The sequence below is a fragment of the Heterodontus francisci genome, chromosome 13 (genome assembly GCF_036365525.1).
Source record: "Heterodontus francisci isolate sHetFra1 chromosome 13, sHetFra1.hap1, whole genome shotgun sequence".
Classification (NCBI taxonomy): domain Eukaryota; kingdom Metazoa; phylum Chordata; class Chondrichthyes; order Heterodontiformes; family Heterodontidae; genus Heterodontus; species Heterodontus francisci.
Genome location: NC_090383.1, coordinates 90,336,250 through 90,480,428, shown reverse-complemented (window position 1 = coordinate 90,480,428; position 144,179 = coordinate 90,336,250). Strand labels below are relative to the sequence as shown.

The following is a 144,179-nucleotide window of genomic DNA, read 5'->3' as shown; positions in this document are numbered from 1 at the left end:
AACAGTATGCTGGATAAAAAGGCAGTGGGGACCCCTGTAACAAGTTTTGCACCGGGATTTCTAAGACGGCACTCGACCAGCAACTTGCAAGCGCTGGCCAACAACTCGTCCACGAAGTATCCTAGTTCTTCTTTCCCCAACATCAAGGAGTCGAACAGCACGGCCATGCTGAACAAAGAGAACAAATTCCGCGACCGCTCGTTCAGCGAGAGCGCCGAGCGACAGCAGCAGCAACAGCAGGCGCCGCTCAGCCCATTGCACCTCGTCCAGCAGCAGCAGAAAGCAGCGGCCGGCGGGGGGCAGGTTAACTCCACCCGCTACAAGACCGAGCTGTGCCGGCCTTTCGAGGAGAGCGGCACCTGCAAGTACGGCGACAAGTGCCAGTTCGCGCACGGCATGCACGAACTGCGGAGCCTGACCCGCCACCCCAAGTACAAGACGGAGCTGTGCCGCACATTCCACACCATCGGCTTCTGCCCCTACGGACCCAGGTGCCACTTCATCCACAACGCCGAGGAGAGGAGGCAGGCGCCATGCAATAACAACGCCATCAACTCTTTCCACCACCAGCAACACAGCAGCAACAGCCAGCACCAGCCGCGACCCAAGCTGCACCACAGCCTCAGCTTCTCGGGCTTCCCCAGCGGCTCCAGCGGACTCGAGTCTCCCCTGCTGGAGAGCCCGACCTCCCGCACGCCGCCGCCGCCTTGCTCCTCCTCCTCCACCTCCTCCATGTTCTGCGAGGACTTGCTGTCGCCCACACTGCCAGCCTGCGCCAACAACGCCTTCACCTTCTCCAGCCAGGAGCTGAGTAACCTGCTTACCCCGCTGGCCATCCAGACCCAGCAGCTCGGAGGAGGGGGTTACAGCCAGCAGCAGCAACCCACTAACGTCTGCCCCCCGTCGCCTCCTTACATCCTGAGCCAGATGCAGTCGTGCCTGCGGCGGCTGGCCGAGTCTCCGGTCTTCGATGCCCCGCCGAGCCCCCCAGATTCCCTCTCCGACCGGGAGAGCTACTTGAGCGGTTCGCAGAGCTCTGGGAGCCTGAGCGGCTCCGAGTCCCCCAGCATGGACCCGGGCAGGCGCCTCCCTATATTCAGCAGGCTTTCCATCTCCGAAGATTAAAGACAAAAAAAAAAACTCCACTTTTTTTATTTAACAGAACTTCATTTACGAATTGCAAACATTATAAACAACAACAAAATCCTGCCAAGAAAATGCCTTCGTTAAGGAAACATATTACAGGACTTGCTATATTTTGCCTTGTTTTAAAAGAGAAAAAAAAAACTTCATTCCAAACTTTGTTGCAAGTTAATCTATTTTCCATTGCCACCTAGTGGCCCGTTTGCCTTTATAGAGAAGAGAACCGTGTTGCAGATTTTTTTTGTCAAGCACTCGTTCGTTGAGTTAGTTGTAATTGTTGAAATAACTGCTGATTGTTAAATTTTTTTTAGCTGTTGAGTTGATGTGATAACACATCGCAGCACAACTCGCTATAAAACTATTTAACTTATTTATTATCTCGAGAAAGTATACATTGGTAATTTGTTCATACTGTATTTATCGCGTATGATGAAAACAATAGATATATATTCTTTTATTATGTTTAAATTATGATTGCCATTATTAATCTGCAGAATGTGGAGTGTGTTCTTTTCACAGTAATATATGCCGTTTTGTTTTGTAACTTCACTTGGTTATTTTATTGTAAATGATAAAATCTTAATTTAAGAGATTGTATGTAATATTTATTTCATTAATTTTTTTTCCATGTTTACGAAATGAACGATTGCATGGTTTCTATGTTCTAGAAATCAGTTCTTGATGCTGTGGAAGTAGTTAGGATTGAAGATGGTAGGCATTTTTTTTTAAGAATGTAAAGTAATTGGGGATGTTAGACCGTCCAAAGTCAGTGGTTAAAACTTCAAGTATCGGACTTTCATGTGGCATTCTTGAGTCAAAGTGGCATCATAAGTTTTTGTTGTATAAATGACACTGTGATTTTTTTCCTTTTTTAAAAAAAAAAGAAACAATAAAGAGCCAAAATATGTAGCACCCTGGACCCAGTATTATATTGACAGTGCCTTCAGGGTCCAGTTACAGAGACAGTTCTTATTTTTCTTAACCAAAATAACAAATTCAAGTTTCAGAACAAATGTGCATTCCCTTAAAAGTATTTTTTTTACAACTGGGGGATGTCAGTTCTCTGAATGTAGTAGTTTTGGAAGTGAACTTAACATTGTTTAGAAGCAACCTTTCTTCCCAGAGAAAGGGGGAAGGGAATGAGAGACATTGCCACCACTTTGATTAGTGAGGGGCCACCTCTAGGTCTGAACAGTTTTTTTGCAGTAAATCTGAAATGTCTGGAGAGTGGAACTCTGCTTTTGGGATTTTTTGTTTTTGTTTTTTCTGGGATTTACTATTAAAACAAAAAAAAGAAGGAAAAAAAAAGCTTCACATTTTCCAAGACAGTGGGTGAATGATAGTAGGTTTAGTTTGTACATAGTAGGTACAGATTATGAGCACTATGTACTCTCTTTTGACTACTTTAACAGAAGTATCCTTTGAATGTAACAAAAGGAAAAAAAATTGTTTAAAAAAATACTTGGGGTGTCAGTTCACTACAGATTAAAGTGTGAGACTGTAAAATTTGTACTGTATAAATTTTTTGTAGTTCTCCCAATAAAATCATTTTTGAAGAAATACGTTCTAATGTCCTTTGGATGTTGGTGTGTGTGAAATGCAAACAATGTTTTCTGAAACAAAGTTTTTTTTCTGAGCAATAGTTTGGGGATTCATGTTTATTCCTGTTTATATTTAGTACCTTATTTAAACATTCTACCTCTGTTGGTGTGATGCCTTGGATTTATGTGGGGCAAAGCTTTGGGGGGTGGAGAGAGGAAACTAGCCCCCTATCCAGATTATTGCAGTAGGAAGAGTTTGAGCACATTTTAAATAAACTCTAAAACCAGTTTCTAAAAGCATTAGCTCTTTTGCTACTTCATGCACACATACTGTCTTCATTTCCCTGCTATGATGTAAGTTATTACAAATGAAGTGGTTTGGGGGTTGTGAATTTTGATCATGGTAGTGTTGTTCTCTAACTGCTACAAACACAAGAAAATTGAGCTGCAGATGTTACTTTATTTTGTCTCCCTCCAAAAACTTATGATCTGTGCACAAGACTATCATGAGAACTTAATGAATTGCTTTTGTTTTCCAAATCTCAAGATTGGTTGTCATCTCTCTTCTCTTGGGTGAGGTTAATTGGAGTATCATATCATAGAGTCTCAGTCAAAGTGATTGGAAAACACTGGTCTTTTAACTCCGCTCATTCTAGATGATACTTAATTGATCTGTCAAAATCACTACTCGCAACCAAAACTTCACACTGCAATAAACTTGCTCATCTGCCCTGGATTATTTATTGTCTGCTAGAGATGTGAAAATTACATCAGTTTATGTGTATGTTTTTATTGAGCGAAAACATTGGTTTGTCAGTTTTCTTCACTGAGAAGGCCTAAAAGCCAATGTTTACTTTGCACCCAGACGATGTGTAAAAGCTACAGTTCCTTGAGATATCAAGTGGGTCTGGAGTGTGGTAGGTTGTTGCACTGAATTGCAAAACCATAAATAAATGAGGGGAAAATACATATATTGGTTCCCTTGATGATTCATTTTTACAAATGGAACCTAAGGTGAACTGTGGAATACCCTCCCTGAACCCCTCCACCTCTCTCAAAATGCTCCTTCAAACCTATCTTGGAACAGGCTTTTGGTTTTCCAGCCCTAATATATATCCTTTAATGTGGCTTGCTGTCAAATTTTGTTAGGTAACGCTCCTGTGAAGCACCTAGGGGCATATTGTTACTATGTGAATACAAGTCGTTGCTGCCGATTAGAAATCTAATCGGATGATGTATTGAGTTACCTCTGGCTCACTTGCTTGCACACTCAAATGAAGTTCAGGGTTTAATTGGGTGAGATTGTCTTCTGTGATGCATTTTTAAGCCAACTACTTTGCAAGTTAATTTTTTTAATTGGTTCCAAGTTAATGTGTATGAAAGTAGATAATAGCGGTTGCCCAGGAACAGTGGCTTTTTGGATAGAACCAGTGGGTTTGGAAATATAACTCTGAAAAGGAATGCATCAAGGATGGTGGAGTGATCTAGTTAGGCCAAATTGTTTCTGCTTTGCTCAGTTCCCAGTCAAAAGCTTATCAAGCTGGATGGTGCCAAACAGATTCAGATGTGCTTCCCACTAAGAAGGAAGTGAAATCAACAGGCTTATACCTAGGTAGCCTCTGGTGGCTGGTTACAGGGTTCATTGTCAGCATACTGGTAGTGGGCCATTCATTCTCCTCAGGCAGTTGAATAAGATGAAAATACAAAAAGAATGGCACTTAGCTGAAAACTGCCATTACAATTTAAGGGGGGAAATTAATTGTTTCCTCTTGGCCTGGTGCAAATATCCAGATGTGATCTTTTGTTTTTGTGATTGGTAATTTGGCAATCGGCATTACGTTTTGTAATTTAGATCCCTGTTCTGTGTAATGGACCATAAGAAAAACGATACTGTATTTCACATTGGTGGCAGCATGCTACAGTGCTGCCCTGTGTGAAAGGCCTAGATAATTTGAATATCATTTCCCCAAGAGTGTTCTGACAGTTCCATCACAAAGTGCAGTACCTGTGTTGTTGAGGTTTCAGAAGATTCTAAAATTTAGAACTGCTAGTCAGTTTCATATTTTATACCTTTTGCTTTTATACAGTTTTTAATGTTTATATCATTTTCATGTATGTAATAGCTAAGCCCCACACATTTTCATGTGCAATATTGTTTTTACATATATTCTATCATTTTCATGCAGGTAAAATGCTTCATTTCTGAATATCTGTAACATTGCTTCTTCTCACACATATTCCGTTATGCCTACTGTATCGTGTCTCATTTTCACATGCGTGTAATATCATCCTTTGTTTCCATCAGTAACAAATGTTGCTCTCTGCCTGAAAATATTGATGTTTCCTACTGAATTTGGGGATGCAAATGAAGTGCACTTAAACTAATTGGGAGCTGGCATACATGATATGCCTTTTGTTTAACCCTTTAAGTACTGAGTCCATTGAAGCTTTTACAAATTTAGACTTTTTTACTATTTAATGTCTGAAATAATAATCTGTACATCTTGTCAAGAGGAAGAGGGCGGCTTATGTTAGGATGAGACGTGAAGGCTCAGTTAGGGCGCTTGAGAGTTACAAGCTAGCCAGGAAGGATCTAAAGGGAGGGCTAAGAAGAGCAAGGAGAGGACACGAGAAGTCATTGGCGGATAGGATCAAAGAAAACCCTAAGGCTTTCTATAGGTATATCAGGAATAAAAGAATGATAAGAGTTAGAACAGGGCCAATCAAGGATAGTAGTGGGAAGTTGTGTGCGGAATCAGAGGAGATAGGGGAAGCGTTAAATGAATATTTTTCATCAGTATTTACAGTAGAGAAAGAAAATGTTGCCGAGGAGATTACTGAGATACAGCCTACTAGGCTAGATGGGATTGAGATTCACAAGGAGGAGGTGTTAGCAATTTTGGAAAGAGTGAAAATAGATAAGTCCCCTGGGCCAGATGGGATTTATCCTAGGATTCTCTGGGAAGCCAGGGAGGAGATTGCAGAGCCGTTGTTGTTGATCTTTATGTCGTCATTGTCGACAGGAGTAGTGCCGGAGGACTGGAGGATAGCAAATGTTGTCCCCTTGTTCAAGAAGGGGAGTAGAGACAGCCCTGGTAATTATAGACCTGTGAGCCTTACTTCGGTTGTGGGTAAAATGTTGGAAAGGGTTATAAGAGATAGGATTTATAATCATCTTGAAAAGAATAAGTTCATTTGCGATAGTCAGCACGGTTTTGTGAAAGGTAGGTCGTGCCTCACAAACCTTATTGAGTTTTTCGAGAAGGTGACCAAACAGGTGGATGAGGGTAAAGCCGTGGATGTGGTGTATATGGATTTCAGTAAGGCGTTTGATAAGGTTCCCCACGGTAGGCTATTGCAGAAAATACGGAAGTATGGGGTTGAAGGTGATTTAGAGATTTGGATCAGAAATTGGCTAGCTGAAAGAAGACAGAGGGTGGTGGTTGATGGCAAATGTTCATCCTGGAGTTTAGTTACTAGTGGTGTACCGCAAGGTTCTGTTTTGGGGCCACTGCTGTTTGTCATTTTTATAAATGACCTGGATGAGGGTGTAGAAGGGTGGGTTAGTAAATTTGCGGATGACACGAAGGTCGGTGGAGTTGTGGATAGTGTCGAAGGGTGTTGTAGGGTACAGAGGGACATAGATAGGCTGCAGAGCTGGGCTGAGAGATGGCAAATGGAGTTTAATGCGGAGAAGTGTGAGGTGATTCACTTTGGAAGGAGTAACAGCAATGCAGAGTACTGGGCTAATGGGAAGATTCTTAGTAGTGTAGATGAGCAGAGAGATCTTGGTGTCCAGGTACATAAATCCCTGAAAGTTGCTACCCAGGTTAATAGGGCTGTTAAGAAGGCATATGGTGTGTTAGCTTTTATTAGTAGGGGGATCGAGTTTCGGAGCCACGAGGTCATGATGCAGCTGTACAAAACTCTGGTGAGGCCGCACCTTGAGTATTGCGTGCAGTTCTGGTCACCGCATTATAGGAAGGATGTGGAAGCTTTGGAAAGGGTGCAGAGGAGATTTACTAGGATGTTGCCTGGTATGGAGGGAAGGTCTTACGAGGAAAGGCTGAGGGACTTGGGGTTGTTTTCGTTAAAGAGAAGGAGGAGGAGAGGTGACTTAATAGAGACATACAAGATAATCAGAGGGTTAGATAGGGTGGATAGTGAGAGTCTTTTTCCTCGGATGATGATGGCAAACACGAGGGGACATAGCTTTAAGTTGAGGGGTGAAAGATATAGGACAGATGTCAGAGGTAGTTTCTTTACGCAGAGAGTAGTAGGGGCGTGGAACGCCCTGCCTGCAACAGTCGTAGACTCGCCAACTTTAAGGGCATTTAAGTGGTCATTGGATAGACATATGGATGAAAATGGAATAGTGTAGGTCAGATGGTCGGCGCAACATCGAGGGCCGAAGGGCCTGTACTGCGCTGTAATGTTCTAATGTTCTAATCTCTGATGCAAAATGCTAATGAGAAAATATTGACTATAACTGCTGTCCTTTTGGAGGTTGAATCCAAAACTAATTCTATGATTCTCTGATTCTTCTTTTATTCTAACTTGCACCAACTCCCATTCATCCATCACCCAATTAGGCAGAGTCAATATGGTTTTATGAAAGGGCAATCATATTTGACAAATTTATTAGAGTTCTTTGAGGATGAAACACACAGGGTAGATAAAGGGGAACCAGTGGATGTAGTATATTTGGATTTCCAAAAGGCATTCAATAAGGTGCCACATAAAAGGTTATCTCTCAAGATTAGAGCTCATGGTGTTGATAATATATTAGCATGGATACAGGATTGGCTAACCAACAGGAAACAGAGTCGGCATAAATGGGGCATTTTCAGGTTGGCAAACTAACTAGTGAAGTGCCACAGGGATCAGTGTTGGGGCCTCAAATATTTACTATCCGTATTAATGACTTGGACAAAGGGACTGAGTGCTGGGGCCTCAACTATTTACTATCCGTATTAATGACTTGGACAAAGGGACTGATTGTATTGTAGCCACATTTGCGGATGATACAAAATGGGTAGGAAAGCAAGTTGTGAGGAGGACACATCCAAAGAGATAGGTTAAGTGAGCGGGGGAAAAATTGGCAGATGGAGTATAATGTGGGAAAATGTGAGGTTGTCCACTTTGGCAGGAAGAATAGAAAAGCGGAATATTATTTAAATGAAGAGAGACTGCAGAATGCAGTGGTGCAGATGGATCTGGGTATTTTCGAACATGAATCACAGAAAGTTAGGATGTAGGTACAGCAAGTAATTAGGAAAACAAATGGAATGTTGGCCTTTATTGCAAAGGGGATGGAGTATAAAAGTAGGGAAGTCTTGCTACAGCTGTACAGGACATTGGTGAGATCACACCTAGAGTACTGCGTACAGTTTTGGTTTCCTAACTTAACGAGGGATATACTTATGTTGGAAGCAGTTCAGAGAAGGTTCTTTAGACTGATTTCTAGGATGAAGGGGTTGTCTTATGAGGAAAGAAGGAACAGGTTGGGCCTATACTCATTGGAGTTTAGAAGAATGATCTTATAAGATTCTGAGGGGGTTTGACAGGGTAGATGTCATCATAGGGGAATCTAGAACTAGGGGCACAGGTTCAAAATAAAGGGTCTCCCATTTAACACACCGATGAGGAGGAATTTCTTCTCTCAAATGGTCATTAATCTTTGGCATTCTGTTCTCCAGAGAGCACTGGAGACTGGTTCATTGAATATATTCAAGGCTTAGTTAGACGGATTTTTGATCTACAAGGGAGTCGAGGATTTTAGGGGGCTGACAGGAAAGTGAAGTTAAGGCCACAATCAGATCAGTTGTGATCTTATTCAATGGCGCAGCAGGCTCGAGGGGCCAAATGGCCTACTGTCCTACCTATTTCTTATGTTCTGATATTCTTACCCCTGTGCTTGTTGCCCTACATTGGCTCCTGGTCTGGTAACGCCTCAATTTTAAAATTCTCACTCTTGTTTTCAAATACCTACATAGCCTCGCCTCTCCCAATCTCTGTAACATTCTACAGCCCTACAACCCTCTAAGATATTTGCAATCCTCCAATGCTAAGGAACTCGCTGCCCACAAGGGTGGTGGAAGCGGAGACAATCAATGACTTCAAGAGGAAGTTGGATGGTCACTTGAGAGAAATAGAATTGCAGGGCTAAGGGGATTGAGCCAGGGATTGAGACTGACTGCATAGTTCCATGGAGAGCCGGTTTGGACACAATGACCCGAATGGCCTCCTTCTGTGTTGTAAATGGCTCTATTCTGGCCTCTTGCGCATCTCTGATTTTAATCACTCCACCATAAGTGACCATGTCTTCAGCTGTCTGGGCTTGAGCCTCTCTGTCTCTCCTCCGTTTAAAATACTCCTTAAAAAGTATCTCTCGGGACTCAGTGTCAAATTTTGTTTAATAATGCTCCTGTGAAGCATCTTAGAAGTGTCTTACTATGTTAAAGATGTTAAATAGATGCAAGTAGTTGTGGAAAGGATGGTAATCATTTCAAATAACCTTTCTTAGAGAACTAACAAGTTCTCATGCAGTTTGTGTAAACATATTTTTGATGAGTTTTAAAAATTGTTTGAATCTGTTGCTGTACAAGGAATGTATCCTGTGAAACTCTTTAAAAACTCAACAAAATGGTCATAGAGTTGAATTTATGGTGCTAAAACAAAAGTGCTTAGTTTGTGAACAGAGGAGTAACAGCTCAATGGGCAAATTTTCAGTTTAATATGGTACTTCACCATAGGGACCATGTCGATTCCAGTCAGGCTTCAGTAATCTTGGATTAGAAATGGAAAAAAAAATCAGTCTGTGTTGGCATTCCTTGATTGCATTCCAGTAACCTCTCCTGGAAGTGCATGTGCAAGCCAGGTGAGGACAGAATAGCCTGCAAACACTCACAATCCAGACCCTCACACGTAAAATGGGCAATGTATCAGAGGGTTATTGTTGTCATAGAACTATACCACAGCATGAATCATCACATTACAGAGAGGAAGGGTAATTGGATGAGGGGGAAAAAAGCCATTATGTTAAATGCCAAATGTTTTCTCAGGCTGAAAGGTCTGCATGTGTCTTTAATTCAATTCTGTTTGAATTAAGTATCTTCATAAGCAAGGAAAGCTGCATAACTCCCAAGAGGAAGTCTCAAGTGGTTCAAAAAATGCCAAAATTCAAGAATTGTGTATTGCATTGCGAGCCATTCTAGTTACAACTTCTGTTAATATATTTTTAACTAATATGGGTGGTTATTGTAGTGATGGAACGTTCAAACATTTAAAATCACTATTTCCTCATACAATAGTTTCTAAATAACTGCATTTATGTTAACTATTATTAATTCACAGGGTTAAGAGTTGATCCTGGTCCTTGACTGGGTTCACATGTCTGTTAATCGTTTCTTTAATTGCTTCGTTTTCTTTTCGTGACTGGTTATAACTCCATGTTAATGAGTGGAAATATTATACTCGTAACAAATGTCAGGATCAAACATTATCTAATTCAAAAGAAATGCATCAATAATAGAGTCCGACCTGTTCACTTAACTTTAAGTGAAAATTTTTAACTGAAGCATTCCATGGTTTTTGCTAATCTCCTGCCGAAGTTATGGAAATTCTCCCCCTTACTGTCAACTCATGCAGCAAGAATGGTCACTCTCTGGAAGATGGCTGGTACCTGTGGAATTGTATCCCAGTGAGTCAGTGTCCTGAGGAGAGGAGGGGGAGGAAGTTGAAAAAAATAAATACAGTATGTTTGTCAGCTGAATTGCTGCTGACACTCTCATTCATGACTTTGTTACCTCTAGACTTAACTATTGCAATGGTCTCCTAGCCAGCCTTCCATCTTCCACCCTCAATAAACTCCAACTCATTGAAACTCTGCTGGCCATATCCTAACTTGCTTAAATTCCCATTCACCTGTCAACCCTGTGCTCCCTGGCCAGGGAATTTGCTTCTGGGAAGGCAATGCCTTGATTTTAAAATTCTCATCCTTGTTTTCAAATCCCTTTATGGCCTCATCCCTCCCTCTCTCTCTGTAACCTGCTCCAGCCCTACAAGCCTTCAAGAACCCTGTGTTACACGAATTCTGGCTTGTTACACATCCCCAATTTTGATCGCTGCACCATTGGCAGCTGCACCTTCAATTGCCTAGGCCCTAAGCTCTGGAGTTCTCTCTCTAAACCTTTTAAACCCTCTGCTTCTCTCTCCTCCTTTAAGATGCTCCTTAACCAAGCTTTTAGTGCTCTGTCCTAATACCTACTGATATGGCTCCATGTCAGATTTTACTTGGTAATCCTGTGAAGTGCCTTGTGACATTTTATTTTAAAGTTGCTATAATAAATGTAAGTTGTTGTCGTTGTTATATTGAAAGTGTTTTACTGAGAGCTATTCAGAATTTCAGCTAACTGGAGAGATATTAGCTATTGTTTTTTTGTTCCATAAAGTGAATTAGCTACAAATAGACCTTTGGGGAATAAAATATGGTTGACATTGGTATCTGTATTGATATCAGTAATTAGTAAGTTGCCATAATTGGAAGAACTACACAGAAGATACAACAAAGGAGAGTGATTCTGTAGTCAGGAGGACAGACCAGTATGGTATGTTGCCTCCCTGGTGCCAGGGTAAGGGACATCACTGAGAGGGTGCAAAATATTCTGCAGTGGGGAGGAGAAGAACGAGAAGTCGTGGTCCATGTCGCAACCAACAACATAGGGAGGGAGAGGGTTGAGGTCCTGCAGCCAGTGTTTAAGGAGCTTTGGAGGAAGTTAAAAAGCAGGACCTCAAAGATAGCAATTTCTTCATTACTCCCAGTGCCACACACTAGTGATTGTGTTCAGGGCAGAAGAAAAGGAATTTCTGAAGTGTGTTCAGGAAAATTTTCTTGATTAGCATGTTTCCTATCCTGGAGAATGAAATGGATTAAGTCGAGAATGTCACACTGAGGCCCATCTCTGGAATATCGATCATAGCGTCGTAAGGTTTTGATTAATGATGGAGAAGATCAAGGAAAAATCTAGAATAAAAATACCTAAATGGAGGAGGGCTAATTCAGTAAATTGAGGAGGGATCTGGCCCGAGTAAATTGGAGTCCAGGGCTGGCAGGCAGAAATATAGTGGAGGAATGGGTGGCCTTTAAAGAGGAGATGGTTCGGATGCAGTTTGGTACATTCCTACAAGGGGGAAAGGGAGGGCAACCAAAGTCAGAGCTCCTTGTATGGGAAAGAACTTAGAAAGTAGAATGCAGCAGGAAAAAGGGACATATGACAGACATCAACTTGATGATACAAGGGAGAATCAGGCTGAATATAAAAAGCACAGAGAATTGAGAAAGGAAATAAGACAGGCAAAGAGACAGTACGAGAATAAATTGGTGGCTAACATAAAATGATTTTTATAAGCATATTAACAGTGAAGAGGTTGTCAGAGGAAGGGTGGAGCCATTTAGGGACCAAAATGGAGATCTATTGATGGAAACAGAAGGCATGGCTGAGGTACTAAATATGTACCTTGCCTTGGTGTTTACCAAGGAAGAGAACTTTGCCAGAGCTATGGTAAACAAGAAGGTTGTTGGTATACTGGATAAGATAAAAATGGGATAAAGAGGAGGTACTAGACATGGAGGATAAGTCACCCAGTCTGGATGGGATGCATCGCAGGTTACTGAGGGAAGTAAGGGTAGAAACTGTGGAGGTGCTGGTCATAATCTTCCAATCCTACCCAGATATAGGTGTGGTGCCAAAGGACTGGAGAATTGCAAATGTTACACACTTGTTCAAAATTGGGAAGAAGGATAAACCAGGCAATTACAGACCAATCAGTTTAGCATTGCTAGTATTTATTTATTTAGAGATACAGCACTGAAACAGGCCCTTCGGCCCACTGAGTCTGTGCTGACCAACAACCACCCATTTATACGAATCCTACATTAACCCCATATTCTCTATCACATCCCCACCATTCTCCAACCACGTACCTACGCTAGGGGCAATTTACAATGGCCAATTTACCTATCAACCTGCAAGTCTTTGGCTGTGAGAGGAAACCGGAGCACCCGGCGGAAACCCACGCAGACACAGGGAGAACTTGCAAACTCCGCACAGGCAGTACCCAGAACTGAACCCGGGTCGCTAGAGCTGTGAGGCGGCGGTGCTAAGCTTTTAGAAACAATAATCTGGGAGAATAATTAACAGCCACTAGACCAGCATGGACTAATAAAGGAGAGCCAGCACAGATTTGTTAAAAACAAAAACAAGAAATGCTGGAATCACTCAGCAGGTCTGGCAGCATCTGTGGAAAGAGAAGCAGAGTTAACGTTTCGGGTCAGTGACCCTTCTTCGGAACTGACAAATATTAGAAAAGTCACAGATTATAAGCAAGTGAGGTGGGGGTGGGGAAAGAGATAACAAAGGAGAAGGTGCAGATTGGACCAGGCCACATAGCTGACCAAAAGGTCACGGAGCAAAGGCAAACAATATGTTAATGGTGTGTTGAAAGACAAAGCATTAGTACAGATTAGGTGTGAATACACTGAATATTGAACAGCAGCAAGTGCAAACCTGAAAAAAAACCTGAAAAAAACAGTGGGTAAGCAAACTGAACAAACTAAGATGAAATGAAATAAATGCAAAAAAAGATAGTAAAAAATGTAAAAAAGAATGTAAAAAAAAGGAAGAAAAAATAACTAAAAATGAAAGTAAAATGCCGAGTGGCAGGGAGGCTGCCATAAGGCCTTGCCACCACCGGCAATAGCGGGCCGGGCCCTACCGGCGTTGGGGTGCGTGACGGCCCTCTCCCAGAGGCATCTTCAGGCGCCCCCGCCACGTACCTTGACACCTGGGGGAGAACTAAATCCAGCCTATTGTGTTTCACAGATATGTTTTGGTGAGGTAACAGGGAGAGTGGAATACAGCAATGCATCTGATGTTGTGTATGTGAACTTTCAAAAGGCATTTGATAAAGTATCACATATTAGGCTTGTTAGCAAAACTGAAACCCATGGGCAGTAGCAGCATGGAGACAACATTGGCTAAGGGATAGAAAAGAGAGTTGTGGTGAGTGGCAGTTTTTCAAACAGGAGAGAGGTATCCATTGACATTCCCCAAGGTTCAATACTAGGACCGCTGCTGTTTTTAATATAAATTAATGTCTTGGACTTGGCGGTATAGGGCATAATTTTAAAAATTAGCAGATGACATGCAACTTGGAAGTACAGTGAACTGTGAGGAAGATAGCAATAGACTTCAAGAGGACATAGTCAGGCTGTTGGGATGGCTGGGCACATGACAGATACAATTCAATGCAGAAAAGTGTGAGGCGATACATTTTGGTAGGAAGAGTGAGAGGCAATACATGCTAAATGGTACAATTTTAAAGTGGGCACGAGAACGGGGAGACCTGGGGGTGTTTGTGCACAAATCTTTGAAGGTAGCAGGACAGGTTAATAAAACAGTTAATAAAGCATATGGGATCTTGGGCTTTGTTAATAGAGGTAGAGTGTATAAAAGCCAGGAATTTAAGCTAAACCTATATAAAAACTAGTTCAGCCATAGCGGGAGCATTGTGCTCAATTCTGGGCACCACACTTTAGGAAGGATATGAAGGCTTAGGAGAGAGTTCATAAGAGTTGTGCTAGAATGGTTCCAGGGATGAGGGGTTACAGTTATTTGCATAGACTGGAGATGCTCTCCTGGAGCAGAGAAGAGTCAGAGGAGATTTGATCAAAGAGTTTAAAATATTGAAGGGTTCAGACAGAGTAAATAAAGAGAAGCTGTTTTCAATGGCTTCACGGTTGATAATGAACGGATACAGATTTAACGTGTTTGGCAAAAGAACCAGAGGTGATATGAGGAAAAGCATTTTTACGCAATAAAGTTTAGGATTTGGAATGCACTGCCCATTAGGGAGGTGGATAAAAATTCAATTACAGCCTTCAGGAGGGAATTGGATAAATACGTGAGGGAATAAAAATTTGCAGAGATATGGGAAAAGAGTGGTGGATTGGAACTAACTGGACTGCTCTTTCAAAGCGCTGGCGCAGACATGATGAATTAAATGACCTCCTGCTGTGCTGTTCTGTTCTATTCTATGATCTTAGGAATACAGAGCACAGAAACAGAGTTTGGTATTTGCCAATTTCTAGAATGCTCTCCAGGATGATCTTTACACATCAGGGGATGATTTCCTCTGTATAATAAAATTGTAAATGCATTCTTTAAAAAACAGTTGTAATTTTTTTTCCATTCTCAAAATGTGGGTGTCACTGGCAAGGCCAGCATTTATTCCTGATCCCTAGTTATCTTGAGAAGGTGATGATTGGACCTTTCTCTTGAACTGCTGCAATTTTCATGATGAAAGTGCTCCAACAATGTTGTTAGGGGTTCCAGCATTTGACCCAGTGACGATGAAGGAATGGTGATATATGTCCAAGTCAGGATGTTGCGTGGCTTGGAGAGGAGCTTGGAGGTGATAGTGTACACTTGTACGTGTTGTCTTTGGTTGCGACGGTAATGAATTTAAGAGGTACTGCGAGGCTGCTGTAGAAAGCTTGGCAAGTTCGTAAAGGTAGTACACACTAGAGCCGATGGTGGAGAGGTTGATGTTTAGACTAATGGATAGGGTGCTGATCAAGTGGATTGAATTAGAATTAGAATTAGAATTAGAATTGCTTTGTCTTGGATAATGATGATCTTCTAGAGTGTTGATGCAGATATATTCATCCAGGCAAGTGAAAAGCATTCCATCACACTCTTGACTTGTGCCTTGTAGGTGGTGGAGAGGCATTGGGGAGTCAGGAGGTGAGCCACTCTTTCAAGAATACTCAGTCCCTGATCTGCTCTGGTAGTCACAGCATTTATGGGCTGGTCCAGTTGAGTTTCTGGTAAATGATGACCACCGGGATGTTGATGGTGGGGGATTCGCTGATGGTAATGCATTCAATATCAAGGGGAGGTGGTTAGGGTCTCTCTTGTTGAAAATGTTCTTACCTGGCACTTGTGTGGTATGAATGTTATTTGTCATTTACCAGCCCACTCATCAGAATGCTGTCCAGATCTTGCTAAATGTGGGTATAGTCTGCTTCATTATCTGAGGAATTACAAATAGGGCTGAAAAACTCTACCATCAGCGAACAGACCCACTTTTGATCTCACAATGGAGGGAGCATTATTGATGAAGCAGCTGAAGATTGTTGGACCTTAGACATTACACATAGTGCACAGAAAAAAAATCTCCCATAGCTCATTCATTTTTGGGGCCAGTTAGATCTCTTTTTTCATAGTTTCTTATCGGCAGGATTTAAAGTCGGAACATTATTTAGAAAGCACTAAACTGTTTCCGTCTGCATTACAAAACCCAGGCATTCCACAAATGAGTTATGGCCTTCTGATGTCTAAAGGATGGTGCAGTAATCATTCTTCACATGCTTCCAGCAACATGAACTTCTTGGGTACATTATAAATTCTTTTCCAATTTTTATCTATTGGATTCTGTCATTTGTGCTTGGTGACCATTTCTGCCTTTTTTTAATTCATAGTTATATCAGCAGACTCTTTGGAGCCAGTGAGATTGAAAGTTCTGTTACTTTATCTTGTGGGCGCACCACATGTTTCTGTTTCTTTTGCATTTATTTCGCTTGTATTTTATGGGAGAGATTTTTTTGTATAGTTTATTGAAAGATCCGCCGCAAATATCTTAACTCAGCATGAAAAGAAACTGTAGCTTATTAGTTGTGGTTTGCTTTAATTTCTTGGCATTCTTGCAAAGAAAATTGTTTGACTAGCAAAGCTGAATGTTAAAGTCAGCCCTTCCTTTTCCCCTTCCTTCTGCCCCCATCCCAGACAATTCTATCGTGATTCAACAGGGAGTTAGAGGGACTTTGGTGAACTTGGGTCATCAGGAAAAGAAAAGAAATTCAAACCAGGTGTATACTGCTCCATATTAAATGGCTGTGCAAGCAAGGTGGATGGACCAGCCTTTCCAGTCCTTACCTTCTTACTGTAATTCTGCAAAATCTTGAAACATTGTGTTAAAAGTTTCATTTGGTGGTGAGGGGTTTTGATCCCTTGCTATAGACACGTCTTTCAATGCATTTTTAAGTTATCTTTGATAACCCCTTGTGATTCAGTGAATAAAGGTGCATGATGATATGATACACAGCTGTATGAACTGGGAAGATTCCAGCTTCAATTCATGATCTCTGGTGAGTTAGCTCATTTCAGCTAGGTAGTGATAGAGATATGACAATTGGCCTTGTGGTCCCAGCTCAGGAAACCAGCATTCCTGCCCCTAGTCACTTTCCATTGATCCCTGTTGGAAAGTGCATGTTTGTGGGCATCAATCGAGGACTGTATTGGATTCAACTGCTGTGCCACCCACTAGCCATTGACACTCACTGCCTAGGCTCTGACATGACTCTGGGTGAAGCATTGGAGGAAGGTGAAACCACACCTCAGAACAAGTCACCACCTTTAGGAGAGGACGGTAAAAAAACATTCCACAAAAAATGAAAAAAAAACTTACTCTTCCCTCCAAGTTTCTCTCCCCTGCCATACCTCCCCTCCATACTATCCAAAGTCTAGAGGGTGACAACCCAATCCAGAACAAAGGTATCTTAGCAATGCAACTAATGCTATTCCACCATTGAGTCAGAAAGAAGTTGGCATTAGCAGGGTGAGAAGGAATCCCAGTTTGGTGAATTCATCCTTCTCTTCCTCTCATCCAGCAAAGACAAATTCATTTTGTACGATGGCCTGATCTATTATCCTGGCACTTGGCATGAGCTACATTCAACAAATGTTATTAAAATAGAAATTAATAAAGGTAAACCATAATGCTATTCATTTACATTTAGATTATTTTAAAGAAACATTTCCAGAATATCTGTAGGTTTTTAAATGGCTTTCTGCAATTTAATTTTCTTATTCTATTGACTATTTGGAATTGATGCCAACATAGTAATATATTCAATTCACGCCAAGGCTGGTAAAGACAGTTAAAGCTGCTAAATCAGGAATACTCTCAAAAATGTAAATATACTTACCATTACAGTAGTTCTTTAGTAGACAGTTAGTTGCTTTGTGTTATTGACATGCACAGGAATTGAAATGTAACCTTTGCATTGCTCTACTGCATCAGACATCTATTAAGCATTATGCTTAGAAAAAAAGATTTTGCCACTTTATGGAATAGTTAAGTATTTATATAAGTTGGAGTTAAACTTTCACGGCATGAGCTTCAGTGTGGCAGGAGCAGTATTTGCCTTGTGGGGACCCCTATGTTTTTAGTAGACTGAATGGAAACATTGGTCTGATCTGTTGCAACAAATCTTTGGCCTGTTTCTGAGATCCCGTTGGGTGAATGTTGAGTAGCCTGAAGTTCTAATATATGCCATTGCTAGTCTTTAAGAAGCCGGGCCGTATTTTCCCATTTGTTTAGGTCAGATCGTCTGGTCAGTCTGAAGGGGCCGGTGATCTGTGTGCTGAGCAGCTCTATCTCCCATACTGCAGGTGCAGGGCCCAACTGCTGCCTCTTTCCATGCTCTTAAAATGGGCCAAGGAAATCCATGGCTCTACCTAAAGCTGCGACCTTATTGACTGCCTGCTTTTGCGCTCAAAGCCTAGCCCTGGGGATAGCTTGAGCAAATTGTCTTAATCTAGCTGTTATGTGTTTCTCGAGTAGCGTGATTGACAAATGGTCAGGCAATGTAAATCGCTGCCACTTTACAATTGATTATTAATTACAAATCTCCAGTCACCAGATTAGGATATGGCCCCAGTGCTCCACGCTTTAGTCAGAATGAAGCTTCTCAGCCCCGCTCAGGACCTCTTACTTAAATGGAAATAAAAATCGGGAGAGATGTAAAATGAGCTGCTGATTCGCTATCATCTGCTTTAGATTATCACACAAAGTCAAAATCTACTCCATTGTGCCAGCATCACACATTTTCCAGTCATGTACAGTACAATAAAGGAAATAAAATTCCCCATCTACTTACAGGCAACAATGTGCTTTAGTCCTAACCGTGAAAAAAACTCTAAAGAGGCTAACGGCGCTCATCATTATTAAAGAGTAAATGGGACAGCAACGTCCGGTGCCTGGACATGCACAGTTAAATGCTGAATCAGGAAGCTGCTGTCTGAGTTGCACTGCTCCTCCAGATGCTTCGCTATACCAATATCTCGCCAAGAGACTTCATGTTGAAACACATGGCAGGGCATTAATTTGCAGTACTTGTGTGATAGATAACCACTAAAACCAGAAAAACTCAGGGCTTGTAGCACAGGTAAAATTTTAATGGTGTGATACATCTTAATTACTGCCAAACAACCTCTCTAGCACTGAAAATAAACTTTTGTACATGGGAAGTCTCATTCCTTCAGATTTTATTTATTGTTGGGTTCTGTCCCTTTTATCTTTCTCAATCCCATCTTTCTTTCCCTCTCTTTATTTCATTTTCTGTACATGATTTGGCATTGAATTAATTATTCTAATTTACACTTCCTGGTTTAGACTCTGCATGCCCCATTAAGAATTCTTCAATCTGATTGGTTAAGGAGATACACAGTTGCTTGTCCTGTTCACACAGGTCCCAGATCCCCTGTAGAGACCACCCTGCCGAAATACACTTCTAATCTCTGCAAGTTCCAGGTCTAGCACATAGAAAGTCTGTGGGCAAGTGCAAGTGTAATGAATGGCTGGTTGCCACTGACTGTGTAATTCGGGTCATTATCCAATTCTGGCCATTGTGTTGCCTCGCTGACTAAAATGACCAGGTAGTGCTGAATTAGGGATGGCTTTGCGCTCCCTGGTCATATCTACAAGAGCTGGGTTGAGACTACACAACCAATGGGGAGAGAAGACTTTTAATCCAATCACAGCTCCAGCGACCCGGGTTCAATTCTGGGTACTGCCTGTGCAGAGTTTGCAAGTTCTCCCTGTGACCGCGTGGGTTTTCGTCGGGTGCTCCGGTTTCCTCCCACAGCCAAAGACTTGCAGGTTGATAGGTAAATTGGCCATTATAAATTGCCCCTAGTATAGGTAGGCGGTAGGGGAATGTAGGGAGGTGGGGATGTGGTAGCAATATGGGATTAGTGTAGGATTAGTATAAATGGGTGGTTGCTGGTCGGCACAGACCCGGTGGGCCGAAGGGCTTGTTTCAGTGCTGTATCTCTAAATAAATAAAATAAATTAATAAAGGTGAAAGATCAATGTTTAACTTACTGAGCCAGCTGCCCCCAAAATAAGAATTACATTTCTCAATCTGAGAGTGATGGGCACAGGTGTTGTAACTGATTCTCCCAGACATGAGCTATTGGGATAGACAGTTCACTCAATGGGCTGGATTTTAAGAGCCTGTCGCCGCTCCCGACGGCAAGCTCAAGACCGCACACCGAAGAGCTGTCACGAGCCCCCACGCGGCAGCTCATTTAAATAGCTGCGGCGGCCCGCCCCCCCCCCCCCAATCACATGGAGGGGGCGGGCTCTCCGTCACTGGTAATGGCGTCAGCTGCCTGTGAGCAGGTGCTGGCGTCATTTTTTAAGGGCATCCAGCCCTGCTGGCAAATTTGAATTTTTAAAGTGAACCCCCTCAGAATTTACAAAATAAAATTGTAACGCCCCTTTCCAACCACCCAAATAAAAATTATATTAGGTATTTGTGCTCTCCCCACCCAAAAAAACACTTACATTTGAATTCTGACCTTCCCCCAGACTGTACAAAGTTGAAAGTTCACCCTTCCCACCGTGCCCTGCACTCATAACATTTATTTGACCCCATCCCCCCACTCCCACACTGAAAATCGTAACACCTCCCCCCTCCCCACCAGTGTCACGTTGGCTTTCCTCAAACGGGGAATTGAAGGGGTGGGAGTGCTGGCCACTGCACTGAGGATCGCGGTGGGCCGAGAAGATTGCAGGGAAGTTGATTTAAATTTATTCATAACATTGATTTACATATTAAAATGGTGTTCCCATCACCCAGGGTCAGGGGCGCCGTCACAGAGCCTCGCTGCCACCGGGAGGGTTGGGCTGGGCCCTCCCGGCATCAAACTCTGGGACAGGCCTCTGCCGGACCCATCTTCTGGTGATCCCCTGCCACAGAGCACCACATCGGGGGCATGGTAAATTCCAGCCCAATGAGTGAGAGTGTTATCCAGTACTTTCGCCTGAGTGCAATAAACTCTGTGTTCTGTTTTGAATGTACAAAATAAATTGCAGGAATTTTTTGGCAAAATTTCCTCCTGGGAGATATTATTAAGATGTATGCAGAAAAAAGTGTTTTAATTCTTTCCATAACGTCACGCGATGGCAGCCCAGTGGCCAGATGACGTCTCTACAGAACCCTGGCTGCGGACAGCCATCAGGAATGAGAAGGGAAGTGAGGGAGTCTCAGGTTAGATAAGGAATGAGCAGCTTGCATCCTGTTTATAATTCAAATTCAGTAAGCTGACATTTTCAGACCAACACACTGGAGCATATGGTTAAATAGGAACAAATAGAACCAAATGATTCTCCATTGTACTGTACCACAGTATGGTAGCACTCAGACCCCTGCCTATGATTCATCATCAGAAAGTACCTGATTTCATCAGTGCCATGGTGCAGAGGAGCAGAAGAAAGAGAAGTCGTCGTGGATCATTCCTACATACATACTAGCAGTCAGTTATACACTGCTGTTGACTGAGACTTGACAGCAGGCTTTCAGCCTAACCTGTTGACCCCAAGGTGGTATGTAGTACCATGAGGAGCATCGAAGATGGTCCAGCATAAGCTGTGAGGAAACAGGTACAGATGCAATGGTCAGAATAACCTTTCCCTGTGCTTGTAATTTTTATAATTGCATGGATGGTTATGTGCAATTTTGTTTGGAAAAGAAGAGATTGTGCAATGATGAATTGAAGTTTCCAAGATGACAAAGAGGAAATTGGCAGTGTTAAGCTAGGCAAATTATTCATTATGGTAAAATACCAGAGGATATTGTCAAGAAAAAATGATAATGTCAAATAAGGAATATTAATTCTTCAGTTGGAAACTTACATTAAACTTTTAATGGAAAAAAATCCTACAGTTAACTTTTAAAAAACTGGCAACCAAGATGGCCACTGCAATTTGCATCTGAAACACCTTTTCACATTCCAAAGGAGACAAAGATCTGAGGAGCATGGGTAATGGCTTGCTCGATGTGATTGAATTACCTAAGATTGCTTCATTAGCACAGCATTCAAGGCAATCCTAAGACCTTGATTTTGGAAGAACAAACCCCTTCAAGTGTAAATATTGGCATCCTGGTGTCTGGAGAGCCAATTCTGAACCTTGAATCTCTTTAGAAGGTTCCAGAGAATACACTGAGGCAGTCATATGACTGTCTGTCCATCTCTGTGAAAGGTGGGAGTTTCCTTGTACAAAGACAGTCAAGCCAGTAACGCAGACTGTGCAGCAGCAGCAGAAAGTGTGTGCCTCCCTCTCTCTCTCTCCCCAGATAACATCACAAGTTTGAAAACTGTTTGTGACTGTGGACCCTCCAAGCCTAAAGATTGCTACAGCCAGAGACCAGGGGAGAGAGGGCCACCTAAAAGTCTGCCTCCAAGAAAGCCCTGAGCAAAGTGGGTCAGCCACAAAGTGCACTTTGGCTAGCCAAAGACTTCAAGAATACAGCTTCATCCAGAAGACCACTGAATCATCCAACCTCACAGACTGTGTATTTAATTTTTATTTATTCTGGACTCTAATCCAACCACATAATCTACTTGTCACTCTGTAATCTATTTGTGTGTGTGTGATTCTCATGTGAATGTGTGTGTGAATGTGTAGCTTATTTTGTTTGTTATTTTATTTAGGTCGGGTTTAGATTGTTATGTATAATAAACTCACCTCTTTCTTGTTTACGCTGAAGAAAACCTGTCCTATTGGTTCTTTAATGCTCACATTAAAGGTAAAAGGTAAAACATTAATTGAGGTGGTAAGCACAACCACTGTTTAAAAAGAAATAAACCCTATTGTGGTCAAATAAGAGGAAAGGCAAGAGGGGAGCCTGGGACTCCCTCCTCACCTGGCCGTAACAAGATGTTAAAAATTGGGAAATTAGAGCTTACAAGGAAATTAAATAGAACTTTTTCGTGGAAAGGGTAATAGTGTTGTAGAATGTTGCTCTGGGAGGCCACTGAATCAGACAGTGTAAAAAGGTACAGGGAATATTTAGAATTATTTTTGAAAACAAAAAAGCTTAAGGTGGTAAACTTTGAAAAGGATTGTTTTTCTTGGAGGCAGATGGCCTTTTCCTGTTCCTAATGATTCTTGTTATGTATAAAAGAGACACAGGGCGGAATTGTATAAGAACTGTGGAGATGGGTTTGGAGGTGGGATCAGGAAGGAAATAGGAAATGTCGATGTCAGTTCGGCAGCCTAATGCGTTGCTGCATTCAGTCAATCTTGCTGGACGTGGGTGAGCAATGGTAACAGCCACCCATCTAGCAGTGGCGGGTAGCCAATAATCACCAATTATGAGGATGATTAGAGGGACGGGGAGGACTCCGCCAGGATCTTCCTGGTGTTGGAGCAATCTCCTGCTGAGTACCAAGCCCGGAAGCTCAGTGGAGGTGGCCTCTTGGCAGCAGGTCAAGTGGCCATCGGAGCTGGAGACTCCATGCCCCCATGGTGAGGCCACAGGCAGGAAAACCTGCGGCCTCGGCCCATACGAATCCACCAGAGGGGTTTCCTCTCTGCTCCAAGGGGCCTACCAGCTTTGGCCCTCATCATTTTTCGTTTTGTTTCACTCCTCTGGGGAGGCGCCTCCATTTTGAGGTGCCCTCGCATGCTCCTTGCAGTGTATTGCCCATCTCTCCTGGTGGGGCTGCCGGGCTACCAAAGCTGCGGGCCATCTGATTGGGCCTACAGCCTCAGGAACCGCTCCCCCACCATCCTTAATTGGACAGTGCTTCCAAAGGCGCCTCCAGGAAGATCTTGCAGCCTCCATTTGTGGCCTTTCCCTGATTACGTAAACAACATTGGGAACTTGACTTGTGGAGAATCAAAGGCATAAGCCCATGTACAACTGATCTTTGAATCAATACATCAAATAGGTCATCTAAGAACTGAATTAGAAATATTGTTAAATATTCCCACCAAGGAAACAAAACTTGTTCTGTGTTTATATGGTGTGGAAATGCAGTATTTACTGAGATGCACGAGTCTGGATTTTCTCATTGACATAAGATGGGTTACTGCTAGTGTTAACATAACATTAATCGTAACATCCAAGCTATGGAGTGGATCCCTTCATAAAAGTGATCTCTTTTTTAAAAAACTTATTTGGGATTATTTTTCTCACTCTTTTATCAAGGCAAATGATGTTGATGTTGGGGGAAATGAAACAAGTTTGCATCCAGCTAAGCATTCCTGTTAAGGAAAGGCACAATTAAATAAAGAGTAAAATTCACTCCACACTGCTCCAACATTAATTGAATACCACATACTGCACAAGCACAAATAGAAAATTTTTCCGTTTCATGTAACAAACATCATATGGCCTCTCAGTGAGATTGCCTGTCAGTGCTAAATTAGGGGCAGTTAGGTCCATTCCAGCTACATTGAGACTAGCCAACCTCATTGTATATTATACCCTTACAGCTGGTGGCAAGAGGAGACCTTCACCACATCAGTCTGGACTGAATTTGAAGTTCCCAGAAGTGAAAGGTCAGTGTATTAACGTACTGCACCACTTACTGCACCCTTGTTGTCTCATCTTATTGTGCAAGTAAAATGTTTGCACTTCATATCTTGACAAAAATCAATGTGCCTGGAATATGTCACATTTCATGGTGACATTTCAAAGGGAATTTTATGAAGGCTGAGATGAGCTGTTTAGCTTTTTTTGGTTGTTGTTGCTTCAAGTAATTGAATGTTTGGCTAAATGGTTGATTGTGTTTGAATATAAACTGATGAAAATACAAATCATTTTATACTTCCCTTGTGGCCTATCATGAAAGAAAGAGCTTAAATGGCATGTATTGTGCTGTAATCTAATAATCCAGAAATGTTTCTCTGATCACAGGAAAGAGCTGTTCAGCACTCAGCAGGGGTGACTGGGGTTAGTTTTTCCACAATGCTGTGTTTCTTGAAGTAGAGATTGGCTCAACTTAGCATGAATCTGCAGCAGGCCATTCCAGGCCAAGATAAAACATGATGAGATAAAAATTTGTCTGCACCCGTTTTTGGGTATGATTCGTGACCTGCCCAAGCCCATTCCACTTGGTGCTGCCTCATCATTTACCTGAATGTAGTGTTGGTCCAAGCAGGGCCCACACTACCAGCTGCCTGAGCGCCCAGCAGGGGGCTGAACAATGTGCGCTGATAGCATGTGGTGCAGCCAGCCTGCTCCTCTTAAGAGCAGTCTGCCTCTCTTATAGGGGAGCTGCACTCAGTGGGTGGGAACTACTGATGACTGCCCATACTGACACTGGCTGAAAGTAAGAGCTGCACAAATGGAGCACCAGGGAGGAGAGAGGGCTCCTGGGTTCACAGATGCAATGCTGGAGGCCTTAGTGGTGGAGGTTGACAGGAGGAGAGGCCATGTTTCCACAGGGAGGTGCAGGAGGACCTCAATGGTCTGTCTCTGAAGGGAATGGGAGCAGGTGGCCAAGGAGGTCAATGCCTGGAATCTGGCTCCAAGGACCTGGTAGCAGGCGGCAAGAGTTCCCTAACCTCATGCAGGTGATCAAGGTCAGTGAATGCATCCTCCAAGGGCATCGTATATCCACTGCACCACCAATCTCTCACCTGCTCTATGCACCATGCCTCCATCACTCGTCTACCAGCAGTCCCTACCAGTTAACACTCAGGCCTAATATTCAGACACTCACAAACCTTCCAATGATGCCAGCCTCACACCCACCTCTCACAGCCTCCACTTATCTCAAGCTATTCAGCTATGGTAGGCACATCACGCAAACACAGTTCTACACACTGACATTCTTCCCTCTCTCTTGCAGGACAAGGTGGCAAATAACAGGGGGGAGCAGAGAAGAACTGTTAGGAGATAAGGACACCTACATCTCCTGAACCCTATGGTGGAGAGGGTTCTCTGCATCATGAGGCCTGCTGCAGTATAGCCCATTGCATCCTGCGTCACTGACAGCATTGAGGATGATGGTATGCTCCTGCCTAAGGCCTTTTTCAACTCCGACTTTACCTTTATCCTGCGATCTGGCATAACGAGCAAGCTGCAGATGGTGTGACCATGGATCTCTTGCTTTCCAACTCACCTCTGTTCCCCTTTTTGATTTTCTGCTTTCAGACACTCAAGAATTGCCACCTGCCAAGCCCCAGCAGCCCCCAGAAGGAAGAGAGAGCAAAACACAGCACTGATGAAAAGGCCCTATCACTTGATCTGACTCTCTTAGCCACCAGCTCAGGTAGTAGCACTGTGTGAACTTTAGAGGCTAGTGCTGTGTCAGGATCTGCATGTGGTGAGCCACTGGGCACAAGTGGACTGCAGCCAGGCAGGGGGAAAGGGTAGTTGTGTGCCAGCTCACCAGAAGGTGAGGTTGCACATGAGTTCTGCTACAGGGAACTCAGATGAGAACTTCGATGGGGTGGCATACAGCAGAGTGCTGATGAGGATGCACACTGAGATGCTGGGTGCATTGACTGGTCTGCCAGACAGCCTCCTGTTGCAGTCAAAGAGCATAGAGGAGTCTGGCTCCAACTTGCCAGAGGGCATCGCGCAGATCTTCCCCTCTCTGCAGCCTCTGCTCCATTTCCCTGTCATGTTGTAGACCTGTTGCAGCCTTTATGTGAACAGCTCACCAAATCCTTTGCCCTCCCTGTTAGGATGCCACAACACTCCCTGTGAAGTCCAGGAACTCATCACAACACCTCCAAGAACATTCCACAGGGCTTCCACAAACCTAGCAATAGCAAAATTATGTAAATCTCCCTACCTGCAAGTTGAATGGCTTAAATAATACTAGGGGGTGTTCCCTCTTGCAGCTGAATGCATGTTTTTTGGTAAGTGACAAGCGAAAGCTTTCTTTGCAATTGCACGATCCAAGTTTGGAATTCGTGCATCAAAATCAGTCAGAACTGCTATTTGATGTCACGATCTGGCCAGTTGGGAAGCTTTTGACACATGCACAGGACGCCCACATTGGTGCCCTTCCCAGCATGGGGCATCATGCAGACCGCGTAGGAAGTGGCCGGAAGCACACCCCACTCAGCAGGCTTCCAGCTTCCGTAGAGCCTGCTCCAGCAGTGCTACAGAGCTAAATTGCTCAGCCTATTTCTTTACAGGTCATTTGTCTCAGGACATGTTGGCCTTTCAACTGCACCAGTTTCTTTTGCCAAGTTTAAAACTTGACCATAGCTTGAATTCTGAGTTCTTCTTTGCTGATGATAAATCTTCTTCAAGAGTTGAATAAAATGACTTATTTATTTTTAAAAGTTGAGACTTTAGAGAGTTAATTCAATGATTCTACACTCCCAGAGTGGAAGGTTGCAGCATTGTGAGTGTGGCTCTCCAAAGGAAGCACAGAAATGTGGAATTGCCCCTTTGACATCAGGCTTGCATCTTAGAAATTTCTGCCCCGTCTGGTCCAAAACTGGACAAGTGGCATCCCTCCAGTGGGCTGGAAGGCTGAAGAGAGAAAAAAAAATCAAAATGCTATGGAGACCTTTAATTGCTACACACCTTGATTTAGTTGTGAATAGAATTCCTTGTCCACTTCACACACTTAATTGCTTATTACTCCACACATCTGTTGGCTTGCTTCAATGGAAGCAATGAAATTTAGCTGCTCCATGACACCCTCTTAATAAGCTATAAATGAAACAGATGCAACCCAATAAAAAAGGTAACAACATTTCAAAGCAATTATCAGTTAAATATCCACAAGAAGTTGAAGAGCTTTGCATTATAAATTTGCTGAACCAGTTAAAGGGGCATCTGGCAAAGTATCTCTTAATATATGTCAGCAGGTCTGCAAACCAGAAAAAGTGCACTGTGGAGGCTCACGTAAGCAATGGATAACAGGGTCTTTGACTTCTTCCAGATGCAACTGCAAACACAGTTATGTATATAGAACCCAGTATATTTAATGGCCCAGATTTTATGGTCAGTGGCGAAGTGACCACACTTGCTGCTGAATGTGAAGAAAGCTGCCCATAAAAATCTGGCAATTTCTGTGGCATGGATTTCACTTTTCCCAATATTACGTTCATTCTGGAATCAGCTCAAGGGGACCTCTGGCATCCAGAAAAAGTTATGTCAGCAAGCAGGCTAAGCAGCCAATCACATTGGAGAATTCTCACAGACAGCAAACCAGGAAATAAAACCACTGATTATCCTTCACTTTTTAATCATTTTACAATGAGCAAAATAAAGATTGGGACATACACATGGGATTAAGGTAGAAGCTAAAATGTCATAAATGAACTTCTTACTATTTTAAAAGTCTATGGATTTTTTAAAATTATAACGGTGAAATTTGACATTCCACAAATATAAAATTAGTTTTTCAGGGCTAGAGAGGTTATTCATCAGTAATTATGAACATACTACACAAAACACAGTTACACCTCAATCAACAAGCCATAATTTTTCAAGGATTTTTACAGTGAGACCAATAGTGTCAAGGTGGAAGTTCATGTCAATTCATTTATAATTGATTTATAAAGATTTCCATCGGCAAAGACTTTAACAGAATACGCTGTGGACGAGTGGGGAATCCAAGATTAACTGCGCATATGTAGATGCCAAAAGTTGCTGTCAGTTTCACAATTGTAATGATGGCCAACGCTGACAGTTTTGCCTTCATTATCACAACAGGTGCTAGGCCAGTAATAACCCATACAAGTCAGCTACTGCAGCAACGCTATACATTCTGTCCTCCTTGCCACAGAAACCTCTGGGTTTTACCATTTACCCAACTTCCTCCTCCCATTCCCCAGGGGTGGGAGGTGCCAAAACTTCACTTACCCACAACCCAGTTCCTAGGGTCATTATAACAGGGTGTTGTAATTACATAATAATAAAAACAAAATACTGCGGATGCTGGAAATCTGAAATAAAAACAAGAAATGCTGGGACCACTCAGCAGGTCTGGCAGCATCTGTGGAAGGGTCACTGACCCGAAACGTTAACTCTGCTTCTCTTTCCACTGATGCTGCCAGACCTGCTGAGTGGTTCCAGCATTTCTTGTTTTTATTCATGTTGTAATTACATCATCATGTCATTGATAACAAGTTGGGTGCAGATGCTGAATAATAATCAACTAATATGTGCCTTAGTATTCTGTTGGGATGTCCATACTATGACATGGGAGCTACATTCATTTCATAAGCCACAGCAATCTAGCATACAAAGCCCAGATAGACCTGTTCTAATTTTGCTTCAGCTCTTCATCTAAGGAAGGAAAGAATAATTGGCAAATATATTCCACCCAAACAAAACTTGGGCCATTCCTAGCAGCGAACACCACACCCTAACTAGAGGTCTGAGGAGCAGGCTGCCTAACCTGCCCATTAGAAGGGGACTAGTGAACACATTTCCTGCTTCTGTTCCTGCACCTGGGGCTATCAGCCTTCACCCACTCCTCTGGGCACAGTAGGATGGATGGCATACCAATGAAGGAGCTCAACTAATCCAGCAGCTCCAGGTGCAGGCACAGTCTGCCTTGGTGTGTGCTGAGGAAAATTAATGAAGTAAAGATAAATTATTGCAAAAGTTGGAGACTAGGATGTACAGTGTGTTAGCACACTGCTGTCCCACTTCTGGGTCCTGGCTTCAAATCCAGCCCAGGCTGATGGGATGAAAGTCGCTTCTGTTTGTTGGTACTGTCCTATTCTCAGTACTATCCCTAAGTCAGCATTACCAAAATGGTACCAAAAATGGTACCGAAAAGAAAACAATTTTAAGACTAACCAAACTAAAACAAAAGCATCATTAAGATTTATTTCTAGATGGGCCCACTGCTGCACAAACTTACTCCAGAGGCCGAAGCAGCAGACTCAGTGTTGGCAGAGGCTTAACAGTTGCTTAGCAGCCTCTCTTCCTGACTGGTAATAGACCAGTGGCATAAGGATAAGGGTGGGGAGGGTGGAATATTAAAGCTCAAGAGAAATTGTAAGGACACTGGAAAGAATAAACACAAGTTCAAGTCTCGAGCCATTCAGTCTCCAGTCTCAACTACTTTAAGCATGAGTTACTGAGTGGAAGTTATGATACCCAGCAACAATGAAGGAATGGTGTGTGATTTGGAAGTATAGGTGATAGCCCAATATTGCTGCTTTGTCTTTCTCAGTAGTAGAGGCTGCGGGGAGGCAAATGCTTTCAAAGTAACATCAGTGAGCAGCCGCAGTGCTTCCTATTGATCATTCGTAGTGCAGCCATTGTGTCCTGGTGATAGCAGGGGCAGATATTGAGTCCAGCCCAGGGATGTTGGTCAAACAAATGTCTCTCTCCTAGATGGTGTCAAGCTACTGGTGCTGTACCCATCCAGACGAGTGGTGTGTATTCCATCACACTTCTGTCTTGAGCCTTGTAGATAACAGAAGAGGTTGTGAGGAGTTGGGAACTCATTGCAGTGTATCTAGTCTCCGTGCTGCTTTTGTAGCCATGGTGCTGATATTGCTGATTTAGTTATACTCAGGGCATTGCCAACCTCCCAAAAGTTCCGATGGTGGAAACCCGCCCATGGTGGCGCCATTGAAGGTTGGGGACGATGGTTCAGCCTCTCTTGTTCAACAGTTATTGCCTGAACGTACATGGGGAGAATTTTACCTGCCACTTATTAGCTGAAGCTCAGGTGTTATCAAGACCCTGCTGTAGCTTTGAGGGCTATTTAAGGAACTGGAGCTGTTTGAATCTGAGTGAATTTGGAACCTCCTGGTGATATAGTTCAGCCTAGCACAGCTCCCAAAGAAGTAAGGAATGCAAGAAGAAAAGCAACACTGCATATATATAAGTTAGTTACAAATGAATAGTTTAGCACCTAAATTATGACCTTTTATTGTTTTTCTTTTAAGGAGCTAGATAACGGGATTGCTACTGTCTCTGTCCCTCTCTCTGTATATTAATAATCTATATGCATGTGTGTGTTTGTGCACAGGATTTATGTATATATTAGTATTGCTGCAACCGACTGCTCAAGACAAAGCCCCCAGTCAAAATATATGATTCTGATTGTCGTGAGAGAAATGCACTGTTGATTCAGTCCCGCCCCCTCCACAGATTGTCTAACATATCATTTTAAACTTTCCAAATTAAAGAAAGACCCAGCCAAATTGTACCATCTATTAACCCCTGAATGAGGCTAACCAAACCAGGTGTCTTTAAATCAACAAATTGGAAACAAAATAGAAAAACTAAATTCTTAATACTACTGAGATATAAAAAAACATTTAAAGTAGAAAAATTAGTGTCCTTGCAGATTTACACTCCTGCCAAAATGGAATCTTCCAATGTGGAACAGTCCAAGGTTGCTTGAAGTCCTCACAACCATCCAATGGGGAAAAAAGGTTCTTCAACAGTAGAACAGTCAGTAGTTTATTTCAAAAGTTGAAGTGATGCTCTTCTTCTCCAGTGATGAATCTCAGCCGATCAACAACTTGCAGACACTTCAATGAATCAATTTGGCTTTAGAATTTTGAGGGGTGAAAAAAAATTATCAATCTAAAATTCACCTTCCTTCGGTGTAAATTATCAGATAACTCTGTCAGGTTGATGCTGGTCCAGCTATCTGTCTGTCTGTTAACTGTGTCTCAAAAGCCAGGCTTTTCAGCTAGTTTCAAACATCAATTGGCAACAATGTATATTTGAGTCTCTGAGTGGCTATATCCTACGGCAACGAGAATGCATTCTTTGACTCAGTCCCTGGAACTTGTTGCCTTAAAGCAGCATTGATCCTTTTACAGCTTTAAAGGCACACCGCATTCTTCCCAAAAAAGAAAAAAAAACTACAGGATCATAACAGTGTGTAGATGCTGTGGGCTAGAAACTGGACCTCGATGTGCGTGCAAATAGCCATTGTGGAGCTAGGAGGTGCAGGAGTGCTCCTCCAACCCTCACTCCCCGTACGCCAGGGACTTAACTGAAGACCATTGTGGGTGAGTCAGGTGGCCTGAAATTGCAACACCGACAATAGGTAATCTGCCTCAGAAGGCACAACAGGCACAGGCAGCTCACCTAAATTACTAAAATGAGACCCAAGCCCCAATTTCAGCAGAGCCTCAGGCCTCTGGTTGTGTGTGCCATTGGTTATGCAACCAAAAGGAGCCATAATCAATCGTTACCCCTGTATCAAACAAAATCTAGAATACTTACCAGCTTGGTTCAAAGACTCTTAAACCTGGTGACAGATTTCTGTCTGTGTCAGATACCCATTTGACCTCCAAAAATGTCATCAAACACAAATAACACCATGGTTTGTTTAAGAGGTTTACATCATTGCATCATGCATTTGTAACAAACAGGAAATGATTTATGAAACTCTCTTAACTACATTTCAAAAGCAAGCACTGTTCAATATATAATGGAACTGAGATTAAGAACCCAACATATAGTTGATAATGAACAGCTATTGTGATACTCATTTTGATCCTATATGACTTGAAACCACCCAAAGAGAACTTCCAGATAGACCCTTACATCCACAAATAATTCTTCAGGTATAGCAGATGTGCAAATTTTGTTCCAAATAAATTACTTTTAGTTTTGATTTTTCTTTACTGGTCTCCCGTTCCTTCCCTTCATCCTGAAGATTTTTTTTTTTTTTTTAGAGATACAGCACTGAAACAGGCCCTTCGGCCCATCGAGTCTGTGCTGACCATCAACCACCCATTTTGTACTAATCCTACATTAATCCCATATTCCTACCACATCCCCACCTTCCTTCAATTCCCCTACCTATATTAGGGGCAATTTACAATGGCCAATTTACCTATCAACCTGCAAGTCTTTGGCTGTGGGAGGAAACCAGAGCAACTGACAAGAACCCATGCAGTTACAGGGAGAACTTGCAAACTCCACACAGGCAATACCCAGAATCGAACGCAGGTCGTTGGAGCTGTGAGGCTGCAGTACTAACCACTGCACCACTGTGCTGCCCTGATATTGCTGATCTGGTAACGTACTAAATGCCTTCCAGGATCTTGCCCAAGTGACTGTTGGTCATGGATGTGCTGGCAATTCATTGTGTGGAGGACATCACAGCCAAGCCCCACCTGTCCTCACTTGGAATCCATCCATCTCTATTGGCCAGAAGCAGGAACTTTGGACAATATTCCTTTGCTTAATGCAGAGTCATTGTAACCAATTAGAGCCATAGAGTCATTTATGCCACAGAAGGAGGCCATTCGGCTCATTGAGTCCATGCCAGCTCTCCACAGAGATATGCAGTCAGTCCCACTCCCCGGCTTGATCCCTGTAATGTGAGTGGATGTTTCCCTTTCTAATGTTTTTTCTCCTGTTTAAACTTTTTGAAATTTACCCTTTCAACTTTGAAAAATATTTCTCTACCTGTTGGATGTCCCTGTATCATGCACCTCCTCCAGTCAAATGGGTCACTGAGGCACTTTCTCCAAGAGGTCTACCAATGTTACTATATAACTGGAAATTGAAGGTGTATAAGAGAAACCTAGGATTACCCCTTCTCAGATTTTCTCAAAAACATGGACAAGGTAGCCAAATTTTTGTGTCAATGGTGAAGGATGTAAAATCCACTAATGCATGGCAGCTGTAGTGCACACTACTGCTGAGGGCACAGATCCTGGGAATTTCCTGTGGGTGGACTTTTACCCGCCCCTGGGTGTTGTGATTAGAGGCCAAGGACAGTAAAACGATGGTGAAATGCGCTGGAATAGAACCCCAATTGTTCCCAACACCGGCCAAATTTTCCAGAGGCGGTCGGGTGGCAGGGTCAAGAGCGCGCGTAGTGGTGGCAGCAGGTAAATAAGCCTATTATGAAGCAAATTGACTGCTATTTTGAGGTGCTTTTTAAATTTTACTGGAGACGCACGGGATCCATGGAGCTTCAGCAGCTTTCCAGCTAGAAGGTGAATGGAGGTGAAAACCATTGAGAGCAGCAGCGTTTCAACCCAGGAAGGGTGGGAGGGACTAAAGTAGGCGATGGATAAGCTGGAGCTACTGCCAAGTGGGTGCACATATTAGATGCAGATTGTGGGAAAGGCCTCTCCGAAGTGCAACTCATGCCTGCAGAGTTAGGGGATTGAGAGGCTTTCAGACCTGAGCGCAACAATTATAAATGGGTCTCATGCACTCAGAATTTGACTCCTCCAGTGAAGAGGAGAATGAGAGGCAGGAAGGTACAGGTATAGGGAACAAGGCTGCAACACCCAGAGGAGCGGCAGGCTCATGAGAGTGAAAGGGGACTCAGACGAGGAGGGTGGAGACGGCACTTGGAGGCTCATGGTCACAGAAGGGACTACCCTGCTGAAAGAGTCTACCAGCAAAGACTCTGCTACATGGAGATCAGTGTATACAAGCTCTGTGCCTGTCCAGGCAGGCGGTGTTGAAGCTGGAGGAGGATTTGGGGCCATTGAGATGCAGTGACCATCCATTGCCTGTGGTGGTGAGAGTCACCATGGTCCTCAACCTTTACACCTCAGGATCATTCCAGGGATCCTCTGGAGACATCCGTGGGACCTCCCAGTCAGCAGCCCATCTCTGCATCAAGCTGGTCATGGATGCTTTGTACCAGAGGGCCAGCCAATATATACGCTTTTGCACAGTTCAGGGCCAGTCAGGCCAAGAGGGCAGATGGATTTGGGGCCATCACTGGATTCCCCCAGGCGCAAAGGGTAATCGACTGCAAGCATGTGGCCATTAAGGCCCCTGCAGAGCAACCAGGAGCCTTCGTCAACAGGAGGGTTTCCACTCGCTGAGCCAGAATGCGATCACCGCAAATGGATCTTACAGGTGTTTGTAAGGTTCACGGAAAGCTGATGCTGGATCAATGCTGGATCACAAGGGCTATGCTCTGAAGACGTGGCTCCTTACACCTGTGGGGCACCCCAACACAGAGGCAGGGAACATTTACAGCTGGTGCTACGTGACTACATGGGAAACCATTGAGCAGGCCATAGGCCTGGTGAAAGTGGGGTTCTAGTGTCTGGGTAGATCTGGCAGAGCACTGCAATACGTACCACCAAGGGTCTCATGTATCATGGTGGTATGCTGTGTTCTGCACAACTTGGATGCCCCAGAGGGGAATAGCTTTGGGGAATGAGGATCTTCTTGAGCACACACCCTCCTCTTCCTCCGAGGATCTGGTTGTGAGGGGGTCTCCAGACCAGGGGGCATCAACATGTGTACCAGGGAGGCACGAGAGTCATTCATACGGACACATTTCTCCTGAGCCTACCTTAAATGCCTGTGTAAGCACTTCACTTCTGTCCCTCACACAGGCTTTTTGGCCTTTCCTTGAATGGCCTTAACATCTCAGTTGGTCTGTCAGAACAGGACACCAAGGCATACATTCACCATTGCCCTCATGCAGTGCAGACCTTCTCCTTACCTCCTTCTCAAGAGCTCACCAGCTGGTGATGGCCCAATAATGCTGAAATGAGCACCCAAAACCTCAACTGAAGCAAAACATCACCTTTCATTTAATACATTGATCCAAACCTTTGCCATTGCACAAGCTATCAGCCGGTGAGACCTAAGTGCAACTAGCTGGTTTTATGTGAGCTTGCGGGTGCTGCTATGTTGTGTTGTCCCAGCACATGCAGCTGAAGTGGAGAGAGGCAGCTTGCCTTTCTGCTCCAGTGCTTGGGATGACCACAGAATTTGTCCTCTGAGTAGCTGAGGCACTGGGGGCTACCTGCAACTGTGTAGGAGCCGCCTCTGTCATCGTGGCTTCAGGAAGCGTTGGTGCCATCATCAAAGGGCTGAAGAGCCGCCATTAACACCAGGAGCCAGCTGGAAAGGAGCCTCCAGCATCTTCAGGCAGCCGTTACTTCACCCTTTCAATGCCCCCCTGTGCATCCCTGCACTCCTGAAGTGCTTGAGCCCCTAGTGAGGCATCCATGCATCTCAGTCCATCTTGCCCTCCCATCGCTCCACAGAGCACATGGATGAGGTGATAGTAGGCAGGTCAGCGAGCAGCTCCTGCATCCACAGTATGGTACGCTGCATGTGACTCTCCATGAGGGACGCCACTGTCTCAGTGGAGGAGGCCATGCACTCATAAGCCAGAGACATGGCGCCACTCATAGACTCCTCCATCATCTGTGCATGGGTGCCTCTGGCAACTCCGACAGATGTCCACACATCTCACGCTGCTGTTCCAGCATCTGCCGCTTTGCTGATAACTCCCGAGGCTCGCCATCTGCTTGAAGCTGAGCGCAGAATGATGAGTGCAGTTAGGATATGAGAGACCAGTGACACGGTGTATGTGTTTGCAGGAGAAGCGAGCTCACAATGCCAGGGAGCAGACACTAACTGGACACTAGTCTTCCTTTGGGGAGTGACCACAGCTGTCACCGCCTCCTTTAGCTGCATTTCTGTGCTAGTGCCAACCTTTCTAACTGCATGCGAATGCCCACCAACATGTGAGTATCTGTGCTGGTGGAGTCTGTGCTAAAATTATATGATGATGTCTCTTCAGGTGGTTGCTCCTCCTCTGAGGTCTCAAGCAATTGCTGTGGTCTTGTTGTTGCCTTATCTGCTACTTGACCTACGAGAGAGACAAGAGTGACATTAGGGCATGGCGCTTTCCAACATCTCCTTCTGCCTATCATGCATCTGGAGCTCACTGTATTCATCACTGGCCACAGGTATGTGATTGGTAGTGCGCGACATAAGGTTCAATGGATGCTTCCATGAAGCAATGCACTCTCTGTGGGCTCCACACCCACCTCAGCCCCCAGCGACAGGCTGCCCTCTGAAAACTCTCCTAGTTCCCTTGCCCCCTCCTCCTGAATTGGTGTCAATACAACTAGCAATGGCAATCCCCCTCCAGTTAGTGTCTGCTCCCTGGCATTGTGAGCTCGCTTCTCCTGCAAACACATACACCGTGTCACTGGTCTCTCATATCCTAACTGCACTCATCATTCTGTGCCAACTTCAACAGCCAGCATTGCGCCATTGGGAGGCCTGCTGGAAGGGGTAATTTAGTATTGACAATGCAGTGATCAACGCTGACTGACCAGGGGCCTCTGCTGTGAAGCTAACATATGTCTCACTGTGAATGCTGGTGCCTGGTCATGCTTGATTCCTGGGCCGTCCACTTGGTCTCACATTTCATTGGCACCTTTTGTGACATCCAGGGCCACTCACCTTGCCAGATCTCAGCAGGTCACTGAATTGCTTGCGGCACTGCAACCATGTCCATGTGATCACCGCGTGGCTGCTAACTTCATCTGAGACCTCCAGCATCGTCTTCTTAGTGAGGCTTGCTGGCATCTTACCCCGTTGAGTGGGAGAAGCACCTCGCACCATGCCTTTGCTGCTTAAAGAAGCACTTCCAGGGAGGCAGCACTAAACCTGGGAGCCATTCCTTGAAAGCAACCCTTGTTTTATCTCCCTTCCAGGTGCCTTTCTGTATGATGTACAACACTATGGGTGTACCTACACCAGATGGACTGCAGCGGTTCAAAAAGGCGGGTTCACCACCATATTCTCAAGGGTAATTGGAGATGGGCAACAAATGCTGGTCTTGCAAGCGACGCCTACATCCCATGAAATGAATAAAAAAATGTAAAGCTATGCTCACCTGCTCACGTGGATGGAAAAGATGCCACCATGGTGTTGCCATCCATTTAAATATGCACTTCAGCTGCCAGGACCTCCCACCGCCCACTACCTGCTATTGGCTGGCTCCCCCGTTTGCAGGCTGTTAATTGGATGCAAGTGGCAAAATCTGCTTCCGTGTCCCGCCTCCTGCCTGAGCCATCACACAGCCAGATTTGGGCCCATGTCAGAACTTCCTCCGTCGTGGTAAAACTCAGCCCAGTGACTTTAGCTCTGAAGTATCAGCAGAACAGAGGTACCTGTCTGTATCAGAGGATACTTTATTTAGATGTACTCCTCTTGAGTGTAAACCCCTGACAAGTGTTCAGTGGGAAACATTAACAGGAGTGTGCTTTATCATAAAGTGCAATCTACAGTTGCACCAAAGGTCCTCACGAATCTGGTGACTAAATTATCAGTGACAGTTTGAGGATATAAAGAGTTGCAGCTTCTGCTATGTATGATAGACGTGAAATGCCAACCCTCTGAGCTATTGTTGTGTTTAAAAGGGAGCTTATTCACTTACATGTTGTAATTAAATAAAGGTCCCAGGTGTCAGGTAGTAGCCATCATACTTCGTTGCCAATTTGATTGTAATGTTTTACAATAGAATGTTCAAATTGATTGATGCAGTCGAAGACATAAGGCTGCATCAACCAGTTTGCCACTATGGTGTATCAGTGGCAATGGGACAGTTTGTGGATATTGTTTGAGCTGGAGGCAGTGTTTCCCAAACACTTCAAAGGACCAGAAAAGTAAACTAATGACTCAAACAATAGCAGAAGCTGTGATTGAATAGTAAATGTAAATAAAAAATTTGCACTGACATAGCACCTTATCATACCCTCTGGATGTCCCAAAGGACCTTACAACCAATGGAGTACTTTTGAAGTGCCTTCACTGCTGGATGGGTAAACACAACAAAGAATTTGCACACCGTGAGATCTCAAAAACAGCAAATGAATTTAATCTATTTTCAGTGCTGTGGCTGAAGGGAGAGGGGGGGAGGGGGGAATGTTGACGAGGACAAAAGAACTTCGTCAAACAGCACCATGGTGGCATCTTTTCCATCCACGTGAGCAGGTAGGCATGGCTTTACCTTTTTTAAATTCATTTCATGGGATGTAGGCGTTGCTTGAAAGACCAGCCTTTATTGCCCATCCCCAATTGCCCTTGAGAAGGTGGTGGTGAGCCGCCTTCTTGAACCGCTGCAGTCCATGTGGGGTAGGTACTATTAGAGAGGGAGTTCCAGGATTTTGACCCAGCGACAGTGAAGAACGGTGATATATTTCCAAATCAGGATGGTGTGTGGCTTGGTGGTGGAACTTGCAGGTGATGGTGTTCCCATGCATCTGCTGCCCTTGTCCTTCTAGGTGGAAGAGGTCACTGGTGTGGAAGTTGCTGTCTAAGGAGGCGTGGTGAGTTGCTGCAGTGCATGTTGTTGATGGTATGCACTGCTGCCACTGTGTATCGGTGGTGAAGGGTGTGAATATTTAAGGTGGTGGATGGGGTGCCGATCAAGCGTGCTGCTTTGTCCTGCTTGGGGTCGAGCTTCCTGAGTGTTGCTGGAGCCGCACTCAACCAGACAATTGGAGAGTATTCCATCGCATTTCTGACATGCGCCTTGTAGATGGTGGACAGGCTTTGGGGAGTTAGGAGGTAGGTTACACGCTGCAGAATTTCCAGTCTCTGACCTGCCCTTGTAGCCACGGTATTTATTTGGCTGCTGCAGCGCAGTCTCTGGTCAATGGTAACCTCCATGATGTTGATAATGGGGGAGTCAGCGATCGTAATGCCATTGAATGTCAAGAGGAGATGGTTAGATTCTCTCTTGTTGGAGATGGTCATTGCCTGGCATTTGTGTGGTGCGCATGTTACTTGCCACTTATCAGCCCAAGCTGAATGTTGTCCACGTCTTACTGCATCTGGACACGGACTGCTTCAGTATCTGAGGAGTTGCGAATGGTTCTGAACATCGTACAATCATCAGTGAACATCCCCACTTCTGACCTTATGATGAAGGGAAGGCTATTGATGAAGCAACAGAAGATGGTTGGGCCTAGGACACTGCACTGAGGAACCCTTGCAGCAATATCCTGGGGCTTAAATCATTGGTCTCCAACAACCACAACCATCTTCCTCTGTGCTAGGTATGACTCCAACCAGCAGAGAGTTTTCCCCGATTCCCATTAACTTCATTGACATTCTTTCCTTATTTGAATGTCAGCACCTCCAACATTGGAGTACTTCCTCATTCCAGAACTGAAATGGCAACGTAATGTCGTCAAGTGTATTCTTCTCTCACAAGTGTATAGAGCAGTTTAAACCCCTGAGATTGTGCCTCAGAAGCATAACTACTGCCAACTGGGCTAACCTAACACATAGCAGGGATTTACAATAAAAGGCAAATTGAATGGCTTGCCCTTACAGTCAATTAATAATTAATTGTTAATAATTTTAAAAGGATAGCCAAGGGCATGACTTATAGTGGAATATTTTAAGCATTTGCCTGCATCTGCCAGGTGGCGGGCAGGACAATCACACAGCCTGCCCAATACTAGTAGTGTGCGACCCAAACCTTCTTTCAACTTTGGGCCTCATCTGCTGAGTGCTCAATGAGTGTGAAGGACAACTTCCTAATCTCAGGGGTGGAAAATCTGAGGGCTCCATTGCGGACTCAAGTCAGAAGTAGACTATTAAAAAAAAAGGGGGCAAGGAGGCACTCTAGGCAGGCATCATGAGCGGCTGACAGTGGTTGACTATATCTGTGGGGCTAGGAGAAATGCCTTAAAAACATTTCAACTACTGAACACTTCATTTTCTAGTGTAAACAGGGTGGACAGCAGTGATAAATTTCTCTCACAATGTTCTTGATTTAGGTATACATCCAAAAAGGGTGGAGTGGGTAATGTGGTGAGTTAGCACACTGAATCTTTGCCTCTGGGAAAGATCTGCTCATTGTAAGGCTCCTACAAGATTCCCTCTAATTCTGGCATCTTGGGCATCCCTGATTTTAATTGCTCCACCATTAGAGGTCGTGCCTTCAGTTGCCTAGGTCCTATGCTCTCAAATTTTCTCCCTAAATCTCTCCATCTCTCTACCTCTGTTTCCTCCTTTAAGATGCTCCTTAAAACCTATCTCTTTGACCAAGCTTCTGCCCATCTGCCTTAATATATCCTTATGTGGCTCGGTGTCAAATTTTGTTTACAAACATCAAGCATATTGGGACATTTTATTATATGAAAGATGCTATATAAATACAAGTTGTTGTTGTTGTAAAAATAATTTCCAAATGAACTTATCGCACAGCTACTGGCCTTCCCTTCCATGCCACTCTGAGCTGTAGGAGGTAAATGGCTTAGCAAGACCCAAGAATATGATACAAAACACTTGGCAAAGGTTTGGTGCTTGGGAGTAATCTGTGGAAATGTATCATTTCAAAATAAATAAATATTTGGCAGTTGCCTAATCAAGCAACTTAGTAATGAAATGAATGTGACGCACGGGTGACCTCAGTTAGCAGCTGAGAAACATTCACAAATGGACTGAGGTACTTAATTGTCCATTCACCATTGCCCCATGTGAAAAAGAGAAGTAGCAATTTCTTTCATATTATTCACTAACAATCCCACCAAAACATTCCCTGAACATGCTTCACAGCTGTGATGACAACACCATATATGGCTGGAGTTACAGCTTATTACATTTTTTAATTTAAATGCCAAATATTAATGTGTTCATTATTAACCCGTCACAATCACACAGTTAGTCCAGAAGCATTGAGGTCAATTGTAGTGACCCTAGGGCTTCCTAGGGGAAATCAGCTAACTTAGCACCGACCAGAAGTCAAGCCTGGGACTTTCCCAGTCTGTATGGTTCAGTACTGTACCTGTGCACAGCATTCTCCAATAAAATGTTGAGGGAGCTGGTGGTGTTAAAAAAAGGATTAGGGAAAGATATACTGAGCTTCTGCTGCAGGAAGCAGAGTAATTAATGCCCTATTTAAAAAAGGTAATATGGATGTTGAGCAATAACTTTTCTAATTGATTTTAACTGCAAGGCCTCATTTGCATCTAACCAGTCAGCTGCTCGGCTATTGCCAGCAGAAATAGGCAGGTGGCTGGTGGGAGAGGATGAAAGTTGTTACGATCAAGTGAGGTGGGCTCAAAGGGCTCCCATCTTGTCCCTTTCCTTTTTTGACCGCAACAAGGTTTATCTCTTTTAAAAAGATATGCTTACCAATTCAGTGAGTGTTTAACCATTTACATGCTTTGCTCATAAAAGAACCAATAGGACAGGTTTTCTTGAGTTTAAACAAGAAAGAGGTTTGTTTTATTGTACTAAAAAACAAAACTTGATCTAAGTAAAATAATAAACTATGCTCCAACTTTCACACACACACACACACACACACGAGAATCACCCACACAAATAGCTACAGACTGGGAAAGAATAGATTGGTTGGATTAGAGTCCCTAGCAAATAAAAAAAGAGTATACAGTCTGTGGAGTTTGGTGTTGTATGATCGCCTTAAGAGTGATGTCCCTGTAAGATCTCAGTATGCTAATGAGCTAAGTACCAGGATGCAGTCATGTGACTTGAGGCCAGAGTCACTCTGCAACTGTAGCACCCAGACAACAGTTCTGTAAATAGTTTGCTCTGTACTGTATATCATAGTTTAGCACTAATAAACCTGTTCGAGATCTTTAAGCAAATGGACTCTACGCATCTCATTTAGGTTGCATTAGACAACATAAAGAACTCAATACATTTGGTAACTCAGTTGTCTCCCGGCTGAACTCGGTGGTCTTGAGGTCTCAGGCTTGTAGATGTGGCCAACTGGTTCAGGGTTTTCTTGGAGACAGTGATGCAGCTGGTTTTCTTCATTGGGTCTCTGTCTGCAGCTATGATGGGCTTGAACCAGCTGGCAGGGTTCAAGCTTGCAAGGTGGCCTGGAAAGAGAGAGAGAGAGAGAGAGAAAGGGGGACCCCCACTTGGGTCCTTGATGGGTCAGTCTCAGTTGCATGTCTGCCTGCAGAGAGAAAAAAGTAGCTAGTTTCACACAGATGATGGGATCTGTCACATGATGGCCCAGTGTATTCTCTCTCTTGCAACTTTATTAGATCATGTCTGAGAATTCCAATCTCTCTCAGGTTCCTATTGTCTCAGTGATTTCCCTTTGAGTGGTCCGCCTCCACCAGTGTTAATGTTCCAAGATTGCCTTTAATGTCTTGTTAATGAAGGCAGGGCAGGTAGCCATTCAAAATTCTCAGGCCTTTGTTCTGGATGGGGATTAACCAGGCCTTATGGCTCCATCTCGAAATATTGGAATGGCGGGTATTTTGATGCAAATTGTGGTGGCTATTTCAGCTACTAGCAGTCATCTTTTATGAGTTCCTTTTTCTCCTGTTTTTTAAAGTTTAATTCAGGTTTCCAACCGATGGATTAAAAATCATCATTCGGCATAGCACGTGTTCATGACAAAGTCGTAGCCCTGCTCGCAGAAAAGTATGTCCGGAGGATGGGAATGGCATTCCAAGGATATTGTTGCCCCGCTCAGGATTAAGTTAAAATACCTTTGGGGTCCCACATATTTCATGGAACCCATATTTGCATCTATTAATGAGGCTCCCGTCAGAGAACAATGGGCATTTAATCCACCACCAAAACCAGCTGCATTTAAATTAGGAATTGGCAGGATTGGAACAGGAAAACAGAGCACTCAATTCTAACTACTCCTACCCCCATTCCCAGAGAGCAGACAGGGAAAGTTAAAATTACCGTGACAGTGTCGCTGCACAGAGTGATACAGGAATTTCCATCCCATATGCTGAATTTTTTAAACACTTCTTTCAATTCCTTTTGAATTATCTCTCTCTAACATGGACACATGCATATCCAAGAACTCACTGATTCTACTTTCATACCCACAAAATAGGTGGGACTTCAGAATTGCTGAGGTTCACAGGTGAAGGAGAGCTTGGTTGCAAGTAATCCCCAGGATATATTATGAGTGCCACAGATTGTCTCCCTCACATCACCCCTTTTTAATTTAAGGTTTTAATACTTTCTCTGGCATTGTTCAATTTGTTAAGGAACATACCAGTGAGGAGATACTATGGTAAGATAATATAACAAGCAGATGTAACAGGCTGAAAGAGGGACAGTATGCAAGCCTTGGCTTTTGAGACCTCTGTATCTGCAATACTTAAGAAATTGTAGAAAATGTCAGAACGACCAAGGAGAGGTATATAGCTTTAAGAAATTTTTAAAGGCAATTAAGGTCAATCAGGCACAAGTCCTGGAAGGATAAAAGGCAGGGAAATAATTCTGTTGGGGAGTGGCTGAATAGGAAAGAGCTAAGAGTGAGAATGTGTATGAATAAACCTCACCTATTTTGAATATTAAGCTCCAGCCTGTGTGTCTAATTGACTACAGGGTCCTAGGCCTGCTTTAGCATGCTACACAGACTACATAGCAACTGATGTCATTTCCCTATTCATGTTCTTGATCAGTCAGACAGACTTCCTTCTCAAAAAGTCTTACTTCCTGGTATACTTGTGTTCCTCACCAAATTTCACAATTTCAAATTCTTATAGGTCCTGAGTTAACTAGCCATTGCTATGAGACTGGACCTTCCCTGCTAAATGTAGGAAAGAAAGAAAGAACTTCCTGTGTCTTATCACATCCTCAGGATATCCCAAAGCACTTCATATCCAATTAATTACTTCTGAATGTGGTCACAGTTATTAAGTAGACAACAGCAGCAGATTTGCATACAGCAATGCTTCACAAACAGTAAACAAGGTGAATCATAGTTAAACTATTTTTGCTGGTGTTGGTTGGGCGAAGAATGTTAGTCAGGACGATGTCATGAGTTTTTTTGTTATCTCCACCTGAATAATGACACTTTGGCTTTATGTCTCATCTGAATGTACCACGTGAGTCTTTTTTTTTGTTTAAAAGTTTAATTGCAGCTTCTTAACTGCTGTGCTGATTGTGGGTCCAGTGGGTGGTGGTGGGAGAAGTGGTATTTGTTAAGTCAAAAGTTTTTAAAGCTTTTGCAACTGGCTCCCTCAATGGCTCACGAAGCAAAAACCCCATGTGGTGTGATATGGAGTAGTACAGATCATGTGTTCCTAGTTTTAATCTCCAGTTCATGCTGGGTTAAACTACCAGTATGACCACGGGATTTCTACAATCAGTTTCAATTTCCTTAGGCTGCAGTTGGGAAAAATCAACCTGGGTTCCCACTGGTGATTGGGATCACTATTGGCGGGGGGACAGAATCAGGTCTGGCTCTGATGCCTGAGAGTTAAATAGCCCGCTGATACTCACTATCTTGGCCCATACATGTTCAATGGCTACTTGGACAATATGTAGGAGGGCTGCTGTGCCCTAACATGGGTCAGTGCCTTCAGGAGAGATATTGCGAATGGAATGAAAAGGTTTTTGAGTCTGATGTAGGTTTATTAACACTCTGTTCCTATACTCATGTCTCATTGATTCACGATATTGACTAGCAAGAGTAATCGTACAGGAACTTTTTATCATTTAAGCTAGTGTTCCATGCTGGTGACAACAACTGGTTTCAAATTTCTGTTGACAGGTGCATCACTGAGCAGAGATATGGCTCAAGGGAGGAAGGGAAAAGCAGCAAAGATGGGTAGCTGGGGGAAGTCCAATTCAGGTCACATTTTACCCACTCCCAACTGTGACGCACAGCCACTCGAGAACCAGGCATTGCGAACTTGTGTCCATAATTCACCATATACGATATGAGTTCCTAGCTGGCAGGTGTAGGCTCTTTACCAAAGGTCGAGTGCAACTGTACCATTATCACACATGTATTAAGTAGAATTTGTGATGTGTGCCATTGGCAGAGGCTGTCAATTCTTACTTGGAGTTGGATACATGAAAGGAAATGAGAACCCAGAGAGGGAAAAACTTATTTGAAGTAAAATATAAATTAATAGAAAAATTGTCACTCTTGTGCCTGTACATATGGTTGATACTGAATTAATTAGAACACCATTTATTCATTGATTGTCGTACTGGAGGTGAAAATGAATGTTATGTATCATAGCAATTGCCCAGAGTATATATTTGTTCAAGGAGCTCTGTGCGCTTTCTTTTCATTTAGTTATTACTTTGTGTCAATATTCTGAGCCTGTGCAATGCAGGTGTGTGGTCCACCATGATCTTTGCGATGGAGCTCATGAAAACAGATCTTAATTCTTTGAAAGGTGCAGACACTTGCTGTGTATGTTTCAAGGGCACCAGCCATCTTCTAGTACCTAATACAAGGGCCATACTTAATTTTTAACCTTGACAGTGAGTGTTGACATGTTATTTGACCATTGGGAGCATCACAGCCAGGCCACACCAATTAGTATTCATATACATATACTTTCCAGTAGTAGTCATCAAATAATGATCATGAGCAGTAACCCTGACCCATTTTTCCTCCTTCTTACATTACGCATTGAAACCAACTGTACCACTCCTAAAAATCCTTCTGGCTGAGATAATTTTACTCAGCACAGATTTGAGATTGACTCTGGGATCTCCCTTCTCTATCGGCAGCACATTTAACAAATGACTCATTGGGAATTCAGTCTTGTTTAATCCATTTTTCTTCAGCATTCAAGTGTGAAATATGTTGAATCATGAATGTTTTCATATGCTTCTGATTGCAACTATAAAGAAAACAGTATTTATTGAGACCCTATTTATACTACTAGCCCGTCCCTTTTTAATTACATTCAACCTGTATCTGTTCATTGTTTTATATCTTAACTTCCACTCCCTACTGGTTTAGACAGATTGGCCATATACAGAGCATATCTAGCTTGGTTCCCAAGAGTAATAATATCCATGGAAAAAATTAATGAAAGACCTTAGAATGGCTAAACCAATGGCTCAGATGTAAAGTCTCTATGTGCCATACAGACTGGGATGGTCCAAAGTTTGATCCCCCAGTCTGTGACATGTTAACTGGTCCTAGACTGACCAGTAGCAGGAGTATTACGATAGGCCACAGCACCTCTGGGTTGAAGACAGAAAATCAGCCACAATTTCTGCTCCTGGTCACTAAACAGTGACTCCTACAAGAGATGTATGTGGAGAATCTGGAGAAGCTATGATCAGGATTGGCAGTGATGTCTGCCATAGCCAAAAGTCTGTCAGTGCTCACTGTCACCTTTCACACAAGGCACAGGGCAAGTTGCTAACAGATACGGAACGCACCCAAGCAGCTTAGAGGGAATATTGGTACTGTTTATTCTCCAGTGAAGTTTCTGGTTGTGAAACTTAAATGAAACAAAACTCCAGAACATTGGTCTAATTTTACATTTCACAATAGGTACTCCTCACCATCTACCTGCCTTGGTGTGACATTTTCAAGAACTGGTTCAGAAAGCAAGTTCACCACCACATTCTTGATTCTTGTTGGGAAGAATATGTTACCCCCTCTTTCCAATATGCATATGCTCACCTGCTTCTACCTAATTAGACTGTTCTAATCATAAATCACAAGACTAAGGGCAAGTTGCTAAAGTTGTTCAATCATAAACCCTCCCCTTTCTTCTTTGCTCAGGAAAGGGGGAATACCAATTCCTTTGAATAATTATAATAGCTGGCTAAGTATTGAGTCATCTTTGATTTGGGATTCCCAGGTTCTAAATGATTTGTATTTAACATACTAAATATACCTGCAAATATTTAACTCCTGTCAGTAATGACTTTTTCTTTATTGTATTTAAACTGGATATTGTCAGCAAGATCGAATTTTTCTGCCAGTTGCTCCCAAAATCCATTTTTATCACCTTTTTTGTTCTTTCTTTCAGTATAATGTCACACCAGAGTCTCCTCCACTGTTCACCAATTGCTGCAGGCACAGTGCATTTAGCCATTTCAATCACAGATACTACACTGCTCTTTAAAAAAGATTAAAGTCAGACGTTATGTGGATATTCCCATTACAATGATTTTTTTCAAAGGTTTATCATTGCAAGTGTGCACAGGGTGCATGTCACAACTAGAAAACATGGAACCATTAAGTTCTTTTACAATACTGTAGTTAGGTATCATTTCAAACAAGATGCAGTCAGAAAGATAATTTTGAAACTCATTCATATTCCTTCCCTAGTGTTCAGACAAGGGAGCAATTAATGTGTTACATAAAACATTATAATTAGGTAATGAATAAGAAAGTATGTGTATATGGGGCTGGGGGAGGAGAATTATCATGCCTGTGGCACTGCCTACTATAATGTCCATCAATCTCCATAGGAAGGATTTTGTAAACATTTTTGTTGCCCTTGAAACATAAATCAACGGATCTTTTTGTATTTGTTCATGGGATGGATGTTAAGGGTTAATACCGAAGACAGTGAGAGAGACCCTTCCCACTGTCTTCCTGTATCAGAATATCATCCATGTGGTATATCATTCCTGTGAGCCCTTTTAGGGCATTGGACATTGATTGTTGAAAAATCACTGGTGTGGAGGTTATTCCGAACAGTAACCTATTAAAATAAAACCACCCAAAAGCTGTTATGAATGTATGAATGTAATCAATATCTTTGAGGTCTCATCCAGGGGTACCTGCCAAAACCCACTATTGGCATTGAATTTTGAAAAGATGGTGCTCTGTGTGAGTTTCGATAAACTGTCTTTCAATGTAGACATTGGGTGAATCTCACTGACTACTGCTTTGATGAACTGCGTTAAGCACAAGCATATTTGCAGAGTTTCATTTGGCTTCGAGTTAGGAACCATGGCTGAACACCAGTCCATTGGTTGTGTTACCAGAGTGATAACGTCCATTCTTATCATCTCCTCCAATTGTTGTCGGACTTTGGTTAACAAGGGATGAGGTATTCTTCCTGGTGTGAAGATACTCACTGGACTGGCCTCTTCCTTCAGAGTGATCTGTACTCTGTCTTTAGTTTTCCGAGCCCTGTGAACAGCTTTGGGAATTTTGTTTGAAAGAAATTGTTTATCTTTGTTTGCTTGACTTTGGCTCTCTCTTTAATCAACTGCGGTTCCAAGCATGCATTTCTGCTTAGTAAAGAAAATTCTTGATTGTGTAAGACATATAAGATCTCTACCAGTTGTCTGCCATTATGCTGAAGAGTTGCTTGGAGTTTGTCTTTTACTCAAAACTGGACCGTGCAACTGTATATCTGTCAGTTGCAGGTAATGTCTCTTCACCCAAGTCTCTTGGTCAGACAATACTGTGACGCTAGTCCCTGTGTCAAGCTTAAGATTCATGAAGTGTCCATTCATGTAGATATCTGTTGTCCAGAAATCTTGGTCTGGATTACTGATTTATCCCAAAAACTCTCCTGGTTCTTTCTCTAGTGGGTATTGATGTACTTGTTTCACTGCTGTTTGTGTGAAGGTCTTCTGCTTTGTATCTTTAAGCAAAGAAAATTTGCTGTGGCACATCTTCCCATAGTGTCCTGTTTTTCCACTCTTTAAACACCCAGCTTTACTTTCTGGGCACTGCTCTTGTCGTTGGGTCTTTGTGGCTCCACAACATCAGCAAGGTTTTCCTATTTCATGCACCTTCTCATCTGTATGTTTTTTCTGTTCCTCAAAGTTTTTCCCTGGCTTTGGCTTAACCAGTTGGATGGGCATTGGACTCCTTCTCATCCATGGCTTGTCTTCAGCTCGTACGATGTCCCTATTCTGTTTGTGAACTTCAGCTTGTCTTACCATTTGAATGGCCTTTTCCAATGTAAGGTCTTCCTTGAATTGCAACAGATCTGTCAAGGATTCATCAGCTAAGCTGACGACTATCTTGTCTCTGATTAGTTCTGCCTTTAGTTCACCCCATTCATAATCTATGTATAATCTATAAATATAGGAGTTAACAGATTCGCCAGTCATCTGTGCCCACTTATTAAACTTGGCTCTTTCCAAGATTTTATTGGTACAGAGATTAAAATATTTATCAAAGGCTTGGAGTACCTATTCAAATTTACAATAGTCTCGTTGATTCCTTGTCAGACAATTAGGTCGTCTACTATCGCATCACTGAATACAGGAGGGTGTTCACTTGCTCCACTTCAGGTTTGTTATGGAGTTGAGAAGCAGTTCTGAACCTTAAGAGCCTTTTTTTCCATACTAGTCAATTTTGGACTGAATTGAGACCTCCTTGATTCTGGAAACTCTCAGGCATTCCCAATTTTGTATCCATTTTGCTTCCTTTTGTTTTCTAGGGCATTGCCCTTTAATTTTAAGTTTTTCATGCTTGGCTTGAGGTGTTGGCGTTCAATTCGGGGTATTCCCGCACTCCCCGACCTTTCCGGCGATTACCGTGCTTTTTGCTCCTCGGCGAGGCTGAGAAATGATTGCTGAATGTACTCGCCTTCCGATTCGACTGAGATCATGTTCTGCACTCAATTTTTTTCCCCAGTGTGCTGTTCAAATAAATGGCCAGTTCTCCTGTCTCACCGATCCTGGATTGTTGCCCAGCATGACTCCGCCCCCCGAGATAGCATTAGACCCAAGGAAGAGGCATATAAATTTGCCAGGAAAAACAACAGAGCTGAGGATTGGGAGCAGTTTAGAATTCAACAAAGGAGGACCAAGGGATTGATTAAGAAGGGGAAAATAGAGTACGAGAGCAAGCTTGCAGGGAACATAAAAACTGACTGTAAATGTTTCTATAGGTATGTGAAGAGAAAAAAACAGAAACAGGGGAATTTATTATGGGGAATAAAGAAATGGCTGATCAAATAAATGCATACTTTGGTTCTGTCTTCACAAAGGAGGACACAAATATCATACCAGAAATGTTGGGGAATACATGGCTTAGTGAGAGAGAGGAACTGAAGGAAATCAGTATTAGTAGTGAAATGGTGTTGGGGAAATTGATGGGATTGATGGCCGATAAATGCCCAGGGTCTGATGGTATGCATCCCAGAGTACTTAAGGAAGTGGCCCTAGAAATAGTGGATGCATTGGTGGTCATCTTCCAAGATTCTATAGACTCTGGAACAGTTCCTACAGATTTGAGGGTAGCTAATGTAACCCCACTATTTAAAAAGGGAGGTAGGGAGAAAGCAAAGAATTACAGACCAGTCAGCCTCACGTCGGTAGTGGGGAAAATTCTAGAGTCCATTATCAAAGATTTTATAGCATAGCAGTTAGAGAACAGTGGTAGAATCGGGCAGAGTTAGCATTGATTTACAAAAGGGAAATCATGCTTGACAAATCTACTAGAATTCTTTGAGGATGTAACTAGTAGAGTTGATGAGGGGGAGCCAGTGGATGTGGTTTATTTGGACTTTCAGAAGGCTTTCAACAAAGTCCCACATAAGAGGCTAGCATGTAAAATTAAAGAGCATGGGATTGGCGGTAGTGTATTGTGATGGATAGAAAATTGGTTGGCGGACAGGAAACAAAGAATAGGGATAAATGGGTCTTTTTCCAAATGTCAGGCAGTGACTAGTGGGGTACCTCAGGGATCGGTGCTAGGACCCCAGCTATTCACAATATACATTAATGATTTAGATGAGGCAACTAAATGTAATATCTCCAAATTTGCAGATGACACAAAACTGGGTGGGAGGGTGAGTTGTGAGGAGGATGCCGAGAGGCTTCAGGGTGATTTGGACAAGTTGAGTGAGTGGTCTAATGCATGGCAGATGCAGTATAATGTGGATAAAGTGAGGTTATCCACTTTATTAGCAAAAACAGGAAGGCAGATAATTATCTGAACGGCTATAAACTGAGAGAGGAGAATATGCAGCGAGACCTGGGCGTTCTCGTACACCAGTCGCTGAAGGTAAGCATGCAGGTGCAACAGGTGGTAAAAAAGGCACATGGTATGTTGGCCTTCAAAGCGAGAGGATTCGAGTACAGAAGCAGGGATGTCTTGCTGCAATTATACAGAGCTTTGTTGAGTCCACACCTGGAATACTGTGTGCAGTTTTGGTCTCCTTATCTGAGGAAGAATGTTCTTGCTACGGAGGGAGTGTAGCGAAGGTTTACCAGACTGATTCCTGGGATGGTGGGACTGACGTATGAGGAGAGATTGAGTTGGTTAGGATTTTATACGCTGGAGTTCAGAAGAGTGAGGGGGGATCTCATAGAAACCTATAAAATTCGAACAGGACTTGACAGGGTAGTTGCAGGAAGCATGTTCCTGATGGTGGGGGAGTCCAGAACCAGGAGTCATAGTCTAAGGATATGGGATAAACCTTTCAGGACTGAGATGAGAAATTTCTTCACCCAGAGAGTGGTGAGCCTGTGGAATTCGCTACCACAGAAAGCAGTTGAGGCCAAAACATTGTATGTTTTCAAGAAGGAGTTAGATATAGCTCTTGGGTCTAAAGGGATCAAAGGGTATGGGGCGAAAGCGGGAACAGGTTACTGAGTTGGATGATCAGCCATGATCATAATGAAGGGCTGAATGGCCTACTCCTGCTCCTATTTTCTATGAAGACTCGGACCCGACTGCTGGATGTGCTGGAAGTACCGACGCAGAGCCCCACACTGCTGTGGTGTGGTCTGAGAGGCTGCAGAGCTCTTCACAGCCTCATCTGCTGTAAGTAGTTTTCTTACTGTACCAGGCCAGTCTTTATCTTTAAATTTTTCTGTTGTTCCCCTGGTCTTTCTTCCAAAGGTAAGGAGATCTTCAAATTCTCCTGTTCCCTTTCCCCATTGCCACCATGTTGCGCTGTTGGGTTTGTATTTGCAGCATTGTAGGGAATTCTAGAGAAAGTCTTAGACTTTGGTAAAGGTTAACTAACAACTCGTTATTATTTACAGTTACTATATACACTCTCAGCAAGCCACCTAAGCTAGCATCCTTTGTGCCGCTATATCACCTTCTTCTCCAGCATATCTCATGTGTCTTTTACATCATCGCTCATATAGTGGGAGGGGTCTCTCTCACTGTCCTCGGTATTAACCCTTTGACATCCTTATACTACTGGATGTGAGCGTCACTGGCAAGGCGAGCATTTAATGCACATCTCTACTGGCCTTTAGAAGGTGGTGGTGAGACATCTTCGTACACCACTGCTGTCCATAAGCTGTATCTACACCCACACTGCTGTTAGGTAGGGAGTACCAGGATTTTGTTTCAGTGATAATGCAGGAACAGCCATATATTTTGAACATAGGATAGTGTGTGACTTGGAAGGGAACTTGTAGATGGTGGTGTTTCCATGTGGTAGAGGTTGTAGGTTTGGAAGGTGCCACCGAAGAAGTCATTTCAAGTTTTTGCAGTGCACATAGCAGCCATGGTGTGCCAGTGATGGAGTGAATGTTTAAGGTGGTGGATGGGGTGCCAATAAAGCTTTGGCCTGGATGGTGTTGAGCTTCTCGAGTGTTATTCGAGCTTTACTCATCCAGGCCAGTGGGGAGTATTTCATCACACTCCTGACTTGTGCCTTGCAGCTGGTGAAAAGGTTTTGGGGAGTCAATGACAACAACAACAACTTATACTTATATAGTACCTTTAACAGAATAAAACGTCCCAAGATGCTTCACAGGAACATTATAAAACAAAATATGACACCAAGCCACAAAAGGAGACATTATGTCAGAAGACCAAAAGCTTGGTCAAAGAGGTAGGTTTTAAGGAGTCTCTTAAAGGAGAAAAGCGAGGCAGAGAGCTGAAGGGAGGGTATTCCAGAGCTTAGGACCTAGGCAACTGAAGGCAGGGCCACCAATGGTGGATGCTCAAGAGATCAGAATTAGAGGAAAACAGATATCTTAGAGGGTTGTGAGGCTGGAGGAGATTACAGAGATTGGTGGGGTGGGGGGGGGGGGGGGGGGGGAGCAAGGCTGTGGAGGGATTTGTAAAAGGATGATAATTTAAAAATCAGGACATTGCTTGATCAGGAGACAACATGGGTCAGCAAGCATAGGGGTGATAGGTGAATGGGACTGATAGGATATTTACAGCACAGAAGGAAGCCATTCAGCCTGTCGTGTCCACACTGGCTCTCTGAAAGAGCAATTCCTGCAGTTCCATTCCCCTGCCTTTTCCCCATAACCCTGTACATTCTTCCTTTTCATATAACTGTCTAATTCCCTTTGGTCAGATAGATCAGATCACTAGTGTGCTGAAACGGTGCTTCTGCTGCCTGGACCGCTTTGTAGGAATCCTGCAGTACTCAGCTGAGCAAGTGTCAGGATTCGGGGTGGTCTGCTGCACACATTCAGCAGCAAGAAGGCCACCCCCACCCCACCAACAGTGCCATTTAAAGGTAAACTCAGCGACTGACAGGTTAGTTGCTGAATGATTTCTACCAGCTGTTGCTATCATTGTAGATGCATTTGGCGGTTTCTAGAGTTCTTTAAAGTTGCTAAAGTCTACAGGGAGTGGCATGGCAGGTGCTGAAGGACTTGATCCTGACTTCAAGGTTGCGACATAAACTTGTTGTTCCCAGACAAGGGTGCACTAACAAGCATTCCCCTTAGAATACTGCATGGCTTGGAGAATGAGAAATAGGCCGAAGGGCCTGTTTCAGTGCTGTATCTCTAAATAAAATAAATAGAAAGCAGGCCAAGCTGCTAGAATAGGGAGGAGGAGAGGGAGAAGGGCTCTCAGCAGGAGACCATACCCGCCAATGTTGTCCAGGGATCCATTCTCGTCCCTTAACCTCAGCAAAGAATAGTATGTGAGAGATATCTGATCTTCAGTAAGGACCGTCCTCACTGAAATCTTCCACCTGGTGGAACTACAACTGCAACCTCAGAGCAGGGCAAGGACCGCATTGCCAGTGGCTATGAAGGTGACTGTGATGATGACCTTTTATGTGTCAAGTTTCTTCCAGGCTGGACCTGAAGGTATTTGCAACATGTCGTAGATTGCCATCCACTGTTGCTTAAGAGAGGTCACTGAAGCTCTCTACTCTCATTAAGAGCTAACTACATTTCATTCTATCTTGCCAGAGAAGCAGGCAGAGTGAGCATGTGGCTTTATGAGGATTGCAGGCTTTCCCATGGTGCAGGGTACGATTGACTGCACATACCTCGCTTTGTGGGCACTGCATGCCAACTCTGAGATGTACCACAAGCAAAAGGGATTCCATTCCCTCAAAGTCCAGCTGGTGTGCGCCCATACAGTGAATCATGTGGGTTAATGCCCAGTTTTCTGCCAGGAATCAGGATGCCTTCATTCTGTGGCTGTCTGCTACACCAGCTGCATTTGAGTCACAACAGCAACTCAAAGTGTGGCGATTGGGCAACAAGGGCTATCTGCTCATGACATGGCTGATGTCTCTGTTGTGCAGCCTACTCACACATGTACAGAATACATAAAATGAAAGCCATGCTGCCTCATAAAATGTGATAGATCAGACCACCAGTGTGCTTCTGCTGTCTGGACTACTCTGTAGGAGTCCCACAGAACGAGTGTCAAGAATCGTGGTGGTCTGCTGCACAACCTTGCCATCATGAGGGGACAGCCTGCACCACCAGCTGTATGGTGACCAGCTGAGGAGCAGGAGGAGGAGGAGGAAGAGGTGGAGGAGAAGGAGGAAGAAGAGGAAGAGAAAGTGGAAGATAGGAGTCAACTCATATAGTCCCTTTCTGACTGTGCTGTCCATGAAGAACTCATCTAACTGTGATACCAGTGAAAGTGACCCCAATTCCACATTCACCAACAGTCCCACATGTCAGCTTCCCTCTGTTATTGACCATCACAGTGCCCGCTATCCAAAAATAAAAGCAAATTTAAAATAAACATTCCAAATCAAACATTTCCATATTGCATACAAATGTGATGAGGGATGAGGTCTTGCATCAAGAATTCAGGGAGTTAGGCAGTAGACTAAAAAGCAAGACCTCTCGGGTTGTAATCTCTGGATTACTCCCAGTGCCACGTGCTAGCGAGTATAGAAATAGGAGAATAGCACAGATGAGTGCTTAAGAGTTGGTGCAGGACAGAGGGTTTTAGATTCCTGGACCACTGGGACCATTTCTTTGGAAGGTGGGACCTGTACAAGCGGGATGGTCAACATCTGAACCAGAGGGGGACTAACATCCTTGCTGGCGGGTTTGCTAGTGCTGTTGGGAAGAGTTTAAACTAATTTGGCAGGGGGAGGGGATGCAGACTCCTAGCAGAATAGGGACACAGCTAAACACAGGAAAGCGAACAAGTCAGAGGGAATACAGCGGAAGTAAGTTTCAAGGGAGTAAGACCAGGATGGATGGCCTCTACTTTAATGCCAGGAGTATTGCAGGTAAAACGATGAGTTAAGGGCAAGGATTGACACGTGGAATTGTGATATAGTAGCCATCACGGAGACATGGTTGAGGGAGGGGCAGGATTGGCAGCTCAATATCCCGGGATATAGAATCTTCAGGCGAGACAGAGGAGGGGGTAAATGAGGAGGGGGCATTGCAATATTAGTTAAGGAGTCAGTTACTGCAGTAAGGAGAGATGATATCTTGGAGGGGGCATCAAATGAAGCTTTATGGGTAGAGTTTAGGAAGAAAAAAGGGACAGCCACATTGCTAGGTGTTTATTATAGACCCCCAGATAGTCAGCGGGAAATTGAGGAGCAAATATGTGCGCAATTTGCAGAGGTGTGTAAAAATAATAGGGTAATTATATTAGGTGATTTCAACTTTCCCAGCATTAATTGGGATAATCATCGTGTTAAGGGCTTAGATGGAGTGGAGTTCTTAAAATGTATACAGGAAAACCTTTTAGCTCAATATGTAGAGGATCTAACAAGGGAGGGTGCAGTGCTGGACCTAATTCTGGGGAATGAAGCTGGACAGGTGGTTGATGTGTTGGTGGGGGACCATTTTGGTGATAGTGACCACAACATGGTACAATTTAAGCTTGTTATGGAGAAAGAAATAGACAAGTTGCAAAAAAAGGTTTTGGATTGGGGGAAAGCGAATTTTAGTAAAATAAAGCATGATCTGGCCAAGGTAGACTGGAAAGAGTTACTTGTCGGGAAATCTACAGAAGAGCAGTGGGGGGCATTCAAAAAGGAAATGGGGAGGGTACAGGCCCAACATGTTCCCTCTAGGGTAATAGGTAGGAGCAACAAGCCCAGAGAATATGGATGACCAGAAACATTCAGGGTACGATGAGAAGGAAAAGAGAGGCTTTTAGTAAATACAAGGAGAGCAAATCAATGGAAGCAATAGTGGAGTACAGAAAGTGTAGGATGGAGCTTAAGAAAGCAATTAGGAGAGCAAAGAGGGGATATGAGAAAGTTCTGGCTGCTAAAAGTAGGGAAAATCCCAAGATATTCTATAAGTATATCAATGGGAAGAGGATAACCAGGAAAAGAGAAGGACCCATTAGGGACCAAGGGGGAAATTTGTGGGTGGAGCCAGAGGACATTGGTACTGTGTTGAACGAATACTTCACATCTGTCTTCACCCAAGAGAATGAGGATGTAGATATGGAACTTAGAGAGAAAGAGACTGTGAGGTTCTTGAGCAAATTGTCATAGGGAGTGACAAGGTATTGGAGGTTTTGGAACACTTAAAAGTGGACAAATCTCCAGGTCCGGACGATTTGTGTCCCAGGATGCTATGGGAGGCGAGGGTGGAGATTGCAGGGGCTCTGACCCTAATTTTTAATTCCTCTCTGGCCACGGGGGAGGTGCCAGAGGACTGGAGAACAGCTAATGTGATCCCACTATTTAAGAAAGGTTGTAGAGATAAGCCAGGGAACTACAGACCAGTGAGTCTCACGTCAGTGGTAGGGAAACTATTGGAGAAAATTCTGAAGGAGAGAATCTATCTCCACTTGGAGAGGCAAAATTTGATTAGGAATCGTCAGCATGGCTTTGTTAGAGGGAGGTCATGCCTAACAAATTTGATTGAATTTTTTGAGCATATGACCAGGTGTGTAGATGAGGGTAGAGCAGTTGATGTAGTTTACATGGATTTCAGCAAAGCCTTTGACAAGGTTCCACATGGGAGACTTATCAAGAAAGGAAATGCACATGGGATACAAGGTAACTTGATAAGGTGGATTCAAAATTGGCTTAGCTGTAGGAGACAGAGAGTGATGACAGACGGCTGTTTTAGTGACTGGAAGCCAGTGTCCAGTGGCGTACCACAGGGATCTGTGCTGGGTCCCCTATTGTTTGTCATTTATATAAACGACATAGATGACTATGTGGGGGGTAGGATCAGTAAGTTCGCGTATGACACAAAGATTGGCCGAGTAGTTAACAGTGAGGTGGAGTGTCTTAGGTTACAGGAAGACGGGATGGTCAAATGGGCAGAAAAGTGGCAGATGGAATTTAACGCTGAAAAGTGTGAGGTGATACACTTTGGAAGGAGTAATGTGACACGGAAGTATTCAATGAATGGCCTGACACTGGAAGTTCCGAGGAACAAAGAGACCTTGGCGTGTTTGTCCATAGATCTCTGAAGGCAGAAGGGCAGGTTAATAGGGTGGTGAAAAAGGCATATGGGACACTTGCCTTTATCAATCGAGGCATAGATTACAAAAGCAGGGAAGTCATGTTGGAGTTGTACAGAACTTTGGTAAGGCCACAGCTGGAGTACTGTGTACAATTCTGGTCGCCACATTATAGGAAGGATGTGATTGCATTGGAGGGGGTGCAGAGGCGATTCACCAGGTTGTTGCCTGGGATGGAACATTTAAGCTATGAAGAGAGGTTGGATAGGCTTGGGTTGTTTTCACTGGAGCAGAGAAGACTGAGGGGTGACCTGATCGAGGTGTACAAGATTATGAGGGGCATGGACAGGGTGGATAGGGAGCAGCTGTTCCCCTTAGTTGAAGGGTCAGTTACGAGGGGTCACAAGTTTAAGGTGAGGGGCAGGAGGTTTAAGGGGGATTTGGGGAAGAACTTTTTTACCCAGAGGGTGGTGACGGTCTGGAATGCCCTGCCTGGGAGGGTGGTAGAGGCAGGTTGCCTCACATCCTTTAAAAAGTACCTGGATGAGCACTTGGCACGTCATAACATTCAAGGCTATGGGCCAAGTGCTGGCAAATGGGATTAGGTAGACAGGTCAGGTGTCTTTAATGCATCGGTGCAGACTCAATGGGCCGAAGGGCCTCTTCTGCACTGTATTATTCTGTGATTCTGTGATTCTGTGAACTAATCATCCTTGTGCATCTCTTGTGTGTCCTTCCTTGTCCTAGTGCTCCTATGCAGTGCTACCCCAGGGGCTGCAGCATTTTTGGTGGAAGGCTGCTGATATTCAATGGTGGAGACTTCAGATGGCCTTGCTGGACAACCTCAAGCATCTCTGGCCCTAAAAGGTCTGGCTTTGGACTGCACCACCTTAGCATGGTCAGCAACAGTCAAGGCTGGCTGTCTGATAGGCAAGGACACTGTGGGAATGGCAGAGATGGGAAGTAAAGAGCTGTCATGCTGAGAGAGGTCAGCAGGTTCCTGCTCCATGGAGCCACTGACACTCGCCAGAGTGGTACTTCAGCAATCAGATTGCTGGACCACTGTAATGCTCTGCAAGCCCCTTTGAACACTGGTATCCACAGCCATGGTGGCAGCAGTCTGAGCTTGCATGGCAGTAAGTAGCCCTTGCATGTCAGAAGTCTAAGGTTCCACTGCAGCACTCAGATGTTGGGTGGCTTCTGCTTGTGCTGGAGAGGAAGCTGAGATATTGGCCGTCAGACATTGCATCATGGTTGGCACAACTGTGCTAATGGTGTTGGACATCACTTTCATTCTGGTAAGGATGGGCTCCATGTCTGTGCAAAGCCTTGTGCAAAGTGGGTGCTGGACTCCTCCATACTCCCTGACATTGCATGCAAATTTCTGACAGGTCTGCATTTCATTGTGCATGCCCATCAGCTGCCATCTGCAGTCTGCCCCATTGAAGCGCTCATCTGAGTCCTCTATAGAAGAACTGGTGCCACTTTGCCCTCTGGGGAGATGGCACCTGTTCTACCTTCGCCCCATGCCCTGCATGCTACTTATGCCTGGTGACTCACTATATGCAGACCTCGCTTCTAAGCTATCCTCTACATCAAGCAGTGTCAGTATCTGAGCTGGTGGCTGCGAGTGTAAGATCGAATTAAGGTGTTTCTTCATCATTATTGTTTTTTTCCTCTTCCACCTGCTACTCTTCATCCATTGGTCAGGTGGCAGTTCTTGGGTATCTGAAAGGAGAAAGGCACAAGGGTAGGGTTGTCATGATGGGAGGAGGGATAATTAAGAGGTGAACGCTTACACCATTTGCAGCTTCTGAAGCAGAAGAGATTGTGGATGAGGGGGAAGGGGGATGTGAGAAGGAGGATTAGGTAGGACCATACCATCTTCTATCATTTCAGCCCTGCTGCAATACTACTGTCGTGGCTACCTCCCAACTTTATTTAAATTGCCTGACCTCAGGAATTCTGATGGGGTCAGGTACATAAATGGCTGTTGGAGAAGTCCCTCTGCTATTGTTAGGGTGGCCAAGTAGGACAGTGGATTTTCGAGCCGAGATCATCAGGCGATTCATCTCATTCACTGTGGGATCTTCTGAGACTGGCTGCAGCATTTTCCTACATAATAATGACTTCAAAAAGGCATTAATTGGCTGTCGAGTGCATTGGGACATCCTGGGGGCGTAATAAGGTTTTTTTTTAAAAAGTTTGACAGATTGGCTTAATAGCGTTGAGAAAATAACAACTCTCTTAGCCTTCCCCTGCCTTGCAATCTATACATCTCTGCTAACATAACGTTGTGGTTGGACTAAAAAAGTAAGTAACCTCAAACCACGTTAATCTAATGAAAGCTGATGTAAATAAATGCGACTAAACTTGTTTTGGAGTTGAAGTATATTTCAGTCACAGACATCTTTGGCGATACAGAAAAAACTTTGGAAGCGAGGAAATTTAGATTCCTCTTCTCACATTGACTATTCAGAAATAGCTTCTTCTGTAATGTAGCACAGTATGCTTCTCCTTTTCATAATTGTGCAACTCGTGAACTGATGTAACTTCCTTTTCAAGTAAGAAGGGTGTTTTACATATTGTTTTTGTTCTCGAGTAGTTATTCAAGAGCATCTTTCCTCCTTAGTTACCTGTCAATGAGGCCTTGTCTGTTTTATTTCAAAACTTGAGGATCGAGTAACAGGTTCAGCACAAGAAGGCCTAAGTATCTATCTTGCAAACTATACAATGACAATTTGTTTGTTTCCTTGGCTTCTTGTGATGGGAAAATTGCTCTAAATTGTTCTAAATCTATAATATGTTTGTGAATGCTCACCGTTAAAATAAAGAAATCCAAGGGATGGAACTTTCAACTTCACCGGTGGTGTAGAACAGACAGTAGTGGATCAGCCTCCTGTTGTACATCCTGCCCGACGCCAATGGGAAGGAAAATCTGGCTGGGTGTATGAAGGCCAGACGACTGGCTACGGCTTACTTTATATCCATGTCGAAGTTAAAAGTTGCACCAAAGTTGTTGACAAAATGAAGTGATAATCAAGGAGGAATATTTGCTTACTTCTATAATTGAAACTTAGCTTACATTATTTTTGTGTCTATTCTAACTTTCTCCCTTTCTTTTCTGAAGGCACCACATCAGTGACAGGTCATCTTCCTTCTGAGCAGCTGTTCTTTGTACATGAGTTTGGATACTGAATGTCAGCACAATGGCATCACAGCTGAGTCTTATCCTGTCCTCACCTACCTTTGACATACACACTTTCCAGTGGGATTATTTACTGATTAGTGATCTGGAGCTGGAGTTCTGGCTGCTTTCTCTTGTGTGGCAATGATTGTGGCACTTCTATTACTTTACAGGTGGAAAAAGAGAACTTTAAACAAGATCATATTGATTGCACATGAATTAATGAAACATTGTGCCTGTCTCTAGTGTCAGCTTTGGTCCACAGTCAGTGATGTGCAATTAAACTTGGGGAAAGCCTTGAGGAATTGTTGGGATCCCAAAAGTCTAAACATGAGCTTGCTTTTCACCTGGAAGCAATTAAAGTATTTTGAAAACTTATTGATTGGCTTAGTAGGATCACAAATGATTACAATTTGTTACTGCTGTAAATTCTGTCTAAATAAATCTCACTCTTGCCCAATTACATACTAAATATGTTTAGAATAGTATTACATTGACTTTTTTAATCACAAAAAGATTTATTTTGCTTTCCTTCTGTTTATGTGGGCACAATTAATTGTTGACTTGAATAAAAGCTCAACTGTTTTTCTTAATTTGTGCTTTACTCAACCTGGGACATAGCTCTTTAGACATCAACATTGCTCCATTAACTCATCTAAGTTGCCATTCTTCACTCACTAGATTTTATTTGTTTTTGAGATGTGATGCGATGTCTGACGACCAATGTCTCAGCTTCCTCTCCAGCACAAGCAGAAGCCACCCAACATCTGAGTGCTGCAGTGGAATCTTAGACTTCTGACATGCAAGGTCTACATACTGCCATGCAAGCTCATTTATTGCCCATCTCTAGTTTCCCTGAGAAGGTGGGGTGGTGGCTCCTCTTCTTAAACAGCTGCAGTTCTCGTGGAGTTGGTGAATCCACAATAACATTGAGTAACAATTTCAATGATTCTGGCCCTGCAACACTAAAGGAAAGATGATGTATGTCCAAGTCAAGATGGTGTGGGACTTGCTGGGAAACAACATTGCTGCTCTTATTCTTGTTGGTGGTGGAGATCACAGTGGGGTTTGGTGTTGTCGAAATAACCTTGTTGAGCTACTGCAGTGCAACTTGTAGATTGTACATACTCTGGTCATAGTGTTCTAATGATAGATGGTTTAGACATTGAGTTCAGTGGCAGGGAACCAATCAAGCAAATTGCTCTGTCCTGAATATGTCAAGCTTCTTCAGCATTGTTGTGCTTCACCCATCCTGGCAAGAGGTAAGTGTTCCATCCATTCCTGTCTTGAGCCTTATTATAGATGCTTTGAGTGGTTAGAATGTGAGCCACTTGTTACAGAATACCCAGCCTCTGTTCTGCTCATGTAGGCACAGTGTTGATATGACTTATTCAGTTCAGCTTTTGGTCAATGGTGACCCTCAGGATAGGAACAACATAAGAATACAGTAACAAGAATAGGCCAGTCAGCCCATTGAGCCTGTTCAGCTCGATGTTGATGGTGGAGGATTCGGTGATTCTGGTACTATTCAAGGTCTAGGCAAATAGCTGGCCTTTTTAAAATGGATAGAATGTGGCACAAGCAAATGTTATCTTCTACTTATTAGCCCACATCCAGATGTTATTCAGGTCCTATTGTAGATGGCACGGGCTGCATCATTATCAGAGCAGTTGTGAATGGAAATGAAATCTGTGGAATCGTCAGTGAACAGTCCCTCTCCTGTGATGACGAGAAGGTCATTAATGAAACAGTTGAAGATGGTTATGTTGAGGTTTCTTCCGAGGGACTCTTGCAGTAACGTCCTGGGCTGCAATGACTATCTACCGACAACCATAATCATCTTCCTTTGTGTCAGATATGACTCCAGCTATTGGAGGGTTTTGTACTTAACTGCCATTGATGTCAATTTTGCTAGACCCTCGTGGTGATATACTTGATCGATTGCTGTCTTCATGTGGAGTGCAGCCACTCTCACCTTTCCTCTAGCATTCAGTTCTTGCATTCATGTCTGTGATGAGGTCTAAAGCCAATTAGTTCTTGCAGAATCTGAACTGAACAAATTATTGATGAGTCGGTGTCCTTTGATGGTCATATTGATGACTCATTCCATCGATTCATTGGTGATTTGGAAGAGGCTGATGGGGTTAGATTTGTCCTTTTTTTATATGCATGAGACATTCCTGGTCAATCTTTCACATTGTTGGGTAGGTGCCAGTGTCCTAGCTGTACTGGAACAGCTTGGCTAGGTAAGTGCCTAGTTCTGGTACACCACTTTTCAGCACTACCCCAGGATGCTGACAGGGCCCATAGACTTTATTACGTTCAGTGCATTCAGCTACTTCTTAATGTTGCCAGTTGGCTGGACACTGATATATATGATTTTGTGGACCTCAGGGGGAGGCTGAGTAGGTTCTTTCATTTGGCACATTTGACTGAAGATGCTTCTTGTCTTTGCATTCATGTGATAGGTTCCACCATGGTTGAGGATGCAGCTGTTTATGACACCTCCTCCTTCTGTTAGTTGCCTCATTGTCCACCACTATTCCTGTCTGGATGAGGTAGGGCTAAGAGCTTTGCTCTGATTCACTGATTGGGGACTGTTTGGTTCCGTCTGTAGCTTTATGCTTTTGGTGTTTAGTGGGCAAATAGCCCAATGCTGTAGCTTCACTAGGTTGGCATCATATTTCAAAGTATGCTGGGTGCTTCTACTGGCATCGCCTTCTACACTCTGCATTGAACAAGGATCTCCTGGCTTGAAAATTATGATTGAGTGAGGGATATGCCGGTCCAAAAGGTTATTGATTGTGACGTTAAACAATTCTACTGCTGTTGATGACCCACAGCACAACATGGATGTCCAGTTTGGGCTACTAGATCTCTTCTTATTTGTTCCTGCTTCGCACGTTGGTAGTACCACACTGCAGGTTGGAGGTTTTCCCTGCCGACACTTACCCTTGAACCTCTTCACATGGAGCTGACCATTGTTGCCGAGTCCCGTTCCCCTCCATATGAAGCTGTTGAATACCCACCCATTAGTCTTGACCTTCCCCACACAGAATCCCCCATTGACTGTGACCGTTTCCTCTGCTAGCCAGTACCCTCAATTTGCTCCACAACACCCCGAGGTTGACAGCACTCATCCCGCCCTTTAGGCCCTTGCCAAATATCTTCACACAGTACTGATCTAATCCACACACCACCCCCGCAGCCGACAAAATGCTTCTTCACCGTCAACATCAACTATTCAACAACTTGGCCGCTCCACTCCACCCTACCCTGCTCCTCAATGCACCCGACTAACCCCACCCTTCCCCCATCCGACTAACCTCCCCTGCTCCTTCATGTAGCCTCCGCTCACCCTGCTCCTTCATGTAGCCTCCGCTCATGCCATCGCTACCATCCCCTGAGATGACTCACCCTTGCTGGTGCCGAGCCTGGAGGCGAACATCCATTCCAGCGCTGGCATGGAGGTAAACACCCATTGCAATTCTGGCCTAGAGGCAAACATCTATTCCAATGCTGGCGTTAGTTTAGCAGCTGAATGAAAGAGAGAAGAGTACAATCCTGAGACTCAATTGCACAAATCCGACTGTTGCACACCACTTTGAAACATTCGTGAACTGGGTGGCATGGGAATATCGCTTACTCTGGCGGGTAGGACTAAATTATAACTATGCGTAAGGTACTGAGTATTCATGTTATTTAAAAGAATGCATAGCTGCAATCCGCCACCGCGCTGGGGGAGTCCTGGAAAGCCGCCAACCCACCCCGACTTAATTCCTCTAAAATATCCCACCGTTGGGCATCTGAGAAAACACCTCCCAACTAATTATATCACCCCGCCACCAAATCTGCCGCGGCAGACTACATAAAATTCCCCTCAAGATCACAAGATAATTATAGATAAGGAAGGTGATTCAGCCCATCTTCATTCATCCACCCAGGGAAATCCTAACATCCCCTCATTGTAGCATCTGATTGTTTCTTAAATGATTGCAGAGTTTTTGCTTCTAAGCTAGTTAGAAGTTTATTTGTATGAAGAATAATTTCCTGACATCAGTCCTAAAATCACCTTTGACTAATTTGAAACTGTGTTTGCTAGTTCTACTGTCACAGTTTAACTTAAATTAATATTCGGAGTGAACTTTTTCTACATTCTGAACGATCTTATATACCTCTATAAGATCACCCCTCTGATGCCTCCTTTGCAGGGTGCAAAGCCCAAGATATTCTTCATAACTCAGACCTTTGACATAGGGATCAGCCTTGTGGCTTGAATGTCTCTCCTGTCATTTAGCAACCAGATTGGATGCTGTATTTAAGGTGCTGCGTGCTGAGAGCAATATATAATTTGACAGTTAATGTGGAATGGAATCACAACTGACGCAACTTCCACACTATACAGATTTCAGTAAAGTTCACTAAATAGTAACCAGGGCTGGAATTTTCCCCTGCCTCGGGAGCGGGCTGTGTGGCAGAGGGGGCATAAAATTGAAAGGGAGATGAGGAGTGGGGGTGCGGGGTGGGGCGACATTCCCATTGTCTACCTGCCCCATGCTATTTTACCAGTGGTGGGGGAGGTGTCAAATGACCCACCTGCCCCAGGCCAATTGAAGCCCTTAAGTGGCCAATTAATTGCTACTTAAGGGCCTCCTCCCGCCACCACTGGTGTTGGATGGACACTTCAGCTGGGAGGGGTATGCTCCTGAATGAGCGCCCTGTGCCCCACAGAGGGCCCCCCAGTGGCAGCAGCCACCTACACTGGATCACCTATCCTCACCCTCTCGATCAACCCCTTTCCCCCCACATCTCCCCCCTCCCCCGCATCACTGGGGCCCAGCTGATTGTCCTCGGTGATGCCTGATCCTCAATTACCCTTTTCTGGGGCCTCCTCCTGGTCCTGGCTGGGTGCAGCCCCAGCACTGGCCACCGCTCCCAGTGGCACTGGTTGGCCTGAAGAGCTGTTGGCCCTCTGATTGGCCAGGCCCTCTCGAGGCAAGACTTCCTGCCTCAGAAGAGCAGAAGTCCCGACCGAGGCCAACTAAGGGCCTGGGCCATGCAAAATTGTAGCATGGCTTCCAGGCTTGACGGAGGGGGGGCTCGCTCCCGACTTTTTAGCCAATGGGCGGGACCACCACCGCAACATAAACTTCCGGCCCAGGTGTGGGAACCCTAGCTGGCTTTTCCTCTGCCTTGCTGAGGGACACACAAGTCAATATAATGGGCCAGAATTTGCAGGCAAAATAGTGATGAGTTTAATGCGCACACCATTATTAGTGTGTAAATAACCCACCGTTTGTGGTGAGGAAGAGACACCCCATAAGTTAGAAATCACCACAAGTTGCTGGACAACTTGTGTCACTCCACCATTAGCCTAGCGGAAACTACAGCTCACTCCCAACCTCCCAGTGAGTTTCAAGAAATTATCGTGTTTGCATGTTAATTGCAATTTAAACTCGCTGCAGAAAGTTAGGGCTAATACTTAACAGTGTTGGTACCTTCTTAATGATTAGATTTATGTTCCTGCAATGCCACTGAATCTCACTGAGCCAGAGAGGGAACAACTTAAACTCTGTAGCTCATTCTTGCAGGTAGTTAATTGCTCTTGGAGATTTTTAAAATTTAAAATTTAAATGTTTTTCTTGCTTTTCCATTCTGTCTCATTTTTTTTCTCTCTCTCTCTCTTAATCCAATCTTTCTTTTCCTCTCTGTTTCTCTCCCTGTATCTAATTTCACTCTAATTCACCCTCCTCACCGTTCCTCTCTTTCTTTCTCAATCCTTAAATCTCATTGGTTAAGGGGAGAGAGACTGTTACTCCTATCGTTCACCTAGTTTCCAGATATCCCCTTGACCTCATTGTGCCGCTATCAGCTCGCACTTCCAGCAATTTGTGATAGAAACATTTTTCATTTGAAGGGCGAGAGGAAAATATTGAACAAATGGGGCATGCCAAGAGATGCTCCAGCAAAACCTGAGTCATTGTCTCCACCATTGACATGGCTGGAATCAGCTGGCAGATCAGGGATCAATCTGAAGACTTTTCTGATTTATGTGGATCTGCGTCACACCATGCCATGTATTCAGGCACGGGATCCTTGTTATATTTTTAAAATGAACTCTGCTAAACAAGTAACTTTCAGCACATGTCGGAGCAAAAAAAATGCATAATAGCTCTCCTGTTTATTACAAAATATTGAATTAGGCCTACAAAACTCATTTTTCCTCCCTGGGCTTATCCATACATACATGAATGTATGTTTACACATAGACAAATGTGTATATAAATATGTATATATGAAGAGGTGATAATGAAATATTCCAACAACAGATTAATCAGATCAAAGGAAACTTTTTTTAACTTAATAACTATTGCCAAGTCTTCATTTCAGAGAGAAAGGAAATTAAAAAAGGAATGCTAATTCAGATTAGAACAACCCGCATGTAGATGTGAGTCGTGATGAAAGGACATGACCTGAAACTTCAACTTTGTTTCCCTCTCCATAGATGTTGCTTAAACCTGATGAGTGATTCCAGCATTTAAATTCTTTATTTCAAATATAGATTTGTTTTGCACTCTAGTCACACAATGCTATTTCTGGGATTCACGATACTAGTTCAAACAGTGACAGAGGGTAGCTGTTTGTAACGTTGCACATTATGTATCTAGCACAAAAACCTATATTCACATCCTGATTGATTACATCATTTCATCAGGACAGATAGAAGTCAGGATCTATCTCATTGAGTTATTTTATTAGTTTTGCTATGCACCTTGTAGTTGGGATTAGAATGGAAATTGTATGTCTGTTAGTTAATTTGATCTCATCTGTTTATTGATTTTATGAATATAAGTATATCTATCCTGTGTTTGTATCTTGTAGCATCATGTGAATGAACACTTTAACTGATCAAATTGCAGACACACAGACCGCTATCCTTTCATCTAATCATCGTGTACTGAGATCTGATGGCCAAAAGCAACAGAGAGAACTAAGAGGTCAATTTATATCAGAAATGCCAGGGGTGTATAGTGTTTTATACAAAAAAAAAATGGCAACAATGATAAGAGGGGTGAAATTGGGCTTCAACAGTAGCACAAAACAGGTGATAAGGAACTGGCTTCACATTCTATTGATTTAAATGGAAAAGAAAATGCGATGGGGTGTAAAATGGGCTGCTGATTCACTGTCACCCATTTTGTGCTACTGCCGACTATCAATTTCACCCCAGCCCATCAAAAATCTATCAATCCAAATCCCGGCTGATGGCTTTGTTGCTTTAAATGAGGGAATACCACCCGTCCCTCTTTTCTAGCACTGTGCACGTTTTTTGTTGGAAAAACAAAACCAGCACTAGATGGAGACCACTGAATAAACAAAGGCATTGAAAAGAAAGCTCGGGGACTTTTCAGGTTCTGAATGCTGTCTGCACCATAGCTCATTTGCAAAAATCCTGTTATCGGCTCTCTAAAGATGCCTATTCTTATCAATTGCTATTTTTATTGTTGTATTGCAGAGGTTTAGGATATGGTTTGTGTTACCAAGGACACATCTAGGTCTTGTTGTCCATATAACTTCTGCTATCGACCTTTGTTCTGACTGTACTCACCAGTATTTGAGGGACCATAAATTTGGGTTCCATTGGTGGGGAAGCGAAAGGGGAAGGAGAGGAAATGTAGCTCCACAGCAGTATATTTAGTGCATTCAGACTGTGCTTTCCACCTTATAAAATTAAGGATACAGATATTCTGTCATTTATAGACCACAGCAGAACAGTTCCTGCTTTGCAACAAAACAGAATTGACAATATAAAGAAAGAAAAACTTACATTTATACGGGACAGTTTCACGTCATTCAGAAAGTGCTTCACACACAATGAAGTACTTTGAAGAGCAGTCAGTATATTTTGTAGGCAGATGTAGCAGCCAAGTTGCATACAGCAAATGACTAGTGATGTTATTTTCAGTTGAGGAAAGAAAGTTGTCCAAGATATCAGCACAACTCAAGTCCACCATGGGTTCTTGGTTTAATGCATCATCTGAAGGACAGTATCTATCACAACGCAGTACTGCACTGAAGTTTTATCCTGATCTGGTGCTCAAGTCCTGGATTGGGAATTCAACCCACAAAGTGGTTTTGTAATGTGCTTTGTCCTGGGTTCCTGAAGTCAGTGCCTTATATAACCAGCTGTAAGCTGATGATTACACATGGTGTGCTGTTGGCTGTGCAAGACACAAAACTTTGGGAACCTAGTGGCAGTAACATGGATCTCATACAATACAAAGTATCTTTTTAAGTCCAAAGTCAAGACTTGATATGACTGGAATGGAACAGCGCTAGGCCTTTCTGGAAGGCCATTTCATACTGCTTTGGGTTTGGTGCTATCTGGAATCTAACCTCAACTGGCGCTAACCTGGGAACTCAAAGCAGTTGACATGCTTAAACATTTTTTTTAAAATCCACATGTTAATCTTTATGTATGCATGCAGTGGAAGCATGATTTGCAGCCTGGAGCAAAACTTGGGTGCAATAACAAGTTGCCATTTTTGGACCATTCCTATGTGTGAGCCTGGAGCACTGACATTGTGCTAATTCAGACTGATCGCTATCACAGCCAGACCCAATCCTGCTCTTACCCAACTTGCACAAAAACATTTTTTCTATTAATGATAACTTAATAGCAATCAGGACCGGGAGCCTTGGTTGTTTCCCCCCAAAACCCCAACCCAAGGCAAAATGGGACCAAATGTAGAAATCCTATTGTCATACAAAACAAAGGATCTAACCTAGAATAGTGCAGCATCGCATCATGCAATATTTAGCCATTGAGACATTAGAGTGGCCTTAGCTGCTTTTTATTTTAATTAAAAACAGTTAAATGTGAGTGTGCAGGGTTAAAAGTCAGTCACTCTCTCATTGGCTTAGCCTGTTAAGGTAATATGAAGCTAAGCCAGGTTCAGTTCCTGAGATTTTCCTAATCTCAGCAGAGGTGGAGGTATCATTGCTATCAGCATTCCCAGGGTAAGGAGTAAAAAAATAGCCAGGATTCCTACTCATATCCCATGACCTGCCTCCTGGAGCTTTGTATGTGTGGATATCAAGTTAGGACAGGCTGAGATAAAAAGAGGAAATGCTGGAAATACGCAGCAGGTCAGGCAGTATCTGTGGAGAGACATTGACCTTTCAACAGAACTAGGAAGAATTTATAGACATTTAAGCAAGTGAAAGTGGGAGGGGGAGGAAAAAGAACAAAAGGGAAGGTCTACAGGACAGGCTGAGGCTCACCAATTATGCCCTATGGTAGGATAACCTACTGACATTTACTGTCTAGGCGCATACATTTAGAACTACCATTTGGGTGAAGTATTAGAGGGAACATGTGAAATTATGCCCAACCAAAGAATCAATGCCTGCAGGAAAGGAAGGGAAGGAAAGAGGGAATTTGATGAAAAAGAAAATAAATGTTTGGTTAAAATATACTATTAATGTGTTCACTAACTTTATTAAAAGATGTATATTTTATAACTGGAATGGTATGCAAGATATGCGAAAAACATTAATTAATATCAAACTGAGCCATATGGGCCATGAAGATTTCACTTCGATTCCTGCTCTTTGCCTTAGGATAGTGGGGGAAAAGTTGTCCAGGGTTGGTATTCCTGATTCATTAGCCAGTGACCCCTTGAAAGAATGTGCGGCTGTTATTGAGGAAAGGATTAGGTTTAGCTGCGAGGTTCCCAGTGGTTGCGTAGACTGTTGACTCTCACTGTTTAGACTGAGGTAGTGGATGGTGCCTGAGGCCTTTTGAAATGTAATCCAGCATGAGTTGGTACATTTTAGATAGAGGGGACATTTAAAAAAAAACTAATAATGCACACACGAGTGATGTTTTGTATATGATTTTTATATCTGATGACACTCAGCTCAATCTTACCACCACCTCCCTTGACACATCCACTGCCTCTGATTTGTCAAACTCCTTGTCTGACATCCAGTATTGATCCAGATGAGCAGAAATTTCCTCCAACTATATATTGCAAAGGCCAAAGCTATGGGCCGGAATTTTACGCTGGGCTGTGAGCCCTGCCCACTGGCTGAAAAGTCGGTGGCGAGCCCACCTCCACTGGGCCTGGGGAGCCACACCGGGATTTTTCACTCCCCAGGCCCTTAATTGGTCTTGGGCGGGACTTCCACCTCCTTGAGGCAGGAAGTCCAGCCTAATGGAGCTGCAGGTCAATCAGTGGTCCGGCAGCTCTTAGACCTAGCAGCGTCTCTGGGAACGGTGGCCACTGCTAGGACTACACCCTGCCATTGGAGGCAAGAGGAATGATAGGCCCGGAACTCAGGTAAGTTTTTGGGGCCTTTGCCGTTAGGCAAAGGTAAAATACCTGTGGTGGGGGGAGGAGGCACTTAAGTGGCAGTTAATTGGCCACTTAAGGACCTTGATTAGCCTGAGGGGGCAGGCCGTTTCTCACATGCACTGCCTTGTATAAAATTGCAGTGGGGCAGGGAGGGAGTCGGGAACGGCACGCCGCCTCCCACTCAATTTTGCGCCTTCTGCCACCAACCCTCGTTGGGGTGCCTTAAAATTCCGACCATGGTCTTTGTTCCCTGACCTTGGTTTCCATCCTTCTCCCTGGCCACTGTCTGAAACTGAACCAGACTTTTCACAAACTTGGTGTTCTGTTTGAGCCTGAGATGAGCTCCAGACCACATATCCACACCACCAATAATGCCTACTTGTCCCTCTGTAAATCTCCCGACTCTGACTCTGCCTCAGCTCATCTGCTGCTGAGATACTCATCCATGCCTTTATTACCTCTATAGTTGATTATTCTAATGCTCTCTTGGTCAGCCTCCAGTCTTTCACCTTATCTAAACTTGTACTCATCCAAACTTCTGCTATCTGTATCTGAACTCACACCAAATCCCGTTCACCCATCACCACTGTGCTTACTGACCTATACTCGCTCACTATCCAACACAAGGCCTCAATTTTAAAACCCACATCCTTGTTTTCACATACCTCCATTGCCTCGCCCCTCCCTATCTCTGTAATCTCCTCCAGCTCTGCAATATTCGAGATCTCACCACACCTCTAATTCTGGCATTTTGTGCATCCCCAATTTTAATCATTCCACCAGTGGAGGCTGTGCCTTTGGCTGCCTTGGCCTTAAGCGCTGCAATTCCTTCCCTAAACCTCTCTCTCTTCTCCTTCCTAATTTCCTTAAAACCTATCTCTTTGACCAAGCTTTTGGTCATCTGTCCTAATATTTCCTTTTGTGGTTAAGTATCAGAATTTTGTCTGATAATGCTCTTGTTAAGCACTTGGGGACATTTTGCCATATTAAAGATGCCATATAAATGCAAGGTGTTGTCGTTGATTAAAGGTCCTTAAATCAAATTAGGAAAAAAAGTGCCAAAAACATTTTAAAATGAGAGAAATGAAGAAATGCAGACACTAAACTGAAGGAGGAACAAAGAAGTAAGGCTGCCACAAACATTTTTACAAACAGAAGGGTGAAGAAATAAAGCATATAAGCTATTTCCCCATTTATAAAGGGAATTTCCCTCATACACCTCAGTTATTAAGGTGCTGTGGCAACTTAGAGCTGTTTTACAAAACATTTTATTTTCTCTACAAAACTCTCATTTGCCAGTTTGACAGAAAAATCTCAAATTGAACTTTGCTCGGAGGCCATTAAAACAAAGGTCTGCTGCCTATTGTGATCTTATTGGTCCATCTAGCATTCACCTGGAGGGTATCCCCTTACTTATAACATGAACCACTGAGTAATAATGTAAGCGTTCTTTTGTACTAAGTGCACAATGTATGTATTGCTTAATGTTGCTGCTAACTGAAGATTAGTGTAATGTGACTTTACCTCATAAATAATGAAATTTTTTTGTAGCTGTATTATCTGAGGCATGATTAAAGGTTCAAGGAGGACTGAGACGAAATGAATAATGTGTAAGCGAACATTTAACAGGCATTTTTAACTTTAGTGCTGAAGGTTTGAAGGAACTTACTAGCACTGACAGGAAACAGATATTTGATCTTGTAAGGTGAAAGGTGAAAGGACTAAAGTCCTCTTTGGTAAAAACAGCAGCCATCAGCAGAAGGAAATGTTTATGCTTTAGTTGAGAATGTAATTCATATTTTATAAACACAGCCAATATTGATACAATCTCAGCTGGTGTAAGGAAATGAATGTTTGTGCACCTAATGCATTTTTACCCAACCAACATAAACAATGTCGACAAGTTGCCCTGACAGGATATTCGTGGTTAAATATATAAAAATCTGTTATGCCAAGCTCCCAAGGCATTGTTGCTAGAGGCAGAGAGAATAATATCTGTCTGGGACTTTACAACAGCACTGTAACACAGATAAAGAGACTTTTACAGGATGTCAATGTGTTGGACTGAGACTGTTATAGCTTTCGATTTTATATAACCAAACTCATTTCCTTGTAAACCTGAATGAAATTCAAATCTAAAGCTCCCAGCGGCTCAGTTGGTGAACACAGTGTTTGCTATAGAACTGAACCATCAAGACCAAGAGGGTTACAAGTGTCCCTAGTCTGTGCTGAGTTGGCTGATCTCAGTTGAGGGATTGTAATTGGTCTTTACAACAAAACTGTGGCCTTGGTCAATTTGAAGAACTGGGAATTTTCCTGGTGTCCCAGCTAACATTCATCACTCAACCAAAACAGGTTAACTGATCATTTATCTCAATTTCTGTTTGTGTGGCCTTAATGTCCAACAACTGGTATTTCATGGGTTCCTTCGGGGAAAACATCAGTCAGGATTGATGCTCCTGATTGCTAAATATTGACTCCAATAAAGTCAGGATTAGAAACTAGCTGTCCTGCCCCTCTTGATTGTGCAGGCTGCTAACAATGATTGTCTGGATTCAGGTGTAAAGAATGACCATTAGATAGAGGTAACAGAATGACGAGTGCTCGTAGAACGGTACCCCACCATGAGATAGGGCTTTTAGAACAGGAGGGGTAAAATATTAAATCACATGCCATTGCTGTGTGAACCATGTGGTACAATAGCACTGAAAAATGAGTGACATGATACAGTGAGTAGCATTGTGGAGGTTGTTGCCCAACTTTGTTACCAATTTCTGTTAAACAGTAAATTTACCTGTGTTTAATTTATGAAGAATAATACATCCAAGCTGCATTATGGACATGAGCAAATAATGTAGGCTGACACTTCAGTGCAGTACCATTGGAGTGTTCATTGTCAATGAATGAGATGTTAAACCGAGACCACATCTGCCTGCTTAGGTGAAAGCAAAAAATGCTTTGACCATATTTGAAGAAGAGTAACGAATTCTCCTGGTGTCCCAGCTAACATTCATCACTCAACTAAAACAGATTAACTGATCATTAACTGAACACTGGTTGTCTGTGGGAATGTAATGTGCAACAAATTGGCAAGGCTACATTTTTCTATGTAACAATAGTGACTGCACTTCGAAAATAGCTTATTTACGATGAAACACTTTGGGGCGTCCTGAGGATGTGATAAGGAGCTATAAAATTGCAAATTTTCTTTTTGCTTATAAGAGCATATGAGCAGGCAGTGACACATGTTGGTGTCACATGACATCAATACACCAATCAAGCTTTGCCTAAAATGTTTGACATGCTACTGCTTTGTTTCACTTCCAGCTCTCTGTTATGCCAAGTGTAAAACAGTATGCAAGGTAGTTATTTTATAATACAGTAAATGCACACTTCTGCTTTTACTCTTTTGGGGTCATTCATTTCTCCTACTGTCATCAATAATCAGTTCACCTTCCCAGCATCCCACACCCTAGCAGTTTTGTTGTTTAGATTGACATGCTGGCAATGGGGAGGTGGCCTAGTAGTATTGCGAGGGGGAGGCGGTGGCATAGTGGTATTGTCACTGGACTAGTAACCCAGAGACCCAGGGTATTGCTCTGGGGCCATGGGTTCAAATCCCACCACAGCAGAAGGTGTAATTTGAATTCAATTAATAAAAATCTGGAATTAAAAAAGCTAGTCTAATGATGGCCATGAAACCATTGTCGATTGTTGTAAAAACCCATCTGGTTCACTAATGTCCTTGAGGGAAGGAAATCTGCTGTCCTTACCTGGTCTGGCCTACATGTGACTCCAGACCCACAGCAATGTGGTTGACTCTTAGATGTCCTCTGAAATGTTTTAGCAAGCCACTCAGTTGTATCTGACCGCTCCAAAGTCAATAAAAAGGAATGAAACCAGACGGACCACCCGGCATCGACCTAGGCACCGGAATCGACAACAGCAAACCCAGCCCTGTCGACCCTTCAAAGTCCTCCTTACTAACATCTGGGGGCTTGTGCCAAAGTTGGGAGAGCTGTCCCGCAGACTAGTCAAGCAACAGCCTGACATAGTCATACTCACAGAATCATACCTTACAGACAATGTCCCAGAAACTGCCATCACCATCCCTGGGTATGTCCTGTCTCACCGGCAGGACAGACCCACCAGAGGTGGTGGCACAGTGGTATGCAGTAGGGAGGGAGTTGCCCTGGGAGTCCTCAACATCAACTCTGGACCCCATGACGTCTCATGGCATCAGATCAAACATGGACAAGGAAACCTCCTGCTGATTACCACCTAAAGCCCTCCCTCAGCTGATGAGTCAGTACTCCTCCATGTTGAACAGCACTTGGAGGAAGCACTGAGGGTGGCAAGGGCACAAAATGTACTCTGGGTGGGGGACTTCAATGTCCATCACCAAAAGTGGCTCGGTAGCACCACTACTGGCCGGGTCCGAAAGGACATATCTACAAGACTGGGTATGCAAAAGGTGGTGAAGGAACCAACAAGAGGGGAAAACATACTTGACCTCATTCTGACCAATCTGCTTGCTGCAGATGCATCTGTCCTTGACAGTATTGGTAGGAGTGACCACCGCACAGTCCTTGCGGAGACGAAGTCCCGCCTTCACATTGAGGATACCCTCCATCGTATTGTGTGGCACTACCACTGTGCTAAATGGGATAGATTTCGAACAGATTTAGCAATGCACAACTGGGCATCCATGAGGTGCTGTGGGCCATCAGCAGCAGCAGAATTGTACTCAACCACAATCTGTAACCTCATGGCCCGGCATATCCCCCACTCTACCATTACCATCAAGCCAGGAGACCAACTCTGGTTCAATGAAGAGTGCAGGAGGGCATGTCAGGAGCAGCGCCAGGCATACCTCAAAATGAGGTGTCAACCTGGCGAAGCTATAACACAGGACAATCTATGTTCCCAACTGTGTAAGCAGTATGCGATAGACAGAGCTAAACGATCCCATAATCAACGGATCAGATCTAAGCTCTGCAGTCCTGCCACATCCAGCCGTGAATGGTGGTGGACAATTAAACAACTAACTGGAGGAGGTGGCTCCACAAATATCCCCATCTTCAATGATGGGAGAGCCCAGCACATCAGTGCAAAAGATAAGGCTGAAGCATTTGCAACAATCTTCAGCCAGAAGTGCCAAGTTGATGATCCATGTCAGCCTCCTCCTGAAGTCCCCGGCATCACAGATGCCAGACTTCAGCCAATTCGATTCACTCCGCGTGATATCAAGAAACGACTGAAGGCACTGGATACTGTAGAAGCTATGGGCCCTGACAATATTCTGGCAATAGTACTGAAGACCTGTGCTCCAGAACTTGCCGCGCCCGTAGCCAAGCTGTTCCAGTACAGCTACAACACTGGCATCTACCCTGCAATGTGGAAAATTGCCCAGGTATGTCCTGTACACAAAAAGCAGGACAAGTCCAACCTGGCCAATTACCACCCCATCAGCCTACTCTCAATCATCAGTAAAGTGATGGAAAGTGTCATCAACAGTGCCATCAAGCAGCACTTGCTTAGCAATAACCTGCTCAGTGACGCTCAGTTTGGGTTCCGCCAGGGCCACTCAGCTCCTGACCTCATTACAGCCTTGGTTCAAACATGGACAAAACAGCTGAACTCAAGAGGTGAGAGTGACTGCCCTTGACATCAAGGCAGCATTTGACCGAGTATGGCATCAAGGAGCCCTAGCAAAACTGAGGTTAATGGGAATCAGGGGGAAAACCCTCCGCTGGCTGGAGTCATACCTAGCACAAAGGAAGATGGTTGTGGTTGTTGGAGGTCAATCATCTGAGCTCCAGGACATCACTGCAGGAGTTCCTCAGGGTAGTGTCCTAGGCTCAACCATCTTCAGCTGCTTCATCAATGATCTTCCTTCAATCATAAGGTTAGAATTGGGGACGTTCACTGATGATTGCACAATGTTCAGCACCATTTGTGACTCCTCAGATACTGAAGCAGTCCATGTAGAAATGCAGCAAGACCTGGACAATATCCAGGTTTGGGCTGATAAGTGGCAAGTAACATTCGTGCCACACAAGTGCCAGGCAATGACCATCTCCAACAAGAAAGAATCTAACCATCTCCCCTTGACATTCAACAGCATTACCATCGCTGAATCCCCCACTATCAACATCCTAGGGGCTACCATTGACCAGAAACTGAACTGGAGTAGCCATATAAATACCGTAGCTACAAGAGCAGGTCAGAGGCTATGAATCCTGTGGCGAGTAACTCACTTCCTGACTCCCCAAAGCCTGTCCGCCATCTACAAGGCACAAGTCAGGAGTGTGATGGAATACTCTCCACTTGCCTGGATGGGTGCAGCTCCAACAATACTCAAGAAGCTTGACACCATCCAGGATAAAGCAGCCCGCTTGATTGGCATCCCATCTACAAACATTCACTTTTTCCACCACCGACGCACAGTGGCAGCAGTGTGTACCATCTACAAGATGCACTGCAGCAATGCACCAAGGCTCCTTAGACAGCACCTTCCAAACCTGCGACCTCTACCAACTAGAAGGACAAGGGCAGCAAATGCATGGGAACACCACCACCTGCAAGTTCCCCTCCAAGTCACACACCATCCTGACTTGGAACTATATCGCCGTTCCTTCACTGTCGCTGGGTCAAAATCCTGGAACTCCCTTCCTAACAGCACAGTGGGTATACCTACCCCACATGGACTGCAGCGGTTCAAGAAGGCAGCTCACCACGACCTTTTCAAGGGCAATTAGGGATGGGCAATAAATGCTGGCCTGGCCAGCGATGCCCACATCCCATGAATGAATAAAAATAAAAAGAAATGGCAGTTCATTACCGGGATATTTGATACCTCAGATTTGCTGTTTTTGCAATATTTGAGAAACCAGATACTACGATTAAAATTAAATAATTTTTGATGGAGATATTTATACAAAAGGAAAATTGAAATAGGAACTGGTAGGTGGCCATTATGCTCCCACAGATGAACACTAGCTCATAACTTAATATGCCACCCTTGGTATGCAGGCTGGTCTGCCTGCCCTCTCATTAGGCAGACTTTGCTTGTTGCCAGTGATGCTGGAGAGAACAGGGCACAGTACTGGAGTGAAATACATTAAAGAAAATGGGTGCTAATAGTTTCTCAATTGTATCATGAGTTTTTGCTGATGAAATCTGATATCCTACTTAACATTTCCATTAGAAAGAAAGAAATGATGAATTGACATCCAAGCACAGAAATGACTACAGATGATATTAGTAGGCAAAAACTAAATGGATTTGTACCTCGAAAGCCTTTCTCTTGGAATAGAAAAAGACTGGGAGAATGAACAGAGGTCGAGCAGAGCAGGTCAAGCTGCTGGAAGAGGAAAGAGGAGGAGGCTATATTTACGAACGGTGTTCAGGGAGAAATTCCCATACCTGATCCTAACAAGGAACAGGGTGTGAGACATTTGTATAAGGATGTCCTCACTGAAATTGGCCACCTGCTGCAGCCACAACTGCAAACTCCGTCCTCAGCAGGACGAGGGCTGTATTGCCAGTGGCTGTGAAGGGGACTGTGGTCATGATCTTTTCTGTATCTGGCTCCTTCCACAATGGAGCTGGAGATATTTGCAACATCTCACTGTTTGTTGTCCACTGTTACGTAAGGGAGGTCACCAAGGCTGTGGATTCTAAAAGGGCTGATTACATTTCATTCTCTCTTGCCAAAGGGCAGCAGATGGAGCAAGCATATGGCTTCATGAGGATTCCAGGCTTCCCCATGGTGCAGGTACTATTGATTGTGGGTGCTGCATGTCAGTTCTGTGAGGCATTACAAACTGAAAGGGATTCCACTCCCTCAATGTCCTGTTGATGTGTGACCATACGCAATGCATCATGCAGGTCAACGCCCAGTATCTTGGCAGCAGTAATGATGCCTTCATTCTGCAGCAGTCTGCCAGCTGCATTTGAGCCCCCACGCCAAACCAAAAGGTGGCTACTAGGCTACAAGGGATATGGCTGACTACATGGCTGATGTCTTTGATGTGCCACCCACTCACACGTGAGCAGCATGCATACAATGAAAGTCATGTTGCCACACAAAATGCGATAGAGCAGACCATTGGCATGCAGAAACAATGCTTCTGCTGCCTGTACTGCTCTGGAGGCGCCCTGCAGTACTTGCAGAGCAAGTGTCAAGAGTCGTGATGGTCTGCAGCATGCTGCACAACCTTATCATCATGAGGGGACAGCCCTTGCCACCAGCTATTAAGTGAGCAGCTGAGGAACAGGAGGAAGAGGAGGAGAAAGAGGAAGGGAGGTGGCAATCTATACAGCCAATTTCTGCCCAGCCTGTCTCTGAACAACTCATCCAAATGTGATACCAGTAAACCCAACACCAGTTTCCCATTTGCCACTGTCCCACACTTACCTTCTGCTCTGTCACTCACCATCACAGCAGTCCTACCCCAATGGCTGCAGCATGACTGGTGGAAGGCCTTTGGCTTTCAGTGGGTGAGACTGCAGATGGCCTTGAAGGGCAACCTTGAGTGACTCTGCACCTAGAAGTCCCAGCTGCGGACTGCACCACCTTCATCTGGGCAGCACAGTCTGGGCTGGCTGGCTGGCAGGCAACAGCAAGGGCACTTGTGGAGTGGTAGTGGTGGGAGAATGAATGCTGTCATCCTGAGAAAGTACAGCACGTTGATACTCCATCCAGGGCAGCGCCTCAGCAATCCTAGTGATCTGTTGGAGGACAGATTGCTGCACTGCTGTGACACCCTGCAAGCCCCTTTGAGCACTGGTATCCACAGCCATGATGGCAGTAGTCTGAGCTTGCATGAGAGCGTTCTGAGCTTCCACTGCAGCACCAAAACTTTGGGTTGCTTCTGCTTGTGCTGCAATGAAAGTTGAGACTTCGTCCAACAAATGCTGCATCATGGATGGGTCCACAAATACGCCAATGGAGTTGGACACTACTTCCGTGCTGGAAAGGATGAGCTCCAAGTTATGTGCAAAGTAGTGTGCCAAGTTGGTGCTGGGCACCATCATGCCCTTTGATATTGCACCAGGCTTTCTAGCAGGCACAAGCATTTCACTGTGCATACCCATCAGCCTTCTTCTGTAGCTCAGCCCATTAACGAGCTCATTAGAGTCCTCTGCAGCACAACTTGTGTGTGATCTCGCCCTCTGGTGAGCTGGTACCTGCACAACCCTTGCCCTCTTCCCTGGTTGCAGGCCACTCATGACTGGTGTCTCACGGTGCAGATTCCACCTCTATGCTATCCTCTGCACGCAATGTGAGTATTTGAGCTGGTGAGTGTCTTGTCGCTCTTTCACCATTGCCTCCATTAGATAAGTTAGACAAGGAAGAACTGTTATAAGAGCAAAATACTGCAGATTCTGGAAATCTGAAATAAAAACACAAAGTGCTGGAAATACTCAGCAGGTCTGGCAGCATCTGTGGAGAGAGAAGCAGAGTTAATGATTCAGGTCAGTGGCCTTTCATCAGATGCTGCCAGACCTGCTGAGTATTTCCAGCATTTTCTGTTTTATTTAAGGAAGAACTGTTTCCATTAACGAATGGTACAAGGACTAGGAGACAGAGATTGAAGGTTTTGGGCAAGAGATGCAGGGGGAAAATGAGGAAGAGCTTTTTTATGCATCTAGTGGTAATGACCTGGAACTTACTGCCCACAAGGGAGACAATCATTAACTTCAAAAGGAAATTGGATGGGCACTTGATAGAAATAAACTTGCAGGGTTACAGGAATCAAGCGGGGAAATGGAACTGACTGGATAGCTCCATGGAGAGCCGGCATGGACTCAGTGGGCTGAATGGCCTCCTTCTATGCCATAAATGGCTCTATGAGTCTATGAGTATCTAAAAGAAGAAAGACACAAAGGTGAGGTTGTGGTGAGGGGAAGGGGGAAGCAAGAGGTGCATGCTTACACCATCTTCAGCTTGTAAGTCAGAAGAATTTGTGAATGAGGAGGAAGTGGGATGTGTAAAGGTTGATTAAATACATGGATACTGACATCTTGGATGGTTTCAGCCCCAGCTGTTGTCCACAACCTCAGCAATGGCTGCTCCAATGATGGTGAGCACCATCTCCTCCATGGGGGTTAAGACATGCAAACCTGCCTGCCCTCCACTGGTTAGGTGCTGCTGCCTTTAGTTATACGCTACCTTGTCCTGCAAGAGAGAGGGAAGTGTGTCAATGAGTGTGGTGCAATGCATTTGGGTGATGTGACTGTCATGGTTGAAAAGCTGGCAGTGTGCACAAATTGTGAGTTGTGGGTGTGAGGCTTGCAGCAGTGTTAAGTGTGTGAAGGTAAGGTGAAGCTGTGAATGTTTGTTCAGAGTCCTGATTGATAAAAACTGTTGTAGTTGAGTGATGAGGGTGCGGGGCATTGAGCAGTCTTTGAGATTAATAGTGCAGTTGGTAGGATATGGATTTGAAGATGAATTTATTGACTTTGACCACCCATGTTTAGTTCTTGAACTTTTTGCGGCACTGCATCTAGGGCCTCAGGGCTTGACAGCTGGCATTGATCGCCATGGCAATCTGGTTCCACTGCCTTCTGAGAGTTTATCTGGAGTGCCTTGTGGACCCTGGTGGATATGGCAGTTCTCATCCACTTTGCACCTCCTCCACCAAGACCTCCAGTGCAATGTCTGAGAATCTTGGAGTCTATTCTATCCCATAATAATAAAAGGAAAATACTGCAGATGCTGGAAATTCGAAACAAAAACAAGAAATGCTGGAAATACTCACCTACCAACATTCTATCCCATGTTGTGCCATTATTCAATCGTCTTGCACGTCAGAGTGACTTGTACAAGGACTTCCACCACCTGCTCCAGCCACAATGTGCTTCCCCTTAAAGAGGTGCAGGCTGGCTTTAAATAGTGCAGGCTGCTAGCCTCTCACAATTTTGGAAGCTCTGCTGAGGCATGCAGCCACTCAACAGAGTCTGTCCAATTTAGACCCTAATGCCTTTTGGGGGTCAGAATTGGAAAATAGTTTACATAGAAACTCAGGAACAGCTGGTCTTTAGATTTTGTCACAGAGGTCAATGCAAAGCTGAGCTGTGAGCTTGCCATAATGATCTAAATTATCCTTAAATAGAAGTTTGAAGTGATATGTTTAAACAAGGTGGTGCTGATCTTTTAAATAATTCTGGGCAGTAAAAATATTGATCCTCATCACTCTGACCTAGCGAATAGTCATAAGCATTTAATGTTATAGATTACAAGGTACAGTACTGCAATGTGACCCCCTCCCCCTCCCTCCAAATAACAAAAGCGTCAATTTTAGAGAGGCCGGATCCGTGTGTGTGGCCAGGATTTTATATGGGTGATGGGGGTCTCAACCTCTTGCATAAGCGATGCTGTAAACCCCTCATCGCCTCTTCTGTGGGAGGCCCGCTGAATCAAGTGCCAATTAGGCACTTAACTGGACAGTGGCGAGCCTTCCACGGGATCAAGGATCCTGGCGATGGAAGGTCCGCCCTCTGAGAGTTGCCGGCCAATCAGAGGCTGGCAACTCTTTAACTGAGCAGCGCCACCCATGTAGGCAGTGGCTGCTGCTGATGGAGGACCCACCCAAGGCCCAGGAGCAGCACTGGACCCAGGCCACAGGTAGGTCAGGGTGGGAGGGGTCTCATGGGGTGTGGGTTGTGGGGGAGGGGTTTGTGGGGGGGGGTCAGCAGCAATGGCAGTGGGGTGGCTCTCAGAGGACCCTCCCCCCCTTGCCAATGTCAAGTCCCTTGTTCTGGCACTAAGCGCCTTTTAATGAGGGACTACGCCACCACCCCCCCCCCCCACCCCACCCCCACCCGCAGCCTGCACAGTTTTTCTTGCCATGCTTCCCACTGCTCGGCTAATTGCAGCGGTAGTGGGATGAGGCCATTAATTGGGCATTAATTACCCACTTGAGGACCTCAATTGGCGGCAGGGCAGGAAGGCCATTCACAGCCTTCCAGCCCCAGACTTAATTTTGGCGAAGGCGGGAAGGTGGCAGGGTCCCCCTCACTACCATCCCACCGATTATATGCTCCCGCCATGTCCAAACCCACCGCGGGGGATAGCATAAAATTCCCTCTTCCGTGTGTATTGTGTGCGTGCGTATGTGGAGGTTGTGGTGTGGAGCGGGCAGTGGTTGGGCCAGTGGTTCGCTCACATCCTGATGCTGTGAGGGGCCCAGATATATCCTAGATTCCTGGTTTATGTTCTCGAGAGTTCTGCTGCTGCTTGAACCTGGCCAGTTGGTGGGAGCAAGATTTTGAGTGGCAGGAGGGCGGCACCGGGGACCCAACAGAATGGTCTCCTACACTAACCTAAGCCATTGGGTGGTTGGGGGGTGGTGGTGAGGGGAGGGGGTCGTCCGGAGGGGATTGCAGTCAGGGAAAGAAAACATGGGGCATGGAAGGATCAAGATTTACCAGTAGGGCTGGAGGAGCACTGGCTAAAAATTTAAACTTACTTGGGCCTCTCTGTCCGCACCTCCTGTTCCCGTTAGGCTTGGCTGGTTGGGACAACTATGAGAACTTCCCCATCCAAACCTGGGGTTAATATGCAATCCAGCACTGATGACGTCATTGGAATTTGATCTGCAAATTGAAAGAAGGGTCCTGTTGCCTTAAGGCAAGTGTCTCTCTCTGCTGCAAAAAAGAACAGGTTATAATCATGATGCATGGGGAGGCAGCAGGATTGAAGGGGGTAAGCTGCACAGGACATTTTAATAGCCTGCCTTCTCTGTGTCCACTGGGAGGAGGGGTTAAAATTGCCCCCAAAGGGTCCAGCAAAACAATAATTTAAAGCAAAATACTGCGGATGCTGGAAATATGAAATAAAAACAGAAAGTTCTGGAAATACTCAGTAGGTCTGGCAGCATCTGTGCAGAGAGAAACAGAGTTAACGTTTCATTAACATGATTTCCATAAACACTGATATCTGGTTATAACACCAGAATCTAACAATAAGTCCATATTTTGTTTACTTTTGTTCAAAGCTCTATACTTTACTTCTCAGTCTTTTTAAACCTAGAGTTAACACTGGTTGCTTACTTTATACACATTCTAGAAATCAGCCCAATTTTATAATTTCAGAAATAAAGCTATTGCCTGGAATTTCCCCAGGTATGAATTACCCGGATCTCCTGCTGTAACTTTGGTGGAAGATTTTGTTAAACCCTGGCAAAATGACTGTTTCTCCTGATCTTTTGCTGAAGTTACAGTGGGAGATTGGGAGAAGCCTGAACAAACTCTACCTAATAGCTTCACATGGTACTACACTAACTGCACGATTGGATAGCCTGGCTACTTGAGTTCTTTGATCCTAAATAGGGGCCTCAGGAAAATTAGGTAGAGATCAAGTCAAAGAAAGTTTTTTTTTAATCTAAGAACTATTGCCCTTAAAACAAAAATAAAATAAAACACACTAAGATATGCCAGACATGGTCTGGTTATCAAATTATTAATTTTAGTGATTTTATTTCTGATGGTTCTGTTATTCGGAACATACTGCACTCTTAAGCATTTCTCATTAGGAAGCCACCTTTGCATCAATAACAACTCACACTTATCTAACCCCCTTGAATAAGGAAGGAGGAATAACAGACACTGATCAGAGTTAAGGGAGGTGGCCTATAGTGTGGTCGAAGACTTTAGGAAGGATTTTGCATAATGATATAGCAATATGGAAGGGTTTAAGGAGAGAATTCCAGAGTTTAGGCCCCTGATGACTGAATGCAGACATTTTATAAAAAGAAGGATGTGTCCGTTTTGAAATTTGAAAACATCTTTAGGTTGCAAATGAGCACCTTTGACACATGGGCTGCAGAAGTAGAAGAAGAAGGCCTGCCACCCACCTTCTCAGCCCAGTTAGTGATGGTTAATAAATGTTGGTCTTGGCAGCGATGCCCGCATCCCAAGCAGGAATGAAAAAACACTGAGATAGAACCTTTTTGCCACTGGGAGTTGGTTTACAGCATAACGGGATACATGTTGGCTATTATGTCCTAATTGAACTGAATTTGGACAGATTCAGCTCAGTTCCTTGTAGGTGCAAGTTAACGGCATAAATTGCCAATAATTAAAACTGAGAAGAATTTGTCTGGTTGCTATGTAAAACTAGCTAGTTCAGCCACAGCTGGAGTACTGTGTACAGTTCTGGTCACCACACTATAGGAAGGATGTGATTGCACTGGAGAGGGTGCAGAGGAGATTCACCAGGATGTTGCCTGGATTGGAGCATTTCAGCAATGAAGAGAGACTGGATAGGCTAGGGTTGTTTTCCTTAGAGCAGAGAAGGCTGAGGGGGGACCTGATTGAGGTATACAAAATTATGAGGGGCATAGATAGGGTAGATAGGAAGAAACTTTTTCCCTTAGCAGAGGTGTCAATAACCAGGGGGCATAGATTTCAGGTAAGGGGCAGGAGGTTTAGAGGGGATTTGAGGAAAACATTTTTCAACCAGAGGGTGGTTGGAATCTGGAACACCCTGCCTGAAGGGGTGGTAGAGGCAGGTACCCTCACAACATTTAAGAAGTATTTAGATGAGCACTTGAAACGCCATAGCATACAAGGTTACGGGCCAAGTGCTGGAAAATGGGATTAGAATAGATAGGTGCTTGATGGCCAGCATGGACACAATGGGCCGAAGGACCTTTTTCTGTGCTGTATAACTCTATGACTCTATGACTCCATGTGTTAGCAACATTGTAAACATAACAAGAAATGTTGCAGAAGAAACCTTGGTGGTCTCATGCAGACCACAGGAAGACTGTGATACGGAATGGAGATACCACACTGGGGCAGTAAGGATGCTCTTCTAGAGGTTGAGGTGATGCACATGGTGATTTACCCAGTTCCTGACCTGGAAGTGTTTTACACTGACACTGGGGGTCATTTTAACCTAACCTATTCAGCAGCAAAGTGGCAGGAGCAGATTGACTGTGTGGTTTGCGCCCTGCCTGATTTTGCTTTCCATTGACTCCACTGAGTGGCAAAAGTATGGCAAATGCTTTCAATGTTAAAACAAGAGCTGTGGGTAGGGGGGAATTTTTTTTTAAAACGAAAGATTTGCTAAGGAATGATATAGACGCTTAAAAAATTCCAAGAGGAAGTTAAGTCAAAACTGGGAAAACATACTAGCTAATCTGACTGGATAACCACACTAATTACTACAAATTCATGAGCTGACCCAGCTGCTAGTCCTTGGCATCATATTCACTCCATACAGTCATCTGCTGCCCTGCCTGCAGAGCCCCTGAGTATAAACATTTTGTGACTAATGCTTGGACTGCGCCGTTGATCACAGGCCTCCACACAGAAGTTCACTTCATACCATGGAGACCGTAGAAAAAGTACTCCCGACATCTTTGTTTCACGTCACATTGACATCCATTCATACGCTAACACCATTTATATGCTGACAATGCAGATATCACAGAAACAGCATATTAGCTGAAAAAAAAAGTTCCTGGAAATCATTCATTTAAATGGCATAACAAAGTTGAAGCAATGGCTGGAGAGGCTACATCAGATGCGCTCACTGCTAGGTAGGTCAGATGACTGATATGCTTCTTTAACAGTTCTGTGAAACAGCACAGTGGCCTATTTGTATTGAACTCATCCAAATGTCATGGTGATGTTAATAGCTGTAGTGTTCTTTCTATTCAGACTCCTAATATTGTCATTGAGATCTTACAGATCAAAGATGCACAAAAGCTTCTTTCACTGTCTTCAAATCTCATAATGAAGTTCAACATGCAGCACAGACTCAAAACAAAAGTGTGATTTGAGACAAAATCTGAAACAAAAGAGTAAATGCTGGAAACATACAACAAGTTGATCAGCATCTGAAAGAGAATGAACAATTAATATTTCGGGTATGACCGTCAATCAGAAGTGGCACAGTCATCCTATATTCTTATATAGGAATACTAGGGGGCACTGAAGCGTCATTATGCATGAGGCCCTTCACAACATTTCCCCACTTTACTGTACCAAAACAATTCTTTATGCCTTCTGAAGAATGTTTAACAAAAGCACTTTTATATTGCAGCTTGTCTGCTCTTCCAACAGCAAAATGTCTCAGCTTTTTATGCATCTTGAGAATGGAGACCGGAGGTGTGGAAGACAAGTGTCGCTTTTTATTGGCCTTCTAACAGGGACAAGCAACACTCAGATGTAGGAAAAACACAAGAGACTTGATCGGAGCTCACACGTTTTTCACTTGAATGCCACTTTCCCAAGCCCACATATCAAACAAAAATGCCTTGAGAGCAGCAGCTGGTGTGAAAAGTTTTTCTTTTCCATTGAGAGTGTTCCAAAAGCTATTATACTCTCATTTTTGGGAAGCATCTCTTTAGGACTTCTCTTGACAGAACTGCAATTTGTGGTAACTGTGTAGTCTCCAGCGTGAATATGTGATGTGATCTTTTCTCTCTCTCTCTTTCTCTTGCTCTTTCTCACACATACACACGCACACACACAGACACCCTGGAGTTTTCATCAATCAGCACATTAGAATGACAGTGCATTGGTTTTTGATGCTCATTTTCCAACATCGCTGCCTTTTAAAAAGATCATATGACAGATAAGAATCTCCTGTCCTGTTAGTGATGAATTAAAAAGCTAAGAAACACTAATGGCAACATTTGGACTTTGCTACAGTACAGGGGCCCTCACCTGAAACGCTAAGTTCAATGTGGCTGCCAATGTCAAATGCTACAGGCTCTGGCCTTTTTCCTTTTTGAATTTTTGCCTTCTTCTCCCAAAGTCACTGACTTTTGTTGCTCTTTTTCTGACATCCCTTTACTATCTTACCTGTGTGGTCACTTTTCACTCATATGCCTACTGAACGTTGATAAGCTATTCAACCCCAGAGAAGAGACATCACAATCTCAATCAATGTCCACAAAAACACACATGCACACGCATGCATAAATACACGTACATACCGGTGTGCACAGATAGAGGTACAATTTGGTACGGGTCACTGCAGAGCAATCAGGATAGGAACTCTGGCTAACTTTTCCTATCCACATTCCAGGCTGAGGTAACTCTGCTATGATCAGCTCGTTCAATCTAGCCCAGGAATCATTTGTTATGAAAGTGCTTCTATTTAAAAACATTTTTTTGAGGATTCGCATTTTAGAATCATGGACATTGATTTATTTGGGAAAACTGAAAAGACTACACTGATGTTTTTCACATGGGTCACTGAGAGGTCTTGTTTGAAAATAACCTTTACTGGAAGTCACATGCCTTAAGCTCAATAAACAAAAGAAACTTTGGTGACTTGGGAAAGATGTTTACAAGAGAAGTGACATGTCAAGATTTATGATGGTCAAGAGGTTGTTTTTGGGATATTGTTTTGACTTTCTGGTTGGGTTGTGGACTGTTTTTAGTGAGTTGGAGATCAACTTGCCACGAGAGAAATGTCCAGCTCATCTCTTTCCTCCTGTCTCTGTAAAACCCTGCAAAGATCCAGTGTGTGGGAGCTAAAACCCCTGATGCTGCATTTTTTCTGAGAGGCTGGAAAAACCTGCCAGATTAATTCTCAATGCTGCCTGAAAAGAACTGCTCCAGAAAAGATCCCAGTGACCCATCTACGTGTTCTCAGACGCCAGACTGTATCCCATTTTGGGACACAACCTATCTCGTTTTCTTCAAGAATTAACAAGTATTTGGTCAAAGTTATTTTTTGTCTTTTTTTTTTCTGCAGAGAAAATTTCTTTATTTGTCTTTAACTAGTGTTTCTGTGAATGTGTGTGTGGGGGGATTTAAAAAGGGAACTTTCATATTTCAGCCTGTGCGTTAATGATTTGCTTCATTACTGGTGTCATGCAGGCCCCCACCTGCCAAGAATGAGACACATTGGTTTTGTCATATGAACATCGCTGGAGCGAGGAAATGACTTGTTGAACAGATCAGCCACGGCTGGAAAAAATTTGCATACTAACAGATAGTGCTTGTGTAGACAAAGGACCATTCCCTGATACATTCAACCCACAATGGATGTTAATCACCGGACAGTGAGGGGGCGGGGAAGCACATTCCAGGGCCTGCTGGGGTAATGCAATCCACAGGGGCCATGACTGGTTGGACCAGCTGGTCACATGACTAACTGGCTGTTCCAGGGTTTTTTGAACTAGCCACAGAGAGTTTGAGCAGAGTGACTGTTTGCTCCTGGACTTAAAAGACCTCTCCTGGCTGGCTCGCCACAGCCTCTCCAGTCTGCTCCCATCTCTTTCTCATGGAACTCCAAATCCACTGAAGACACATGAACCCCAAGAGAGAAAGGTATCCTACAGTGAAGAAGTTTTAAGAAGAATACTGGGCCCCAACAAAAAGCAAGATCTACCTACAATCAAGGACTCTACAGTGAGCTCGAAGATCCGTAACAAAAACCCTCTTTGGAGATATTTCTTCTGCTCTGTGCTGTCTCTGTCTGCATGTGCGTATCGAGTATGCATGCTCGCATGGGCACGTCATGTATCCGTAGGCGTTAACCGAATTCGAGTTTAAGTTTAATAAATTTCAGCCTTTCTTCTTTAAACCTAAGAAAACCTGTTTATGCTGGTCGATTTGCCTTGTAATTGGAAAGTGGTGAACAAGGATTCACCAAGGGGGAGCTAAAAACAGGATGTGTTTAAAATTAGACCCTGTTAAGGTAAGACCACGTGAAAGCTGAGAGTGACCCCTAGACCCCTTTCTCACCTGGTCCTAACACTAGATAAGTCTTGTTTTATAATAAACTGATAATTTTGTTGTTTATTAAAGAAAACTGGTTGGTGTGTTTTATTCTGGGATAAAGAATAGAGTAGACGATTGATCATATCGGTAACTGGGAAAACATTTAAGTATATGTTAGGACCTATGGAGAAGTGGAACTAGAAAAGATAGTTCACTCCTCCCATCTCGATCGTAACACAATCCAATAACCTTTGTGCTCTGCACAGCTTCTGACTAGCCATGCGCAACAACTGAAGATTTCCTAATACATACTTATAGAAGTACATTGCATGTGTAACACTTCAGGTGTCATAGTGTCACACTTGAAAATAGTATTAAAAATCCAGTCTGACCTCTGCTTTACCTAAGCATTTGTTAATACCAATCAGTCTGACCTGAGGAGGGTATCGCTAATTGACTCCAGTGATCATATTTAAATAAAAAGAGTATATAAAAAAGGAAATCTAACCTCAGTCTTTAATTGGTGTGAGTAAACCACAACAATTGCACATTTTATCCTTAAAGGGACACACTTTAGGAGCAGAATAAAATCCTCATGCTAGGTTTGCCAGCTCTGGTTGGATGTATTCCTGGAGATTTGATTATGTGACAATTAATCAGGCAATGTTTGATCCTGTGCTATTTAATCACATGACATTTGATCATGGCTGGGTCATTTCAGAGGACAGTTAAGAGTCAAGCACATTGATGGGGGTCTGGAGTCAAATGTAGGCCAGATCAGGTAAGAACAGCAGATTTTCTTCACTAAAGGACATTTGTTAACTCGATGGGTTTTTTTGAAACATCCCATTTGTTTCATGGTCATCATTACTGAGGCAAGATTTTTTTTTAAATTCCATGTTTATTAATTATTTGAATTTAAATTCTACCAGCTGGGATTCGAACACTTGTCTCTGGAGCATTAATCCAGGCCTTTGGGGTTGCTAGTTCAGTAACATTACCAATACACTATTGACTACCTGAGTTGAGTGCCTTGCTATCACCAAGGGCCGAATAAAGTATTTCAGACTTTTTGTATTGTAGAATGCAAAGATTTCAGTGAGATGAATAACAACAAAATTTATAAATCAAAACAAAGCTGGGTGACCCATTTTCCATTTCCTGAGCTGGTTTGCTAGCCCCAGTGCCCAGGAGAGTGTCCCTCAATTTGGGAGAATACAGCAAATCCTCCACCCATCATATGCAGCACCGTGGGGGATCTGGTAGTTTTATTTGCTTCTCCACCTATGAAAAGAGGCTGGAGACCTGTCGCCTTGCCTTCAATATTGCTTTGCACCAACATTTCTGATGAACACAAAGTGATGCATACTCCACTAATAAGCTATATTGGTAGGACTGCATGGTCTGGTGCATGGAATTCCTCATCACAACCATTTTATTGGCAATGTTGCTTTATTCAACATGGAGGTCATTGATTATACACCATGCTAATTATTACCAACACCACCGCCCACCCCACCCCTCCGACCCCAAGATAGATCACCTTGTTTTGCATCCATTTAAACAGCTGTCAGGACTCAACTAGAGAACAGGCCATCCTAGACTGGGTATTGTGTAATGAGAGAGGAATAATTGACAATCTAGTGCTGCAAGAACCCTTGGGGATGAGGGACCAAAATAAGATAGAATTCTTCATCAAGGTGGAGAGTGACATAGTTGATTCTGAGACAAGTGTCCTGAATCTTAGTAAAGGAAACTACGAAGGTATGAGGCGCGAGTTGGCCATGACGGATTGGGAAATGTTACTTAAAGGGATGACGGTGGATAGGCAATGGCAAAGATTTAAACAGCGCATGGATGAACTGCAACAATTGTGTATCCCTGTCTGGCGCAAAAGTAGAAGGGGAAAGGTAGCCAAACCGTGGCTTACAAGGGAAATTAGAGATAGCATTAGATCCAAGGAAGAGGCATATAAATTTGCCAGGAGAAACAACAGACCTGAGGATTGGGAGCAGTTTAGAATTCAGCAAAGGAGGACCAAGGGATTGATTAAGAAAGGGAAAATAGAGTACGAGAGAAAGCTTGTGGGGAACATAAAAACTGACTGTAAATGTTTCTATAGATATGTGGAGAGAAAAAAGATTGGTGAAGAAAAATGTAGGTCCCTTACAGTCAGAAACAGGGGAATTGATTATGGGGAATAAAGAAATGGCTGACCAACTAAATGCATACTTTGGTTCCGTCTTCCCAAAGGAGGACACAAATATCACACCAGAAATGTTGGGGAACACAGGGCTTAGTGAGAGAGAGGAACTGAAAGAAATCAGTATTAGTAGAGAAATGGTGTTGGGGTAATTGATGGGATTGAAGGCCGATTATCAGGCCCCAGGGCCTGATAATATGCATCTCAGAGTACTTAAGGAAGTGGCCCTAGAAATAGTGGATGCATTGGTGGCCATCTTCCAAGATTCTATAGACTCTGGAACAGTTCCTACAGATTGGAGGGTAGCTAATGTAACCCCACTATTTAAAAAGGGAGGTAGAGAGAAAGCAGGGAATTACAGACCAGTCAGCCTGACATCTGTAGTGGGGAAAATTCACTAGTCCATTATAAAAGATTTTATAGCATAGCAGTTAGAGAACAGTAGTAGAATCGGGCAGAGTCCGCATGGATTTACGAAAGGTATATCATTCTTGACAATTCTACTAGAATTCTTCGAGGATGTAACTAGTAGAGTTGATGAGGGGGAGCCAGTGGATGTGGTTTATTTGGACTTTCAGAAGGCTTTCGACAAAGTCCCACATAAGAGATTAGCATGTAAAATTAAAGCACATGGGATTGAGGGTAGTGTATTGCGATGGATAGAAAATTGGTTGGCGGACAGGAAACAAAGAGTAGGGATAAATGGGTCTTTTTCCGAATGGTAGGCAGTGACTAGTGGGATACCACAGGGATCGATGCTAGGACCCCAGCTATTCACAATATACATTAATGATTTAGATGAAGGAACAAAATGTAATATCTCCAAATTTGCAGATGATACAAAACTAGGTGGGTGGGAGGGTGAGTTGTGAGGAGGATGCCGAGAGGCTTCAGGGTGATTTGGACAAGTTGAGTGAGTGGGCTAATGCATGGCAGATACAGTATAATGTGGATAAATGTGAGGTTATCCACTTTGGTAGCAAAAACAGGAAGGCAGATTATTATCTGAACGGCTATAAACTGAGAGAGGGGAATATGCAGTGAGACCTGGGTGTTCTCGTACACCAGTCGCTGAAGGTAAACATGCAGGTGCAACAGGTGGTAAAAAAGGCAAATAGTATGTTGGCCTTCATAGCGAGAGGATTCGAGTACAGAAGCAGGGATGTCTTGCTACAATTATACAGGGCCTTGGTGAGGCCAAACCTGGACTATTGTGTACAGTTTTGGTCTCCTTATCTGAGGAAGGATGCTCTTGCTATAGAAGGAGTGCAGCAAAGGTTTACCAGACTGATTCCTAGGATGGCGGGACTGACGTATGAGGAGAGACTGAGTCGGTTAGGATTCTCTTCGCTGGAGTTCAGAAGAGTGAGGGGGGATCTCATAGAAACCTATAAAATTCTAACAGGACTTGACAGGGTAGTTGCAGGAAGGATGTTCCCGATGATGGGGGAGTCCAGAACCAGGGGTCATAGTCTAAGGATACGGGGTAAACCTTTCAGGACTGAGATGAGGAGAAATTTCTTCACCCAGAGAGTTTTGAGCCTGTGGAATTCACTACCACAGAGAGCAGTTGAGGCCAAAACATAGTATGTTTTCAAGAAAGAATTAGATATAGCTCTTGGGTCTAAAGGGATCAAAGGGTATGGGGCGAAAGTGGGAACAGGCTACTGAGTTGGATGATCAGCCATGATCATAATGAATGGCGGAGTAGGCTCGAAGGGCCGAATGACCTACTCCTGCTCCTATTTTCTATGTTTCTGTGTTTCTATGTTTCAACCACTTTGAATATGGCAGCTTGCATAGCAGCAAAGACTGATGTTTGAGCTCGCAGCTGTGTAAAAAAATTCACAATTTTGAAGGGAGTTTTGGTGGGAGTTTACCCACTCGGTCAATGAGACCATTGGTTGGCCGTTGATTTTTCCTTCCCATTAATTCAGCTGGCTGCAAAGGGTCTACATGAAGAAAGCTTGAGTAACTAATCTGAAACCATTTATTGTGGGTATGGGCACTCACCTCAAAGCTGCCCATAATTTGCCACAGTGGCCATTGAATTGGCAGTCCCAGAAACATTCGGTGTCCTGTGGGAAAATAGCAAATACCACACCAGCACAGTCAAGGTTGTATTTCAGAGGTTAGTTTTGAAGGGCATTATTTAGGGCTGTTTTAAAATTTGGATTCTGGGTCATCAGAGCACCTGCCATTTACACTAGCAAATCTATCTCTCTTTTCCCAGCAACAGGCTCATAGACCTGGATTTTGATTTACCTGAATCTCTGAGAACAGGGCGGTCGGTGAAGCGTGAGGAATCCAGAAGTTGGGATTCACCTGCATCCTGTATGTTTTTAACGTCACAGCGCACATATGACACTATTGATCGGTCACCCACCCAAAAGACAGCCTCATTGAAAGCAAAATACTGCGGATGCTGGAAATCTGAAATAAAAACAAGAAATACTGGAAACACTCAGCAGGTCTGGCAGCATCTGTGGAGAGAGAAGCAGAGTTAACATTTCAGGTCAGTGACCCTTCTTGTGTTGCGATCACAACTGAGGGCAGTCGATCAAGGAAGGTGGTAAGTGAGGTCATTCCTGGGTTTTGGGGGGTGGGGGTTGATTGAGGGAGGGGAAGGTGTAGTTGCTGTCTGGGGGAAGGGGGTCGATCGGGGGCTTTCAATCTCTGAGTCCCGGGGTGGGGGTCAGAAGCCTTGGTGGGGGGAGGTTGTTGGAGGGGGTGGGGGAGCTGTTGGAGGCCTCAGAAGGGGTTGTTGGGGGCATGGGGGTGAGATCAGGGCCTTGGGGTGGGTGGGGGGAGAGTGGGATCAGAGTCCTCGGGATGGATAGGGGTGTCAGGGCCTCGGGGGTGGGGGTTGTGAGGGGGGAGAGTGGGATCAGAGTCCTTGGAAGGGATGGGGGTGAGATCAGAGGCCTCTTGGGAAAGGCTGGGGACAGTGGGGAGAGCTGATCCCGGGGGTTGATCAGGCAGGTAGCTGGATCCAGAAGGTTGGTGTCAAGTCACCCAACTCCTCGATCCGGCAATCCTCGCCTGGATGTAGCTGCTGGGTTTCCCGAGGCTCAGGATACCTGGCCGTCCACAGTTAAATTTAAAAAATAGAATAACAATGGGGCTCACAGCCTTATTATCATATTTAAAGTGCCAACCCGCCTTCTTGGAGCAGGTTGTTCACTCACCCACCTTTCCGCCTCAGTTAAAGCTGGAGGTGGACAGGTTGGAGGCAGGTTTGGGTTGGGATTCTGATTTTTGAGACATTAACCACCCCCCCTACCACATTCGACCCAAACCTGACCATTTTCTTTGGTTGAAATTTTCCCCGTAGATTTGGATTCTCATGGGTCGAGAATCTTGCTATGGGGATAAGGATTTATCAGCCTAATCACTGGGAGCTGACCTGATCTCCTGCAATCCAAATGAAAATAGCAGCAATATAAAAGCAACTTAAATGTGCCATAACTGGCCTCGGAGTGCTGCACGCTGGCATTGGCTGCTTGAAATGGAAAATATTCTGTTCCTCAGTGCTATTATCCCACACCTAGATGTGCATAACTTTTCTTTCCAAATGGCTTGGGATTATTCCCAGCACCTCTGAAGAGTATACAATGAGCATTCAATTAGAAGAGTAGATTGTGCAATAATCAAAATGATAAACTTTTTGATATAAATATTTTCCATAGAGTTATAGAGTCATAACGGCACAAAGGAGGCCCTTCAGCCCATCGAGTCCATGCTGGCCCTCTGCAGAACAATCCAATCAGTCCCATTCCCCTGTTCTAACCCTGTAGCCCTAGAAGTTTATTTCCCTCAAGTGCCCATCTAATTTCCTTTGGGAATTTTTAAATATCAATTTGCCTTAAATATGAGGTAACTGGGATGCTAGACTTTTGCTTTGCATTATATAGGAGTTTTTCAGTCAATCTTTATTTAGTTCTAAGTTTATTCAACACAGTTGCAGACACTGATAAATAAACAAGGCTGTTGGGGATGGCTTGAGAATTAGTTCTTTCAGAGCAGAAAGTAAATATGGCAGAAAATACAATGGAAAGTTGCAGTCATTCTTTCTGAGTCCTTGGTTAAATTTTTAACGGAATTGTAGGCGTAAATCGGACCTGCCTTGCTGTAGGATGCACACCAGCACTTTCATTGTTGTGCTGCCTCCAGAGGCAGCGAGGTCCGTCCAACAAAATCGGTTTCCCAGAGGCCTGTGGAAGAATGACGCTGAATGCAGGCAAACCTAAGTGGGCACCTCCTGCTGACTTGGATGCTGCAGGCTGCCACTTTTATCTATTTGCTAAAAGGGAAAAGTAAAAGTGAAGAAAAGGGCTTTGCAGCATTTGTGTCCATTGTTTCAGTATTGCAAATGCTGTTCTGAATCCACCCCACAATGTCAGCAGGCAAGTTGGCAGCACTAGTAGCCCCGCCACCTCATGTGGGCACAAGTCTGAAATTCAAGTTACTTTTACTTTGACCTGATAGGGGTGCTAGTGCCATCAGACATATGGGTTTTGTGCACCCAGCAACGACCCCAGAATAAATTTAATGTCTTCACTACCAAAGTAGGCTCCCTTTTGAGGCTAATGTAAAAGCTTCTGTGAATATGCCACAAGTCTGGAATAGACACACTTTAGCAAAAATATGTTTTTACCTGATGTTAAATTTGCGTATCTGTGGTTTTCAGTGTAATTAGTAAATTACTGTAATTATCCCAGCACCTCTAATTAACAGCAGTGTGAAGCTTATTGTTTAAAGACGTCTCCAAGGTCTTGCTTGCCCTCCCCCACCCTGTTCAGATTGCCTTAGGTTGCGGAATGCCACTCACAATGAGTTTGCTTTTCAAATCTCTAGTGGCAGATTCCTGCAGAACCTCTATACCTGGCAGTGCTGTCAGGGAAACTTGATGTCCCAGCACATTCCCATCTTGCAGTTTGGTGCTGCTTGGAGCAAATCCCTCTTTTAGCTGTACGTATGATCTCCAGAGAGGGTGTGTGCAGTAAAGAGTCTTATTCATAGCCTATCCAACCTGTTGCTTCAGATCAGACGGGTGCAGCTGCTTCGGCACAAATAGAAACCATTGATGTTCTCGGAGCGGATTTTAAAAAAATAATTGCACAGTTTTAGCCAAACTCAAGTGCGGCACTGCAATCAATCTCTGCAGCCTTGATTGAGTGAGGGGAAAACTAATCCAATGTTTCTGCTTCAGATTGCTATTTAACCGTCTTGCATGTAGATGTGGGATACGGTCAGGGTTGGGCATGATGTGGTGACCCCACCCCTTTCCAGTGACTGACTAGCATGTTGCCTGGGACCACACATGAAGAATGGTCTCTTAGGTGAGGTAACGGAGTTGCCCGGTGCCTTTTACAGCCATACTGTGGCAAAGAAGCATCCCCTTTTGGAGAGGAGAGAATGGGAAGAAAATGAAGGGTCAACATTACAAGTACAGCAGATAATTTATTCCTCCTTGCCTGCACCCATGTCTTTCCTCACTTCCACAACAGCAACTTGCATTCATATAGCACATTTGGCACCAAGGCTCCTTTTCAATATGCTCATACTCTGCATTACCCCCTATCTAAGCTTTGTTATCTGCTTCTGGCTCCAGCCAATGCCACTCAGTAATGCCCACTGGGAAGACATGGAGATTTGACTTATTGTCCTCAGCAATAGCTCTCCTAATTTATGTTGTAGTTTTACCAGATTTATCCTACCAAATTACAAACAACATATTAAAAAATACCTAATATTAATTAGAAATGGACTTGTGTGCTTGCTGTCTCAGCCATCGAAAGACTGACCGATCCCTGATCCAAATAAACACCATGTTTAGGATCTTTGTGCTTGGTGGATGATGACTTGTAGTCTAAGAAGATTTAGAGAGTGAGGTAGAGAACTTGGAAAAAATAACTTCCTCCATCTCTAGAAAAAGGTTGAGTAGCAAATTTTATTGTTTTATTCTATTTTATAAAAAACTGTTTAGGGAGAGAGTGGGGTACATTTTCAACTTAAATGTAATACTGCAGTTCAACCAAGATGGTAACGAAAATCAAGGTTTCTATAATAGGCAGCTGATCAGAAATGACAGTTTTACACCTGGATGGCAAATTGAAAATCTACCCGAAAACCTATCTTGATGGTTTATTCCCCCCACCTCCTCCACTGTTGCCAATTTCCCTCCTTTTCTCCCTTCCCTAATTGCAGGACACTAAGGCCAATGGTCATAACCCTACCACTACTATAACAGATCAGCTAATTCAGCAAGGCCTGAAAGCTCAGGAGAGCCCTTCGGCAGTTTTTAGAATATGTGATCCAATTCCCTGCTTGACATTGGTCTTCTGCCAAGGAAAGACCTCAAACTCATTTATACACATGTATAGAATAGCATGAGTGTTTTGTATATGCTGTGGCTCAGTGGGTAGCACTTTTGCTTTTAAGTCAAATGGTTGTGGGTTCAAGCCTCACTTTAGCACTTGTCCCCAAAAATGAAGGCTGGAGGTAATGTCTTTAAGATGTGATGTTAAACTGATGCCCTATTTGCCCTCTCAGGATGTAAAAGATGCCATGGCCCTCTTTTGAAGAAGAGCAGGGGAATTCTCCCTGGTGTCCTGGCCAGTATTTATCCTACAATCAACATCACAAAAACAGATTACAGAATCACAGAATTGTTACAGCGCAGAAGGAGGCCATTCATCCCATCCTGTCTGCACCGGCTCTCCGAATGAGCAATTCACCTAATGCCATTCCCCAGCATTCTCCCCATAACCCTGCATATTCTTCCTTTTCATATAACAGTCTAATTCCCCTTTGAATGCTTCAATTGAACCTGCCTCCACCACATTCTCAGCAGTGCATTCAAAGAACAAATAACAAAGAACAGTACAGCACAGGAACAGGCCATTCGGCCCTCCAAGCCTGCGCCGATCATGATGCCTGTCTAAACTAAAACCTTCTGCACTTCCGGGGACCGTATCTCTCTATTCCCTTCCTATTCATGTATTTGTCAAGATGCCTCTTAAATGTCACTAACGTACCTGCTTCCACCACCTCCCCTGGCAGCAAGTTCCAGGCACTCACCACCCTCTGTGTAAAAAAACTTGCCTCACACATCCCCTCTAAACTTTGCCCCTCACACCTTAAACCTATGTCCCATAGAACTGACTCTTCCACCCTTGGAAAAAGTTTCTGACTATCCACTCTGTCCATGCCACTCATAACTTTGTAAACATCTATCAGGTCGCCCCTCCACCTCTGTCATTCCAGTGAAAACAATCCGAGTTTATCCAACCTCTCCTCATAGCTAATACCCTCCAGACGAGGCAATATCCTGGTAGATCTCTTCTGTACCCTCTCCAAAGCCTCCACATCCTTCTGGTAGTGTGGCGACCAGAATTGTATCCAATATTCCAAGTGTGGCCTAACTAAGGTTCTGTACAGCTGCAGCATGACTTGCCAATTTTTATACTCTATGCCCCGACTGATGAAGGCAAGCATGCCGTATGCCTTCTTGACTACCTTATCCACCTGCGTTGCCACTTTCAGTGATCTGTGGACCTGTACGCCCAGATCTGTCTGCCTGTCAATACTCCTAAGGGTCCTGCCATTTACTATATACGTCCCACCTGTATTAGACCTTCCAAAATGCATTACCTCACATTTGACTGGATTAAATTCCATCTGCCTTTTCTCCGCCCAAGTCTCCAACCGATCTATATCCTGTTATATCCTCTGACAATCCTCATCACTATCCGCAACTTCACCAACCTTTGTGTCGTCCGCAAACTTACTAATCAGACCAGCTACATTTTCCTCCAAATCATTTCTATATACTACAAACAGCAAAGGTCCCACCCAGCACTGATCCCTGCGGAACACCACTAGTCACAGCCCTCCATTCAGAAAAGCACCCTTCCACTGCCACCCTCTGTCTTCTATGACCGAGCCAGTTCTGTATCCATCTTGCCAGCTCACCTCTGATCCCGTGTGACTTCACCTTTTGTACCAGTCTGCCATGAGGGACCTTGTCAAAGGCTTTACTGGAGTCCATGTAGACAACATCCACTGCCCTTCCTTCATCAATCATCTTCGTTACTTCCTCAAAAAACTCAATCAAGTTAGTGAGACATGCTTTTTTTCAGACCTTACTATTTGTGGGAGCTTGCTGTGTGCAAATTGACTGCTGTGATTCCTACATTACAACAGTGACTACACTTCAGAAGTACTTAATTGGTTGTATTTGAGATGTCCAGTGGTTGTGAAAGGTGCTATATAAATGCAACTCTTTCTTTTCTTTTTAAGATCCTCATTCTATGTATTTTCAGGGGCAATGCAATATATAAAATTACATTATGAAATAAGTTTAAAATTTGCATAATCCCCTGAAATTTTAAAATGCAAAGGTTTATACTTTGCTCAGCATGTCCAAACAAAAATGCATTATGTTCATGGCATTGCAGAGTAAATCGTACGTGGCTGCTTCATAAAATGTAATGCCAAGTGACTATTTCTCTAACATAGATCGTGCATTGTGTTCTGACCATGTTTGCAATGCGGTGCCAGGTTTTGTAAACAATATTTCTTAAAAAAGGCAGGATAATTAGTGGCTAGTAAATATTTCTATCCATCGATAAAGACAGTGGTTAATAAACTTGACATCAGCTGCAATAAAAACCTCTTTAGCCTCACACAACATCAGTCCAAGAGGAAAAGCAATTCAAGTATAATTAATAGCGCACTCCACAGATAGATGTAATCTGAGATTACAGACGATGTACTGATTTAATCAGTATTTCATCAGTGATTATCCAAACCAGCTCTACAGCAGTAACTGTTAATTAATGTCTGAGATAAATATGTTGGGGGATTAAACAGCTTTTGGTAAATGGGAAAGTACTAGGGATGCAGTCTGTATCTTTAATACCCTGTTTAGTTTGTCAAACAAATGTTGGATTTGTATTCTAGTTCTGCCAAAGTTGACATTCGTTTGAACACTATGAATTCTACCAGAATATTGAATTAGCCTCATCTTACTTCACATCCTGGTCTTTGGCCTTGTTGGTTTGGAATTCCATTCACTAAACAAGAAGCCAGGGGAAACACAGTAGTGAGTAGAATCAGGGACATTTTTCCCCCTTATCTGCAAGTTTGGAAAAGTGACCCTAATATAAATGGCCCTAATAATATATCAAGTTGTAGAAATATGGATACACAAATTATACCAAATGTGGTATCTGATCACAAACAGTTAACATAGTATGAATGCCCAGTGTGGCTTTAAATCCTATTCTTGACTGATACTGGAACCTGGTTACCCCCGTTTTGACAGAACTTAGCCCTGCATTTTTCCTTTCACTATTATATCTTGTTCTTTCAATCAAAAGGTGTTTTTTGCAGGAAAAGTCAACAAGGAAGAAGGGAGAAAACTTAAGTTATAAAAGGAGCCTCATCTCACCAACTAGAAATCAACGGAATCATTTGACATGGTCCAAATGGACACAGTGGCTTTGAGAGGGTTGTTTCCATCATTGTAGCTGATACTAACCCCAGTTAAATGTTTTGCAAGACATTTTACCAAATTATGCTGACATTCAATAAGGAAAATTTATGACAGTGATTATCTTAATGCTTAAAAACTAAACAAAGTGGAAGCAAAATGTTCATATACAAAATAACGCAGCTGGGAGGGGAGCACTCTTATTCCTAATACAAGTGAACTTTTAATGTTTACAATAGGATTACAGAGATGATGCTTAAACATCTCTACAGTCTGTTACAAAACATATAACTTTAATGGATATCTGTGTTATGCTTACGAGGTGCTTTGAAATGCTGATTCCGGTACTTAATTACTGAGTGATCTGGAGTCTTTGGGTGACATCTGTTTAACACAAACTGTCATCTGTCTGTTTGAGATATTTCAAGGGGATGGATATCAGAAGGATTCTGTCAGAGTCTAGAGAGTTGACACGCATGGAAATGTGTCTCATGTGTGTGGACCGCATATCAATGGTTTAAGATTGATTGTTTCTGAAAGCAGCACTTTTTGACTCTTAGGATCATGTAACAGTCCATATAAAATCCCCACATCCATACCAGTGACTGTAGATCACGTCTTTACAAAAAATTCTACCTTCTCTCCTGACCCCAGTGTTCTGGTTCAACAGTGCTGACAGCTCATGGTACCTCAGTCTAAGCCTTGACACTTACTATCAGTAGACTGTTGCCTGTAGGGGTTATCATAACTGTGCCTGGTCTTGTCCTCATCTGACATCCGCATGTGCACCATCACTGGATCGTGTTCAGCAATGAGATCCCTGGGTGTTTCTTTTGTGTTCTCTTCCGCAGTGCAGTGGCACAAGGCCAATTGCAGGACCCTTCCTTTTACCTTGGTTGAGATCAGCTAGCTGAGCTTAAACTGGGGTTTGAACCCAGGGCTCTCCTGGTCTGTATGGTTCAGTTTCAAACCAGCCAGGGCATAATTAAAATTGCCCTCCCTCATAGCAACATCTTTAATACCAGTTACACTTACTTCATCTTTGCTACAAATTCCCATTTTGAAGGCTTTAAAAATAATGAATGTTCAAATTTGTTACTGCTCCTTGATTCTCACAGCAGTCAACCCACCACCTCACTGAGCTCACCAGCTGTATGTGACCACATCACGGTACATACGTATGAAGCTTTCCCATAGTAGTCCCCATGGAATAAAGCCATTTTGCTACCTCACACTTCAAGCAAATAACACAATGGGGTTTGGCGAGCTACAGAAAAAAACCTCATCACTATTGAGTCAGGGCCATGTAGCACAATGAATGGAATTGTCATGCGGGTCATAATTTCGCAAGTAACTCACTGGACCAACTTTGAATTTCTGCTCAGCTTGGTCTGAGGCTCATTAGTAATTGCTGCTTGAAATGTCCATTGACTGGAGCGTCAGGAGGATTCAATTAATCTGTGCAGGCTACTGGCAGACAATATTCCAGCTGTTTTAGGAATCTATCCCTTTGCCTATGTAAGGGGTGGATTCCTGAAGAAACATCCCATGTAGGCAAAACCAGGCATCACAATGTTATCTGGTGATAGCCCAGGCTGAAGACAACCTGCATTTCTCAAACTTATGGTTTATCTATCGGTTATTAACACTGTCTCTGTACAGTGGCTGAGGTAGTGAGGAGGAGGGAAAGGAGCTGCTCCATTGTTGTTGCTGCTTTGGATTGTAAAGAATTTTTAAATATGCAGCTTTGGTTGATGACGGTAAATTAGATGTGGCCGCTTCAATTTTAGAAAAAAATTTCACCTTCCTATTTTTTGTCTTCCTCTTTAGGCTCCGTCTTTCCACTAACCACATACCATATACAAGACCAAAATGGCAAGTCACAACCAATACTGTCTTTGATACAGAATGAGTCAGCCAGACATGTACTGGTGATATCAGGGAATCCCCAAAGAGAAGATCCAATACCTGGAACAGACGTGCAATTGAGTTGTCACTAAAATGCATCCAGTTATTTCCTCTTTGCCTGAAAAAGCTCTTTGGAGAAGTTATATATGTCTTAATGGCACATGAAGCTTTTTAATGGTGGAATTCATGAGTAAAAAAGAGAATATCACATCATCACTCATGTCTCCTTTTCAAAAGAAACCAATCTCCCCAGGACAAGCAGGAGGTAAATCCTGAACTAGTTAAAAGCAAGATGAGAGATATTATGATAAACAAAAGGAATGTATTAGTGAAGTTAGCTAAGCTAAATGAGGACAAATTGCCAGGACCTGAGGGGATACATCTGCAGATCCTCATGGAAATGGGGAAGAAGTAGTAGAGGCCTGAAAAATTATATTTCAGAGTCCTTTGAGAATCGATGTGTGCTGGAGGACTGTCGAGTGACTAATACTCATTTTCAAATAATTACCTGGGTAATTACAGGTCAGTTCAGTTATTATCTGTGGTAGGGAAATTTTTGGAATCTTCAGTAAAGATGAAATTAGTAAATGTCTACATGAAGAGAAAATAATAAGAAGCATTCAACACGGACTTCAAAGAAGAAGATTGGGTTTGACAAACCTGAAAAAGCTCTTTGGAGAAGTTATATATACACTGAATGGGGAAAATCAGCAGATGTCATATACATGGACTTTCCAAAAGCCTTCAACAAGGGACCATACAGGAGACTATTGGAGAAGATCAAAGGGTATGGAATTAGGAGAAGGCTATCTAATTAGATTAAAATCTGGTTAGAACAAAGGAAACAGGGAGTAAAAGTTGCAGACAGTTTCAGAGTGGTTGGAAGTGGCTGTAGTGTCCTATGGGGTTTTGTTCTGGAACTGCTACTATTCTCTATATCAAGGACTTGGATAGAGGGCTAGAGGGACTGGTGTTCAAATTTGAAGATGATACTGACTAGGAGGTATGGTAAATAATCTGAGGAGCAAAGTATAAGCGTGTATTGATAAGATGGTGGAATGGGGGAAAGCTAGGTGATATGGATAAGTCGAGGGATTTGGAGGTTCAGGTTTACAAGAAATTAAAATCAGCACATCAAGTGGATAGACCTTTAAAAACTGATGGAATACTGGGTTTTATGAAAAGAGATAGGTTATATGAAAGTCAAAATGTAATGGTGAATTCAAATAAAGCCTTATTAAGACCACAGGTGTATTTGTGCAGTTTTAGGCTCCATACTACAGGAAGAATGTTGAGGCAATGGAAAGAGTGTAGTGCAAAGTCAAGGATGCTGCTTGGTATGAAATACAAAGACAAATAAACACTTGTGAAGTAGGAGCTGTTTTCATTAGAACAAAAGAGATTATAGGGTGATTTGATAAAGATGGGACAGATTAAGTAGAAACAAATTGTTTCTAATAATTAAGAGGTCTAGAACAAGAGGATTTGGATATAAGATTAAATGAAAGAGATTTAGGACAGAGAGCAGGAGAAACTTTATTTATACAGAAGGTTGTGAGGCCGTGAAATGTTAATAATTAAAGCAAGTCCATGCCAATACTTAAGAGTAAGTTGGTAGGTGGTTGAAAGTATAGGAAATAAAAATATATGAGAACTGTCACCACATGGAATTAGGAATGTGACTTGCATCGAGGATATAGACCAACATGGATTGGTTCAGCCAAATGGCCTCATTCCATGTTTTAATTTTTATGCATAAAATTTCCCCCATATAATCTATTGTGTGATTCAATCATTTTACATCTGTCTTTGACACTGAAAGTACAAGTACAGCAACTACCAAGGAGCAACACTGTATCTGTTTTTAAACTGGTGCTTGTATAGGTTGCATTCTTGGAGACGGATGTCTCTATGTTGGCTCCCATAATTTACATTACTATATCTGGCTCCTTTAACATGCACAATCTTAGGGCCTTTTTTTTGTGGGTCTACAATTCCATGCTGGGATAAAGGAGATGGATTTAGTCAGGTGCTGAGTCACAGACGTCGGTCTTCAAGAATCCAACCAGTATAAAAATATCTTAGCAGCCAGTTTCACCCGCCTGGCAGCTGAAGAGCTATCAGCCATTAATTTGAAATGTGTACAATTTTAATGTTTCTCACACCTCTTTCCCACCTCCTCCTGAAGTACTCCTTTGCCATGCTTTGAATCCATGGATTCTAGTCATCCTCTTGGCACCTTGTCCACATGGCCATTATTCAATGTGCGAGCCAGTCATTGAACACTGGATGACTTTCCCTCTCTAGCAAAGGGGTACTGATGCCAATTGCAGTGTCCATAAAGCTGTCGGACCAGTTAACTTAGCAAAGAAACTGGAACCTTCCTGGTATCTCTGACTCATTTACTCACTGCATTAAACAGTTAAGCCATCTGGGCAACACATTTTTACTGTCGAACGAAGTACTATTTCTGTAGTTTAAAAAAAAAATCCCCTTTGTCTGCTGGTTCCATAGGATACGTGCTGCACTGTGTTCGAGAAGTCAAATGGATAATGTGGAATTCTCCACTGTCTCCATTATTCCTAGCCAGCGCTCAGCTGGGGAGCATTTGAAGAAGGGCAACTTGGAATTTCTGCTGGCTTGTCACTGTCTTTAGTCTGCTAAGTACCTTGCCTCTGCTCAGTGATGCACCTGGAAATCCAAGGGAGAATAATGGCCTGCTGTATGTATGAACCTACAGCATAAATATCACTAAGGATGTGATTAAAGCTCTTGTAGTTTGGTCTGCTGATGCATAGCACATTGAAACAATAACCTTCCACCTGATGCATGCCAGTATTTCAAGAAAAATTCTGATTTTCACTGAGGGTGACTGTAGCTCCTTCAACTTATTTGGTCTTCTCCCCCTTTCTCGAGTGATGCTGCACCATGAACCACCCCCGACCTCTGTGAACATTATTCTGTTAGCTCTGAATATGAAAGAATGGCCTGGGAGTGACCTTCAATTTCTCTTTTTCCCCTATGGGAAAGCAAGAAACTCCTTTTTAGTGCCCCTTGTTAATAATCAAGTTTAATGAACTATCCTATAATTTATCATCCATGTGAAGAGAGGGAATATGCTTACTTGACATTTTTTTAAATATTTGGTTTAACATGTCAACATACTGAAATAATCAGGGGAACTATCGATTAGAAGTTAATGCAGACAGTGAAAGGAAGCTGAAGAGGTCATCCATAACATAACAAGACACCTACTTAGATTAAAACTCTAGCTTTAGTTCTGCTCTTACAGTTGGCAAACCAGTATCTGTCTCTTAGTCATCAAGGCTTAAAGGTTATATAAAATACTCTGGAAAAAAAACAGATTACTGATGGCTTCATGGGCAAAAGCACTACTGGGGTATCATTGAGCCATGGGAACATAGGAACATAGGATATAGGAACAGGTCCATTCAGCCCGTCGAGCCTGTTCCACTAGCAACGAAAAATTCAGTTTTTTCCAAAAACAAAGAAAAAGTGCAAATTCTGGAAACCTGAAATAAAACAGAAAATTCTGGCAATAGTTTTTATCCCTGGTCTGTTCTAGTGTATCTAATCTCAGGTGGGATGACAGAAGTTGTGCTATGATTAGCTTCAGCGTTTCAGGTTAGAGAGAGGAAAATAACCCAGGGTTCCGACTTCTGATCATTATCCATAGGAAAATAGGAACAGGAGTAGGCCATTCAGCCCATCAAGCCTGCTCCGCCATTCAATACGATCATGGCTGATCATCCACTTCAATGCCTTTTTCCTACACTAGCACCTTTATGTCATTGGTATTTAGAAATCTGTCAATCTCTGCTTTAAACATACTCAATGACTGAGCTTCCACAGCCCTTTGGGGTAGAGAATTCCAAAGATTCACAACCCTCTGAGTAAAGAAGTTTCTCCTCATCTCTGTCCTCAGAGGTTTCCCACTTATTTTGAAATTGTGTCCCCTGGTTCTAGACTCCCCAAACAGGGAAAACATCTTACCTGCATCTACTCGGTCTATCCCTTTAAGTATTTTGTAGGTTTCAACGAGAATACAGGCCCAGTTTCCCCAATCTCTTCATAGGCCAGACCTGCCATCCCGTGAACAAGTCTGATGAACCTTCGTTGCACTCCCTCTATTCTGGAAAACATCATATGAGTAGACGACAGGCAAATAATTTTCTCTGAACCTGGGCTGCAATCCCAGTCAGGGAGCAGCAAGAAATTGGGTGGGACCTTCAAAGGATGGGTCTCTGCCCTGAATGGGTTATCCCACTGGGCTAAGATGTGTGCAAGTTCTGTCTGCTTTAAAGATGGCCTGATGGTGAAAAGGAATCTTGGCTGATGGGATGGCATCACACACTGGAACCATTGCTACTCCTGCCTCCTAGGCACCCAACAACCTGGATGTTGCATAAGATACCAGCGTCCAGGTTGGTCAACGGAGGGCTGCAAGTGGGATCCAAAAGAATTTCCAGGCCTGTATTTGACCCTCCACACCCCAGAAAAATTAAATGATAACACAGTGAAATTGGTCTTCTCATGAAGAAGGCTGACTCCACTAGGTTTTAAAGCTTCTGCCAGCAGTGCTGACCTGCGCTGCGAGCGGCTGTGAAGTGTTACATTTTGTGACATTGCCTCCTCCCACCCCTTCCACTAGTGTGCACCCAGCAGGGTCAGGAGTGCTCATCAATGGTGGATTGTGAATCCCTCTCTGCCGCCATTGTACTACCAGAACGGCATTGCAGATTTATGCCCGTCATTGTTTAAGCTCATGCAAGTGATGTACCTGGGGGTTAATGGCACACCTGAAACTGTAGTCCAAAAAAAATTAATGCAAGTTAGGTGGAAGGGAAGGCAGAAAGCAATGGGGACTGGAGGAAGGAGACAGAAAAGAATGATCTTGGTTAATTATAATTTATTTTAATGATCTATTTTTAACTGGAATAGGACACTGAGGCCGGGATTTCACGTTGGGTGGACAGGAGCCGGCCACCGACTGTAAAATCGTTGGCAACCCGCTTCCACCTCGCCTGGGGATCCAACCCGCATTTTACGGGTCCCAGGCTTTAACTGTTCCGAGGCGGGACTTCTATCTGCTTGAGGGAGGAAGTTCCGCCTCATTGAGCTGCCAGCCAATCAGCGGGCTGGCAGCTCTTAGTCCCTGCAGCGCCATCGGGAGTGGTGGCCACTGCTGGGACTGCAACCCAGCCAAGTGTAGAGGAAGACATGGAGCCTGGAGTCCAGGTAAGTTTTGGTTGTCTCACTGGGGGTAATCGGTTGGGCCCTGGTGAAGCAAGGGTGGTCATTTGGGTGGAATGGGAGCATGTTTGGTCTTGGGGCTGGTGGGGTAGTGGGGGCGGCACTCCATTGGCCACCCTGTGCATGATAAGCAGGCCCTCCCCACTCCGAGACGATTGCAAGCCACCTGCTTTTCCTGGGCAGCTTTCCCCGGCTCTAGGACGCCTGCTTGCCATGCGTAAAATCCGCATGGAGGCGGGCAAAGACCTTGATTGGCCTGGGGTCGGTGGGCCATTTTTCACTCCCCCCCCCCACCCCCCCGCCCTACGTAAAGAGGGGGCGGAGGCGGGAGTGGGTTGGGAAAGCCTCCCGGAGCCTCCCGCTCCATTTATCACCACTGCCCCCCCCCACCCGCGCCACCATCCGGCTTGTTGGCGTGGTGTGAAATTCCAGTCTGAGAGTGTGACTTACTCTTTAAATATTCAGATCCTTAATGCACCTAAACAATACAATAGCACAGTAGATACAGCTTGTGAAAACATTCTGTGCTGTTTTTCCTTACATTGCCACACCTTTGCTTTAAGCTGTAGTTACTCCCTAACACTCAGACTGATGCGGTGTGTAATCTTGTTGCAACACTTCAAATTATAACAGTAATGCAAGATGTAATTTAGGCCTATCAAGCCATTGTCAGCTGTTGAAAATTGTGTTGAGCAACCCTTCATGTACGTCACAGATGGGTTCAAGACGAGGAAACTATTAATTAATTTGTTTTACAAAATGCCAGTTGTTAAATCGTCAGGCGACTCAGCAAGCTTTAACCCTTTCATTGGCACAACTCAAATAAGACACACCATGAATAGATGCATAGAGGAAACATGTCAGAACTGTGGGAGTATCACAGCAAAGCTAAATCCTGTTCACACCTGTCATTCCACACACATGCACCTTCCATCAAGGCCACAAGATAGCAACCAGCAAGAACTGTGGCTGAATTTTCCCCTCCGTAACCCTGGATACTGAATCCACTTGTGATGCCCCTACTGCTGAGATCAGTTAGCTCAGCACTGATCAGGAAATAAACCTGAGATCTTTCTCTAGCTCAGTTCCACACAGGCATTATATCTATCCATTGGCCTATGTGAAAGTTTGTATTAGAGGGGAATTCAGATAAGATCACAAAGGAGAAGGGTAGGAACTATCTTCAAGGGAGAGCTTTAATCTAAAAAAGTACCCATGAGACAGCGATACAAAGAGCAGCTGTATCTATTATTACGTAGAGTCTGGAGACCAGGCTATAATCTCACTCATGATAGGTAAGAACCTATAATCTCAGGGAAGATGAGAGATGATATGAGAAAGCTAATTATAGAAGATGGTTTGAAACAACTAATTGATGTAATATGAATGGATATTGGAAACTCAAAAAGTTTAATGAGTGACTTTGGTGGGTGGAAGTGCAAAGAGAATAGGTGTGGTTAAAAAAGGGTTAAAATAAGTTAGCTAGAAGTAAATTAGAAAAGTAGAGTACTTTTGAAGTTTTAGATAGTTTGCTGAGTAAGAAATTATTTAACAATTGTGGTTAATAGGAGTCACAGGGGCATGGGTAGATAATTTGGACAAAATGGAGCAGCGTGGCATAGCAACTGTACTCAATTAGTGTTAAAATAAAGAGTAGTGGAGCAGACAGAATCGTGGCCATTATCTTTGACTAACAAACTAACTTTCATTACATCATGCATCTTTATCTGCACCCAGTCCAGAGCCCAACCATCAGGGAAGGCAACTGCCAACGATCTCCTTCTATCATGCCAACTCCTTATCCTACACTGCATACCCACTACTGACTGAAACCACAGCTGTTTGTTTCATCTGCACAGATAGGGCTCATAAACTATAACCCTTCAGCTCAATCCACAGCACCATGAAACAACAAATTCAACTGACAATGCACCAGGCACAAAACTCCTACAGCGTCATCAAATGTAACAATAGGATTACACACACAGCCCACCCTCACACCCTCTAGTCAACACATAACAAAACACAATTCTTCCACCGATGCCTCTTTTAATTTTAAAAATATTAAAATCATTTAAGATCATCGCTTTCCACTGTATAAACAAACCTGCAGCTCATTCTTCCCACCCTTCATCACTAACACTAACTTAAAGCCTGTACTTAAGTCATGGCTGGGGATACAGCTATAGGGCTTTCCTCAACTGCAAGGTCAGGATAAAAAAGCACAGGCTAGATTTTATAGGCCTCAGGCAGGTGGTGCTGATGAGAACAGTGCTATGGTGACATATGCCTTGACGATGTAAGTAAGTGTAAGCATGACAGGCAGCGATGATGGAGGTCGTGTGTTGTCAAAATTGTACAGCAAGTAGAAGTTGCACTAAAAGGAAGTGTGTGCCATATGAAATACTGCTAATATAGATTTGTACCTTAAGGTTGCTAGAAATTTTTTGTTCCATCATATTTAGATTGAGCTTCACTGGTTACCCGCATGTGGGTGCCTTACCTGACTGATTATTTTCAAAATGATCAAGTAGCAACATACTAGGCCCTGCAGTGCTTCTGATAGTCTAGTTGGTAAAGGCACCATCGTAGCAACACTAAGCCTTAAGTACCAGAAAAGGGCAGGAGTAGATATTAAATATTCCTGGTTACAAGGTGTTCAGGGAAGATAGGGAAGGAAAGAAGGAGGGGTGGCAGTATTGATTAATGAGAATATTACAGTCCTGGAGAGAGACAATGTCCTGGAGGGGTCAAGGACATAAACTATTTGGTTAGAGTTAACAATAGAGGTGCCATTAGACTACTTGGTGTATTCTTTAGGCCACTAACTTGTGGGAAAGATGTAGAGGAGCAAATTTGCAGGAAATTTACAGAGAGATGTAAGAACTATAGAGTCGTGATAATGGGGGACTTCAATCATCCTAATATAGGCAGGGATAAGAATAGTGTAAAGGGCAGAGAGGAGGAAGAGTTTTTGAACTGTGTTCAGGAGAATTTTCCTGATCAGTATATTTCTGGCCCAATAAGAAAGGAGGCATTGCTGGATCTGGTTCTGGGGAATGACGTGGGTCAAGTCAATCAAGTGTCAGTGGGGAAACATTTAGGCAATATTATCATAAGGTTTAGATTAGCTTTGGAAAAGAACAAGGAGCAATCTAGAGTAAAAAATACTCCATTGGAGGAAGGCCAATTTCATTAGGTTGAGAATAGATCTGTCCCAGGTAAACTGGAGTCAAAGATTGGCAGGCAAAACTGTATTGGAACAATGGGCTGCCTTTAAGAGGGGATGATATGGGTACAGTAAAGGTACATTCTCACGAGGAGGAAAGGTAGGGCAATCAAAGCCAGAGCTCGGTGGATGACAAGCAAGATAGAAGGTGAGATGAAGCAGAAAAAGGGTGCATATGACAGATGTCAGGTTGATGATACAAGTGAGAACCAGGCTGAATATAGAAAGCTCAAAGGGGAAAGTGAAAAGGGAAATACGAGAGGTAAAGAGAGAGTATGAGTAGAGCCTGGCAAATAATTTGAAAGGGAATCAAAAGTCCTCTTTAGGCATATAAGTAATAAAGGGTAGTAAGAGGAGCAGTGAGGTGATTAGGGACCAAGAAGTGAACCGATGCATGGAGGTGGAGGGCATGGCTGAGGTACTAAATGAGTACTTTGCATCTGCCTTTACTAAGGAAGAAGATGTTGCCAAAATCATAATGGAGGTAGTTGAGATACTGGATGGTCTAAAAATTGATATAAAAAAGGAGGTATTAGAAAGGCTATCTAAGTTGATGAGTCATCAGGACTGGATGGGATGCATCTGAGGATGCTGAAGGAAGTAAAGTGCAAATTGCAGAGGTGCTGGCCATAAACTTCCAATTCTCCTTAGATACAGGGATGGTGCCAGTGGACTGGAGAATTGCAAATGTTACACCCTTGTTCAAAAAAGGGTGTAAGGATAGACTCAGCCACTATAGGCCAGTCAGCTTAAGCTCGGGAAAGCATTTAGAAACAATGGGCTGGATTTTAAGAGCTGCCGCCAATCTTGGCGGTGAGCTCAGAAAATGGCGGCTTGCCTGCACGGGCCGCACGCCAAAGAGCTGCTGCAAGCTCAGACGCAGCAGCTCATGTAAATAGCCTGGGCGCCCCCCTCCCTCAATCACATGGAGGGGGCGGGCTGTCTGTCCCTGGCAATGGCGTCAGCTGCCTGTGCACAAGTGCTGGCACCATTTTTAAAGGGCAGCCAGCCCTGCCACCCAATTAAAATATTTTAAGTACTCCCCACCAAAACTAAAAAAAAATTCTAACGCCTCTTTCCCACCTCTCCAATAACAATTACAATAACTATTTGCCCTTCCCCCCCCCAAAACACTTACCTTTTACAACTGACCTTCCCACCCCGCCCAAAACTGCACAAAGTTTAAAGTTCAATCCTTCCCACTATACCCTACACCCATTACGTATATTTGACCCCATCCTTCCCCCCACCCCGCACTGACAAGCTTACCTCCTCCTCCCCTCCCCACCAGTGTGGCACCGCATTTCCCTGGACGGGGATCTGAAGGTGCTGAAGATCGCGGCGGGCCCTCAAGATCGCAGGTAAGTCTATGTAAATTTAATAGTTTTATTCATTTGAATATTTAAATTGTGGTCCTGTCACCCAGCGGCGGGGGGTCCGCCACGGAGCCTCGCTGCCGCTGGGAGGATTGGACGAGTGGTTACGATTTGGAATGCACTGCCATTTTTTGAGCTCATCGCCATGGTCGGCAGATTCAATCCTGGCTTTCAAAAGGAAATTGGATAAGCTCCTGAAAGGAAAAAAAAATTGCAGGGCTAGGGGGAAAGGGCATGGCAGTGGGACTAATGGAGTTGCTGTTGCAGAGAACTGGTAGAGACTCAACAGGCCAAATGGCCTTTTTCTGTGCTGCAACTATTCTATGATTCTGTGATTGTCTATAGTGAGTTAGCTAGAAGTAAATTTCTTATATATATAATACTGATCTCTAGCTAGCTTAGCAGTAGAAACAACAGAAACAACAACAACTTATACTTGTATAGCACCTTTAACATAATAAAATATCCCAAGGTGCTTCACAGGAGCATTATAAATCAAAGTATGATACCGAGCCGCATAAAGAGATGATGGGTGGGATTTTATTTCAGAGGTGGGAGTCCCAGCGACAGGCTGGAAGGCGGGGGGGCGGGGGTGGTGGGGGATGTTGGATGGACGGGTAAGGCAGTGGGGGTGACCCTGCCTCGGGCTTTTATCCGACACCTGACTGAATTCATTGGTGGGAAGGGAATTAACTGCCCGCGATTAGGGATGCCATCCACTTTAAGGGATAAGATCCCACCCCAAGAGCTGCTGGGCCTCTGACTGGGGGGCACTGCTGGTACTGCATGAGGCCTGGAGTAGCAGCCATGGAGGAGTGGGGTTGGACTCACCGGGGCCACTCAGGCAGATGAGAAGGGTGCGGTTGTCACTGAGGGCAGGAGGGGGTCTTTCAGCGGGGGAAGGGGGCCTTCAGCTGGGGGTGGGGGGGCCCTCCGTGGGCCACAGAGTGCCTGATCAGGAGGGCTGTCCCAACTGGCAGTGTCTCCATGCGGCAGCGGGCCCATCAGACGTTGGCTAAATGCCAGCTGAGTTGGGATGTGGCAGGGCCGGTTAACTGGTTCAATTGGCCTTCCAGTGGACTTCCCATCCACAACGGTGCCCGCCGCGGACAAAATGGCATGGGGGCAGAACAATGTTGGGAATGCCGTCCTCGCTACCTCACACTATTTCATCTGCCCCATGGCCTCCCAGCCCATAACCACTGGCCCCTTAAAATTTTGCCCTTAGGTCAGATGACCAAAAGCTCGGTCATAGTAGTAGGTTCTAAGGAGTGCCTTAAAGGAGGAAAATGAGGTAGAGAGGTGGGGGGGCGTAGGAAGTGTGAGAACATGGCCATCAATGGTGAAGTCATTAAAATCAGGGATACGCAAGAGGTCAGAATTAGAGCAGTGCAGATATCTGAGCGTTGTGGGCTGGAGGAGATAACAAAGATAGGAAGGGGCGTGGCCATGGTTGGATTTGAAAACAAGAATATTCAGATCAAGACATTGCTTGACTGGAAACCAATGTAGGTCAGCAAGCACAGGGGTGGTAGGGGAATGGGAGTTGAGAAATAGGCAGTAGAGCTTTGAATGGCCTTAGGTTTATTAAAGTTAAAATGCGGGAGACCAGCCAGCCAACCAGGAGTGCGTTGGAATAGCCAAGCCTAGAGGTAACAACAGCATGCATGAGGGTTTCAGCAGCAGATGAGCTGAGACAGGTGTGAAGTTGGGCAATGTTATGGAGGTGTAAATAGACGGTCTTAGTGATGGCACGAATATGTGGGCGGAAGCTCATCTCGGGGTAAAATATGACACCAAGATTGTGAACATACTAGTTTAGTCTCAGACTGTTACCAGGGACAAGGATGGAGTCAATAACTAGGGAACAGAGTTTGGAGCAGGGATAGAAAATAATGACTTCAGTCTTCCCAATACTGGATATTTGATAAGCAGTCTGACAATTTAGCATCAGTGGAGAAGTCAAGAGAGGTGGTGGTGAGGTAGAGCTGGTGTTGTTAGTGTACATGTGAAAACAAATGCTGTTCTTTGATGTCACTGAGGGGCAGCATGTAGATGAGAAATAGGAGAGCACCAAGGATAGATCTTTGGGGGCCACCAGAGGTAATGGTGTTTGAGCAGCAAGTGAAGCCATTGCAAGTGATTCTCTGACTGCGATTAGATAAGAATGGAACCAGTTGAGAGCAGTCCCATACAGCCAGATGACAGTGAAGAGACATTGGAGGAGGATGGCGCAGTCAACCATGTCAAAGGCTGAAGACAGGCCGAGAAGGACGAGGAGGGAAAGCTTACCTTTGTCAAGTTACATTGGATGTCATTTGTGATTTTGATAAGAGCCATTTTGGTACTGTGAAGGGGTGGAAACTAGGCAGGAGGGATTCAAACATAGAGTTCCGGGAAAGATGGGCATGGATATGGAAGGCGGTAACACATTCAAGGATTTTGGAGAGGAAATGGAGGTTGGAGATGGCACAGTAGTTTACAAGGATGTTGGGGTGAGGAAAGGGGTGGTGATGGCAGACTTAAAGGAGAGAGGGACAACACCTGAAGAGAGAGAACTGTTAACAATATCGACTAACATGGCGACCAGGAGGGGAAGTTGGCTGATAAGCAGTGGGAATAGGATTGAGGGGACAGGATGTCAGTCTCATGGACAAGATGAACTCAGAGAGGGCAAGAGGACAGATAGGAGAGAAACTTGAGAAAGATGTCCATTCAGGGCTAGAAATCACCTCCTTCCCTATGGAGTTTGGGGTAATGCCAGTGTTCACACTATTGTTCACTATCCAGTAATTCAGCTGAGTAATTAGTAATTAGCTGAGAATAGGAGAGTGCGCAGCTCTGAAAATGAAAAGTGAACATTTGAGAAAGGTCCTAGAGAGCCGCCAACACTCATGAAACCTTTGCCTAAAAAGCCAGTGCCTTTGGAAAGAAGGGGAGAGATAGGGGGACAAAGTTGACTAGGCTTTGTAGTTGCTTTCCCTACCTCCTGTTAGGAAAATTGACTATGATGGTTTGCGAAGAACTGCAAATGACTCCTGTAAATTTGGAGAAGGTGTGATTTAAAATGCCTCAAAGTTAGATGGAAGGTGAATGGAACTAATTACAGTGACTACACTTCAAAGGTACTTCATTGGCTTTGGGGGTCATGATAGGTGCTATATAAACGCAGAACTTTCTTTTTACTGCTAAGCTCTATTTTTTTTTAAATTTCAGAGTTGCAACCTGGAGTTTTGCTTTGCACAAATGATCAAGAATTAATTTCTGACTTTTCCAGATGTTCAGAACACATCTGCCAAAAGTAGCAGATGTTGGCAGGAAACAGAAAAATCTCAACCACTGTGACAATGTTTGAAATGCTCAATGATTCTCTTACACATTTCATTAATTGTTTTTGTAACAGTGGGCAGGTCAAATAATGATACACAGTGGTCCAGCAAGGCAGATAAATGCAATAAAATCCACTGAACAGTGTTATTTCTTAAGCAGACAGTCTCCTGTTTTTTGCTGCTGCTGTTTTCCCCTCCCCCCACCTGGAGGCAAAGTACTGCTTTGAGCTGTTCAAATTGCAGCACACAGCAGCTGTTTATCCTTGGGAACACCTGTGAACCACTTGTAGCCCATGGGCAGACAGCCTAATATTAACTATCCATCTAAGTGAACAAGACTCCCCTTGTGTGTCAGCCGCATTCATATCAGATTAGATGCAGGCTGTGCAGCTTTACCCTGGGTTTTGGTTTACCTCAGTTGGCCAGTATTTGTCAAAAAACCTTCAACTTTGATTTTTAAGAAAACACATGTACATTGGGAAAACCTATGTTTATCTTTGAACAGATTACACTGGGCATTTACCTAGGTATCTTTTGGCAAGATTCATTTTGTTTTGTTTTTGTTGTTTATTTAAAAGCAATAAATACTGATCCAAAAACGATGTCATTGAGTGGCAATGATATAGTGGCACTGCAGATGTTACTGTAGCTGCTGTAATGCAGATTCTTTTCAATGCCTTGAGATTAGAAAGATGGGCAAAGTCCTTTAGAGGCAGAGATGGATTGGGATGTGGTGTTTCAGGATGGGTACTTGATAGAAGGAGCTATAAGTTATATGAAGGTGGGAGAGAACGAGTAATGGGAATGGTGACAAAGGTAAACCGTATTCAACAGATCGGAAGGGTGCGATTTTCCTGCGGGCTTCAGGACCCTGGGATTAAATTGGGGTCCCGAGCCCGCACTTGCTGGCAGTGAGACCGGCGTCGTAATCTGCCCAGAGGTGGCCTCCTAATTGGCTGCCTCTGCGCTCGCTGTCCTATTAAGGACACTAGGCGGGCACTCGATGCTGCCAGCCGAATCAGAGGTGGGTGCTGCTGAGGCAGGTAGGAGACCACAAGGGTGCATCAACATGGAGGCACCCTGGGAGGCATAGATTTAAATGAAAAATTCAGAGGGGCCAAGCCGGTAGGCCCCTTGGGTATGGCTTTTCCTGCCAAAAGCCCCCTCTGGGGGGATACAGTCTTTGACCGATGGGTCCCCACCCTGATGCAGGGAAGCTGCCTCCACAGAGTTTGTGGCCTCGGCATGTAGCAGGGGCACAACATCGGAGAGGCTGCAGAATTGCCCCTGATCGGGGCCTTAACTATGTTAATTGGGTGCCTGCTTCCATGTGGTGGGCACCTGATCTGCCTCCCAGCCCACCCCTGGGAAGGTTCCCCAACAGTAGAAACGTGATGGGGAGCCGTCCCGATGCTGCACCCCTCTAATTTTCCCGACACCCTCCCCCACACCCCCACCTCCAAGCCCACCACCACAAAACTGGGAAAATTTAGCCTGAAGCCTTCATTGATAAATTGAGCTCAGATACCCCTTACAACTGTCAAGGAGGAGTCCTCTGAATTACAATGATCCAGATGCTCCACTCCATACTTTGCTGCCTTCAAAGCAGCCCAGGAAACCTCCCTAGGAATCTCCATGTCACAGCCTTTATTGGATGGCAATGTTGCACAGCAAGCTACAGCTATGTGGAATCCATACTTTGGAGTATCTTGCAGACCCCCCTCCTGATCTATCAAGGTAAAGAAACACCGCTTTAAGGCTCATATGGTTCTCTCTATGAAAATTCAGGCATGTGTCTCATTGCATTGCTCTTCATTTGCACCTCTTGCAACTCTCAAGAGGTATGCCTTGTCACCCACAAGCTATTTGTTCAACTAGCTATCCTTCTTGAAGAGCACAAGGAGAGCAGAATTCCTGAGGATGAAGACATCATGACAGCTTCCAGCAAATCTGGCATTGGTGTACAAAATTCTTTGCATTTGGTCATACACAGAGTGGAGACAAAGAGAAAGATAGAAGGGAAATGAAGGGTGAGGGGGACCAAAGCGCCAATTCTAACTCTGTGGGAATCGGTATCCAGGATCTGTGCTGCCACCAGCTTGGATTGGAGTCTGTGCGGATGTTAGTTCGGCCAATGGTTAAAATAGCGCGTGCATCCCGATGACATCATCCAAATGTGACTTTGCCATTTAAATTAGACCCCTGTTCCTCTAGGGAAGGTGATCTTTCCGTGGCTGAATTCATGCAAGTAAAAGAGGTGAAGGTCGGGGTGCAAACTTATCGGGAACATGGCCCTAATCCCCAGCCATCTTTACACTCCAGCCACACCAATTGCTTTACCTCTTGCGATAGCTGTTCGATGGCCTCAGCATTGAATCTCTGTGCACTAAAGCTAGCAGATCCTCTTTACTGGCATTCTAATAAATTTCAGGGTATTTTCTTTTCCCTGCTGCTGTGAAATCTTGCTGCTTTGTACTGCGAATGTAATACTATCTTCTCGCAAAAGATCACTTTTCAGAAGCAGTGTGTTGTTGGCTTTTGCAGCATTCACCCAGGCACAGGCCTCCCTGTTTCTCCACGAGCTCTCCCAAGACCCAAGATGCTTTGGCACCTTTAAGCTGTCAGAGACTACTAAGGCCTCAATTCCCCATGTTCTCATGACTGACTCCAATATTAAGGTCTTAATACATGCCTACATCATGTAAATTAGCTTCAAGAGGAACAGAGAAATGATATCAGGCACATCGCTCTACCAGTGTTCTGTCCATACATAGTACCCTGTTCGATGAGACCATGGGTAACGTGGCCCAACTGCCATCAATTTGGCAATGCAGAAATGTAATGGAAAAATCTACTTAAGATGTTAACATATGCACATTTCCAGGAATCACTAGGTAGCCATATGAAGTGAGAATGTTGGCCGACTTTTACCTTCTCTAGTTCGATGGTCCTAAGTTTAACTGGAGCACTGCCACTACTGTCCCACCGGAGATCAGCTAATTCAGCAAAAATAGGGGCACTAATCCAAGATCTAATCCAGAACCACACTGACTGATTCACTTAGCAACTGAATCATTGAGTGGAAATTCCTATCCTTTTCTTTTCAACACTTGGTGAGGGAACCAACAAGAGGGAAAAACCTACTTGATCTCGTCCTCACCAATCTACCTGTTGCAGATGCATCTGTCCATGACAGTATTGGCAGGAGTGACCGCCATACAGTCTTTGCAGAGACAAATTCCCATCTTCACATTGAGGGTGCACATCATTCTGTTGTGTTGCACTACCACCATGCTACATGGGATAGATTTCAAACAGATCTAGCAACTCAAAACTGGGCATCCATGACGTGCTGTGGGCCATCAGCAGCAGCAGAATTGTATTCAACCACAAGCAGTAACCTCGTGGCCCGGCATATCCCCCACTCTACCATTACCATCAAGCCAGGGACCAACCCTGCTTCAATGAAGAGTGCAGGAGGGCATGCCAGGAGCAGCACTAGGCATACCTATAAATGAGGCGTCAGCCTGGTGAAGCTACAACACAGGACTACTTGCATGCCAAACAGCAGAAGCAGCATGCAATAGACAGAGCTAAGCGATCCCATAACCAATGGATCAGATGTAACCTCTGCTGTCCTGCCACATCCAGCTGTGAATGGTCATGGACAATTAAAGAACTGACAGGAGGAGGAGGAGGAGGCTCCACAAATATCCCCATCCTCAATGATGGGAGAGCCCAGCAAGCACATCAGTGCAAAAGACGAGTGAAGAATTTGCATCCATCTTCAGCCAGAAGTGCCAAGTGGATGATCCAACTCGTCCTCCTCTGGAGGTCCCCAGCATTATAGATGCCAGTCTCCAGCCAATTCGATTCACTCCGTGTGATATCAAGAAATGGCTGAAGGCACTGGATACTGCAAAGGCTAAGGGCTCTGACAATATTCTGGCAATAGTACTGAAGACTTGTGCTCTAGAACTAGAGTTGCCCCTAGCCAAGCTGTTCCAGTACAGCAGTACCGGCATCTACCCTGCAATGTGGAAAATTTCCCAGGTATGTCCTGTGCACAAAAAGCAGGACAAGTCCAACCTGGCCAATTACCACCCTATCAGTCTACTCTCGATCATCAGCAAAGTGATGGAAGGGGTTGTCAACGGTGTCATCAAGTGGCACTTGCTCAGCAATAACCTGCTCACTGATGCTCAGTTTGGGTTCTGCCAGGACCACTCAGCTCCTGGCCTCATTACAGCCTTGGTCCAAACATGGGCAAAGAGCTGAACTCCAGAGGTGAGGTGAGAGTGTCTGCCCTTGACATCAAGGCAGCATTTGACCAAGTATGACATCAAGGAGCCCAAGCAAAATGGAGTCAATGGGAATCAGTGGGAAAACTCTCTGCTGGTTGGAGTCATACCTAACACAAAGGAAGATGGTTGTGGTTGTTGGGAGGTCAATTATCTCAGTCCCAGGACATCATTGCAGGAGTTCCTCAGGGTAGTGTCATAGGCCTAACCATCTTCAGCTGCTTCATAATGATCTTCCCTCCATCATAAGATCAGAAGTGGGGATGTTCGCTGATGATTGCACCATGTTCAGCACCATTCGTGTCTCCTCAGATACTGAAGCAGCCCATGTCCATATGCAGCAAGACCTGGACAACATCCAGGCTTGGGCTGATAATTGTCAAATAACATTCACGCCACATAAGTGCCAGGCAATAACCATCTCAAACAAGAGAGAATCTAACCATCTTCCCTTGACGTTCAATGGCAGTACCATCGGTGAATCCCCCACTATCAGCATCCTGGGGGTTACCATTAACCAGAGTTTTTTACACAGAGGGTGGTGAGTGCCTGGAACGTGCTGCCAGGGGAGGTGGTGGAAGCAGATACGATAGCGACGTTTAAAAGACATCTTGACAAATATATGAATAGGAAGGGAATAGAGGGATATGGGCCCCGGAAGTGCAGAAGGTGTTAGTTTCGGCAGGCATCAAGATCGGCGCAGGCTTGGAGGGCCGAATGGCCTGTTCCTGTGCTGTACTGTTCTTTGTTCTTTGTTCTTGGAGTAGCCACATAAATACTGTGGCTACAAGAGCAGATCAGAGACTAGGAATCCTGAGGCGAGTAACTCACCTCCTGTCTCCCCAATGCCTGTCCACCATCTACAAGACACAAGTCAGGAGTGTGATGGAATACGCTCCACTTGCCTGGATGGGTGTAACTCCAACAATACTCAAGAAGCTTGACACCATCCAGGTCAAAACATTCCATTTGATTAGCACCACATCCACCATCCTCAACATTCACACCCTCCACCACCAACGCACAGTGGCAGCAGTGTGTATCAACTACAAGATGCACTGCAGCAACTTCGATAGCACCTTCCAGACCAGTGATCTTTACCACCTAGAAGGATAAGGGCAGCAGATACATGGGAACACCACCACCTGCAAGTTCCCCTCCAAGCCACACAGCATCCTGACTTGGAACTATATCCCCATTCCTTCACTGTCGCTGGGTCAAATTCTTGGAACTCCCTTCCTAACAGCACTGTGGATGTATCTACACCCCAAGGACTGCAGCGGTTCAAGAAGGCAGTTCACCACCACCTTCTCAAGGGCAATTGGGGTGGGCAATAAATGCTGGTCTAGCCAGCGACATGCACATCTCATGAATGAATAAAAAGAAACATGCTTCCCTGCTGAAGGGCTGCTCTCTGCCGCCTCCCCTCTCACAACTTCCTGCCTCACACCACCATATTTATGTCTGTTATTACAAAAAGCATTCAGAAGTTGTGTGAGAAAGAAAAGGACAAGTCCCAATTGTTTAATAAAAAAGCTCATCTATACTGACACCAGCAATTGGACTCATTGCACAAGGCCACTTCTCTCTCACCTGATATCAACATAACATGTTCCTTTGATTGAATTATTGATATTCTGATCTCTCAAGGGAATCCATTTCAACTAAGGTCCTCTATTCAGAAAAAAAGAATGCTTATAAGAAAACAGTGAAAAACAAACAAATGGATCAAGACTTTAAATTGAAACTGCCTCTTTCTACAGTTGACTTCCCGTTTAAGTAAATAATGAGCTGTACCGGACAAGGACTGTAACAGTAAACACTGTTGTATTGGTACAAGGCCCCAAAAATAATAGAAGACTTGAAAGATGGTGTGTCCTAACATTATTTAAGGGGAGTAAGCATCCTGCATTTGTTTTCTTTTCTTTGATGTCTTTAAGGGAAATGAGCCATAGAAATGATGAAAACAGTCAGCCATTGTTTATATGGAAGCATAGCCTTGATGGTCCCCATCCTGTTCTCTCTTTCTACTGTTAGGTCCTCTCTTTCCTAAAAGTTAAAAAAAATGAAATATTTCCCAGCTGGAGCAAGTATCAACCATCAACATAAGAATTCTGGAATGATTGTTGGCAATCTGTGTTAACTCCTTTCTGGAGGATAATAGCAGACGTCTGGGGAAAGAAGTCTTTTAGACAGCGCCACTCATTGCAGATTACAAATGAATAGGTCAAGTCCCTGGGGCGGCATGACCTTTAACTTCTGGGTCAATTTTGTCTCATCTTTTGCCTATTATCTTAAGTAAGACTGAATGTCCGAGGATTAACTAGCTGACTTGTGCCCAAGATTGCTTGACAGCTACAACAAGGAGTTGCTTAATCAGCATTTTATTTTTAAAGACTATTAGGAATCACCAAAAATAGGTGCCTAAGAAGCTTAATAATGAAAGTTATTTTTAGTGTGGAAGGATTTTTGGGAATAGTAATACAATATGTGCTGATCTGAGACTACCCTGAGTGATGAGGCAGTGGCAAAAGTTATATTGCGATCTCTGGATCACTTTATATCACCATGGAGTTCTGATCAGCAGCCAGTTAAATTTTAGGATCACCAAACAGTTGATTGAAGTCAGGTCTCTGCTAACCATAAAAAGAAAGAAAATGAAATTTGACAACTTTTGAAATGTCGCTGTGTACCAGTTGCAGTTATATTTAAAGTGGATGTGAAGCTGAAACTGTTTGAGGTTATCGTCTGGAAATATTCTCAGAACACTGACTTGGATATGATTCTGGTGCTTCCAAACCTGAGTTATACTGCACAGTTGCACTTTGATAAACAACTTTAATGGCATAAATGTTAAAGACTTTAACTTCCTTTCATTATTTCACTGCTTTTTTCACTACCCTTTTTCCTCCCCTTCAGATTTTAATCCTTTGGATCCACATTTTTCTCTTCAGTCAGAATGTCACCTAGCCCAGCCTATGGATTTCCACAGATTTTGGTTAAGGTTACTCTTTGATCAACCATGAGGATGCACACTTGATGGATGCTACCTGGTTCCCATGTTTCCTTGCCTGATCAATTTCCTTAATTCACCTCTCTGGATTACCTGAGAGAAAATAATGGAGCTACTCTCAAAGGATAGCCTAGTTTTAGGATCTCCCAGTCTACATTGGGATTTTAGGGGGGTCTCTGTGAGTTAGGAGTTCATCATTCTGTCTATTTAACTTCCCGTACACTCTTCAAGTTTGTCCATGAATAAAACTGGTTCTCTTGATTTTTTTTTACATTTTTCCACTTATATTTATAAATTTCCACTTATATCTTTTCAGAAATGTTCTTCCTGCAGTAGCAGTTTCTTTTTTTTTTAGCAGATTGTGGAGCTGAGCTTGCACTTGTTACCAGACAGCTAAAGATTCCAACTATTCTAAAGTAAAGGAGCAGTGCCTTGATTGTTGTGGAAAAGCCAGAACAAGACATGTCACACTGAGGTGACGGTGACATGTTTGCAATGCACTGATGTGTTTCATTGTAAAATGCATCACACCATTACAGTGTCCGACAAACCGCAGAAAAGATTTATTTGACATTTTTCAACAAAAAATGGTGCCTCTTTAAACTTGTGTTCATCCGGAAGGTATAAATATCAACTGGCACCATCTGATTCACATTATAGATATCATCTAATGCTCAGTGATCAACGTGCTTACTGTATTTTTTTTCTCAGTGAGTTATACATAACACCATTAAAAAAACAGTGCACTCAGGGTGGGGAAACCACATGAACATTGCTTAGTGTAGGCTTTGCATGGAGACTATCGCTTCTATTGTTTTCCCGAAGTACTGACACAAAAACAGTGACCCCGCGGGATGGATGATGTCCTTCCTGGATTTCCTGACAATTTTTTACCAAAGGGACAGATGCCAAGTGGCATAAACAAAATGAAGCTGACTGTGTTATAAGCAGGTCACTAGCTTGTTCACAATGAAAAGTCATAAACCAACTTCAAAGAAAAAAAAAACTTTTATTATCTGTGTGGTCAGCATTCTCCTAACTGTAAATATTTATAACAGGCGCTCTCTAACATCACTGCACAAGATGTAAAGGTAGCTCCAAAAACCATGTGTGAATTTACAAGAGGTAACATGGAAAATGGAGATAGTTGAAGACGGGATGGAAATATTTTAAATATTAGCTGCATTTCTCTCATTTAAATTTACAGCTATAACTAAAATCAAAGTTATTTGTTTACCAACTTTCCTATCCCTGATTCCAGAAGACAGGAAGTTCTCCATTGCCTTCACTGCTGTGGTTTATCGAAGAGTGTTTTGTATCCTTTAGAGGCATTGACATGATCTATAGGTTCAAGTTCTCTTATATAAACCCACTAAATATCGTGGTTTAAAACATCTGAGTCCCATGACTATTGAACAACAAAATAACTCCTTTGTACTTTGTGCTATCTGTCACATGTGGAAATCAGGCTGCTTTAGAGGGACAGGAAGAAATGTACCCACCGTGGATATATATTTGATGTAGAAATGTTAATTTGTGCGCACAAACTGTAATGCATCATGATGGCTGTGAAAATCAGTCGTAGCTCCATAGGAATTGCTGATCTTCTGCGGTACAATTGCGTAGGTGCTGGCCAGCTCTGATACTTTTGCACTGGTTGCCATTCTTCATTTATGCACCGAGACAATGTGTATTAGTATGTGATTCGGTCATGAGGGGAGAGGGAGAGGGAGATTCAGACCAGGCATCCACATTTTCCAGCAAAGGGTGATTGGATAGTGATCAGAGTGGAAATCTAAGTTGATTTTTCACTCCAGGGGCATTGAAGCCAATTGTCGTGCTCTACCATCACCCAACTAAGATCAGCAAACTCAGAAAAGACCAGGGATCAAGCCTGATCCTTCCCAATTTGTGCAGTTTGGTTCCACACTGTCAGCCATATCGCAGATGTTAGCACACCTGTCTCTGTGCCAGAGGTTCTGGGTTCAAGTCCCACTCCAGGATCTGAACACGAAAATAAAGGCTAACAGGCCAGAGCTGCACTGTTGGAGGTGCTGTATTTCAGCTGAGATGTTCAACTGAGGCCTGCCCTCTCAGGTGGATGCAAAAGATCCCATGGCACTATTTCAAAGAAGAGCAGGGGAGTTATCCCTGCTGGCCTGGTTAATATTTATCCCTCAATCAACATCACAAAAACAGATTAGCTGGCCATTATCACATTGCTGTTTGTGGAGGTTTGCTGTGTGCAAATTGGCTGCTATGTGTTTTCTACATGTCAGTAATGACTGCACTTACTTCATCAGCTGTAAAGGGCTTTGGGATGTCCTGTGGTCATGAAAGGTGCTATACAAAAGCAAGCCTTTCTTATACTGGCCAGCCTGACCAGTATCTGCTCATAATTTCTGATGAGGATCATGGTTCAGAAGGAATTGAGCAGCCATGTGTACTGGGGCTTGATGGGGGCTGGGCAGTGATACACCTTATCAGATTCATGAAGATGCAATGAATGTGGGATGGTGAGACAGGTATAGGCTGCAATATACTAGCATCTGATCAGAGTAGATTCTGCTGGTTTTTGTGCTGTGCTTTGGGAGCTGGGTTCTTGATGAACCTCAGATCATGCGTCCCAAATGTCAGTACAATTTGCTAATTAGACCTAAGATTATTGTATCACAATTACTATTCCTGCCCATTTAAGTATTCACGTATTAAGTATTCAGGGCTGCAGTAAAATAGGAAGGCTCTCTGCAAGTTTCATTTATTTCTTAATTTCTCTGGCTGTGTTCAGGCAAAACATTCCCCATTGAGATACAGTGCTTTTGATGAGGTGCAACTGATGACCAATGTCATTGCGTGCATGCTTTGCTTCCGGGTTCTCTGACTTTTTATTAAACACCACTCCTGCCCATTTAATTTGATGCATTGGTGAAGCAGACAGTTGAATTAAAAGCGGAATATTAATTGGCTTATCAGTAGATTTGAGTGAGCACTTAGTGTTGCTGATACAGGGGGAGAAAGATAAAACTGCTGTCGCCAACTGCCAGGAGGACAGGCTGAAGCTCGCCAGCTGCTGGGTCTCTTTTAGGAATCTGATAAGGGCCTTCATCTCTTTGCCTGGTTGTTTTCATTCTACAATATATCTATCGGACCCTGGTTTGATTGTTGATAATGTATCACTGTGGTCTTGATGAGCTCTTATTTGCTTAACCTTAAATCACTTGTAAAAGCAAAGTTAAACTCTTTGAACTTTTTTTGCTTAATGACCATTTTGCAGTGGTTACATTTTACTGTGCTTAAACAAGTGCTGTTAAAATCTATTCTCAAACATTCAAACAGATATTGAGCAATTTCAATGAGATGAGATCAAATGACCTAGAGCTGTCTTGACGCACCTTTACAGAATTAGTAATACATTACATGGAAGTTCCCTCGTACTGCTTTAAAACCTCCTTGATTGCCTATGCTCTTGTTTACAATTTAGTGTGATAGGCTTTATTACTGAGTGTTCACTGCTTTGGACCAATTCTTGCACGTACCCAATGATGTCCTTGTGATTCTTGATCATGCAATTTGAATGCTGGCTCTAGCTTTGGAGCCTTGGACTGTTCAAACCTTTGCATATCTCTCTCAGTTGGGTGATACAAAGTTTTTAAACAACAGAAAGGATTTCTGCATGGAACATTTGTATTTTAGGGAATAACGTCCAAGATATTTCTCAAAAAATTGACCTCTTTTTCTCTGAAACATGCTGCTTTCTCTTCTCCCTGGAATGGCAGATGAATGGGTCACTTGAAAAAAAACCCTGTATGGCCTTTTGATGCACTGTCGATGAAATGAAAGGTCAAATAGCTACCGAGTCTTGCCTTGACATAAAACAGTTTTATACTGTCACACAAACTTCAGTTATCCAGCTGCTCTCTAGACTGTGATCTTTAACTCTCTACTTTTTAAGTATTGTCTGTTCTGTACAAGCTCCACTTCATCATACGTTCACATGCAACTAGCGATGGGAAGCAGCCTCCTCAAGGGTTCTACCAGTGCTACTCTCTAATTCAGCTGTTAAGGGGAAGTGGGAAACAGTTGTGATCAGTGATATGAGTTCTTGCACATCCCCAAATTTGCCTTCAGCTGCCTAGGCCTCAGTTCGAGGATTCTCACGCTAAATCTCACTGCCTCTCTTTCCTCCGTTAAAACCTATATCTTTGACCAAGCTTTTGGTCGTCCCTGTCCGAATATATTTTTGTGTGGCTTAGTGTCAAATTTCATCTGATTATACTCTTGTGAAGAACCTTGGAATATTTTTACTATGTTAAAAGTGCTATATAAAGGCAAGTTGTTATTGAGTTGAGCCTGTTTTTTGATATGCCTCCGCTCTATGTTCAAAGTATCAATTTCACCCATATTCATATGGCTCCAGATCTCACAGATAGGAGGGAGCGAAAAGGCAATCCTGCGGGAAGGCCACGGAGGATCGGGCATTAAGTGATTTGAATTTTGAATCCAAGAGTATTCTCCCTTTCGCCTTATGAAAATCCTTTATAAGGCTTTTTGTGTGAAAGTGTTTTTGAGGAGACTGCAGCAGGCCTTATAAGTGACACTGGTTAGGCTGCCGAATAGCAAGTATCATTAGGCAATACAGGCAAGGTCCACATTCCATCCATTGGTACCTCAAAATTATATCATCCTATTGACCTAAGCCGGCCCTGATTATATAGGGCTAATGAGGCTTCTGAGCATTTCCAACCAGACCCTGGACCATCCATTACAAGGTTCTCACTAAAATAGTAGAGACCCAGACATTGGTGGGAAGAGGGCAGAAAGTGCTGTGCTACTTTCATTGTACTGCTTCCTTGTATCTGCCCAGTAGCTGGGGGAGAGGTATCAATATCTTGCCCACTAAATGGGGCAATTTGTAACAAAATGGACTGGCTATGACTTTGATCACCATCATCAGGCTTTCTGAAGGAAGACAAAATAGAGTTGGGTGGGTACCTAAAAAGCAATTGAACAGAAGTTGAGAAAGCAACAAAGGAAATTTTTTTTTTATTCATTCATGGGATGTGGGCGTCACTGGCTATCCCAGCATTTATTGCCCATCCCTAATTGCCCTTGAGAAGGTGGTGGTGAGCTGCCTTCTTGAACCGCTGCAGTCCATTTGGGGTAGGTCGACTCACAGTGCTGTTAGGAAGGGAGTTCCAGGATTTTGACCCAGCGACAGTGAAGGAACTGTGATATAGTTCCAAGTCAAATAACAAAGAACAAAGAACAGTACAGCACAGGAACAGGCCATTCGGCCCTCCAAGCCTGCGCCGATCTTGATGACTGCCTAAACTAAAACCTTCTGCACTTCCGGGGTACGTATCCCTCTATTCCCATCCTATTCATGTATTTGTCAAGATGCCTCTTAAACGTCTCTATGGTACCTGCTTCCACCACCTCCCCCGGCAACAAGTTCCAGGCACTCACCACCCTCTGTGTAAAAAACTTGCCTCGCACATCCCCTCTAAACTTTGCCCCTCTCACCTTAAACCTATGTCCTCTAGTAACTGACTCTTCCACCCTGGGAAAAAGCTTCTGACTATCCACTCTGTCCATGCCGCTTATAACTTTGTAAACCTCTATCATGTCGCCCTTCCACCTCTGTCGTTCCAGTGAAAACAATCCGAGTTTATCCAACCTCTCCTCATAACTAATACCCTCCAGACCAGGCAACATCCTGGTAAACCTCTTCTGTACCCTCTCCAAAGTCTCCACGTCCTTCTGGTAGCGTGGCGACCAGAATTGCACGCAATATTCTAAGTGTGGCCGAACTAAAGTTCTGTACAGCTGCAGCATGACTTGCCTATTTTTATACTCTATGCCCCGACCGATGAAGGCAAGCATGCCGTATGCCTTCTTGACTACCTTATCCACCTGCGTTGCCACTTTCAGTGACCTGTGGACCTGTACGCCCAGATCTCTCTGCCTGTCAATACTCCTAAGGGTTCTGCCATTTACTGTATACTTCCCACCTGCATTAGATCTTCCAAAATGCATTACCTCACATTTGTCCAAATTAAACTCCATCTGTCTTTTCTCCGCCCAAGTCTCCAACCGATCTATATCCTGCTGTATCCTCTGACAATCCTCATCACTGTCTGCAACTCCTCCAACCTTTGTGTCGTCCGCAAACTTACTAATCAGACCAGCTACATTTTCCTCCAAATCATTTATATATACTACAAACAGCAAAGGTCCCACCCAGCACTGATCCCTGTGGAACACCACTAGTCACATCCCTCCATTCAGAAAAGCACCCTTCCACTGCTACCCTCTGTCTGCTATGACCGAGCCAGTTCTGTATCCATCTTGCCAGCTCACCTCTGATCCCACGTGACTTCACTTTTTGTATCAGTCTCCCATGAGTCAGGATGGTGTGTGACTTGGAGGGGAACTTGCAGGTGGTGCTGTTCCCATGTATTTGCTGCCCTTGTCCTTCTAGTTCGTAGAGGTCGCGGGTTTGGAAGGTGCTGTTCAAGGAGCCTCGGTGCATTGGTGCAGTGCATCTTGTAGATGGTACACACTGCTGCTACTGTGCGTTGGTGGTGGAGGGAGTGAATGTTTGTAGATGGTGTGCCAATCAAGCGGGCCGCTTTGTCCTGGATGGTGTCGAGCTTCTTGAGTGTTGTTGGAGCTGCACCCATCCAGGCAAGTGGAGAGTATTCCATCACACTCCTGACTTGTGCCTTGTAGATGGTGGACAGGCTTTGGGGAGTCAGGAGGTGAGTTACTTGCCTCAGGATTCCTAGCCTCTGACCTGCTCTTGTAGCCACGGTATTTATATGGCTACTCCAGTTCAGTTTCTGGTCAAAGGCCCCGAGGATGTTGATAGTGGGGGATTCAGCGATGGTAATGCCGTTGAATGTCAAGGGGAGATGGTTAGATACTCTCTTGTTGGAGATGGTCATTGCCTGGCACTTGTGTGGCGCGAATGTTACTTGCCACTTATCAGCCCAAGCCTGGATATTGTCCAGGTCTTGCTGCATTTCTACACAGACTGCTTCAGTATCTGTGGAGTCACGAATGGTGCTGAACATTGTGCAATCATCAGCGAACATCCCCACCTTATGATTGAAAGAAGGTCATTGATGAAGCAACTGAAGATGGTTGGGCCCAGGACACTATCCTGAGGAACTCCAGCAGTGATGTCCTGGAGCTCAGATGATTGACCTCCAACAACCACAACCATCTTCCTTTGTGCTCGGTATGACTCCAGCCAGCGGAGTGTTTTCCCCCTGATTCCCATTGACCTCAGTTTTGCTCGGGCTCCTTGATGCCATACTCGGTCAAATGCTGCCTTGATGTCAAGGGCAGTCACTCTCACCTCACCTCTTGAGTTCAGCTGTTTTGTCCATGTTTGAACCAAGGCTGTAATGAGGTCAGGAGCTGAGTGGCCCTGGCGGAACCCAAACTGAGCGTCACTGAGCAGGTTATTGCTAAGCAAGTGCTGCTTGATGGCACTGTTGAAGACACCTTCCATCAATTTTCTGATGATTGAGAGTAGGCTGATGGGATGGTAATTGGCCGGGTTGGACTTGTCCTGTTTTTTGTGTGCAGGATATACCTGGGCAATTTTCCACATTGCAGGGTAGATGCCAGTGTTGTAGCTGTACTGGAACAGCTTGGCTAGGGGCGCGGCAAGTTCTGGAGCACAGGTCTTCAGTACTATTGCCGGAATATTGTCAGGGACCATAGCTTTTGCAGTATCCAGTGCCTTCAGTCATTTCTTGATATCACGCGGAGTTAATCGAATTTGGCTGAAGACTGGCATCTGTGATGCTGGGGACCTCAGGAGGAGGCCGAGATGGATCATCAACTCGGCACTTCTGGCTGAAGATTGTTGCAAATGCTTCAGCCTTATCTTTCGCACTGATGTGCTGGGCTCCCCCATCAATGAGGATGGGGATATTTGTGGAGCCACCTCCTCCAGTTAGTTGTTTAATTGTCCACCACCATTCACGGCTGGATGTGGCAGGACTGCAGAGCTTAGATCTGATCCGTTGGCTATGGGATCACTTAGCTCTGTCTATCGCATGCTGCTTATGCAGTTTGGCATGCAAGTAGTCCTGGGTTATAGCTTCACCAGGTTGACACCTCATTTTGAGGTATGCCTGGTGCTGCTCCTGGCATGCCCTCCTGCACTCTTCATTGAACCAGGGTTGGTCTCTTGGCTTGATGGTAATGGTAGAGTGAGGTATATGCCGGGCCATGAGGTTACAGATTGTGGATGAGTACAATTCTGCTGCTGCTGATGGCCCACAGCGCCTCATGGATGCCCAGTTTTGCATTGCTAGATCTGTTCGAAATCTATCCCATTTAGCACGGTGATAGTGCCACACAACACGATGGAGGGTATCCTCAATGTGAAGGCGGGACTTAGTCTCCACAAGTACTGTGTGGTGGTCACTCTTACCAATACTGTCATGGACAGAAGCATCTGTGGCAGGCAGATTGGTGAGGACGAGGTCAAGTATGTTTTCCCCTCGTGTTGGTTCCCCCACCACCTGCCGCAGACCCACTCTAGCAGCTATGTCCTTTAGGACTTGGCCAGCTTGGCCAGTAATGGTGCCCCTGTAGGCTACATGTAGGCCAGACCAGGTAAGGACAGCAGATTTCCTTCCCAAAAGGACATTAGTGAATCGGATGGGTTTTTACAACAATCGACAATGGTTTCATGGCCATCATTAGACTAGCTTTTTTAATTCCAGATTTATTAATTAAATTCAAATTCCACCTTCTGCTGTGGTGGGATTCGAACCCATGTCCCCAGAGAAATACCCTGGGTATCTGGGTTACTAGTCCAGTGACAATACCACTACGCCACCGCCTACCCCCAGACTTCAGGGTTCCTTCATCAGAACTGAGCTTACACCAGTAGTACTCCTCTGCTCTTCTCCAAATAGTGCCGTGGGATCTTTTACATCCAGGAGTCTAGATATAACATCTCATCCAAAAGACAAGAGGCTAAGAATTGGCATTTTTCGGACACTGAGGTCGAGATTCTCGACCCGTCTGCATTGATTCTGTTGGAGGTGGGCAGCGTGTAAATATCCTCCCGTCTCATTACCATGATTCCCGCATAGGGATGAGCATTTGCTTCATTGTTGGCTCCCTGTTTACACTGTCAGCTTCCTCTGCACTCAATAGGGGGCCGATCAACGTTGTACTAATAGCATGTGGTGCAGCCAGCCTATTCTTAAAGGCAGTCTGTCCCTCTTAAAGAGAATATACTCTGAATAATATTGCTGCAATTCAAAACATGGAAAATGGTGCACCACAGCAGACAGAGAGTTCCAGTTCCGGGGTGACGGATGTGGCACTGGAGTCATTAGTGGTGGAGATGGACAGTAGGAGAGATGCCATTGTTCCGAAGCCTTCAATGACCACCCACAGAAGGGAATGGGAGCAGGGGTCCAGAGAAGTCAATTCTCAGCATTTGAACCCAATGACCTCACTAGTCAAGGCCAGTGAACGCGTCTTTGCATGACATCACCAACCCACTACACTACAAACCTCTCATGCTGGTAAATGCACCCCCATCATTCACCCAGCAACACTCCATGGCACTCAGGGCTCACGCGTAACATCCAGATACTTGAACTCACTCTCACACACTTATCAATCCTGCCAGCCTCACACCCACCTTTCGCTGCCTCCATATCCCATCAGCTATTCAGCTTCGGCACGCACATCACTCAAACACAGCACGACACAATCACTGACATTCTGCTCGCTGTCTTGCAGGATAAGGTGTCCACAATAGAAGTGAGCTGAGCAGAACCGGCAGGGTCAAGGATGCCTGCATCTCTTGAGCCCTAACGAGGAGGCTATCAATGCCCGTGGTGTCCGCTGTCGCTGAAAACATTGAGGATTACGGTATGTTCCTGCCTTACGCCCCTTCTCAACTTTCAGCTTACCCTCATCCTGCTATCTGGCATGATGAGCAAGCTACTAATGGTGTGACCAATTACTTATTGCTTCCCACCCCACCCCCAATTCCCTCAGGTCATCCTTCCCCTTCTGATTTCTGGGTGTCAGACACCCAAGAACTGCCGCCTGCCCATCTACAGCAGCCCACGGAGGAAGAGAGAGAACAACAGCACAGCACTGATGAAGAGGCCCCATCACTTGATCTGACACTTGCAGCCACCAACTCAGATATTGGTACTGCACGTAGTTTAGCTAGACAAGAATGTAACCAGGCGAGAGCAATATTATTCAGTGTAGATTTTCTTTAAGAGGGACAGACTGCCTTTAAGAAGAACAGGCTGGCAGCACCACGTGCTATTAGTACAACGCTGATCGGCCCCCTACTGAGCACGGAGGCAGCCGACAGTGCGAAGAGGCAGCTAACAATGAAGCAAATTCTCATCCCTATGCTGGAATCAGGGTAATGAGATGGGAGGGTATTTGGACGACAATGGAGAGGCGTTGAGGAGGATGGTGCAGTCAACTGTGATAAAAGCTGCAGGCAGGTCAGGAAAGATGAGGAGGGATAATTTACCTTTGTCATAGTCACATAGGATGCCATTTCTGACTTTGATAAGAGCTGCTTTGGTACCGGGGCAGGAGTGAAAACCTGATTGGAGGGATATGAACATGGAGTACTGGAAATGATGGGCAGGGATTTGGGACGTGACAACATGTTCAAGGACCTTGAAGAGGAAATGGAGGTTAGTGATGGTGCGGTAGTTTGCAAGGTTGGTGGGGTAAAGTATTGTTTTTTTTTTGAGGAGGGTAGATGACAGCAGATTTACAGGAAAGAGGGACAACATCTGAAGAGGGAGAACCATTAACAATATCTGCTAACATGGGGACCAAGAGGGGAAGTTGGGTGGTCAATAATTTAGTGGGAATAGAGTCGAGGGAGCAGGAGGTGGGTTTCATTGACAAGTTGAGCTCAGAGCAGACATGAGGGGAGATAGGAGAGAAATTAGAGAAAGATGCGAGTTCAGGGCTAGGGCAGGGGGAGCTTTAGAGGAGTTTTGACCCAGTGGGCTAGTGGAACGGAGGGATGTGGCACAGGCAGCTGATCGGATGGACTCGATCTTAGCAACAATAAGTTTCTCATACATATTGTTGGAGGTGTGGGCAGAGGATAAAGTGGAGAGGGCTTTCGGTAGATGGTTTGCAGTAGAGAAAAGAAACTGGGTGTTTTCTTTGTATTCCAGCATGATCCTGAAATCCTATAACAGCAAGTATCATCTTGAGTTATTGGCTAAAATCCTGCTGTTTGCTTTACTGTTGATGAAAGGTCACAGGAAAACCTCATTAATCATAAAAATCATAATATAAGACTCAAAGGTAAATGGGGAAAATTAAAAAAACACACTTTTTGTGTGTTGTTTTCATTTTAGAAATTTCTGGATATATCACCCAAAAACTGATCTACAAGGTCCATAACCTGAGGGTGAGATGTTTGGGTCTGAGACTAGTGTCTTAAACTTAAATGAAGGCAATTACAAGGGTATGAAGACAGAGTTGGCTAAAGTGGACTGGGAAAATAAGTTAAAAGGTAAGACAGTAGAGAAGCTGTGGCAGATATTTAAGGAGATACTTCATAACTCTCAACAAAGATATATTCCATTGAGGAAGAAAGACTGTATGAGACAAATGTACCATCCATGGATAACTAAGGAAGTTAAGGATGGTATCAAATTGAAAGAAAAGGCATACAATGCTTCAAAGATCAGTGGTAGGCCAGAAAATTGGGAACATTTTAGAAATCAGCAGAGGATGACTAAAAATAGAGGGAGAAATTAGACTATGAGAGCAAACTAGCAAGAAATATAAAAACAGAATGTAAAAGCTTCTACAAATATATAAAAAGGAAGAGAGTAGCTGAATTAAGTGTTGGTTCCTTAGAGGAGGTGACTGGGGAATTAGTAGTGGGAAACAAGGAAATGGGGGAGACTTTGAACAAGTATTTTGTATTTGTCTTCACAGGAGAAGCCACAAAATCATCCCAAGAATAGCAAAAGGGAGGAAGGAACTTAAAAAAATCACTATCACTAGAGAAGAAGTACTAGGAAAACTAATAGGATGAAAGGCTGACAAGTCCCCTGGACCTGATGGCCTGCATCCTAAGGTCTAGGGTCTAAGAAGTAGCTGCAGAGATAGTGGATGCATTGGTTGTAATCTTCCAAAATTCCCTAGACTCTGGAAAGATCCTAAGAGATTGGAAAATGGCAAATGTAACATCTATTCAAGAAATGGGGAGGGTAACAGAAAGCAGGAAACTATAGGCCAGTTGGCCTAACATCTGTCATCACTGGGAAAATGCTGGAATTCATTATTAAGGAAGTAGTAGCAGGACATTTAGAAAATCATAATGCAATCAGGCGGAGTCAATATGGCTTAATGAAAGGTAAATCGTGTTTGACAAATTTATTAGAGTTCTTTGAGGATGTAGCAAGAAGGGTGGATAAAGAGGAACCAATAGATGTAGTGTATTGGGATTTCCAAAAGGCATTCAATAAGGTGCTACATAAAAGGTTACGAAACAAGATAAGAGCTCAATGGTGTTGTGGGTGATATATTAGTGTGGATAGAGGATTGGCTAACTAACAGCAAACAGAGATTTGGGATAAATGCAGCATTTTCAGGTTGGCAAACTGTAACTAGTGGAGTGCCACAGGGATCAATGTTGGGACCTCAACTATTTACGATCTATATAAATCTTGGATGAAGGGACCAAGTGTCTTGAAGCCAAATTTGCAGACGATACAAAGATGGGTAGGAAAGCAAGTTAGTGTTTGCAAAGAGATATAGATAGGTTAAGTGAGTGGGCAACAATTTGGCAGATAGAGTATAATGTGGAAAAATGTGAGGTTGTCCACTTTGGCAAGAAGAATCAAAAAGCAGAATATTATTTACATGGAGAGAGACTGCAGAATGCTGCGGTACAGTGGGATCTGGGTGTCGTACATGAATCACAAAAAGTTAGCATGCAGGCGCAGGAAATAATTAGGAAGGCAAATGGAATGTTGGCCTTTATTGCAAGGGAGATGGAGTATGAAAGTAGGAAAGTCTTTCTCCAACTGTACAGGACATTGGTGAGACTGCACTTAGAGTACTATGTACAGTTTTGGTCACCTTACGTAAGGAGGGATGTACTTACATTGAAAGAAGCTCAGAGAAGCTTCACTAGGCTGCTTCCAGGGATGAAGGGGTTATCTTATGAGGAAAGGTTGAGCAGGCTGGGCCTATACTCATTGGAGTTTAGCAGAATGAGAGGTGAACTTATTGAAACATAAGATTCTGTGGGGGCTTGACAGGATAGGTGCTGAGAGGATGTTTCTCTTGTGGGGGAATCTAGAACTAGGGGACACAGTTTCAAAATAAGGGGTCTCCCTTTTAAGCTTGAGATTGGGAAAAATTTCTTCTCTCAGAGGGTTGTTAATCTTTGGAATTCTCTACCCCAGAGTGCAGTAGACACTGGGCCATTGAATATATTCTAGGCTGAGTTGGACAGGTTTTTGATCTACAAGGGCGTCAAGGGCTATGGGGGGTGCTGGGGGGCGGCGGTGGGGTGGGTAGGGTGGTGGTGGTGGGGGCATAGCAGGAAACTGGAGTGGAGTTAAGGCCACAATCAGATCAGCCATGATATTATTAAATGGTGGAGCAGGCTCAGGGGGCCCAATGGCCCACCTGTCCTCCTATTTCTTATGCTCTTATGGCAATTTAGTACTAGGCCTCTAACTACTGTTGTGCAACCAACCACTTGGAGGTGAGCATGATGACTCTCCCTTGGTTTCTTTATCTACCTCTGGGGAAATAATTTGCCTCTGCCTGGCACCTTGCCTGTTGGCATAAGGTTGGGAACTTACTATTGCAGGTGAGATCCCAAGCACGCTCACAATATTTTTAATTCCAACTTATTCTCAGGGTATTATTGGAATGACATGAGTAATCCTGATACGGTGATGTGACATTAAAATTTGCCAGCACAAGCCATGTTAAGTTTTTAAAGTTTTGAATGCAGTTCCTGGCTCTGTCTGAGATTCCATTATGCAACTTAAATCCTAACCGCAGATTAATACCCACAGGTGCAAACAGAAATAGTAATTTTGGGCAAAGTTTATTTTGTGCCCAAGGTTGTTGCACTTATTTTTCTAATTAATTTTTTAAATTCCAGGTAATGATGATGTCCATTGCAATATAAATTACACAACTAGGAATTACGATGTCTCTAATACTGCATCATAACAGTTATTATTACTTGACTTAGCACATATATTACATGGCAAGAGTAAAACATATTCCATTCTAATGAAGTTTCAATTTATTGATGCATATATGTACACGCTGGTAAACATAGTACTGTACCGGCTGTTGAATGTTACAGTAAATACATGGTAGTGTGATATTACCTAGAACTGGAATTAAACAAAGATGCAGCCTGCTGCAGCAACCTACCACAGAAGCTTGAGAAGATTGTTATGTGGAAAAGTAATACTTTATTCTCTTAAGAGCACGCTATATTTATGAATAACTATTCGCATAGCAATTTTTGTGTATGCCATCCACTGATACAATGATGTATATCATGTACTGCTGTTTCATAAAAACTTTGTTTGTATGTGATGCCTTTGATGATATGTAGCTGTTTCTATGTTTTCCCTTCCCAGGTATAAAGGACTAAATTGGATAACCCCTGAATACGGGCGGAGGCTTCAGGATATGTAATTATCCTGGGTTTGTTCAATCCAATGCAGGGTTTCCCCTTTCCCCTCATCATACATTACCTTTATCCCTTTTTCCTTTCAGGTACCCAAGTACTGCAACCTGGCCAGGCTGTGGATAAAGACCAAGGAGACAGTGATGAAGACACACCATTATAATGGGAAGCCCACCAAAAAGCCTGTGTTCAATGTCAAGGAGATGGAGGAGTTCTGCACCAACTTGGCACAGGGCATTGTGGAGAGCTTGGAGCCCATCCTTTCCAGTATGGAACTGGTGGCCAACTCCATCAACATGCTTGTGAACCCAACCATATGACAACGTCTGATGACTGGTGTCTCAGCTTACATTGCAGCACAAGCAGCAGCCACCAGAAGTCTGAATGCTGCAATGGAGGCTCAAACTGATGTCATGCTAGGTCAGCTTGCTGTCATGTAAGCTCAGAGTTCTGCCATCATCTCTCTGGGTACCAGTGTTCAAAGGGGCTTGCAGGGTGTCACAGCAGTCTGGCAAACTATGCTCCTACAGATCACTAGGAATGCTGAGCCACTGCCCTGGGTGAGTGGTAGTGGCTCAATAGACAGTGCTGTTCATTATTCTGCCATTAACACTCTCTCCGGGATAATGCCTTGTCCATTACTACAACTATTAGCGCTGCCTTTGCCTTTGTTCCATGACATCTCTGTCATTTAATCTCTCCTGCCCTCTGCCTTATCATGCACCTTTCTTTTTGTTCTTCGTCCACCGCGCGCCCCCCCACCCCCATCGCCTTTCACTTGCTCAAAGCCTATTACATTTCTAACCTTTGCCAGTTCTGATAAAAGGTCACAGACCTGAAATGTTAACTCTGTTTCTCTCTCCACAAATGCTGCCAGACGTGCTGAGTATTTCCAGCACTTTCTGTTTTTATTTCAGATTTCCAGCAACTGCAGTATTTTGCTTTTATTATAGCTATTATTTGGTTTTCCGTGGTGGTTCAAATGCAGGTGGCACAGTGGACTGCTGCAGAATGATGCATCATGACTGCTGTCAGGATACCAGGCATTGACCTGCATGATATGCTGCCTATGGTCACACACCAGCTGGACGTTGAGGGAGTGGAATCCCTTTCAGTGGTGGTACATGACAAAGTTCACATCCAGCACCTGCAAAGAAACATCAATGGCACCCTATACCTTGGGGCGACCTGCAAACCTTGCAAAACCTGGTACTTGCTCTGCCTGCTTGTCTTTGAATAGAGAGACTCAGTGATCTCCCTTATGCAACAGTGGATTGCAAACTGCAAGACACATAAAAGTTCAGAGTCACAGTCACTTTCACAGCCATTGGCAATGCGGTCCTTGCCTTGCTCTGAGGTTGGAATTGTGGCTGCAGCAATTAGCAGATTTCAGTGACAACCTCCATAGTGAATCACACATGTCTCAAACATTGGCCATCACTGAGTTTCAGTCAGCTCTCTGAACACTCTGGGCGGATATGGCCTCCTACTGAGAGCCCTTTTCCCATCCTATTCCTCCTCCCTCTTCCAGCAGTTTGCCCTGCTCTCTGTGTCCTCTGCTCAGTTTCCCAGTCATACTGTATTCCAAGAAGAAGGCCTACTAGTGCACCTATGTCTAGGGGCAACTGGTTTGTGCAAAAGCTTTTAGGTCAGCAAAAAGTACTTTGTCACCTGCCACACCATTCCCTGTAGATTTTTGAAACAACAATGGAAAGCACCAAAAATATGTAGAATTGTAGCAGCAGCCAGAAGAATCAACAAGCAACTAACTTGTAAATAGTTGATGATCCCTTTAAATAGCGCTGAACACGTGTTAAACTCTGTGAGATTAAGAGAGGGCATCAGCTCAATTGTGGAGCTTCAGAATAGCTGCGTTGGCGTCAAATCAGCATTGCAAGCTCGTTGACGTCATGATCTACCTGCTCTGTATACTGTATGCTGGACATAAGGTGCGTGAATGCTAAACCTTTTACCAAGATTTCGCGCTGCACATCAAAAGTGGGAGCACGTGGCGTGGGCGCCATTTTGCAACGCTAAGGGTACTCATAACACTCAAAAAAACAAACACTACCAATCCCAATTTCACTCTTTAAATATTAAATCAAGCCCTGTAGATATCTATCTGAACAGAATGAGTCCTTTATTTCAACATAACCTTGGAATTTGGATCGGGTTTTACTTAAAGCGCGTCTTGTTTCTGTTGCAGCAGTGGGCTTTAAAGGGTATTGAATCTATGTTTTAGAGTATAGATTTTATCTCAAGACTATCAATAGCAGTTATTTCTAACTTTGAAGAATGAAGTTGGGTTTAACTCCGGGAGTATGATTTTGGCTGGTATGCAGTTGTGATTGGTTTCAGTGCGAGTTCTCAGAGTATGCAAATCTGGATTCCAAGTGTGAGTAAAAGGTAAAATATGACAGTTATGACAACAGTCACGGTACTTCAAAACTAATGCAGTGTGTGCAATACTTTGAAATGTCCGACATGATAAGGTGTTCTATCAGTGCAAGTATTTATGGTTATTTTATTTACTTTATAATCTTTTTGCTGCTTGCAGGCAAAGCCCTTTAGCACACATGTCACATGCCCCTATGAATGCACTGCTCATAGATTATGCATGAGCCTTTGCCCACAGAAGCACTGTTTCCCTGTGTTGTAACAGTTGCTGGCTGTTTGGACAGTTTAAACCTATGTCTTAATCTTAGGCAAACATTACATATGGCTTATTTGTAGAGAACAACTCAAATAAGCACTTAGTTGATGGCCGAAGGGAACATTCCCACAAGATTGCTCATGGTCAGCCTTAGAAAAAGACATCCCCTGAATTCTCACACCCCACCTGATACTAGTTAAGGGTAATTCCGCCAAACTGCTTTACTTGGAGGGTGGGCAAATATTTGTTCAGGATTAATGCTTCACTGGTTAATTGGACCCATTGTTGAAATAGACATAACAATGTTTTTAATGACAAACCTCTTCACTGTTTCTCTGACATTGTAATGTTGATGTTGTAACCTTTCTGTTGTACAAATATTTGATGTTGCTTTAATTAGTAAAAAGATTCTTTGGGCACATAACATGCCGTAACTTGTACTGTAAAACACACAATACAATCTATAATTATTTGTGCAGTATAAAATATGTTAATGTTTATGAGAATATTATTGTATATGATCTTCCTGGTCATTTGGATATAGTTGTTGCAACAGTTACAGGTCAAGATGCTAAAACAGCTCCTGTTGGACTTTCAGGTCGGACCACCTGTTAGTGCTCTGCTGCTAACAGTGATATTTTATTTTAACTGGTTTTCGCTAATACCGTGTCTCCTATGTTTATATGCTGTTGAATGTGGCAAACTTCGCAGATCCTCTTTCCAGGTATACATGAGACTCAATGAGATTGAAGCCCAGGCCACCTTTAGCCACCAGGGTGTTTGTTCATAATAGCTCTCAATCTAACAGTGATCAAAGATCTGGACATCATGGTGGAGTTTATTTACCTCATCATCTCCATAAATAGACCCATGTACTAACTGGTGCATCCCATGTGAAGGGGCACTTGATCTGATTGAAGTTATTAGAACTTTCAAAACTAGCATTTGGGATTTCTTGGCAGTTGGACGTATTTGCATTGGGCACATATGTGTGATGTTTTTCAAAATCCTGTGGTCTGTGGAGTTTTACTTGGCTCTGGACTGTAAGGGGTGTCATGGACTTCATGTCCAACTTATTTCCTTCCTTGTTAATCTCCTTCGTTTCCCTTTCATTTTCCTTATCTTTGTTCTCTCTCCTCTAGTTTGGCTCCAACTCCCTACCTTTCTCACTGGTCTGGAGATGTTGGTGACCTCTGCTGTCATCTGCACTGGGACACTGGTAGTTCTTGCCTTACCAACAGGGTCATGATTGTGACGCGATTTCATGGTCGGATGTGGTCATGACAGCTATGAGGGAGAAACAGCATTCTTTCCAACAACTTGACAATTGCTGATTGTTTGTCACAGAGATATCAATGCATGCTACTCTCCTTGTAAACTAGATAGATTAAGATAAATGCATATCTCACTAAACATTCAATTCCAAACTACCAACTTCCTAATTACTACCATCATTTAGCATTCCTGATTGAGACATGATGCTTCAATACAAGTTCTTGTTCCATACATCATAGGTCAATTGTTAAGAAGCAGACTGTTTAAGAAACATAATGAGATAAGTATTTATCTTCAAGGTGAAGCAGTGACTTACTTGTACTTCCTTCAATTTAGTATATTGTATTCACTGCTCACAATGCGGTTGCCTCTACACTGGGGAGACCAAACGCAGATTGGGTGAGCGCTTTGCGGAACACCTCCACTCAGTCTGAAAGCATGACCCCGAGCTTCTGGTTGCTTGTCATGCGTGCTCAACACACACCCCTGCTCTCGTGCCCACAATTCTGTCCGTGGCCTGCTGCCAGTGTTCCAGTGAACATCGAAGCAAGATCAAGGAGCAGCACCTGATCTTTTGATTAGGCACTCTACAGCCTCGCAGACTCAACCTTGAGTTCAACAATTTCAGAGTCTGACTGGCCTTTTTTTATATTTTTCTTTTTGTTATCATTTTGTTTTTATTATTTTATTTTTAACCATGTGCCTATTTTTTTAATATGGACAGAGTTGCTCATTATTCCACCATTAACACTCTCTCTGGACTAATGCTTTGTCTTTCACCACAAGCATTAACATGCTCTTTGCCTTTATTCCATGAAGCTTTGTTATTTAATCTCTCCTGCCCTCTGCCGTATCACACACCTTCCCTTTTGTTCTCTTCCCCACCAGCACCTCCCCACACCACCCCCCCCCCCCGCACCCCTCCCCCCCCCCACCACATTTCACTTGCTTAAAGCCTAATTCTTTTCTAACCCTTGCCAGGTCTGATGAAAGGTCACAAACCTTAAACATTAACTCTGCTTCTCTCTCCACAGATGCTGCCTGACCTGCTGAGTATTTCCAGCACTTTTTGTTTTTATTTCAGATTTCCAGCATCTGCAGTTATTTTGCTTTTATTTAAGTATTTATCTTATTTATTTCAGAGTGTCCCAAAACACAGAGCAACATTCCCTTTTTGCACAGAATGTTTCAAGAGAAACAGTGTGCTTAAGAGGATGTCTTAAGATGTTTGAATTCATTTTTTCATCTTTTCTGATCCCAAATTAAAGAAAATATTTGGGAGGTTTTAAGCCCCCACACTTGATGGGAATGTGTGGGCAGGGAGAGTGGGGTTAGATGGCAGGGGTGT

At 43.8% G+C, this 144,179-nt stretch overlaps 1 protein-coding gene and 2 long non-coding RNA genes across 3 annotated transcripts in view; all 3 read left to right on the top strand.

Moving 5' to 3' along the window:
• Positions 1 to 2,703, top strand: part of zfp36l2 (zinc finger protein 36, C3H type-like 2) — a 3,187-nt gene extending 484 nt beyond the window's left edge. The window contains exon 2 of the mRNA XM_068045165.1: positions 1 to 2,703. This exon is cut by the window's left edge and continues 33 nt beyond it. Within this exon, the coding sequence (XP_067901266.1) occupies positions 1 to 1,125 (1,125 nt within the window). The 3' untranslated portion in view covers positions 1,126 to 2,703.
• Positions 2,704 to 44,308: 41,605 nt separating this feature from the next.
• Positions 44,309 to 105,423, top strand: LOC137376495 (uncharacterized). The gene is made up of 3 exons (XR_010976257.1): positions 44,309 to 44,375; positions 94,489 to 94,770; positions 103,585 to 105,423. It is a non-coding gene; the product is annotated as an uncharacterized lncRNA (long non-coding RNA).
• LOC137376490 (uncharacterized) lies at positions 60,022 to 61,577 on the top strand. The gene is made up of 2 exons (XR_010976251.1): positions 60,022 to 60,118; positions 60,936 to 61,577. It is a non-coding gene; the product is annotated as an uncharacterized lncRNA (long non-coding RNA).
• Positions 105,424 to 144,179: the final 38,756 nt, after the last annotated feature.